General features: G+C 39.6%; 13 protein-coding genes across 13 annotated transcripts in view; 2 read left to right on the plus strand and 11 right to left on the minus strand.

Annotated features, from left to right (window-relative positions):
- Window positions 1-7,723: 7,723 nt before the first annotated feature.
- On the minus strand, window positions 7,724-13,287 carry LOC131327540 (uncharacterized). The gene is made up of 4 exons (XM_058360694.1): window positions 12,725-13,287; window positions 9,211-10,621; window positions 7,913-8,898; window positions 7,724-7,799 (listed from the first exon to the last, which is right to left on the minus strand). The coding sequence occupies exons 1-4, from the start codon at window positions 13,285-13,287 to the stop codon at window positions 7,724-7,726; spliced, it is 3,036 nt and encodes a 1,011-aa protein (XP_058216677.1).
- A 154-nt stretch (window positions 13,288-13,441) lies between these two features.
- LOC131327541 (uncharacterized) lies at window positions 13,442-17,532 on the minus strand. The gene is made up of 3 exons (XM_058360695.1): window positions 16,126-17,532; window positions 14,766-15,813; window positions 13,442-13,446 (listed from the first exon to the last, which is right to left on the minus strand). The coding sequence occupies exons 1-3, from the start codon at window positions 17,530-17,532 to the stop codon at window positions 13,442-13,444; spliced, it is 2,460 nt and encodes an 819-aa protein (XP_058216678.1).
- Window positions 17,533-19,847: 2,315 nt separating this feature from the next.
- Window positions 19,848-24,446, minus strand: LOC131327542 (uncharacterized). Its single transcript, XM_058360696.1, has 3 exons — window positions 23,040-24,446; window positions 21,680-22,727; window positions 19,848-20,227 (listed from the first exon to the last, which is right to left on the minus strand). Exons 1-3 carry the CDS (start codon window positions 24,444-24,446, stop codon window positions 19,848-19,850), a joined length of 2,835 nt encoding a protein of 944 aa, XP_058216679.1.
- An 8,796-nt stretch (window positions 24,447-33,242) lies between these two features.
- LOC131327543 (disease resistance protein RPV1-like) lies at window positions 33,243-39,193 on the minus strand. The gene is made up of 6 exons (XM_058360697.1): window positions 39,024-39,193; window positions 38,284-38,936; window positions 36,587-37,635; window positions 36,057-36,379; window positions 35,095-35,970; window positions 33,243-34,028 (listed from the first exon to the last, which is right to left on the minus strand). The coding sequence occupies exons 2-6, from the start codon at window positions 38,802-38,804 to the stop codon at window positions 33,492-33,494; spliced, it is 3,306 nt and encodes a 1,101-aa protein (XP_058216680.1). The 5' UTR covers window positions 38,805-38,936; window positions 39,024-39,193; the 3' UTR covers window positions 33,243-33,491.
- Window positions 39,194-46,332: 7,139 nt separating this feature from the next.
- LOC131325701 (uncharacterized) lies at window positions 46,333-47,253 on the minus strand. The gene has a single exon (XM_058358106.1). It carries the CDS (start codon window positions 47,251-47,253, stop codon window positions 46,738-46,740), a length of 516 nt encoding a protein of 171 aa, XP_058214089.1. The 3' UTR covers window positions 46,333-46,737.
- LOC131325711 (protein kri1-like) lies at window positions 47,171-47,721 on the minus strand. The gene has a single exon (XM_058358116.1). The coding sequence runs from the start codon at window positions 47,719-47,721 to the stop codon at window positions 47,272-47,274; it is 450 nt and encodes a 149-aa protein (XP_058214099.1). The 3' UTR covers window positions 47,171-47,271.
- Window positions 47,722-58,216: 10,495 nt separating this feature from the next.
- Window positions 58,217-60,417, plus strand: LOC131325694 (non-symbiotic hemoglobin 1). The gene is made up of 6 exons (XM_058358096.1): window positions 58,217-58,367; window positions 58,457-58,588; window positions 58,685-58,808; window positions 58,911-59,025; window positions 59,772-59,888; window positions 59,997-60,417. Exons 1-6 carry the CDS (start codon window positions 58,313-58,315, stop codon window positions 60,138-60,140), a joined length of 687 nt encoding a protein of 228 aa, XP_058214079.1. The 5' UTR covers window positions 58,217-58,312; the 3' UTR covers window positions 60,141-60,417.
- A 967-nt stretch (window positions 60,418-61,384) lies between these two features.
- LOC131325690 (uncharacterized) lies at window positions 61,385-63,591 on the minus strand. The gene is made up of 2 exons (XM_058358087.1): window positions 63,078-63,591; window positions 61,385-61,973 (listed from the first exon to the last, which is right to left on the minus strand). Exons 1-2 carry the CDS (start codon window positions 63,456-63,458, stop codon window positions 61,602-61,604), a joined length of 753 nt encoding a protein of 250 aa, XP_058214070.1. The 5' UTR covers window positions 63,459-63,591; the 3' UTR covers window positions 61,385-61,601.
- Window positions 63,592-68,478: 4,887 nt separating this feature from the next.
- On the minus strand, window positions 68,479-72,416 carry LOC131325704 (CASP-like protein 5C1). The gene is made up of 3 exons (XM_058358109.1): window positions 71,969-72,416; window positions 69,548-69,680; window positions 68,479-68,898 (listed from the first exon to the last, which is right to left on the minus strand). The coding sequence occupies exons 1-3, from the start codon at window positions 72,100-72,102 to the stop codon at window positions 68,704-68,706; spliced, it is 462 nt and encodes a 153-aa protein (XP_058214092.1). The 5' UTR covers window positions 72,103-72,416; the 3' UTR covers window positions 68,479-68,703.
- A 9,794-nt stretch (window positions 72,417-82,210) lies between these two features.
- On the minus strand, window positions 82,211-86,310 carry LOC131325699 (cold-regulated 413 plasma membrane protein 1-like). The gene is made up of 4 exons (XM_058358101.1): window positions 85,652-86,310; window positions 83,402-83,509; window positions 83,252-83,322; window positions 82,211-82,705 (listed from the first exon to the last, which is right to left on the minus strand). Exons 1-4 carry the CDS (start codon window positions 85,831-85,833, stop codon window positions 82,452-82,454), a joined length of 615 nt encoding a protein of 204 aa, XP_058214084.1. The 5' UTR covers window positions 85,834-86,310; the 3' UTR covers window positions 82,211-82,451.
- Window positions 86,311-100,500: 14,190 nt separating this feature from the next.
- LOC131325687 (uncharacterized) lies at window positions 100,501-105,575 on the minus strand. The gene is made up of 7 exons (XM_058358083.1): window positions 105,396-105,575; window positions 105,109-105,274; window positions 103,968-104,026; window positions 102,816-102,934; window positions 101,947-102,184; window positions 101,312-101,435; window positions 100,501-100,854 (listed from the first exon to the last, which is right to left on the minus strand). The coding sequence occupies exons 1-7, from the start codon at window positions 105,453-105,455 to the stop codon at window positions 100,775-100,777; spliced, it is 846 nt and encodes a 281-aa protein (XP_058214066.1). The 5' UTR covers window positions 105,456-105,575; the 3' UTR covers window positions 100,501-100,774.
- Window positions 105,576-119,803: 14,228 nt separating this feature from the next.
- On the plus strand, window positions 119,804-121,911 carry LOC131325680 (protein JINGUBANG-like). The gene has a single exon (XM_058358070.1). The coding sequence runs from the start codon at window positions 119,869-119,871 to the stop codon at window positions 121,210-121,212; it is 1,344 nt and encodes a 447-aa protein (XP_058214053.1). The 5' UTR covers window positions 119,804-119,868; the 3' UTR covers window positions 121,213-121,911.
- A 2,138-nt stretch (window positions 121,912-124,049) lies between these two features.
- Window positions 124,050-143,325, minus strand: part of LOC131325664 (uncharacterized) — a 20,489-nt gene continuing 1,213 nt past the window's right edge. Inside the window, exons 2-15 of the mRNA XM_058358026.1 lie at window positions 137,556-142,536; window positions 137,289-137,477; window positions 136,306-136,420; window positions 134,614-135,658; window positions 133,722-134,169; window positions 133,295-133,348; window positions 130,387-133,204; window positions 130,161-130,274; window positions 129,303-129,433; window positions 127,879-127,971; window positions 127,473-127,742; window positions 125,957-126,572; window positions 125,152-125,227; window positions 124,050-125,076 (exon numbers count right to left, since the gene is read on the minus strand). Of these exons, the coding sequence (XP_058214009.1) occupies window positions 124,977-125,076; window positions 125,152-125,227; window positions 125,957-126,572; window positions 127,473-127,742; window positions 127,879-127,971; window positions 129,303-129,433; window positions 130,161-130,274; window positions 130,387-133,204; window positions 133,295-133,348; window positions 133,722-134,169; window positions 134,614-135,658; window positions 136,306-136,420; window positions 137,289-137,477; window positions 137,556-142,536 (11,050 nt within the window). The 3' untranslated portion in view covers window positions 124,050-124,976. The remainder of the gene's footprint in view (window positions 125,077-125,151; window positions 125,228-125,956; window positions 126,573-127,472; window positions 127,743-127,878; window positions 127,972-129,302; window positions 129,434-130,160; window positions 130,275-130,386; window positions 133,205-133,294; window positions 133,349-133,721; window positions 134,170-134,613; window positions 135,659-136,305; window positions 136,421-137,288; window positions 137,478-137,555; window positions 142,537-143,325) is intronic.

A 143,325-nucleotide genomic window follows, 5' to 3' on the forward strand; every position in this document is an offset into this window, starting at 1 on the left:
ACTGATAGCAATCATTAATGAAACCAGGAATTGAGATTCCTACATGCCTTTCTTCTTAAGGGTTTTTTTTTTAATAAGTCCACTATTAGAGAGTTCTAACCTATCTAGTCCACCGTCCAATTCTTAAACTCCCCTAGTCCACAATGTTAATATTAGGTTTAAAAACAACAACCGAAGGGCAAAAATGTCCCTGCTTATATAATCAGGGACGGATAGACACAAGGGCACGTGCCCTAGTCAATTTTTTTTTTTTTTTTTACAGAAAGCAAACAAAAAGTGAAAAGCAAGCAAAAAGTGGGTACGTTTTTCTCTCGTTCATTCGAGAAAGAAAAGGAGCGCCGACCGGCCGCCTGATCCAACCCAAGACTCACCGTCACCGATCCCCGTCGTCCGTCGCTGACACAACCCACCAGGCAGCAGGAAGCCACCACTGAGGCCTCTCTCTCCCCCTCTCTCTCTCAGTCTCTCTAACTCTCACTATCTCTGGACCAGATTTTGTATATATTTTTATATAATATATATACATATCATATGTGTATGCTATGTGTCAGAATCGTCGGATGGTTGGATGGTGATGTCATGAATCTCGTGAATATGTACTACAAGTCTATAATTGACTGAGATGTGAATTTGTGATACATATATTATAGTATATAGTATATACGCACATCCTCTGGCCCATTTACATAGGAATTTTTAATTCCGATGCTTATATACATTGAATTTAGGGCTTTTGCTTCTAGTTTTCAAGCTTTCTAATTAGGGTTTTTTGCTCCAGTTTTCAAGCTTTCCAATTAGGGCTTTTTCTGATATATGTGCGATTTTAGTTAGAGTTTTTTTATACTGATTTTAGGGATTTTCAATTAGGGCTTTTTTATACTGATTTTAGGGCTTTTCAGATACCTTTGTTGATACGTATGTTCTATTTATCTTTGTAACAGTATATACTATGGAGAAATACATCAAACGAAAATCACCCATGGAGGTTTCTCATAATGTAAAAGGATCAAATAGCTCTCAACCATCAAAACAAAGTTGAATGGGAATTAACGAGATAGACCTCCTTGCAAACTCTAGTAGTGTGGAAATTAATGTGACATGCCTACCTTCAAATCCTAGTCGTGTGGAAATCAACTTGGCCGATCTTCCTTCAGATCCTGGTTTAAGACCTGGCATTATGGATTACAACCCTAATGACCGAGATCAAATACGCAGAGCATATTTGCATAAAGGTCCTTGTCAGCCTCGCGACCACAATTTTTGGCAAACTCAATTCGGAAAAAAAAGAAGAAAATTCGTTGGGACTTGGTTCACTAAATTTTCAACATGGTTGGAGTATAGTATAGCAAAAGAGGCAGCATATTGCTTATGTTGTTATCTTTTCAAGCTGGATATTGGTCATCAATTGGGTGGTGAGTCTTTTGTTGGTGAGGGCTTCTCAAATTGGAAGAAGTGTGATAGAATTCGAACTCATGTGGGAGGACCCAATAGTGCTCATAATCAAGCTTGGGGCAAATGTGAAGACTTGTTGAATCAAAGGCAACATATTCAAACGGTTTTGGACAACCAATCAAACAAAGTTCGAGCCATGTACCGGATCCGCTTGAATGCCACGGTTAATTGTATACGGTTTCTACTAAAACAAGGACTTCCATTTCGTGGTAATGATGAGTCTGAAGATTCAAGTAACCAAGGAAATTTTCTTGAACTTCTAAAGTTTCTCTCCAACCACAATGAAGAAGTGAGAGGTGTTACATTCGACAATGCTCCGCAAAATCTTAAATTGGTAGCTCCCACTATCCAAAAGGAAATTGTAAATGCGGCTGCATGTGAAACTATCAAAGTGATTGTGAGAGAACTTGATGATGCACAATTTTCTGTGTTAGTTGATGAAGCTCGTGATGTATCAGTCAAAGAGCAAATGGTGATTGTGATATGATACGTGAACAAAAAAGGGAATGTCATTGAGCGTTTTTTGGGTATTGAACATGTTGCCAATACCAATGCTTTGTCACTTAAAGATGCTATGGAGAATTTGTTTTGTAGACTTAGGTTGAGCACATCTAGATTGAGGGGACAAGGGTACGATGGAGCTAGCAATATGCAAGGTGAGTTTAATGGCCTTAAGGCTCTAATACTAAAGGAAAATCCATGTGCATATTATGTTCATTGCTTTGCACATCAATTGCAATTGGCTCTTGTGGGCTTGGCAAAAAAACATGAGAAAATTGGCATGCTTTTTTATTTTGTTAAAAAACATGAGCAAACATGAGCAAAGTGATTTTAGTGGACGCACGGGGGTCCTAAAAGCCCGGAATTGAATCCAAGGGATTTTAGTGGACGCACGGGGGTCCTAAAAGCTCGGAATGGAATGAAAGGATTTTAGTGGACGCACGGGGGTCCTAAAAGCCCGGAATTGAATCCAAAAGATTTTAGTGGACGCACGGGGGTCCTAAAAGCCCGAAATTGAATCCAAAGGATTTTAGTGGACGCACGGGGGTCCTAAAAGCCCGGAATTGAATTCAAGGGATTTTAGTGGACGCACGGGGGTCCTAAAAGCCCGGAATGGAATGAAAGAATTTTAGTGGACGCACGGGGGTCCTAAAAGCCTGGAATTGAATTCAAGGGATTTTAGTGGACGCACGGGGGTCCTAAAAGCCCGGAATGGAATGAAAGGATTTTAGTGGACGCACAGGGGTCCTAAAAGCCTGGAATTGAATCCAAAGGATTTTAGTGGACGCACGGGGGTCCTTAATGCCCGGAAATGAAATCGAAACATGTGACAGTGAAAACGGAGAATCTTCATAGTATTTAGCATCATACTAAGATTGAAATGTTAGTTTGAGTTGATAACTTGGATTGTCCAGTATGTCAATACATGTTTTATATTCCTTCTTTTAGACCTTCAAATCATTGTGGCTTGTTTTCCTGATATGTGGTGGTCAACTTGTTTTGTGTGAATGCCTATTTGGTACCTTGTGGTGCTATGCATTGCGAGAGTTTCATAAAAGAAATCTTACTGTGAAGAGATTTTTACTAGATGTTAAACTTGAGATTTGAAGATTGATTTGGGGTTGACGGGTGAATTTCCTTGTTGTTGAGGTGCGGTATTGTTTGACTTGTCATTGCTTACCTTATGTTCTAACTCCACATGCCTAGCGTGTATATTTTGGGGTGAGGTTGGCTAGTTGTATGAGAAAAGAAAGTGAAAACATTTCGTTAAAGAACTAAGATTAATCTTTAGGTCATTGAAATGGAAATGAAAAAGCACGGATTGATTTGGATAACGCCGTAACGGTAAGCTGAGATTTTTAAGAATATTGGTGTGTGTGTGTGGGTGAGAGTGTTGGTGTTTGAGAAATGGAGTTAAATATTTTCCAGCGTATGACATTTTGAGCTTCACTTTTGACAAAACACGTATGCTTTTGGAAAATGTTTTCCCTTGTGATCTGTCTTCACTTCTGCATGTAATTTAGGTATCGATATCTCTACGAGCTAGTGTAGCTCACCCTATCCTTTCAGGTACTCGCCATGGCACTTAGCTTGGATTGCATGGAGTGCACATTGAGACGTCTCTTGAGAGCTTCATTGGTATCATAAAGGAAGTGTTTATTATCTAGTCTAATTCATGTTGTGTACTTTACTCGCAATGGAAAGTTGTACTTTTTGATTAGAATATATGTAAAGCTATGTGTAAATTCCTCTCCTTGATCATTATGGAACTCATTTAATTGTAAACGTTTGGGAGACTTTATGTAAAAAAAAAAAAAAAAAATTTAGAGAGAAGAAGAAGAGACTTTGATTCTTTATTTGGATTGGCATGACAGTTAAGGGTAAATATAGTTTGAGAGGAAGACTTTTGCTGTGGAAAATATATTATTATTTTAGCTGAAAATCGAGGGCGTGACACAAAGCAAACCTTTCATCCACAATGCCTCCTTCACAGCTTCAGCAATTGTCACACCCTCGATTTTTAACATAAATATAAATGATTTCCATAAATAAAATCTCGCCATAATTTGTACGATAACCAAAATGAAGTAGCGATCCCAAAATATTACATCTTCGGCTCCGAGGCCCAAATTAACGCAAGTACTGAATATTCAAGAGTTAAAGGTTACAATATTCCATAGTCAAAAGATTTACTATAAAGTTACAAATACATCTTCAAAGAGATTTACAAAGATGCCTAAGTAACTCCTCAATCGATAGCTTTCAAAATAATGATCACATCCAAGCATTCCAAGCATGCACGCTATTGTCCTGTATTAGTACCTGAAAATGATAATAGGCTTGAGCTACACTAGCCCAGTAGGAAATTCTACGCTAACATTATATGCAAGAGAAATGCAAGGATGATCACAAGGAAGAACGAGATACAGACCACACAATAGGCAATAACCGAGGCTTAACAATCCGACAAACTCAGTATGAAATTTGGTATACACCTCAATCTTTAACCGTTTCACTCTCCATGTGTTCAATATCGCTTCACGTTAAGTGTCATGAGCCGAAGCTCCTGCCGGGCTAATTATGGGACCCCGATATCCCCTGCCAAGCGCCCACCGAGAAGGTTAGGCCTTGAGTGATCATTATGAGCATAAGCTCCTGCCAGGCTAATTATGGGACCCTGATATCCCCTGCCAGGCACCCACCCGTCGATGGGCCCCAAATGTTCTCGTTGTGTCGACAAGTGTCCAAAAATCTCTTACTCACATAACGTGTCATTTCAATTTAATCAAAGTCCATATGGAAATCAACGTCCAATTATACCAAACAAGGGGCGAGGGTTGCAAAGATACTCAACGAACTCAACGAATATGATCGATAGTGTTATGGAGTGATTTGGTGACGTTTGGAACAAGTTAGAAGCGATCGGGGGTCAAGACAATGGAGTCGGAACAAGAAACAAAACTTAGCCTTAAGGCATTGAAGTATAGATACTATGAATTTCAGTATCTATACAACAGGCCTTAAAAACTTCCAGAGACCGATTGTATCGATACTGATTTAATCAGTATCGATACGACAGTAACCTAAGCCGTTCCAGAGATTCCTGTATCGATACTGAGAAGAGCAGTATCGATACAAATGGGTGTTCGAGCAGATTTTCTGCAGATTTCAAGAAATCCAACCACAACAACAACAACAACAATAGACACGATTTCAAGCAAGGAGAGCACTTCTATTACATATATTGAGAGGTAGAATCCCTACCTCGAGGCCGAAGAACGAAACCCACAAGAATTTCAAGCCCTAGCTTCCGAAAATCGAAACTGAGAGCAATACGACTCCACCGAGCTCCAACCGGTGAAATACGGACCACAATACGCGTAGAGGATGAATGTTTGAAGGTTGTGTTGAGTGGGTTTTGGGTTATTGGAGTGAAATTTGGTGAGAGGGCAAGAGAGAGGGAGAGAGCCGAGAGAGAGCTGGGAGAGAGATGAAAAAAAAGTGAAAAGGGAAAAAATTTCCCAGGCATATACACGGCACACACATGCACAAATTACACTAGCACCCATAACTTTCAACTCCTTACACTTTGACCCCCAACTACAATATTCTCATTAATCCATCACTTTTCCATTTATAAAACAATAAAATTATAAAATGAATTTACGGGTCTCTACATTCTACTCTCCTTAAAGAAATTTCGTCCTCGAAATTTTTCCAAGCCAAGGTTAGCTAACATATACATCATATATGCATGCAACAATCATAGCCATTAATCTTATGCAACAAGTCAATTATCAAGACACGTAAATCTTAAACACTCACATTGGTTCATTCCGAAAATAGGTGCGGATACTTTTCTCTAACTTCGTCCTCCCTTTCCCATGTCGACTCTTCTCTACCCTGATTGCTCCACAAGACTCGCACTAACGGTATCGTCTTACCCCTTAGTACTTGGTCGCGCGAATCTAGGATACGCATCGGTTCCTCTCCATAAGACACGTCGGCCTCCAACTCAAGTTCGGACCATTCTAACACGTGCGACGGATCCGGTTCATATTTCCTCAACATAGACACGTGAAACACGTCATGTACACCCGATAGCTTCGGTGGCAACGCCAAACGATACGCGACCTCCCCAATTTTCTCAATGATATCAAACGGCCCAATATAACGTGGCGAAAGCTTCCCTTTCTTTCCAAAACGCGACAAACCCCTACGAGGCGATACTTTAAGGAATACGTGGTCCCCTTCTTCAAATGACAATGGGCGACGACGACGATCAGCATAGTTCTTTTGTCTACTTTGAGCGGTCAACAATCTTTGGCGGATCACTTTGACTTGTTCGGTTGTTCTTTCTTGTGCTTTCTTAAGGCGTTGGCGAATAGCTTTCATACTCTCGGAGGTCTCCTTGATCATATCCGGCCCCACTAACGTAGCCTCACCTAATTCGGTCCAACACACAGGCGATCGACATGGTCTCCCATACAAAGCCTCATAAGGTGCCATCTCGATACTAGATTGATAGCTATTATTGTACGCGAATTCGACTAACGGTAAGTGATCCTCCCAACTACCCTGAAAATCCAAGACACAAGCCCGAAGCATGTCTTCCAAAATCTGAATCGTTCTCTCGGATTGCCCATCGGTTTGAGGATGATACGCAGTACTAAACAAAAGGTTGGTGCCCAAAGCGGCTTGCAAGCTTTGCCAAAAACGCGCGGTAAATCTCGGATCTCGATCGGACACGATAGATACGGGAATCCCATGAAGTCGGATAATCTCCCGAATATACAAACGGCTAAGTGCATCCACGGAATCGGTAACCTGAATAGGTAAAAAGTGTGCTGTTTTCGTCAAACGGTCCACGATTACCCAAATAGCGTCATGCCCCCTTGGCGACCTCGGTAAACCCGTAACGAAATCCATCGTCACGTTCTCCCACTTCCACTCGGCCACAGGCAATGGTTGTAACTCTCCCGCGGGTCGTTGATGTTCGGCTTTCACTTGTTGACACGTAAGACACCTGGATACGAAAATCACAACGTCCCTCTTCATTCCGGACCACCAAAATTGCCTACGCAAGTCATGATACATTTTCGTTCCCCCCGGATGGACGGCTAACGGTGAATGGTGAAACTCTCGCAAGATTTCTTCCCGACACGAAACGGGTACGAACAACTTTCCTTGATAGCGCAAGCTTTGATCGGCGTGTATCATCCACCCCTCTTGAGCTTTTCCACTAAGGAATTTAGCACGAAGTTCCTCCGCTTCTTCATCGTGTTGTTGTGCCTCAATTACTCGAGTCGATAAAGTTGATTGCACGGTCAAGTTGCATAACGTAACCCCTTCCCGAACTTCCTCGAAATGCGAAGCATAAAAGCCCAAATCGTTCATCATTTTCCACTCGTGGATAGCTAGACTCGCTAAGTGTATCGGTTTTCTACTCAACGCATCCGCCACGACATTCGCTTTCCCCGGGTGATATTGCAATTCGAAATCGTAGTCCTCTAAATGCTCCATCCAACGGCGTTGTCGAAGGTTAAGTTCCTTTTGAGAGAATAAGTATTTCAAACTTTTATGATCGGAAAAGACTTCAAACTTCTCACCGTACAAGTAATGGCGCCAACTTTTCAAAGCAAAAACGACGGCTGCAAGTTCTAGATCGTGGGTAGGGTAGTTTCGCTCGTGAGTTTTCAACTGTCGCGATCCATACGCCACTACTCGCCCTGCTTGCATCAACACGCACCCTAACCCTTCCTTAGACGCATCACAATATACAGAGTAGCCAACTCCACGTTCGGGCACAATCAGAACCGGTGCAGTCGTCAATCGCTTCTTCAATTCTTCAAAGGCCATCTCACATGCGTCACTCCAAACAAAACGAGTCCCCTTACGTGTTAATCTAGTCATTGGCGCTGCTAAACAAGAGAAATCAAGAACAAAACGGCGGTAGTACCCGGCCAAACCCAAAAAACTACGAATTTCGAACACGTTCTTCGGTCGTTGCCAATTCATAACAGACTCTATTTTTCCTGGATCGACGGACACGCCACCCTTCGAAACCACGTGACCCAAAAATTTGACTTCGGATAGCCAAAACTCACACTTACTAAGCTTGGCGTACAATTGGTGCTCCCTTAAGATTTCAAGAACAATGGTGAGATGCGATTGGTGTTCCTCCTCCGTTGGCGAATAGATAAGGATATCATCGACGAATACAACCACAAAACGATCAAGGTATGCACGAAAGATACGATTCATTAAGTCCATGAATGTAGCTGGAGCGTTCGTCAATCCGAAAGGCATAACAACGAATTCGTAATGGCCATAACGAGTGCGGAATGCGGTCTTAGGAATATCCTCTCTCCGAACCCTCAACTGGTGGTAACCGGACCTCAAATCAATTTTGGAAAAACAGGTCGCACCCCGAAGTTGATCAAACAAATCATCGATTCTAGGCATGGGATACTTATTCTTAATGGTGACTCGGTTTAGCTTACGATAATCGATACACAAGCGGAGTGAACCATCCTTCTTTTGCGCAAAAAGAGCCGGTGCTCCCCACGGTGACGTACTCGGACGAATGAATCCTAAGTTCTCCAATTCCTGCAACTGAGTCTTCAACTCTCTCAATTCGGCTGGCGCGAAACGATACGGAGGTATAGAGATAGGAGCGGTACCGGGTAGTAAATCGATAACGAATTCAATCTCTCTTTCAGGAGGTAAACCAGGTAACTCTTCAGGAAAAACATCGGGAAATTCGCGAACTACTAAAGGTAACTCCCCACGTGTCGACAAATCTTCATCTAACGTCAAACTCGCCAACAAGGAATAAATTGACTCGCGCTCTCGAGACCCACATAGATACGGTTCCAACGGCTCCCGACGCTCCCCAAAGAATTGGAAACAAGGACCCTCAAGAGGACAAATACGAACTCGACGCTTGAAACAATCGATGGTAGCATGAAAGGTAGATAGCCAATCCATTCCCAAGATAAGATCAAACCCCGACATTCCCAAAACGATGCAGTCGAATACAAAACGATGGTCACAAATGACTAACTCGCAATCTCGACAAATATGACCAAGAGGCGTTCTACCCCCTAATGGTGTCTCAACAAACAAAGGAGGACTAAGACTCTCCGTTTCCAATTCCAAGGCACACACAAATGATGCAGCAATGAATGAATGCGATGCTCCAGAATCAAAGAGTACTTTAGCAAAGGAGTTGAACAAAAGAAATGTACCCCTCACAACGGATGCTTCTGGAACCTGAGAAATAGAAGGTGAAGCATTCGAGTTGATGTTGAAAACACGCCCCTGGGTACTCTGACCTTGTGCAAAACCTCCCCTCTGACCAGAACCCTGAGTAGGCGCGGAAGAACTCGCTCCCTTGTCACCCCCGGAACTCTGAACCGACGTAGTCTGGCGGAAGTGAGGTTGTTGCTGCCTCTGAGTGCCCCTAAACTGTTGGCCAACATTATACCCCGTTCCCGGCTGCTGCACGGAACCCGACTCACTTTGCACTATCGACCCCTGAGGACAATTCCTAGCGAGATGATCCATCTTCCCACAAACATAACAAGCCTTCTGGAGATGTGGACACTGAGCACGAACGTGTCCAGGTTGATTGCACTTGTAGCACACAGACGGAGGTCTAGACAAAGCACCCCGAGTCCCTGAAGAAGAAGGTACCCTAAAGTTGGATTGGTTAGATGGTTGCTGAGATGGTTCCCTCTGTCTCTTCCGTCCTTGACTCCCAAAGCTTCCTGACGATGAACTCACACTCACAACTTGTTGCCTCGGCTCCCAAACTCCCCTATTCCTCTGTGCTTCCTTTGGTATTTCAATACTTCTCGCACACTCAACAACCTCGGCGTATTTTGTCTTACGTTGCACCATTACCATTCTCCTCACGGTATTATGAAGCCCTTTCTCAAAACGTCTACATTTCCTTTCCTCCGTCGCCACCAACTCTGGCGCAAATCGAGATAAAGACTGAAACTTTTGAGCGTATTCCGACACGGTCATACCCCCCTGCTCCAACTTCTCAAACTGATCTCTCAACTGCTCACGACTAGTCTCTGGAAAGTATTGTTCCTCAAATAATGTCTCAAACTCGGCCCACGTCAAATTTTCAACATCCGGTTCATTTACTTGAGCTACGGTCCTTGCCGCTCTCCTCGCATCCTTCCTAGATTCTAGGACAGACTCCCACCACTCATTGGCTTCCCCGGTAAGTTGAACAGCCACGATATTCACTCGTAAATCGTCTTCGGTAATCTTAAGAGCATTGAAAAGTTTACGGATTTGTGCTAACCAATGATCGGCCACAAGAGGATCACTACTTGTCCCATCAAACGTCGGTGGATTCCTACGGCTAAATTCTCGCATTGCCGATAAGGCTCGGTTGTCTGCATTTTCTCTAGGAGCTTGGTTGAACAGATTTGCAGCTGTAAGTGCTGCGACAAGATCCCTAGCAAATTGAGTTTGATTGGGTGGTATTTCTGCAGCCCTACCGGCCCCAGCCCCCGGATTCCTACCTGGGTTCTCCCCATGCTGACTAACCTCATCCTCTGGTGGCACCCCACGGCCACGACCACGGCCACGACCTCCCCGGTTTCCTGCCACACCCCGCCTAACACGCGATTTCGGAGGCATTTTACTACAAGATATAAGAAAGGAAAACTATTAATCACAACATCACAACTATGTCCCCAAATTCCCAACACAGGTTAATAACAACTCTACACCACTCTACGATATCGAAAATGCAATGCCACGTAATCATACGAATGTTAGTCACACAAGCATGCACAAGTCATGTAAAAAAATATATATATAATTTTGAACCCATGAGACGAAACGTCTCCCCACGGTCGCTAGGTGTTCTAAACCTCGCTTTGATACCAAGTTGTCACACCCTCGATTTTTAACATAAATATAAATGATTTCCATAAATAAAATCTCGCCATAATTTGTACGATAACCAAAATGAAGTAGCGATCCCAAAATATTACATCTTCGGCTCCGAGGCCCAAATTAACGCAAGTACTGAATATTCAAGAGTTAAAGGTTACAATATTCCATAGTCAAAAGATTTACTATAAAGTTACAAATACATCTTCAAAGAGATTTACAAAGATGCCTAAGTAACTCCTCAATCGATAGCTTTCAAAATAATGATCACATCCAAGCATTCCAAGCATGCACGCTATTGTCCTGTATTAGTACCTGAAAATGATAATAGGCTTGAGCTACACTAGCCCAGTAGGAAATTCTACGCTAACATTATATGCAAGAGAAATGCAAGGATGATCACAAGGAAGAACGAGATACAGACCACACAATAGGCAATAACCGAGGCTTAACAATCCGACAAACTCAGTATGAAATTTGGTATACACCTCAATCTTTAACCGTTTCACTCTCCATGTGTTCAATATCGCTTCACGTTAAGTGTCATGAGCCGAAGCTCCTGCCGGGCTAATTATGGGACCCCGATATCCCCTGCCAAGCGCCCACCGAGAAGGTTAGGCCTTGAGTGATCATTATGAGCATAAGCTCCTGCCAGGCTAATTATGGGACCCTGATATCCCCTGCCAGGCACCCACCCGTCGATGGGCCCCAAATGTTCTCGTTGTGTCGACAAGTGTCCAAAAATCTCTTACTCACATAACGTGTCATTTCAATTTAATCAAAGTCCATATGGAAATCAACGTCCAATTATACCAAACAAGGGGCGAGGGTTGCAAAGATACTCAACGAACTCAACGAATATGATCGATAGTGTTATGGAGTGATTTGGTGACGTTTGGAACAAGTTAGAAGCGATCGGGGGTCAAGACAATGGAGTCGGAACAAGAAACAAAACTTAGCCTTAAGGCATTGAAGTATAGATACTATGAATTTCAGTATCTATACAACAGGCCTTAAAAACTTCCAGAGACCGATTGTATCGATACTGATTTAATCAGTATCGATACGACAGTAACCTAAGCCGTTCCAGAGATTCCTGTATCGATACTGAGAAGAGCAGTATCGATACAAATGGGTGTTCGAGCAGATTTTCTGCAGATTTCAAGAAATCCAACCACAACAACAACAACAACAATAGACACGATTTCAAGCAAGGAGAGCACTTCTATTACATATATTGAGAGGTAGAATCCCTACCTCGAGGCCGAAGAACGAAACCCACAAGAATTTCAAGCCCTAGCTTCCGAAAATCGAAACTGAGAGCAATACGACTCCACCGAGCTCCAACCGGTGAAATACGGACCACAATACGCGTAGAGGATGAATGTTTGAAGGTTGTGTTGAGTGGGTTTTGGGTTATTGGAGTGAAATTTGGTGAGAGGGCAAGAGAGAGGGAGAGAGCCGAGAGAGAGCTGGGAGAGAGATGAAAAAAAAGTGAAAAGGGAAAAAATTTCCCAGGCATATACACGGCACACACATGCACAAATTACACTAGCACCCATAACTTTCAACTCCTTACACTTTGACCCCCAACTACAATATTCTCATTAATCCATCACTTTTCCATTTATAAAACAATAAAATTATAAAATGAATTTACGGGTCTCTACATTCTACTCTCCTTAAAGAAATTTCGTCCTCGAAATTTTTCCAAGCCAAGGTTAGCTAACATATACATCATATATGCATGCAACAATCATAGCCATTAATCTTATGCAACAAGTCAATTATCAAGACACGTAAATCTTAAACACTCACATTGGTTCATTCCGAAAATAGGTGCGGATACTTTTCTCTAACTTCGTCCTCCCTTTCCCATGTCGACTCTTCTCTACCCTGATTGCTCCACAAGACTCGCACTAACGGTATCGTCTTACCCCTTAGTACTTGGTCGCGCGAATCTAGGATACGCATCGGTTCCTCTCCATAAGACACGTCGGCCTCCAACTCAAGTTCGGACCATTCTAACACGTGCGACGGATCCGGTTCATATTTCCTCAACATAGACACGTGAAACACGTCATGTACACCCGATAGCTTCGGTGGCAACGCCAAACGATACGCGACCTCCCCAATTTTCTCAATGATATCAAACGGCCCAATATAACGTGGCGAAAGCTTCCCTTTCTTTCCAAAACGCGACAAACCCCTACGAGGCGATACTTTAAGGAATACGTGGTCCCCTTCTTCAAATGACAATGGGCGACGACGACGATCAGCATAGTTCTTTTGTCTACTTTGAGCGGTCAACAATCTTTGGCGGATCACTTTGACTTGTTCGGTTGTTCTTTCTTGTGCTTTCTTAAGGCGTTGGCGAATAGCTTTCATACTCTCGGAGGTCTCCTTGATCATATCCGGCCCCACTAACGTAGCCTCACCTAATTCGGTCCAACACACAGGCGATCGACATGGTCTCCCATACAAAGCCTCATAAGGTGCCATCTCGATACTAGATTGATAGCTATTATTGTACGCGAATTCGACTAACGGTAAGTGATCCTCCCAACTACCCTGAAAATCCAAGACACAAGCCCGAAGCATGTCTTCCAAAATCTGAATCGTTCTCTCGGATTGCCCATCGGTTTGAGGATGATACGCAGTACTAAACAAAAGGTTGGTGCCCAAAGCGGCTTGCAAGCTTTGCCAAAAACGCGCGGTAAATCTCGGATCTCGATCGGACACGATAGATACGGGAATCCCATGAAGTCGGATAATCTCCCGAATATACAAACGGCTAAGTGCATCCACGGAATCGGTAACCTGAATAGGTAAAAAGTGTGCTGTTTTCGTCAAACGGTCCACGATTACCCAAATAGCGTCATGCCCCCTTGGCGACCTCGGTAAACCCGTAACGAAATCCATCGTCACGTTCTCCCACTTCCACTCGGCCACAGGCAATGGTTGTAACTCTCCCGCGGGTCGTTGATGTTCGGCTTTCACTTGTTGACACGTAAGACACCTGGATACGAAAATCACAACGTCCCTCTTCATTCCGGACCACCAAAATTGCCTACGCAAGTCATGATACATTTTCGTTCCCCCCGGATGGACGGCTAACGGTGAATGGTGAAACTCTCGCAAGATTTCTTCCCGACACGAAACGGGTACGAACAACTTTCCTTGATAGCGCAAGCTTTGATCGGCGTGTATCATCCACCCCTCTTGAGCTTTTCCACTAAGGAATTTAGCACGAAGTTCCTCCGCTTCTTCATCGTGTTGTTGTGCCTCAATTACTCGAGTCGATAAAGTTGATTGCACGGTCAAGTTGCATAACGTAACCCCTTCCCGAACTTCCTCGAAATGCGAAGCATAAAAGCCCAAATCGTTCATCATTTTCCACTCGTGGATAGCTAGACTCGCTAAGTGTATCGGTTTTCTACTCAACGCATCCGCCACGACATTCGCTTTCCCCGGGTGATATTGCAATTCGAAATCGTAGTCCTCTAAATGCTCCATCCAACGGCGTTGTCGAAGGTTAAGTTCCTTTTGAGAGAATAAGTATTTCAAACTTTTATGATCGGAAAAGACTTCAAACTTCTCACCGTACAAGTAATGGCGCCAACTTTTCAAAGCAAAAACGACGGCTGCAAGTTCTAGATCGTGGGTAGGGTAGTTTCGCTCGTGAGTTTTCAACTGTCGCGATCCATACGCCACTACTCGCCCTGCTTGCATCAACACGCACCCTAACCCTTCCTTAGACGCATCACAATATACAGAGTAGCCAACTCCACGTTCGGGCACAATCAGAACCGGTGCAGTCGTCAATCGCTTCTTCAATTCTTCAAAGGCCATCTCACATGCGTCACTCCAAACAAAACGAGTCCCCTTACGTGTTAATCTAGTCATTGGCGCTGCTAAACAAGAGAAATCAAGAACAAAACGGCGGTAGTACCCGGCCAAACCCAAAAAACTACGAATTTCGAACACGTTCTTCGGTCGTTGCCAATTCATAACAGACTCTATTTTTCCTGGATCGACGGACACGCCACCCTTCGAAACCACGTGACCCAAAAATTTGACTTCGGATAGCCAAAACTCACACTTACTAAGCTTGGCGTACAATTGGTGCTCCCTTAAGATTTCAAGAACAATGGTGAGATGCGATTGGTGTTCCTCCTCCGTTGGCGAATAGATAAGGATATCATCGACGAATACAACCACAAAACGATCAAGGTATGCACGAAAGATACGATTCATTAAGTCCATGAATGTAGCTGGAGCGTTCGTCAATCCGAAAGGCATAACAACGAATTCGTAATGGCCATAACGAGTGCGGAATGCGGTCTTAGGAATATCCTCTCTCCGAACCCTCAACTGGTGGTAACCGGACCTCAAATCAATTTTGGAAAAACAGGTCGCACCCCGAAGTTGATCAAACAAATCATCGATTCTAGGCATGGGATACTTATTCTTAATGGTGACTCGGTTTAGCTTACGATAATCGATACACAAGCGGAGTGAACCATCCTTCTTTTGCGCAAAAAGAGCCGGTGCTCCCCACGGTGACGTACTCGGACGAATGAATCCTAAGTTCTCCAATTCCTGCAACTGAGTCTTCAACTCTCTCAATTCGGCTGGCGCGAAACGATACGGAGGTATAGAGATAGGAGCGGTACCGGGTAGTAAATCGATAACGAATTCAATCTCTCTTTCAGGAGGTAAACCAGGTAACTCTTCAGGAAAAACATCGGGAAATTCGCGAACTACTAAAGGTAACTCCCCACGTGTCGACAAATCTTCATCTAACGTCAAACTCGCCAACAAGGAATAAATTGACTCGCGCTCTCGAGACCCACATAGATACGGTTCCAACGGCTCCCGACGCTCCCCAAAGAATTGGAAACAAGGACCCTCAAGAGGACAAATACGAACTCGACGCTTGAAACAATCGATGGTAGCATGAAAGGTAGATAGCCAATCCATTCCCAAGATAAGATCAAACCCCGACATTCCCAAAACGATGCAGTCGAATACAAAACGATGGTCACAAATGACTAACTCGCAATCTCGACAAATATGACCAAGAGGCGTTCTACCCCCTAATGGTGTCTCAACAAACAAAGGAGGACTAAGACTCTCCGTTTCCAATTCCAAGGCACACACAAATGATGCAGCAATGAATGAATGCGATGCTCCAGAATCAAAGAGTACTTTAGCAAAGGAGTTGAACAAAAGAAATGTACCCCTCACAACGGATGCTTCTGGAACCTGAGAAATAGAAGGTGAAGCATTCGAGTTGATGTTGAAAACACGCCCCTGGGTACTCTGACCTTGTGCAAAACCTCCCCTCTGACCAGAACCCTGAGTAGGCGCGGAAGAACTCGCTCCCTTGTCACCCCCGGAACTCTGAACCGACGTAGTCTGGCGGAAGTGAGGTTGTTGCTGCCTCTGAGTGCCCCTAAACTGTTGGCCAACATTATACCCCGTTCCCGGCTGCTGCACGGAACCCGACTCACTTTGCACTATCGACCCCTGAGGACAATTCCTAGCGAGATGATCCATCTTCCCACAAACATAACAAGCCTTCTGGAGATGTGGACACTGAGCACGAACGTGTCCAGGTTGATTGCACTTGTAGCACACAGACGGAGGTCTAGACAAAGCACCCCGAGTCCCTGAAGAAGAAGGTACCCTAAAGTTGGATTGGTTAGATGGTTGCTGAGATGGTTCCCTCTGTCTCTTCCGTCCTTGACTCCCAAAGCTTCCTGACGATGAACTCACACTCACAACTTGTTGCCTCGGCTCCCAAACTCCCCTATTCCTCTGTGCTTCCTTTGGTATTTCAATACTTCTCGCACACTCAACAACCTCGGCGTATTTTGTCTTACGTTGCACCATTACCATTCTCCTCACGGTATTATGAAGCCCTTTCTCAAAACGTCTACATTTCCTTTCCTCCGTCGCCACCAACTCTGGCGCAAATCGAGATAAAGACTGAAACTTTTGAGCGTATTCCGACACGGTCATACCCCCCTGCTCCAACTTCTCAAACTGATCTCTCAACTGCTCACGACTAGTCTCTGGAAAGTATTGTTCCTCAAATAATGTCTCAAACTCGGCCCACGTCAAATTTTCAACATCCGGTTCATTTACTTGAGCTACGGTCCTTGCCGCTCTCCTCGCATCCTTCCTAGATTCTAGGACAGACTCCCACCACTCATTGGCTTCCCCGGTAAGTTGAACAGCCACGATATTCACTCGTAAATCGTCTTCGGTAATCTTAAGAGCATTGAAAAGTTTACGGATTTGTGCTAACCAATGATCGGCCACAAGAGGATCACTACTTGTCCCATCAAACGTCGGTGGATTCCTACGGCTAAATTCTCGCATTGCCGATAAGGCTCGGTTGTCTGCATTTTCTCTAGGAGCTTGGTTGAACAGATTTGCAGCTGTAAGTGCTGCGACAAGATCCCTAGCAAATTGAGTTTGATTGGGTGGTATTTCTGCAGCCCTACCGGCCCCAGCCCCCGGATTCCTACCTGGGTTCTCCCCATGCTGACTAACCTCATCCTCTGGTGGCACCCCACGGCCACGACCACGGCCACGACCTCCCCGGTTTCCTGCCACACCCCGCCTAACACGCGATTTCGGAGGCATTTTACTACAAGATATAAGAAAGGAAAACTATTAATCACAACATCACAACTATGTCCCCAAATTCCCAACACAGGTTAATAACAACTCTACACCACTCTACGATATCGAAAATGCAATGCCACGTAATCATACGAATGTTAGTCACACAAGCATGCACAAGTCATGTAAAAAAATATATATATAATTTTGAACCCATGAGACGAAACGTCTCCCCACGGTCGCTAGGTGTTCTAAACCTCGCTTTGATACCAAGTTGTCACACCCTCGATTTTTAACATAAATATAAATGATTTCCATAAATAAAATCTCGCCATAATTTGTACGATAACCAAAATGAAGTAGCGATCCCAAAATATTACATCTTCGGCTCCGAGGCCCAAATTAACGCAAGTACTGAATATTCAAGAGTTAAAGGTTACAATATTCCATAGTCAAAAGATTTACTATAAAGTTACAAATACATCTTCAAAGAGATTTACAAAGATGCCTAAGTAACTCCTCAATCGATAGCTTTCAAAATAATGATCACATCCAAGCATTCCAAGCATGCACGCTATTGTCCTGTATTAGTACCTGAAAATGATAATAGGCTTGAGCTACACTAGCCCAGTAGGAAATTCTACGCTAACATTATATGCAAGAGAAATGCAAGGATGATCACAAGGAAGAACGAGATACAGACCACACAATAGGCAATAACCGAGGCTTAACAATCCGACAAACTCAGTATGAAATTTGGTATACACCTCAATCTTTAACCGTTTCACTCTCCATGTGTTCAATATCGCTTCACGTTAAGTGTCATGAGCCGAAGCTCCTGCCGGGCTAATTATGGGACCCCGATATCCCCTGCCAAGCGCCCACCGAGAAGGTTAGGCCTTGAGTGATCATTATGAGCATAAGCTCCTGCCAGGCTAATTATGGGACCCTGATATCCCCTGCCAGGCACCCACCCGTCGATGGGCCCCAAATGTTCTCGTTGTGTCGACAAGTGTCCAAAAATCTCTTACTCACATAACGTGTCATTTCAATTTAATCAAAGTCCATATGGAAATCAACGTCCAATTATACCAAACAAGGGGCGAGGGTTGCAAAGATACTCAACGAACTCAACGAATATGATCGATAGTGTTATGGAGTGATTTGGTGACGTTTGGAACAAGTTAGAAGCGATCGGGGGTCAAGACAATGGAGTCGGAACAAGAAACAAAACTTAGCCTTAAGGCATTGAAGTATAGATACTATGAATTTCAGTATCTATACAACAGGCCTTAAAAACTTCCAGAGACCGATTGTATCGATACTGATTTAATCAGTATCGATACGACAGTAACCTAAGCCGTTCCAGAGATTCCTGTATCGATACTGAGAAGAGCAGTATCGATACAAATGGGTGTTCGAGCAGATTTTCTGCAGATTTCAAGAAATCCAACCACAACAACAACAACAACAATAGACACGATTTCAAGCAAGGAGAGCACTTCTATTACATATATTGAGAGGTAGAATCCCTACCTCGAGGCCGAAGAACGAAACCCACAAGAATTTCAAGCCCTAGCTTCCGAAAATCGAAACTGAGAGCAATACGACTCCACCGAGCTCCAACCGGTGAAATACGGACCACAATACGCGTAGAGGATGAATGTTTGAAGGTTGTGTTGAGTGGGTTTTGGGTTATTGGAGTGAAATTTGGTGAGAGGGCAAGAGAGAGGGAGAGAGCCGAGAGAGAGCTGGGAGAGAGATGAAAAAAAAGTGAAAAGGGAAAAAATTTCCCAGGCATATACACGGCACACACATGCACAAATTACACTAGCACCCATAACTTTCAACTCCTTACACTTTGACCCCCAACTACAATATTCTCATTAATCCATCACTTTTCCATTTATAAAACAATAAAATTATAAAATGAATTTACGGGTCTCTACATTCTACTCTCCTTAAAGAAATTTCGTCCTCGAAATTTTTCCAAGCCAAGGTTAGCTAACATATACATCATATATGCATGCAACAATCATAGCCATTAATCTTATGCAACAAGTCAATTATCAAGACACGTAAATCTTAAACACTCACATTGGTTCATTCCGAAAATAGGTGCGGATACTTTTCTCTAACTTCGTCCTCCCTTTCCCATGTCGACTCTTCTCTACCCTGATTGCTCCACAAGACTCGCACTAACGGTATCGTCTTACCCCTTAGTACTTGGTCGCGCGAATCTAGGATACGCATCGGTTCCTCTCCATAAGACACGTCGGCCTCCAACTCAAGTTCGGACCATTCTAACACGTGCGACGGATCCGGTTCATATTTCCTCAACATAGACACGTGAAACACGTCATGTACACCCGTAGCTTCGGTGGCAACGCCAAACGATACGCGACCTCCCCAATTTTCTCAATGATATCAAACGGCCCAATATAACGTGGCGAAAGCTTCCCTTTCTTTCCAAAACGCGACAAACCCCTACGAGGCGATACTTTAAGGAATACGTGGTCCCCTTCTTCAAATGACAATGGGCGACGACGACGATCAGCATAGTTCTTTTGTCTACTTTGAGCGGTCAACAATCTTTGGCGGATCACTTTGACTTGTTCGGTTGTTCTTTCTTGTGCTTTCTTAAGGCGTTGGCGAATAGCTTTCATACTCTCGGAGGTCTCCTTGATCATATCCGGCCCCACTAACGTAGCCTCACCTAATTCGGTCCAACACACAGGCGATCGACATGGTCTCCCATACAAAGCCTCATAAGGTGCCATCTCGATACTAGATTGATAGCTATTATTGTACGCGAATTCGACTAACGGTAAGTGATCCTCCCAACTACCCTGAAAATCCAAGACACAAGCCCGAAGCATGTCTTCCAAAATCTGAATCGTTCTCTCGGATTGCCCATCGGTTTGAGGATGATACGCAGTACTAAACAAAAGGTTGGTGCCCAAAGCGGCTTGCAAGCTTTGCCAAAAACGCGCGGTAAATCTCGGATCTCGATCGGACACGATAGATACGGGAATCCCATGAAGTCGGATAATCTCCCGAATATACAAACGGCTAAGTGCATCCACGGAATCGGTAACCTGAATAGGTAAAAAGTGTGCTGTTTTCGTCAAACGGTCCACGATTACCCAAATAGCGTCATGCCCCCTTGGCGACCTCGGTAAACCCGTAACGAAATCCATCGTCACGTTCTCCCACTTCCACTCGGCCACAGGCAATGGTTGTAACTCTCCCGCGGGTCGTTGATGTTCGGCTTTCACTTGTTGACACGTAAGACACCTGGATACGAAAATCACAACGTCCCTCTTCATTCCGGACCACCAAAATTGCCTACGCAAGTCATGATACATTTTCGTTCCCCCCGGATGGACGGCTAACGGTGAATGGTGAAACTCTCGCAAGATTTCTTCCCGACACGAAACGGGTACGAACAACTTTCCTTGATAGCGCAAGCTTTGATCGGCGTGTATCATCCACCCCTCTTGAGCTTTTCCACTAAGGAATTTAGCACGAAGTTCCTCCGCTTCTTCATCGTGTTGTTGTGCCTCAATTACTCGAGTCGATAAAGTTGATTGCACGGTCAAGTTGCATAACGTAACCCCTTCCCGAACTTCCTCGAAATGCGAAGCATAAAAGCCCAAATCGTTCATCATTTTCCACTCGTGGATAGCTAGACTCGCTAAGTGTATCGGTTTTCTACTCAACGCATCCGCCACGACATTCGCTTTCCCCGGGTGATATTGCAATTCGAAATCGTAGTCCTCTAAATGCTCCATCCAACGGCGTTGTCGAAGGTTAAGTTCCTTTTGAGAGAATAAGTATTTCAAACTTTTATGATCGGAAAAGACTTCAAACTTCTCACCGTACAAGTAATGGCGCCAACTTTTCAAAGCAAAAACGACGGCTGCAAGTTCTAGATCGTGGGTAGGGTAGTTTCGCTCGTGAGTTTTCAACTGTCGCGATCCATACGCCACTACTCGCCCTGCTTGCATCAACACGCACCCTAACCCTTCCTTAGACGCATCACAATATACAGAGTAGCCAACTCCACGTTCGGGCACAATCAGAACCGGTGCAGTCGTCAATCGCTTCTTCAATTCTTCAAAGGCCATCTCACATGCGTCACTCCAAACAAAACGAGTCCCCTTACGTGTTAATCTAGTCATTGGCGCTGCTAAACAAGAGAAATCAAGAACAAAACGGCGGTAGTACCCGGCCAAACCCAAAAAACTACGAATTTCGAACACGTTCTTCGGTCGTTGCCAATTCATAACAGACTCTATTTTTCCTGGATCGACGGACACGCCACCCTTCGAAACCACGTGACCCAAAAATTTGACTTCGGATAGCCAAAACTCACACTTACTAAGCTTGGCGTACAATTGGTGCTCCCTTAAGATTTCAAGAACAATGGTGAGATGCGATTGGTGTTCCTCCTCCGTTGGCGAATAGATAAGGATATCATCGACGAATACAACCACAAAACGATCAAGGTATGCACGAAAGATACGATTCATTAAGTCCATGAATGTAGCTGGAGCGTTCGTCAATCCGAAAGGCATAACAACGAATTCGTAATGGCCATAACGAGTGCGGAATGCGGTCTTAGGAATATCCTCTCTCCGAACCCTCAACTGGTGGTAACCGGACCTCAAATCAATTTTGGAAAAACAGGTCGCACCCCGAAGTTGATCAAACAAATCATCGATTCTAGGCATGGGATACTTATTCTTAATGGTGACTCGGTTTAGCTTACGATAATCGATACACAAGCGGAGTGAACCATCCTTCTTTTGCGCAAAAAGAGCCGGTGCTCCCCACGGTGACGTACTCGGACGAATGAATCCTAAGTTCTCCAATTCCTGCAACTGAGTCTTCAACTCTCTCAATTCGGCTGGCGCGAAACGATACGGAGGTATAGAGATAGGAGCGGTACCGGGTAGTAAATCGATAACGAATTCAATCTCTCTTTCAGGAGGTAAACCAGGTAACTCTTCAGGAAAAACATCGGGAAATTCGCGAACTACTAAAGGTAACTCCCCACGTGTCGACAAATCTTCATCTAACGTCAAACTCGCCAACAAGGAATAAATTGACTCGCGCTCTCGAGACCCACATAGATACGGTTCCAACGGCTCCCGACGCTCCCCAAAGAATTGGAAACAAGGACCCTCAAGAGGACAAATACGAACTCGACGCTTGAAACAATCGATGGTAGCATGAAAGGTAGATAGCCAATCCATTCCCAAGATAAGATCAAACCCCGACATTCCCAAAACGATGCAGTCGAATACAAAACGATGGTCACAAATGACTAACTCGCAATCTCGACAAATATGACCAAGAGGCGTTCTACCCCCTAATGGTGTCTCAACAAACAAAGGAGGACTAAGACTCTCCGTTTCCAATTCCAAGGCACACACAAATGATGCAGCAATGAATGAATGCGATGCTCCAGAATCAAAGAGTACTTTAGCAAAGGAGTTGAACAAAAGAAATGTACCCCTCACAACGGATGCTTCTGGAACCTGAGAAATAGAAGGTGAAGCATTCGAGTTGATGTTGAAAACACGCCCCTGGGTACTCTGACCTTGTGCAAAACCTCCCCTCTGACCAGAACCCTGAGTAGGCGCGGAAGAACTCGCTCCCTTGTCACCCCCGGAACTCTGAACCGACGTAGTCTGGCGGAAGTGAGGTTGTTGCTGCCTCTGAGTGCCCCTAAACTGTTGGCCAACATTATACCCCGTTCCCGGCTGCTGCACGGAACCCGACTCACTTTGCACTATCGACCCCTGAGGACAATTCCTAGCGAGATGATCCATCTTCCCACAAACATAACAAGCCTTCTGGAGATGTGGACACTGAGCACGAACGTGTCCAGGTTGATTGCACTTGTAGCACACAGACGGAAGTCTAGACAAAGCACCCCGAGTCCCTGAAGAAGAAGGTACCTTAAAGTTGGATTGGTTAGATGGTTGCTGAGATGGTTCCCTCTGTCTCTTCCGTCCTTGACTCCCAAAGCTTCCTGACGATGAACTCACACTCACAACTTGTTGCCTCGGTTCCCAAACTCCCCTATTCCTCTGTGCTTCCTTTGGTATTTCAATACTTCTCGCACACTCAACAACCTCGGCGTATTTTGTCTTACGTTGCACCATTACCATTCTCCTCACGGTATTATGAAGCCCTTTCTCAAAACGTCTACATTTCCTTTCCTCCGTCGCCACCAACTCTGGCGCAAATCGAGATAAAGACTGAAACTTTTGAGCGTATTCCGACACGGTCATACCCCCCTGCTCCAACTTCTCAAACTGATCTCTCAACTGCTCACGACTAGTCTCTGGAAAGTATTGTTCCTCAAATAATGTCTCAAACTCGGCCCACGTCAAATTTTCAACATCCGGTTCATTTACTTGAGCTACGGTCCTTGCCGCTCTCCTCGCATCCTTCCTAGATTCTAGGACAGACTCCCACCACTCATTGGCTTCCCCGGTAAGTTGAACAGCCACGATATTCACTCGTAAATCGTCTTCGGTAATCTTAAGAGCATTGAAAAGTTTACGGATTTGTGCTAACCAATGATCGGCCACAAGAGGATCACTACTTGTCCCATCAAACATCGGTGGATTCCTACGGCTAAATTCTCGCATTGCCGATAAGGCTCGGTTGTCTGCATTTTCTCTAGGAGCTTGGTTGAACAGATTTGCAGCTGTAAGTGCTGCGACAAGATCCCTAGCAAATTGAGTTTGATTGGGTGGTATTTCTGCAGCCCTACCGGCCCCAGCCCCCGGATTCCTACCTGGGTTCTCCCCATGCTGACTAACCTCATCCTCTGGTGGCACCCCACGGCCACGACCACGGCCACGACCTCCCCGGTTTCCTGCCACACCCCGCCTAACACGCGATTTCGGAGGCATTTTACTACAAGATATAAGAAAGGAAAACTATTAATCACAACATCACAACTATGTCCCCAAATTCCCAACACAGGTTAATAACAACTCTACACCACTCTACGATATCGAAAATGCAATGCCACGTAATCATACGAATGTTAGTCACACAAGCATGCACAAGTCATGTAAAAAAATATATATATAATTTTGAACCCATGAGACGAAACGTCTCCCCACGGTCGCTAGGTGTTCTAAACCTCGCTTTGATACCAAGTTGTCACACCCTCGATTTTTAACATAAATATAAATGATTTCCATAAATAAAATCTCGCCATAATTTGTACGATAACCAAAATGAAGTAGCGATCCCAAAATATTACATCTTCGGCTCCGAGGCCCAAATTAACGCAAGTACTGAATATTCAAGAGTTAAAGGTTACAATATTCCATAGTCAAAAGATTTACTATAAAGTTACAAATACATCTTCAAAGAGATTTACAAAGATGCCTAAGTAACTCCTCAATCGATAGCTTTCAAAATAATGATCACATCCAAGCATTCCAAGCATGCACGCTATTGTCCTGTATTAGTACCTGAAAATGATAATAGGCTTGAGCTACACTAGCCCAGTAGGAAATTCTACGCTAACATTATATGCAAGAGAAATGCAAGGATGATCACAAGGAAGAACGAGATACAGACCACACAATAGGCAATAACCGAGGCTTAACAATCCGACAAACTCAGTATGAAATTTGGTATACACCTCAATCTTTAACCGTTTCACTCTCCATGTGTTCAATATCGCTTCACGTTAAGTGTCATGAGCCGAAGCTCCTGCCGGGCTAATTATGGGACCCCGATATCCCCTGCCAAGCGCCCACCGAGAAGGTTAGGCCTTGAGTGATCATTATGAGCATAAGCTCCTGCCAGGCTAATTATGGGACCCTGATATCCCCTGCCAGGCACCCACCCGTCGATGGGCCCCAAATGTTCTCGTTGTGTCGACAAGTGTCCAAAAATCTCTTACTCACATAACGTGTCATTTCAATTTAATCAAAGTCCATATGGAAATCAACGTCCAATTATACCAAACAAGGGGCGAGGGTTGCAAAGATACTCAACGAACTCAACGAATATGATCGATAGTGTTATGGAGTGATTTGGTGACGTTTGGAACAAGTTAGAAGCGATCGGGGGTCAAGACAATGGAGTCAGAACAAGAAACAAAACTTAGCCTTAAGGCATTGAAGTATAGATACTATGAATTTCAGTATCTATACAACAGGCCTTAAAAACTTCCAGAGACCGATTGTATCGATACTGATTTAATCAGTATCGATACGACAGTAACCTAAGCCGTTCCAGAGATTCCTGTATCGATACTGAGAAGAGCAGTATCGATACAAATGGGTGTTCGAGCAGATTTTCTGCAGATTTCAAGAAATCCAACCACAACAACAACAACAACAATAGACACGATTTCAAGCAAGGAGAGCACTTCTATTACATATATTGAGAGGTAGAATCCCTACCTCGAGGCCGAAGAACGAAACCCACAAGAATTTCAAGCCCTAGCTTCCGAAAATCGAAACTGAGAGCAATACGACTCCACCGAGCTCCAACCGGTGAAATACGGACCACAATACGCGTAGAGGATGAATGTTTGAAGGTTGTGTTGAGTGGGTTTTGGGTTATTGGAGTGAAATTTGGTGAGAGGGCAAGAGAGAGGGAGAGAGCCGAGAGAGAGCTGGGAGAGAGATGAAAAAAAAGTGTGAAGGGAAAAAATTTCCCAGGCATATACACGGCACACACATGCACAAATTACACTAGCACCCATAACTTTCAACTCCTTACACTTTGACCCCCAACTACAATATTCTCATTAATCCATCACTTTTCCATTTATAAAACAATAAAATTATAAAATGAATTTACGGGTCTCTACAGCAATGGCCATATACTCCGCTTCTGTTGTAGACAGCGCGACTGAAGCATGTAAAGTAGCTTTCCAACTAATGGCACTTCTGGACAGAGTAAAAACATAACCTGTCAGAGTCCTCCTCTTATTGTGGTCACCGGCAAAATCCGAATCAACATAACCAACAGCATAATTACCAGAATTGGCAACCCCAAACAATAGACCAACACCTGCAGTTCTGCACAAATACCGTAGTATCCATTTCATAGTCTCCCAATGTGCCTTTCCTGAACGCCCCATATACCGACTAACGACACTAACTACATGTGAAATATCAGGACGAGTACATACCATGGCGTACATAAGGCTCCCAACTGTGCACGAATATGGAACCTGAGACATATATTTCTCCTCATCCTCCGACTGTGGTGACAACTTATCTGAAAGTCGAAAGTGTGCTGCCAAAGGGGTACTGACTGGCTTCGAGTTCTACATGGCAAAGCGCTCAAGCACTTTAAGAACATAAGACTTCTGATTCAAAAATAATTTGCCAGCTACTCGATCTCTGCAAATCTCCATACCCAAAATACGTTTTGCTGCACCCAAATTTTTCATCTCAAATTCACCACCTAACTGTTGTTTCAACCGATTGATTTCTGATACACTCTTGGCAGCAATAAGCATATCATCAACATACAACAGTAGATAAGCAAATGAACCATCTGAAAGTTTTCAAAAATACACACAACTGTCATACTCACTCCTAGAATATGACTGGCTTATCATAAAAGTATCAAACCGCTTATACCACTGCCTAGAGGATTATTTGAGGCCATACAAAGACTTACGAAGTAAACAAACGTGATCCTTTTTACCAGAAACAACAAATCCCTCAGGCTGACGCATATAAATCTGTTCTTCAAGCTCGCCATGCAAAAACGCAGTTTTGACATCTAGTTGCTCTAACTCAAGATCATAACATGCAACAATAGCAAGTAAAGTGCGAATGGAACTATGTTTTACAGCTGGTGAAAATACCTCATTGTAGTCAACACCCTCCTTCTGGCTGTATCCTTTCGCCACTAACCGAGCTTTGAACCGAGCGTCTTCTACCCCTGGAATACCTGATTTGCGCTTGAAGACCCACTTGCATCCAACAATCCTTTTCCCTTTCAGCGGTTCTACTAACTCCCATGTCTGATTCTTCTGAAGAGACTCAATCTCCTCATTCATAGCAACAAACCACTGTGCAGACTCAGCACTCAAAACAGCTTCTGTATAGCTTGAAGGCTCCTCATACTCAACTATTTCAGCAACTGATAAAACATAGGTCACCATCTCAGAATAAGCCAAATACCTTTCAGGAGGCCGAATCTCCCTCATTGGCCTATCTTTAGCAATAATGCGTGGTTGCTCAACTAACACATCAACCTCTATGTCTGAACTCTTGAACTCTTCTTCAATTGGCTTTTCAATGTGCTTCTTCGCTGAGTCGGAAGATTCACCCAAAAACTCCACCTGCTTTGGAACACTATGTTCCTGAACTGTATCATCAACCTGTTTAGACCCCTTAATCAGATAATTTTCATCAAAAGTCACATCCCTACTAATCAAAAACTTCAAATCATCAGAGCACCATAACCTGTACCCTTTAACACCTGCTGCATAACCCAAGAAAATACACTTCTTGGCCTGTGGCTCCAATTTACCTTCATTCACATGAGCGTAAACTGGACACCCAAAAACACGCAACACAGAATAATCAGCCGGATGACCTGACCATACCTCAAACGGAGTCTTACACTCAATAGCAGTCGACGGAGACCTGTTCACCAAATAGCATGTTGTGGTAATGGCTTTAGCCCAAAATTCTTTGCCCAATTTGGAATTGGACAACATACAACGTGCCTTCTCCAAAAGAGTCATATTCATTCGTTCAGCCACACCATTTTGCTGAGGGGTTTTTCTCACTATGTGATGCCTCACAATGCCCTCATCACTGCAAAATCTATCAAACTCGCTAAGACAAAACTCCATACCATTATCAGTTCTCAAACGTTTTATTTTCTTACCAGTCTGATTCTCAATCAAAGTTTTAAACTGTTTGAATGTTTTAAAGGCGTCACTCTTATGTTTCAACATATACACCCAAACCTTACGAGAGAAATCATCGATAATACTCATAAAATATCGAAAAATACCTTTAGAAGTTACCTCTGCGGGACCCCAAAGATCCGAGGGAAAATAATCCACCGTGCCTTTGGTGCGATGAACAGCTGTACTGAATTTTACCCTGCACTGCTTGCCGTAAACACAATGCTCAAAGAAATCCAGCTTCTCAATTTTCTGGCCACTTAGCAGACCCTGTTTGCTCAAAACTGTCATCCCCTTCTCGCTCATATGCCCAAGGTGCATATGCCACAAACGAGTCAAGTCTGAATCTGAAACCTTGGATGAAACAACCGTTGCTGCAGCACCTATAACTGTACTGCCCTGGAGTGTATAGAGGTTACCACACTTCTGACCCTTCATCAGTACTAATGCATCCTTTGAGACTTTCAAAACTCCACCTTCATCGAGGAATTTGCAACCATGAGAATCAAAAGCACCCAAGGAGATAAGATTTTTCTTCAAATTTGGAACATGTCGAACCTCAGATAAAGTCCTAACAATACCGTCATGCATCCTAAGCTGAATCGTTCCTGAACCAACAGTCTTACATGCCATGTTGTTGCCCATCAAAGCTGTACCTCCATTGACCGCCTCATAAGTAGAAAACCACTCTCTATGCGGACACATATGGTATGAACATCCAGAATCTAGAACCCACTCGGTATTAGAGCGAGAATCGACCTCTGTAACTGATAACACATTATCTGACTCATTTGAACTTTCAACAATTCCAACAATTACTTTACCCCCTTTCTGGTCTTCTTTTTCCTTCTCCTTGAGTTTTAAACAGTCATTTTTCCAGTGCCCGGGTTTCTTGCAATAATTGCACTTTCCCTTCTTCTTACCTGATGACCTGGATCTTCCCCTATTACTCGACTCCTCCCTTCCTGTTGTTCTTCCCCTAACAAACAAACCCTCCACATGTGCATCACCCTTACCTGACACTTTCTTCCTCAATTCTTTCGAATATAGGCTGGCCTTAACATCCTCCATGGATATCGTGTCTTTGCCATACAATAGGGTTATAACAAAGTGCTCATACGAAAGTGGTAAAGACCATAGCAAAATTAGGGTTTGGTCCTCATCCTCAATTTTACTATCAATATTTTTCAGATCCATAATAATGCGATTGAACTCGTCTAAATGATCCTTAACAGGTATACCTTCTCGCATACGAAACGTATAAAGACGTTGTTTGAGATATAATCTGTTGGTGAGCGACTTCGTCATATATATGCCTTCCAACTTCAGCCAGATTCCTGCTGCTGAAGTTTCTTCTTCCACCTCGCGAAGAACGTCATCTGCCAGACTCAACTGAATAGAACTCAGAGCTTTGGCATCCGTATCATCCCAATCTTCCTCTTTGATTCCAGAATTAGTCTTGCCTAACAAAACCTTGTGCAATCCTTGTTGGGTTAACAGAGCCTTCATCTTTACTCTCCAAAGACTGAAACTGCTGCTCTGCCCATCAAACGTCGTAATCTCGAATTTAGACGCCATAACCACAATCGGAAACGAAACCCTAATTTTTGCAACCTAAGGCTCTGATACCAGTTTGTTGTAACGAACGCTATGAATGCAAGCTAAGAACGAGAAATTGAAAACTAAACAAGAAATCACAAAGACACAAGATATACGTGGTTCCCCAAGATGGGTACGTCCACGGGCGAAGAGAGAGAGAGGATTCACTAACCAACGTGAAGAAGAGATACAAAGAGCCGGCTATAATCCGTAACTCTAGAAAAGCCACAATATGAAAGCCCAAAAGATAATTCCTAGAAGTTCCCCAAAAGCCTTATTTATAATAGGCTACAAAAACGGGAACAACATAATTAACCAATGTGGGACTAAAGAATACAAGGCATTCCCAACAGTAGCCTTGCAGATGTCGTGGAGGAATGTAAATACCCTTGAGAAATATTTAAATTAGAAACTTCGTTTAGAACAAATGAAAAATGATGATAGGATGGTATGAAGAAAAATGTGAAACACCAAAGAAGAATATGTATCTCTATATAGTTGTATAATGATTTGTGAAAGATAATTCTCACAACAATAGGATGGTAGGAAGAAAGAATGTGTAAGATCAACTCTTCTCGACCGGCGCAGATTTGAGCATACTCCTCGATATACACTCTAGGACGATGAAAAAACACATCCTGACGAATCAAAGAACGGATAGTTTTCCTTCAAGGCAATGCCACAAGTGCGCATGTACTCAAAGCACTGAATTATGTTTCCGCCACGGCATTCACTCCAAGCAGTGTAGTCAGTCAACTCTCGATCAAATGGTAAGAGGAGCCAAACTCCCACGTCCAAAGATGTGGTTGGCACTACCCACCACATCAGTGACGACATGGGCAAACAAGTCAATGTAAATAAAAAAAGGTTAATGTTTGGCTTTAGCCTCAACTATATTTGATTTTTAGGGGAGGGATCAAAAGACTTTTGGGGCAAATTGGTGACTGCTCTAAGGAGTAGCAGAAATGACAATAGAATTAGAAACCTTACTGTTTTGCCATTTCTAATTCCACTGTTTTGCCGTTTCTGCTGCTCCTTAGAGCAATCATCATTTTGCCGCAAAATCTTTTGTTTCCTTCGCTAAAAATCAAATATAGTTGAGGCAAAAGCCAACAATAACCATTTTTAATTTACAGCGACTTGTTTTGCCCATGTCGTCATTGATGTGGCTAGTGCCAACCACATCTTTGGACGTGGGAGCTAACTTTTGTCTTCGAGAGTTGACTGACTACACTGCCTGGGGTGAATGCTGAGGCGGAAATATAGTTTAGTGCTTTGAGTACATGCGCATTTGCAGCACTGCCTTGAAGGAAAACTATCCATTTTTTGGTTCGTGAATATGAGTTTTTTCGTCGTCCTAGAGTGTATATCGAAGGGTACGCTCAAATCCGCACTGGTCGAGAAGAAGAGATCTTGCACATTCTTTCTTCCTACCATCCTATTGTTGTGAGAATTGTCTTTCACAAATCATTATACAACTATATATAGGTACACATTCTTCTTTGGTGTTTCATATTTTACTTCCTACCATCCGATCATCATTTTTCTTAATGAAGTTTATAATTTGCATATTTTTCGTAGGGTAACTAAATCCTCTACGACATGTGCGAACTGCATTTTGTATAGGCTACCATTTCATGTCATTGGTGGGGTTTGGAAGTTTCAAGGGAAAACCACACTAGTGTATTGCATGTTCCCTAGAGATGGCACTTTTGGGGGATGCTTAGGCATGAACTTGTGCCAATGGTTCCCACTAGTAGGCCCTCTCAAAAGGTATGCAATTAAACTATACAAGTACAAAGGTTTGGTATGGTTCTAGTAGTACAAAATATAGAAACTTGACTATGCTAGTTCATTCTAGAAGACCTAGTCTGACTATAGTCAGTAGTAGTATAGATAGTTAGATTTGTAGAACAGAAGAAGAGCCTTTACTTTCTATTATATTAGTAAAGCGCTAGCACCCATATAGAGTAAGGGGATCTTCTGGATAGCTACGAAGCCTTCCCTATTCGACGTGAAGTTGAACAAAAAGCTGCGGAATTGACCTATTTCTTGCGTGTACCGATTGAAGTTTTTTGAAAGTTAAAATCTTCGTAATTGTAAGAAATTGTGTTAATCGGATACCACCTGGTAGCTAGTATCGCATCGAACTGCATTACGCTTTATAAAATTAGGTTTGGCCACGTTGGATCAAACCCTCAAACACATTTCACGTTTCAACGCTTACAATGGTACCCTCTGTTGGAACATGTGTGAAGGTTAGTCCCACATTGGAAAAATAGAAGAAGAATTGGTCCTTAATATACAATTGGATGGCTCACCACTTACAAGGCTTAGCCTTTTAAGTGGATATGAGTCGTTCAATGTATATTCGGCTCTGGTAATGTGGTGGACTTTGTTGACACTCCCCAATCAGACTGGGCCTAGAGCACAAGATCGAAGGCTCTGCACAATAAATTGGTATCAGAGCCCATGGCTACGATCTATGGGCAAGCAGATTCTCCTGGAAACATCGGTGGCCTGCACAGAAACTCTTGATGGAGTAGGATGCCAGGAGGCAAGGTGACTCTCGATGGAGTAGGGTGCAGTGATGGACACAATGTTAAGAGGAGGATAACATATTAGAATTCAGACGGAGTCATAGGTCATCAGATCAAGGGGGAGCTAGGGCCAAGACACGGGCTCACACACGAGGGGGATATTGTTGGAACATGTGTGAAGGTTAGTCCCACATCAAAAAAATAGAAGAAGAATTGGTCCTTAATATACAATAGGATGACTAACCACTTACAAGACTTAGCCTTTTAAGTGGATATGGGTCATTGAATGTATATTGGGCTCAGGTAATGTGATGGACTCTATTGACACTCCCCAATTAGACTGGACCTAGCGCACAGAATTGGAGGCTCCGCACAACACCCTCCTCCTCTCTTCTTCCCCTTTTGGTTTAAGCAGTCATAACTTTAGTGCAATTATGGTGTGCTTTAGTAGGTGTTTTCCCTTTTGAAGTGACTAAAAGCTACCTTGTTTTTGCTAAAAAGTCCAAAAAGCTGATGTATGTGAGTAGAAAAATCAGCTTTTTTTGGCTCTTTAGCGTAAACAACGTGGCTTTTAAAAAATCGGGCTTTGTAAGAGAAACGCTGAATTAATCTTTTCAGAAGTTAAATTATGGTTTAAGCAGAATTATATGATATCAGTGATATTACCTGTTAATTGCATTTTAGTTAAGCGTAGAGGATTGTCCAAGTTACATCGAAAACACTGGTTTTGTATGAAATACTACATTTTTGTCAAGAAAGATTCCAACGTTTCTTTGAGAAATTAAAAGAACTCATTGATATCGAATAATTAGCACCAAAAGTTTTGACTTTTTTTTTTTTTGATAAAATTATAAATAATGCTGCTGCTGCTGCTGCTTCTTCGACGAGCATGACATCAATCTTCTGATGATTTAATTCGTCTCCGTAATGTTCGTTTTTTCCTTCTCTGTAGTGTTGCCATCATCCTCGTAAATGATCTTAAGCCCACACTTCTTCACCATGAACGGCAAAATCATACCATTCACCCCAGACCGTGATTCTATAGAGATCTCCACTTCATCGCCGCTTTCTAACATCAGCATGGGACAACATGCTAGCGGTATATAGAGGAAGCACATCTTATCTTCAGCTTCATCTTCATCAAGACAATATTCCAGGGGGACGGAAAATGCATGCACGTGATGAAATCCGTTGGCAGGACGCTGATCAAAATTCTCGGTGGTTGTTTTATTGCCGATATGGTAATCAAGATAACTCCACAAATAAAATTCATCTCTAACTGTGGGTCGCATAATTACGCATAACATCAAGCCCATTATTTTCCATGTTACAAGAGGAGGCACAGCAAAAGATAGATATGACCCTCCTGTATTCTGGTACTCGAACCAATTGGGAACCTCGACCCCGGGAAGAATGATACCAATAGGTGGCCGAATTGAAAACAATATCTGTTCCAATTAATGGATCATGCATTATTACTCCATTACAAACCAAACTTATTTTTCTCATCACTTGATGAGATATATATCAAATAAAAGATATGTATAGGCAGTTGTAAGCAAAGTTTTAAATCACGGTATTGGGATACGTAACAGTATCAGTAATACGGTCATATTTCGGCCGATATCAGACCATATCGGCCTATAAGTAAGTAAATAACTGTATCAAAGGTCCCAAATCCCGTTAGGTAACGGCCAATATAATATTCCCTCAGTCCCTTTTTAAATGTCTGCTTTGAAAAACATGTATTTTCTTGAACATAAAAACATGTATTTGCATATAACTTATTTAAGATTTTTTTGCACCAAATTAAAGTGCTCAATGATTACTTTAATATGGTGTAAAAAAATAACAAAATCATATAGAAAAAAATATATTTTCGGGGGTTTGAAAATTCACGTATTCCTATAACGAAGACTTAAAAGGGGACGGAGGGAGTACGTAACAGCATTTGTTTAAAACCCTAATTGTAAGGCAAATTAGGCTATTGTATCCCACATTTTTTACCCCCCACTCATATTTTAAGGCCCTTTATTTATAACACGTACGACTATACATTTAGTCTTTAGAAAGAAACCCACGATGACAAAATTCTCAAATGTATGTGTTATTTTATGAGCACAAAAGAGGCTTGTAAAGATAAAAGTAACAATGGAAAAACTCATAGGGGAAAGAAAAAAAAAACCCTCCTTTTTCTACAATAGTAATTGAACAATTCGATTGTCAAATATTAATAGCTAATCTTGCATCTCAAAAAGGGAAAGAATGAAACTTAAATATACTTCATTTAAAAAAAATCGCAATAATATTTTTGTGCCAAAAAGCCTTGACTAGTGATCTCCGCCTATGGCCAGGCCAGGCCGCCCCTCATTTCACCCAAACTCATTATATTGATAACACGAAGACGAATGGATAATAGCGATCATCTTGATTAAAAAATAAGCATGATCATGATTTAATAATATGCATGGTTCTTTAGTTTAGAGAGAGAGAGAGAGAGAGAGAGAGAGGAACCTTATATTGTTGGATTCTTTCTATGACAATAGTTGCAAAATTGTTCTTCACAAACTTCTTGGCACCCCAAAAACACATGGATACTTTGCAACGCGCTGTAGGTACGCTTTCTAATGATGTGCAGAGACTTGCATCCACGAGGAGTAAACCTGATGGAATCTCTGGAATTGATTCGAGTCTTGTACAATTACCCAAGTAAAGACCCCATAAGTTAGAAAGGTTACGGAAACTATCTGGTAAGCTGGTAAAACTATTTCCTCCAAGATCCAAAACCTCTAATGAGATCAACCTCTCAACTTCAGCGGGTAGATGTGAAACATTGCAGCAATCCATGCTCAATTCCTTCAGGTAAACAAGGTTACAAACACTATCTGGTAAGGTACATAAATTGTTTCCGTCAAGAGTCAATGTCTCTAAGGAGATCAAACTTCCAATTTCACCGGGTAAATGTGACAAATTGCAGTCTGCGATACTCAATCGCTTTAAGCAACTCAAGCCCTGTACACATGCCAGTGACAAACCAATCGAATCCATTTTCTTTGTTCTCAATGTCCAAGATGACAAGAAAGAGAGCCGTGATTTAGACGGTGATCCTTTGAGTCCAGCTAATTTTCCTAGTTCCCGGCATCCAGAGAAATCAAGATATTCTAGAGATTTCAACATCCCAATGCCGAAGGGAAGCTTCCAAAGTTTTCTACAGTTCCTCATATCTAGGACAACAAGTTTGTGGAGACATCTAATAGATTCATCAACCTCTACCAACCTTATACAGTCATTAAGCAACAGTTCCTTGAGATTGTTGAGTCCAGAGAAGTCAGGGGTTTTGGGTAGGTAATAGCAATGACTGAGATAAAGGAATTTCAGTTTAACCGATACCTACCCAAAAACAACGAGTGAATATTGTTACTGATCGATCTTCAAATAATATACAGAGAGATAGAGAAATAATGTCGTAGTCGTACCTTCGTTCCCTTCCATACTTGTTTTAGTTTGCTATAACACAAGTCAAGAGTAACCAAATTCTCCATGTGTAAGTTTGACGGCACATGTTTCAAAGGGAAGCCATTCCAGCATAGCCACACAAGCCTTGTGGAGCTATGCTCATAACCTACGCTTAGATGAACGTAATTGAGATTAAGTAGCCTCATTCTGTTCATTTTTTCAAATGCCTTTGCGTTCACTTGGACGCCATTCAGCTCAGGAAAGTTCAAGACGAGGCCTTCAACAGCCTCAGTTCCCTGATAAGAAAATCGATCGATCGCATAATGAGAAAACAGAATATGAACTTACCAAAAAGAAACACAGAATATGAAAGTCAGTTATGTTCTTGTCAAGTAACTATGCAAATTAAGAATGTGCATATTCATTTTGGCAATCTTACGTACCGTAATATTAGACAATGTATATATTGAATCAAAGTTCATCGGTATGGGTCTCACCGTGCCCTCTCTCAACACTTCAAGGGCATCCTAATGATACCACAATCTGCTACGCCTCCCTGGCTCCTTAATAGATTCTTGCCTAACGATCTCTCTGCCCATGTCTCTAAGCAAATCATGCATCACAAGCTGTTTACTAGTGGGCTCATATTTTATGAGACAACGATCGGCTAAAACCCGAATCCCAATTGCTGGGAAGAAGTTACAACCTTCCAATACTGTGATTGTAAAATCTCGATCCCTTCTAAGAAAGAAACATGTCACATCCAGGAACAACTCCTTCACTTCATCACTAAGCGAATCAAAACTTATCTTGAGTTTTCTTTGAATATCATCATGAGGGATTTTTTCTAATTTCACAATTGCACTCTTCCATTCAGGTATGCTCTTGCCACACAAAAAGGAACCCAAAACTTCAAGCGCTAACGGAAGCCCTCCAGTATAACCCACAACTTGATTTGAAAGGCCCAAATAGTTGTCTGTGGGATGGTCTTTCTTAAAGGCATGCCAACTGAAGAGTTCAAGCGATTCGTCCTTGGTCAACTCCTCTGGTGCATATATCTTATCCACTTTAAGCAAACTTAGTGAAGACATATCTCTTGTTGTTATGACAATCCTACTTCCAGAACTTAGGGAACCTCGATTGATGGCTAATGCCTTCAGTTGTTGGACATCATCCACATCATCTAGAACAAGAAGAACCTTTTGACAGAAAGCTCTCCGCTTTATAACCTCAATTCCTTGATGAAAATTTCTTACGTCATGAGTTCCGTTCCTGATTATATCTGAAAGAAGTTGCTCTTGTAAAATGACCAAACCATTCGGCTGCTTCGAAGTTTCTCCAACATTTGCAATAAAACTGCTACCTTCGAAATTATGTTGGATGAGATTATACAGCTTTTTAGCTATTGTTGTCTTACCAATTCCACCAATCCCCCATACTGCAACAATGCGAACATCATCTGATTCCATGTTCAACAACAGATTGAGCTTTTGTAGATGAGACTCTAGTCCAACTTGGTGGTCTGCAACATGTAGATGTGCAAAATCTAACCTCTTTCTGACCTCTTCAATGCTTTTCTGAATCAGCTTTGTTTCATCTCTGCGAATTTGTGCATAAAAAGCCAAAAAAAAAAAAAAAACTAATACCTTAGCAATTTAGAAGGCCCATGATATATTTGCAAAAATGTAATGAGGAACTCTGGCCTAGAAATCCATATAACAAACTAAATGTAAGCTTTTAGAGCATCAGTAGTGGAATAAGCAAATGTGAATAATCAAAACATGCCACATCAGATTTTGATTATCCATTTAAGGGTTACTAAAGTTAGCAATGTCAAATCCCACATTGGTTATTTTTTGCTCATAATCAAAACCAATGGGACCTCCAAACTTTTTCCCTTCATTTCACGTATATTTTTTGAAAATGCGGTTTTTGAAGGGAAAAAAAACAGTTTATAGTTCAAATTGCCAAATGGTATGATCGAGGGCATGCACAGCAGTGATTTTGAAATTGCCAAAAGGTAGTCCTATCCAAATTTTCATCAAGAACAACGATCGATCAAATAGTTCAAATTTTTAAGCAAATTCACACGTCTGCAGGCATTGTGGTATTTGGAAATTCAATGGATAAACTGAAAAAAATTGATCCTATTTATAAATTAACTTATGACTGCAGTTAATTAAAAAAGCTGGAGCTATTTTAGGCTATTTATGTTTGTTTGAATATTAGAAGGGTGGAGGAAAATACCCATTGGCCACCATTGGCAAGTTCCAACCGGACAAATTGGCAACCTCAGTAAGAGCTTCCCTCCACTTGTCCAGCTTGCCATCTGAGCCCGCTTTGAAATGTTCTTCATGCTTGGCTAATTCTTCCACAAGATTACTCCCGTTCTGCGCCCTCACGCCAGATGGGTCAACGTCATAAAAGATAGGCATGACAATCTGTTGCAAGGTCTTCTTGCACTTCATGATCTTCACAAGTTCGTCAAGGCACCACTGTGACCCGGCATAATTTTTCGAGAGAATGACAATCGAAATCCTCGACTCCTCAATCGCTTTCAGTAGTTCGGTGCTAATGTATTCTCCTCTGTTGAGCCCTGTGTTATCTTTGAATGTACGAAAACCATGTCGCTCTAAAGCAGCTAAAAGATGGCTGGTAAAGTTGTGGCGCGTATCAACTCCCCTGAAACTCAAGAAGACGTCGTATTTACATTGTGGGGGGTTGGGAGAGAAAGTGCAAGAGGCTCCCTTTGCGCAAGCAGCCGCCATGCTTGCACAAATTAAGCTCAAAGACGACTGAAAGTTTGTAGACTTGTGCTTCTGTTGGAGGAACAGCCTTCTATGTACTCATTCTTGCTAGTGACTTGTTTGGCTTACAGGAAATTCATACAAATCGAACCCCTGAAAGGAAAAAAAAAAAGGTTAAGGAATGGTGAATTAATCAAACTAAGAAGACTTTTGGAAGAAGAAACTAGTTTATAGTAGTACATGTGTTGAAAATTAAGCTTGATTATGAAAAACATGGGTCGGCTGCAGCCCATAACAAACACATGGTTTACCGTTCCAATATCAGACGAGAAGATTTTTTAAGACTTTGGAACTTCCATGATACACTTTGTGATTTGCAGAACAAATGAGAACTTGTCTCATCTTTGTATTGTTCTTTTTGTTCATTGTTCAGCCTATAAATAGGCTTGTAATCTGATTGGGGAAAATTTCAAAAAAACCTCTGAACTTTCTGACAACTTGCAAAAAAAACACCTGGACTTGTACTATTGACAAAAAAACACCTAAACTTAGCATTCCGTTAACAATTAGGCTCCTGCCGTCCAATTCCGTCTAGTCCTAACGGATGGAGCTAACTTTTTATTTTATTTTTTACTTTTTACATTCAAAAATTACTTTTAACTCTTTCTTTTTTTATTGGTAAATAAATATGCAATAAAGTTCTTTTTATTCTTACTATTTATCAAAAAATTACTTTAAAGCTTGGGTAACCCCAAAAAGATATTTTTAATTGAAGAAGTTGATTAAAACACGATTGCATAAACGGATGAAGATTGTTTCGTTAGATTCATCGAAATGAACATGTTTGATATTGTTGATAGTAAAATTATAATTTAAAGCTGTCTAGATATGAAGAGTACTTGTGGTGGCATAATATCTGGTGCTAAGATTTTATACGAGAAAGTATTCAGTATTGTTTTGTGAAACAGTACGTGAACTCTACAGGTAAAGTGTGCTTATGGTGTGGAAAGTTTATTTATAACATTGTTGGTTTATCAAAAATAGACAGTGTATATCGCTAAATTAAAGTTTATATTCTATTCAGAATTTTGTGTAGTCATTAAACTCTATATATTTTTGTCACCACTAAACTAAAATCTTGAAGCTCCATCTGATGTTGATGAGGTGGCAGTGGTAGTGACGGCGTATATGTGGATGCGAGCGTGGATCGGAGGTGGTTGTGGTGACGATAATGGTGGTATAGGTGGAGAGGTGATGGGAACGATGACATGAAAGGTGGAGCGTCAAGATGGTTATAGTGCGGTGTGTTTGTTGTTGGAGTAGTGATGGTAGTGGTTGCGTGAAGGTAATGGCATTATTATTTCCAATATTGGGGGAGAAGTCGTGGTAGTGGAGGCGCATTGGTGGTGTAGTAGAACTGACAGTGGGGTGGAGAGATGGTGGTAGAATTGCAGAGGTGTGGTGGTGGTGGCAGTGGTGTTGTGAGGTTGAGATTGTACTAACATTTCGACGACCACTGTTATGCAAAGTTATCAATCCTCTAATGGCAAGCATACCAATTTCTCTACTGGGAATCAGTGTATATCTCAGTACCGTTTCAAATTGACTGTAACATATTTTATACGATTTTAAGATATGTACAAAAAAACTGAAAGTAGAGGTATAAAATAAATTCTAACACTTTGATATATCTTAAAATTAATCCTAATAATAAATTAAGATGATTAACATATATATTATGGACTCCAAGTTTTGTTGAATTATATTAAAATTCAAGCATTTTTTTATGCAAGAAACAATATATAATTTTTAAGTTTGGAAATTGCAAATAAACACTTATTTTTAAAGAACCTTTAGAAGAACAGGGCCTAAATGAGATTGGTACTTTTAATTCTTTCTATTGCTTTGTATATTGCAACATCGAATACAAGTTATACAACGGTTTTCTTCGTTACGACTGTGGGTGACTAAGATAGGTTATGCTCATGAGACGAATTGTGCCGTTGGACAGACGTACTTCGAGACGGATTGTGCCGTGAGATATATCTTATGCCAATTGACTGGTTGCAAATATGTTCTTGACAAATATCTTCGGGTTTGCAAGCCCTAGCAATATTCCTTACCAATACCAATTCGAATGATATACCGGGTTTTTGCGATACTCCGTATGTGGTTATGCGATAAAGGGCCTGTTACCAATTCAAATGTAGGGCTGCTAAACGAATCAAACAACTCGAGCTTGGATCGAATTTTGGCTTGGTCAAACTCGTTTGAAAAAAATATAAGCCAAGCTCAATCACATTTTTTTGTTTGTTTATGAATTCAAACTAAGCTTGAGCATATAAATGTTTGGCTCGATAGGCTCGTGAACAAAGAGGTCATTTCATAAATTATATTACAAATATAGGGGTAGATTTAATAAATGTTCCAAAATATGAGATCTACGTCGGCCTTTTATATAGATATTTTCACCAATTTTAAAGTACTATTGTATCCAAATAAGAAATATCCTATGTGAGATATGAAAATTTAAGGATTTGAGGGTTTTTTATTTAATGAATGTAGCGAGTAACTGAATTTTATGTTTATGAGCTTTTTTGGCCTAGATTAATGATGGTAGTTGTTCTTTATGGCTTTAAATTAGCTCCTTTTATTTTGGAACTTAACGAGTCTAGCTTGAAAATGTCAAAATTTATGAGTTTAAGCTCATGCTTGAAAGCTCGAGATTGGCTTGCATATTCTACAAGCCAAGCCAAACTTATCATGAACACAAAATCTCAAGCTCGAGCCAAGCTTGAACAATTAATCTTAAAAAGTTTCAATCTCAAGCCAAATTTGAACACATGTAATAAGGAGTCAAGTCAAGCTTGAGCAATATTGTGCTTGGCTTGTTTGGCTCGATGAGCACCCTATTCGAATGTAGATGTTCTTTTCTCACCTTTTCCAAATCAATCATATTCTAGCTTGTTAGTTAGGATTTATTTTAAACCAACTCGACTTAATTAATCTTTTCTGCCCTAATTCCCTAAGTGCAAAAATATAGTAAAAAAAAAAGATAGACGGAGAATACATGAACTAGATATACAAATTACCTTCAGCCATGAAGAGATAATTGAAAAACTATCAGAAAGAAAAAGATGAACCTTCAACTATATCCTCCCAATAATTGAGAGAACCTTGACCTGTACATTCAGAGTAGTTCATTTGGAAATCAGAATATATAATCACAAATTAATAATCATGATCGTTGTATGATAGACGCATAAATGTTTACATAAGCGCCCTCTAATTTATCTTTGCTAAGTCTTTTTAATATTGTTACTAGGAATTTAATGCTTAATTATTGTGTTGTAGGTATTTAGAGAGTTTGATACAAAAATATGCAAAATTGAAATATTAAATGGTGTAAGACGTTGGGCCGTTCGAATTCAATCAAGTGGAAGGTCTTGACCGCAATCGGAGTAATGATTCGCAAGTCAAATCGGCGGCGGATAGTTTTAGTGAAAATGAAGAATTGGACTAGATGGGGCCAGTGGTTCACAATTGGTTTTGACTAAATGATGGGCCAAGAAGGGAAAAACAGAAATCGGTTTGGAATAAAAGAAAAAGAAAAGAAGTATAGGGTTTGGTTTTAAGTCGGCACTTCACTTATTAAAGGAAGAGAACAGTGGGGCGGAAAAAGAGAATCACGCTATCAGAAGAAAAAAAAAGCCGTAACCGAGAGCTGCAGAGGAAAAACGAGAGCAGCGCATATCGTCACTACACATTCCGAATATTACTTTGCAGTTTTAAACTTACGTAGTTCCTGTTCGGCCAAAAAAATAAGTTGGCTTTTCCGCCGGAAATAAGCCAAAAAAGCCATCAAATTTCTGACTAAAAAAAGCCAACCTTAAAAAGCTGGACAACAGAGGCGTGAAATTATCAAATTGCCCTGGTTATTTGTCTTGTTCTGGCTTCCCAACAAGGGGTATTTTTGGAACACTGGGGTGGGGTCGGGTCTGGTGTGTGTGTCAGACGGGGGAGTCAGGGAAATGGCTTTTTTGGGAATTGCCGATAAGCCAACAAGTCAAATGCGATTTTTTGTCCGAAATGCTTAAGAACTCCTTGTCTTAAAGTTTTCGAAGTTTTGTTCAATTACTCGCACTTCGATAACTCATTTTAATTTCTGTTCTTAATTTAAGTTGTTCGTTTGTATTTAATTAGTTGTTATCCCTTGTTTATTTTTCATCTCGCGTAATAGAAACATGATTCAAACTAGGGTTTTTTCCGTTTCTCGCTTGATAATGAGTGAGTAGTCGTTTAGGTAGGGTCACAGGGTGATTAGCACGCCGTGACCAGTTCGGGCAATTCTCCTATTTTCAAACAATAAAAAAAGGCAATTTTACGTTAATAAAGAACATCCGTTAGACGAACTCAGACATCGTCGGAGCCCATGTGAACGGAGGATGAGGGACCAAAACTCATTATCCGCTTCGCATGGATAACCGGCGACCATAAAGGTTCGCATCTTTTGGGGTATCTTTTTCTCTCTAAAATCGAACGTTTTCAAGAACAACGAATGGAGCAGATAAGTCTGGACTGGTTGCGAGCGCTATGAACTCTATAACCGTACCTTCTTTTTAATTATTTAAAAAATCAAACAATTTCTTAAATTTAGTTAAACTCAACATCAAACGACAAGGGATGGCTACCTAAGAGTTCGTTTCAATTATAATAACCCGAGTTTTTAGTAAGTACACATCGTCGTCTTTGTGGATTCGACTCTGGTCTTACCGAATATTGTGCTACGTTGGTCTCCGCCCTAAGCTTGGAACAACCCATTAATTTAAGATTAAGAAATCGTCAAGCATTGTATGATATAGTACAACTAGTGCTTGCCCGTGCCTACGGCACTACCCATCCCAATTGAAATTGGAATTACCCTTTGAATCTTGATAGCGTCTCAACTTGAAGGCATTTTTGTAATATATTTGTAAGAGTGTGGATACTTTCTTAAGAAAGTTGGAGAGCACACGTCGATCATTGGATCAAATCAATTTCAACCATTGGATCAACTTGTCTTGTGTGGAGGCCCACACCCTTGTGTTTTATTATATAGATGAAAACTTGCCAACGAGTGCTATATCATACAATGAAAACTTGCCAACGAGTGCAATTAATGGTGAGTTTGGGGTGGCAGGTATGATGCAGGAGGGCGCGAGAGGGTTAAATATTGGAGGGCTTTTCTGATGCTGATGGTCGACGAGTGTGTGTAATAAAAATCAATTACTCCCTCCGTCTCTTTTTAAGTGTTCTGCTTCGTAATTTCAACTTATTAAAAAGACATCATCATTATATCTTTCACATCAACTTTTTCCTCTACTTTCCCTACTTACCCATCATCATTACACTTTTACTCACTTACTTTTTAAAATGGAATCTACTTTTAGGGACAAAATAGACAATTCACCAACTTTTATCCATTAACTTTACAAAATGGACACTTATTAAGAGATAGCCCAAAATAAAATACCGAACTATAAATAAGGGACGGAGGGAGTACGTTTTAAGGTTTATTGAAGATGGGGCATTTTGTACTAAATTAAACTTTTTTTAGCGGGTATTGCGAGAAAACAACGATTAATATATGTATTTTACTTCCAAAAATATAATCTCCCTTTAAATCATTGCACTATGTTTGTGACGTTTGTCTTACATGTGCAACCTTTAACATTGTCATTTGCAAGTCAAAAAATTAGTAATTCTCTTCTCACACACACCCCCGGCCCCACTCCCCCCTTTCCGAAAATACCCTCAGAAATACAACCTCTCGTTTTCTCATATTTCTCTATTATTAATAATCTTTATACTCCTTTTTTCATTTTTATTTATTTAATATTATTTAAGTGTTCCGATTTACAATCCGGTTGAATCGGTGCAAAGATCTTATTTTTTTTTTATTATTTTATCTTCAATGATCATAATGAATTTTTGGCTTTAAGGCCTTTCAACGATCACCCTAAGACTCTTTATTTAGTTTTAGGTCTCTCTTAAGGTGCTCATTAAAAGGCCTTAGGACCAAAAATTCATTACAACCATTTAAGATTAAATGATAAGAAAAACAAGATCTTCGCACTGATTCAAAAGAATTCAAAATTGGAACACTTTTTTTTTTTTTACATAATTTTCTTTTTTATTTAATTTCTTAATCCATTTACGTTATTTAATTAATTATTCATTTATCTATTTATTTAGGTCTTTTTATTTATATATTTTACTCTTTATATGTTTTTTTTAATCTACCTAATAAAACACAAAGGTGTGAGGACTACACAAACATAAGTTGAAAGAAGGTTGAGATTCATTTCATCCAATAACTGATGTGTGCTCTTCAACTCTCTTAAGAAAACACCCACACTCTTACAAATATATTACAAAATGTCATCGGTTTTTTTTACCCACTGCTTGGCTTCTAGTGTTGTCATAAAAAAATAAAAATATATTACAAAAATACCCGTACGTAGTGCCGTAGGTATGAGCAAGTACTAGTATTATATACGTGAGTAATTTTTTTTAATTTTATAATTCTTTTAGGTTGTTGAATTTATTAATTTTGTATTTATTTATATCTTTTATCTATTTTATTTTTAACCAGTTATTCAGATTTCCTTTTATCGTTTTATCTTCAACTATAATCACTTATTTATTTTCACTCTTCGACGAAATTAGTAGAAGTTATATTTTAATATTCATTTATTAATTAAAATTAGTACAAGTTATATTTTAATTATTCATTTATTAATTAAAATTATAGTAAGAAGTCTTTTAAAAGTAAAACAAAAAAAACTAGTAAAAGTAAATAAAAAAAGGGAATAGTAATTAAAGTATTTTAAAAGTAAAAAAAAAACTAGCATAAGTAAAAAATAAAAAAGACAAAACAATAATTAAAGTCTTTTAAAGGTAAAACAAAAAAAACTAGTAAAAGAAAAAAAAGAAAGAAAAGGAAACAATAATTAAAATCTTTTAAAAGTAAAAAAAAAAAACTAGTATAAGTAAAAAAAAAAAAGACAAAACTGAGGGGAAGAGGAGGGGCAAGGGAGGAAAGGTGGTGGGGTACGGAGGGGAGGGGTGTGTCGGGGGTGGGGGGGGTGCGAAAAGAGACTCTCAAAAATTACTACTCCGTACTACAAACGAAGGACAATTTTGAATTTCAAATAGCAAAAGTGAAAAGCAATTTTTTCGTACAAAATGGAATGGTGAAAATAATTTCACAAATAAAGTCAGCCATTTTACAAAAAATGTCCATGGAATTTTAGCACAAATTTATGGCAAGGACTTCGAACTAATATTCCAATAGGACCTGGATTTTCTAAAGTCCAGAGCCAAATATAGTACAGTACAGAAATTATTATGCAAATATAGTACAGTACAGAAATTATTATGTACAAAAGGATTGATAAAAGATAACTGACCTTATTATTATTTAAGGCCGAAACCAATACAAAAGGGAGGAGAGAAGATCAGAGTGCTTGGATTTTAGAGAGAGAGAGGACAATCCAAAAACCTGCTCTTACAAAGACAGACGCGTTCTTTTTATAAAGGACTCTTTACATGAAATTCAAATGAAAATTACAATGAAATTCCACTCAAATTAAAATAAGATGGAGATTCGCCGTGTGGACTCTGAGCCCCATCGTCACAGATTTCTTCCATCGAAAGATGAGTGTAAAATATCATCCATAATTGAGTTCCTATCCCATGAGTGGGATCTTTCACTGAAAGTTGGTTGGACGTTAGAACATTATTGATTTTTCTCTTTTCCTTTACGAGAGGACAACTGTTCCGCCATTATTTCGTCATGCTGTTCTAGAAGTCACCTAAAGTTAGTGTCAGTGCTGATGTAGTACCATCATCTTCATAGGGGTCTCGAGACTCTCTACTAGACAAGCAAAAGAATTATTATCATCATCATTATTTATGTCATTGATTCATCATCAGCCATATGAGTAACTTGGACAGATTGTAAATTGGTCCTTAATGTAATCTCGTAATCCTCTTGCTTCTCAACCTCTTCCTCGTCCTCCGACAAACCCAAATCCTCATTCCCATCCAAATCCTTCACTCCCGTACTATTACCCTCATCACCAACCCACATCCTATTCCTAAAATACTCCTTCAAAAACTTCTCATTCTCATCCAAATTTCCATCTTCTCCAAAATACTCATTCAATTTCTTCTCAACCTCGCCCATATCATCATCATCATCATCATCCCCCGTACCATTCCTTGCTCTCTCTTTCAACAACTCTCCACCATCATCGTCATCCAAAGCCGCCTCGGCCGCATCCAGGAACTCCCTCCTCAACTCCTCTTGCTCCTCTTTATAACTCTTCACCCTCTTCTCCTCCTTCTCCTCCTCCTCCTCATCATCATCATCAAACTCTGCCCCCTCCTCGATCAAATGCCTTGCCGCCACATCCTTCAAATACATTGGCTTCTTCTTCTCCTTCTAATCTCTTTTTTCTACCTCCTCTCCTCCGCTCTCGTCTTCTTCGTCATCGGACTCGAATAGCTTAGCCTCTCTGTTCCTCAGCTCAGGGTCGTGTTTCTTGACCTTAATCAACGCGCTCAAGAACTCCAAATCCCTCTTTGAGTTAGTTAACTCGTCCTTTTCCGCTTCGTCGAAGGACGATTCGTCAGAGTCGGACGAGCAAGATACGACGCCGTTCTTCTTGAGCTCGTCGAGCTTTTGCAAATCCTCTCGCTTCTTGTTGTGCTCGTAACGGCGGGCGAACTCTTTGTTGATTTTGATCTTCGATATGTCTTCTTCATCAGACACGTCGCTGCCCTCAAATAGCTTCGTGCCCATGGATTGCGAGAGACGTTCAAGCTCAGCAGAAACTGAAAATCGAACAAAATGGGGATAATAAGAGCAAGCAGAAAATGGATGTGTAAACATGTTCAATAGATTAGGGTTTAGTGGATTCCAATTGACGCGAATTCGACAAAATTAGGATTTTAAGAAAAGAGAAGCGCAGCTGTATTAGTCCTTTTTAATTTCACAAAATTAAATACTCCCATGGATTTTCCTACCATTATAAACTAAATAGAAATCATCAATAAAAGCTACACCGAACAGGTTCAGCTCGGTCAATAACGGTTAAACCGGTTTTCTGGTTTGGTTCGGTTCACTTTGGGCAAAAATCCCATACTTGGTTCCCACACAAATGTGACAAACCTTCACCAGGGTTATTAGTGGTGATACCGGTCTGATTCGGTCCGGTTTTGGGCTATTTTTAGGACTGAAGCCGATTTCGGTTTGGAGATTAGTCAACCAGAATTGGTTGAAACATGACCGGTCCAGTTTCAATCAATTTTACCGGTTTCAGTCCGGTTTGATCAGTTTCCATTTTGGACTACATTTTGGGTCAGGCGCAATAAAAATAAAGATCGACTTTGGGCAAATACACCAAGAAACACGCAATTCAATAGATAAGCGGATCCATAATTTGGTTGATAACAAAGTTACAAGTCACCCTCCTCCAAATTGTAGCTGGACAAAAGTGGCAGACTTTATAGACCAAGCAAACAAAACCTGGGATGTGGACAAACTCAGACAATGTATCACAGAAGCTGAATCTATTGCTATCTCCTCTATTCCTATCAGCATCTCCAATGCAAAAGACAAGCGAATTTGGAAGTTCAACAAATATGGAAAGTATTCTGTGAAGTCGGGATATCACCAAGGGATAAAAAAGATTGCACTTTCTAAGCCCTCTCAAGCATCCACTTCTTACTCTCCACCAAAATCTTTGTGGAACAAACTCTGGGATGTTCCTACTGCCCCTAAAATCTGTCACTTTATGTGGAAGGTGGTCAAGAATTGGGTGGCTAGCAAGGCCAATCTTTTCAAGCGTAAATGCTCCCCATCCCCTACTTGTTTGTTATGCAATTCTGAGAAGGAATCCATTGAGCATATTCTCTTTCACTGCCCATGGACGAGAGCAGTTTGGTTTGGATGTGACAAGGCTTTTTGGATTTTGGACTCACCTATTCATTCGGCTGATAAATGGATGGAGGGACTTCTGTGTGGTAACCTGGCTAAAGAAACCCCTCCTGAGGAAGCAGCTGCAATCTTTCAGATTTGTTGGGCTATTTGGAAAGCTAGGAACTCCTTCATTTTCTCGGGTAAGCTTCCTAATCCTGCCGATACAATTGAGAAAGCTAGGAAGGCTAATTGTGATTACCTATCTGCTCTGTTCAAAAAGCCAGTGGAGAAAATCCCTAAACCTACTAGAGATGCTATTTGGTCACCCCCCCCCCCCCCCCCCCCCCCTTTTATTAAATTTAACTATGACGGAGCTTTCAATTCCTCCCGCAGCCTAGCTACCTTTGGCGTAATCGCGAGAGATGGTGGTGGAAAAACTCATGTATGGCGTGCTGGAAGAGTGGTTGCCTCTTCAGCTGTCTCTATTGAAGCTTGGGCGCTTAGAATTGCTTGTAGCACTGCCATGGAAATGAACTACCCTGAAGTTATCTTTGAGTCAGATTGTCAGGAGCTTATTAAATACATCAATGACAGCAATCGCCCTTGTGCTTGGGAAATTTGCTCGGTGGTGGAAGACATTAAAGCTTGGGCTCAGTCAAGAAGATGGTCCTTTGTTTGGTGTAATAGGGAAAAAAATATTGTTGCCCACTGGCTTGCTTCTTCTTGTCTTCGTAGGAGTCTTGTTAATCTTACAGGTTGTATCCCGCCTGGCTTGTCTCCTTTGCTTGCGAATGATGTAACCCGTCTTTAACTTCCTTAATATAGTGATCTTTCAAAAAAAAATAATAATTTGGAAATGGAAATGGAAAGATTCAAGCGTTTTAATTGAAGACCCATTTGGGAAATTACCAAATCTTAGGCAATTTTGACTACAATCAGCTGAAATTAAGGAAAGAAAAGAGAAAATTAAGGAGCCCATGTCCAAACCAAGACCTGTTTTGCAAAATTGAAGGAAACACAATTGGAAGGCATTTGGAAAAATGGCAGTAAACCAAACGAGAGAGAGAGAGGAATCTTGGTTGTGCGGCTGGTGGGGTGCGGTGGTCACTGGGCAGTAGTTCGCGTGATGGTTGTCGAATGACTCGAATCTGTGACTGAAACTCGTAAGATAATGAAGATGATGAGATTGAAGATGGAGAGAGAGAGAGAGAGAGAGAGAGAGAGAGAGAGAGAGAGAGAGACTTCACTGTTGCCCAAGAAATCGCCATCGCTGGCTGTCTGAAGTTGGCTGGTGATAGGGTTTGAGTCTGGAAAAGGTGAAGATTACGGCTCCGTTTGTTGAGACGTAAAATGTTTTCTGGTAAAATGTTTTATTTATTTTTCAGTATTTGATTGTGTAAAAAATGAAGAAAACATTTTATATATAAAACATTTTTCATTAATTGGATGAAAATGACTTACCCTTAAATCTTCCATAAGTTATTTTTCGAAATGAACATGTTGTCTTCTATTGCAATTCTCATTGCTCAGTTCCTTTGATCGTCAGTACTGACCCACGTTCAATTCCAATAATCTCATATAGCTTTCCACCGTTTAAGCTCTCCATCTCTCTTTCTATACTATTTTGTTGATTTTTGAAAATATTTTCAATTGCCAACCAAATACCAAAAAATAAAAATTTGAAGTTTGTTTTTGAAAAAATATTTTACATGCAAAATATTGTAAAATATTTTGCATTGAAACAAACGGAGCCTACTACATATCGCTTGTTTTTTTATGCTGTATTTGGAGAAAAATTTTACCATTCCCAAAACTATTGTTATTTTCTCCTTCTCTTTAGCCATGAGAACCGTGAACCGGTTTTAAAATTTCAGATGTTAGCAACCTGATGACGGCTCAGGATATTTTGGGGCCCAAATTACCAAGAAGGATGAGCTCATTTTCAAAAGGAAGATTTAGCAAAAAAATCTCTCATTTTTTCATTTTTTGAGCTCAAGGACAAGCCTTAGGGTACTCAACGAAAGTACCTAAAACCTTAAGGTACCTTATGAAAGTGCATACGACCCTAGGGTACCCTTTATATGAAAGTGCCTAAAACTCTAGAGTACCCAATGAAAGTGACTAAACCACTAAAACCCTATAACAAAAAAGTGCACCTTAAAATTCTATAAAAGTGTCTAAACCATAAGACACCCTACGCTAAGGTTACCTTCCCAAAATAAGAAAACCACAATAATCATTACTGGTCATTAACAATAAATCACGTCCTTACCGGGCATTAAGGGGGAATTCTAATCCTGAGCCGTCATTTTCCCGAACCTAAATGGCTAAAAAAAGGGGAAAACCGATCGGTCCAGTTTTCCAGTTATCTCAAGGGTTTATTTGATTAGCGAGAAAAACGTAATGGAAAGTGAAAATGAGAGAAAATGAAGTAAAAAAAAAAAACGCATTTTTCTTCTTGCATCCATTTGATTATGATGAAAGTTTTGCGAGAAAATAAGAAAGTCAGAGTAATTGTTGTTGATCTCACGATAAAATAAAATAAAAAAATTCACTTTTTGTGAGAAAAATTAAAGTAAGGTAAGCTTTTTAACTTTAGGGTCCATTTGATTAACGAGAAAAATAAAATGAAAAGTGAAAATGAAAGAAAGTGAAGTGAAAGAAAGGAAAAAGAATTTTATTTTTCTCACATCCATTTGATTAGAATGAAAGTTTTGTAAGAGAATAGTAGAGAAAATAAGATATCCTTGTTTGGATGGAATAAAATTGTCGAAGTTGATTATAAGTCTAGTATGATATGTTTTAGAAGAGAAAATGTGGACGGAAAAGGATAAAGAAGGAAGTTAGAGTAATTGTTGTTGATTTTTCTCAAGAAAATAAAAAATTTCTGCACAATTTGGCCCCGTTCAGTTGCAAAGAAAGGACGAAAAAATCAACTTTCCTTTAATTTTTGTGTGTTTAGTTACCAAAAAAGTTATAGGACCCACAACTTCAACTTTCCTACTGGAAAACACTTTCCTACAAAATAGGTCTTGCTAAAATGTAGGGATTCATGTTTTCCTACAATATTTCTTGTCAACATAAAACACACAGGAAAATAATTTTCATTTTCTTTTACTTCACCTCATTTTATTTTTTTTGGGAACTAATTTCCCATACAATATTTCCGACAACTAAATGGAGCCTTTGTGAGAAAAAATAAACTAAGCTCTTATGCTTTAAAATGTTGTACAAGAAAGTTCATTTTCTATCACTTTCTAGTATATTCTTGCTAAATGAACACTAAAAAATATAATTTACTCCTCTTTCTTGCATTTTCTACCGTTATGTCGCTAATCAAACAGACCTTTAAAACATTCACAATGTAATAATCAATGAATAATTAAAATTTGTCACGTCAGCTTTTAATTATTCATTTAAAAAATTGCTAAAGTTAGCAATATAAAATCCCATATTATTTATTTTGTACACATAATCAAAATCAATGGGTCCACTGCCAACTCTTCCTTCCCTCCTAACTTTTATCCTACATTTCGTCCCTCCAAAATTTTCCGCTGGTCTGTCCCTCCAATTCTTTTCCGTCCCCTCCAATTTTTTCTGTTGTTCCTTCCCTTTCTTTTCCCCTTCACGCCTACTACCATGCTCACCTATTTCTTCTTCTTTCTTCCTTCAATGGAAATCATTACTCTCAATCATCTCAAACTATGGAATCAGAATCACAAGGTCCAACCCAAATGGAAATAGAGAATCAGAGGAAAACTAATTATTCACAAGGGTAAGATGAAGCTCTTGTAACCGAATCGAACTAGACACCGGCAAAACAACGGGGACGGCGGCCAGTAACCGAACCAGACGCCGGCAAACAACGTGGAGACGAGAAAGCAGTGGTGAGGATGAAGTCGAAAAAGGACAATGATGAGGAGAGAGGAGAGAGCAAAGGCACGTTGGGAAAGTGTACCCACTTTTCAGTTGGCCAATTAAAAACGCGTGTGGCTCACAACAGGAGTCTTTCGACTTGTAGTAGTAAGTTATGGAGGGTGGGGACCAATAAATTTGGTTATTGAAAAAAATATTATTACTTTTGATTATTCAAATGTTCAAATTTAATTATTGGTTAGCAGATTGCTAATTTTTGTTATTATAATGTGAACACTTTTTTAAACACACATTACTAACTTTAGCAATATTTTGATTTTGATTGTTACATTATGCATGCTCTTAGAGGATTGTACAAGAAAGTTTGATTTCTACCATTTTTTAGGATATTTCTTGCTAAGTGAACACTAAAAAATATATTTTTTCTTTTCTTTCTTAAACTTTTCTACCATTATTATATCGCTAATCAAACGGACCTCAAATTCTCACCCGCAAGAATAATCAATTTTCGGAATCCGAAACATAGATGAACTTTTCGTGCTCGTATGGTTTTCTAGATTTGGGGCGATAAAAAATAAGGAGTTGTGATTCTATATTTCTATCAGTAATGCTACACACACAGCAAATGTGCACAAATTTTGTACACAGATTTTTTTTGGAGCCCACTACGGATCACACACAAATAATCTAAGCCGTTCATTAAATGTAAAACATTTTTTCAAAGGCCTCCGCGAAAAATCAGCTCAATCCGATACTCATAGATGCTTGATTCAATCATTTAACTTTTCATTCGAATCTCAGGATAATGAAAAGTTAAATGATTGAATCAAACACTTATAGATATCGGATTGAGCTGATTTTTTGCAGGGGCCCTTCAAAAAATGTTTTACATTTAATAAACGGCTCGAATTATTTTTGTGGGACCCGTAGTGGGCTCCACAAAAAATCTGTGTACAAAATCTGTACACTTTAATTTGCTGTGTGTGTAGCATTTCTGTATTTCTATTTATGCGCTACAGTACATATGCAGACACAGAGAGCTACAGTACATATGCAGAGAGAGAGAGAGAGAGAGCACGCGCATACCGGGCAATAGAACTCTAGTCTTGATGTCGTCTAAGAGGAGTCGAATAGAGAAAGAACGCGAAAACTATTTCGTATAGAGGCGTAGAACGGTAGAAGTCAATTGGGAGACTTAAAGAATAGTTCTCGGGTTTAACTATTCGTAATTTTCATTTGGCACTTTTAGGACAATTATGTTTTCATCATTTTAGATGGTGAATTACATATATTAACATTTTAATAAGCTATTCATATGTAGATGTATATTTTCTTTCTAAATTAGTGGGATTCTAGTAATCATTTTGCTATTAGGCCAAAATAGGATAAAGTTATGAAACACAATGTAACGGTGCTCCAGGAGCACTGAATATTCACTCGAGAAAGTGGGTCCTAAATCCTCCCGTACAACACCAGCGTGGGTCCCACTCTCTAAAACGGAACATCATCGGATCTGGGTGATGTTAGATAGGACTGGCAGAGCAAGTCTGTCGTAATGAAGGCGAATATTGATCTGCAAGTCTGTTCTTTCTTTTTTTTTTATCACTCGTTAATTCTTACACTATTGGGAGTTTGGGGAGGGGGCAGGGTTCGAACCCTGGATGAGCGTGGGGCAAGAGAATACCCTTCCACTTGGGCTAGGCCACCACCTCCTACAAGCCTGTTCAAAAGCTGGATAAGCTGGCCTCTAGACCCATCGCCATCTCCTGCGTTTGACTCATTACGGACTCAGTCAACCGACTCATCGAGTTACCCCTGGAACTCTCCCAAAACATTGACACAAAACAAACACAAACAACATTTTCATTGTTCCAATGTGTATATGTGACGATCTGCATTTGCCAAAGGATAAAGAGAGAGAGCGCTACAACATATATACGGTGCCATACATACTACATATATAAGGAATGAAACCACCTTCGTATATTCCGTTCACCCCTATCCTCATCATCAACGTGACCGGAGAAATGACCCAAAATTGGTTCGGTTCAATCCACCCCGAATCGAAAAAAATCTGCCACCACCCCAACTGAAAACTGAACCGATTGGTCAGTTTTTTCGATCCGGTCGATTTTGTAACACCCCTACCCGTTGGTTCCGGAGCCATTTGATCTCCTTCACTCCATCACTAAATGAAACCCTAGGAAACCCGTCGCGACAAACAATTACAATACAAACCCACGAAACCATGGTTCCCGTAAAACTACTAGAGGTGTGTATACCTTTTTGATCGTTTTTCTAGCCACTCCTCCGACCTCGACTTAGAAGCTTCACGAGTATCAACTCATCGTGACTTGGCCTGTTTCTTTTTGCTCCACTTTCGAACGGGTTAGACTCACTCTTGTGCAATCTGTTTCATCAACCATCCCTACTTACTTTATGCAAACCATGCACTTGTCTGCTTCTATGTGTGAAAGACTTGACAGGTTGAACAGAAATTTCCTATGGGGCGATTTTCCTGATAAAAGGAAAATTCATCTTTTCAAATGGGATAAGATGTGTAAAAGTAAAGAATGTGGTGGATTGGGGATTAAAAAAGCCAGAAATCACAATATGGCTATCCTTACTAAGCTTGGTTGGAAAATTTCCAGTCAAGAAGCAGGAGGATTGTGGGCTGCCATTCTTAAGAGACAAATATTTGTCTAACCATTCCATATCATCTTGGCCAAGAAACCGGCCTGCCTCATATATTTGGAAGAGCATTGTGGACACAAAAAAGGTACTTGAACAAGGGATGAAGCGGGTAATTGGTGATGGTAAATCTGTGAACATATGGCACGACTGGTGGTGTGGGGACAAACCCTTCGCACTAGCACACCCTGGTGTGCATGTTAACTCCAATCAAAAGGTAGAAACGTTAATAGTGAATGGTACTTGGGTTCTGGATGAAATAGCTCCATATGTAGATGTCGATACCTTTGAATGCATAAATGCTATAAACAGTCATGTCTACACCCAAACTGCTGATCATACTACTTGGGTAGGATCTGGAAATGGCAATTTTACTGTTGCTGCTGCTTATGATATTATTAACAAGGATGCTCTGGACTTGAAAGGTTGGAAATGGTTTTGGAAACTTAAAATACTAGAAAAATTCAAAACGTTTTTATGGATTATCTTTCACAATAGCCTTCCAACCAATCTTCTCCGGGCCAAAAGAGGTATTGCAACTTCGGACTTATGTCCAAGATGCAGTATTTTTTCTGAGAGCATCAATCATTTGTTTAGGGAATGTAACAAAGCTAAGGAGCTTTGGAGACACATCCCTTTTGGCCATCTATTGAGAGGGGACACGGATATACCAATACAAGATTGGATCTCTCTTAATATGAGAAGCCAAAGACGTGCAGGGCATGGTAACAATATTCCTTGGCACATCTTGTTTATTACCTCGTTATGGCAGCTTTGGAAAGATCCAAAAAAAAAAAGCTTTGATAACATTGACATCCCACCGCTTACCAGTGCCAAGACTATTATTGCTTATGCCCAAGAAATTGTGGATATGCTTTCAAGTCCCCTCTCACTAATGGCTCGACAAGAACTTGTCTTAATTCTTGGTCTAACCCATCTGCAGGAAATGTCAAACTGAATACGGATGGATGCTGGTATGAATCGAATGGAACAGGAGGGTTTGGAGGATTATTCAGAAATCATATGGGAGATTGGATCATGGGATACTATGGCAAGCGAAGCTTTCATTCAAGCTTGGAGGCAAAGCTATGGAGTATATACAAGGGGCTGGAAGTCATACTAGAAAGGAAGCTGGAAAATGTGAAGATTGAATCCGACTCTCTCGTAGCGGTGAACCTCACCATGGAAGGAAACCCAGGCAATCACCCCCAGAGTGTGCTGATTAATGAAATCCATGCCCTTCTGACTCAGACCAACACTACGATTGGGCATATCTCTCGTTCGACCAATCAATGCGCCGACCACCTTGCCAGGATGGGTGCGGAACGCACAGAAGAGCTCGTGTTTGTTATGGACATGCTCATCGCGATAAGGGAATTTGTAATTAGAGATAGCCTGAATATCAGGCAAGTGCTTGACTAGGTTGCAAGTTCTTGTGCTCTAGTATTTAAAACTCTTGTTGTACTCTTATGTGGTCCTCTCTTTAAGTTTTATTGAATTTTCCGCTTGACCGAAAAAAAAGAATGATCCCTGCAAACCGTACATCAAGAAGTTTTGGTTGCATGGCTAGTGGGGCTTTAATGACAAAGGAGATGTGCTTCCACGGCCATGGTATTCCCCGGCGGTTTGCAAGGTAGATGTATTTCTGTTTTATCTTATCGATGCACAAATCCAGTGTCATTCTCCTCAGCTTTTGCGCGTTATTTGCATCTTTGAATAGTTTGATGAGTTCACCAAGGGACCTCAATTGTATAAATTATATCGGGATACGTATTGCGTATCTTAAAATACATTTGTTAGAGGAGTTAGAATTTTTATTGTTTAATTGGACAATATTTTTAAAAGAGTGAGAATACTAATGACAAGAGTGAGGAAAGAGAGTATTTGTATTGCATTTGAAGCTTGGTACAAAGTGGCTGAAACCTATCCCTATTTATATTATTCCATGAAAGCTCTAGTACCTTTTCATACAAGATAAATTTTGAGGTAATTCTATAATTACACATGTGACTAATTTTCATTAAAAAAAAACTCTAATATTTCTCAAGGATATTCTAAAGCTTCCAGAGCTAGATATTTTGGAGTTTCTAAAAATGAGATATTTATATCTTCCTCAATAATATCTTCTATCTTTGGGTTTTGTCAATTGGAGGTCAATTGGACTTGTTTGACTTAATTTTCTTATGCCAAAATGCTAAACTTAGTTTATACTTCAACAACGTTAATCATAATTAATATACAATTAAAAAGTAGATACACCTAATAATACCAACAAACTATGCTTACATTTTAAAAAAAAGTTTTTAAGATGCAAAATTTTTCAAGTCTCTCAACTAGGGCCTATATTACATTAAGGATTTCTGTTCCGCAATCGCAGTATGATTCTTTCTTCTATACAAACCTACATTGAGGTTGAATTTTTTTTATATGTTTTGAAAGACGCCATAATTGGATCAAACGACTTCGATTAATGCATTTGGAGTTCTGCTTCTTGATCGATATCTTGACCAACGGGTAGCTTGCAGTTGGAAGGTTTCGAAGAACACCCAAAAACAAACACGTTTTATTTTCAAAATCCCAGAACTTACTTAACATGAAGTTTTTCTTTGCATAAATTTGTTCAAGGAAGTAAATTTGCTTACGTTTGTTGCCTATAGTGGATTTTTAGTTGAACACATCTGGCTCATTAAATTCCCGTCAACGACCCAGGTGAGCAGGCAAGGGTCAAAGCACACATTTGCGTACTAGGAGTAATTATTTATTGATAAAGAAGTAGAGTCCAAATCATTTTCCACCTTGTTGAAGAAAGCCCATAGAATATGGACATGAATAGACATGCATTTTGAAAAGAATGAAAGGGCATTGGCTCTTCATGGCCCTGAAAGGTTAAACTACAGCCTCAATATAAGTGCTCAATAGCCATTTCTTGTTTCTCCACCTCCCTTATACTGAACTGTTTTTCCTTCAACACTATTCTTTTCAATCCATCTATACCATGAATCATTTCGACATCAAAACTCCTTCAAATGCAACAATGCTCTTATCCCATGGTTAGTCGTCGTCGTCTTCCTCTTCTTTCTACTCTTCTTCACTTGGTTAGGTTGTTTACTGGGGTAATTGAAGTTATTGTTGAATGCAGGGTCTCCTAGGGGCGCTGCTGCGGATTTGGCATCCGAATCGAATTCCTTAGGCCGGTCCCTGGACTTCTCATGGGTCCAGAGGGCTGGGAAAGGATGTCGACTTCGTAGCAAAATTTGTAGGGTGGTTACAAGTAGGTTCTCTCTTTCTCGCCCTCCCTAACGATATTTTCAAAACCTATTTTTTCTCAAACATCTTTAATATACTGTAAATGGTTTTAAACTCCAAGGTGTTGAGAAGAATGGAAGATTTGAAGTGAAAGCTTTTACAGAAGAGCAAGAAGCTCTGGTGGTCAAGTCATGGAATTCAATGAAGAAGAATGCTGGAGAGCTAAGTCTTAAATTCTTTTTGAGGTTTGCCAGTTGTTTCTCGTCTTTCTTCTTTGTTATTCCGGGTTAACACTCGACTACAAAAGTTTTTGATACAACTGAAAACATTATCGGCCGTTGTTGCAGGGTATTCGAGATTGCACCGACAGCAAAGAAGTTGTTCTCATTCTTGAGAGATTCAGATGTCCCCCTGGAGCAGAACCCGAAGCTGAAACCGCATGCTATGACCGTCTTTGTTATGGTCAGCCTTTGTTTTCCATCTTCCTGTATTTGTTGATCGAATCCCTTACAATGCTACGGCCTGAGGCAGAGGAACTAAGGCAGCGTTTAGTCCTCTGGAATACGTTTTGAAAGGAATGGAGTGGTCATTTGGTGGCCTCGCCGTGGAATTGCCATTCACTCAGATTGGTGAATGACGGCGACTCCATTTGCATAGTACATTCTGTCATTTTTCTAGCAATTCTAACTTCGGAATGATCAACATTCCAAGGGGATGAGTAATCCGTTCCAGCTTCATTATTGCTTACGAGTCCTTAACATGACTACCCCTGATTATTGCTTACGAGTCCTTAACATGACTACCCCTGACCAGGCCTTCAACTTGATAAAAGGAGGTTGATTCTAGTAGCTTGACAAGAGCTAGTTTTTTAAAAAATTCATATTATCTAAACCCCATTTTTCAAAACGAACTTTGTTATCATTTGAAGCTCTGAAAGCAAATAAGGCGAGAGAACTTGAAGAAGCAACCAAATCTTTTTCAAGTACTCTCAAGTCTCAAGCATGTGAATTCAAAATTTAAGCTCAATAAGCTGGAAGAATGGAAATAAACACAAATGATGTGAGATGCGATTAGTATTTGCTACGCCATGGATCCATACGTTGGTCCAGTGTGTCGAAGGGTTCACGGAAAGGGCGTACAATGGTTTAAAAAAAAATTAAGTCTTTCTAAAAACTGACACTTTGCTCTTAATGTCCATTACTTTGCAGACCTGTGAATCAGCAGTTCAACTTCGGAAGGCTGGAAAAGTCACTCTAAGAGAGTCGAACATGAGAGATTTGGGTGCCACTCACTTCAAATATGGTGTAGCCGATGAACATTTTGAGGTAATAGTAAATCCAGCTTTCTAATTTGTGATAGTTAAGATCGATTTATAGTTAGCTGAACACAAAATTAAACTGTTTCCTTGTCAACATTTTGGTTGTAATTTATAGGTAACAAAGTATGCTTTGCTGGAAACTATAAAAGAAGCAGTCCCGGAAATGTGGTCACCGGAGATGAAAAATGCATGGGGAGAAGCCTTTGATCAGTTAGCTGCTGCTATCAAGACTGAAATGAAGCCTCCATCCCACCTCTAATGAGAGATACCAAGCTGGGAAAAATAGGAAAAGAATTCTCTTAAGATACACAATAAGTTTTGATACAGCTAGCACATGTTATCAAATTGAGGAAAGGCTGAGACATACAGCATGTTACTCATGTAATTAGGAAATCTTGTTATCTAATCTGCTCTTCAGCTCTTTTCAGGCCCCATTCCGCTAATTAAAATAAATAAGAACCTTAGCTGAACGTGGCCTCAGAATTCATGTCCTTATTTGTCCTCATGATTTTGCTATATTATTGATGATTTTTTCATGTCGCGATTTCGACTCTCCCTAAATTATTAACATAAGCTGTGAGATATTATTGTCTTTAATTCTCAAAACAGAAAGGGTAATTCATACTTTAGATTGAGACTGTTAAATTTTAACTAGATTTTGCAGTTCAGTCCACCACATGGGCTTATCTGGTCACATTTGGACCTTACCTGGGGTTGTGTGTGTTATGGGAAAACCACAAGGCTTAAATGGTAATTAACCCTCAATTTATGGAATGACAATCACAATTTAGCTTACCTTGCTTTTAAACCAGGTGACTTTGGTTTAAGGAAGGAGTGTTTAATTCAGCTTCCTTTGTTAAGGACCACTACTAAATCACAGACTTAGAAAATTTGTTGAGTGCTCTCCACCACACTGGACAAATGTGTGGTGGAAAGAAAAGGTTAGGGCAAGTCCAAGTAGTATGAATAATCTCTCCACATATATTTTGATATCATAGGTGTCCGGGTCAGCTTACGCGCACTTCGACTAATTTTAAGGTCCAATTCCACCATTCACTTGCGGGGAACTCAATTAAAGGCGAAGCAAAGTTCTGTATGAACTAACCCAAAGGACTTGATAGCAGCTGAGAAGTTTCGACTTGAAATCTTAGGAGGGAGCAAACTCCTAAATTCCAGGCCTCCACCACCTTAATCTCTCCACAAACTTATGCTTAATTATCCTAGCGATGGTTTTTTCCAGCCAAGTATCTCAATTTCATTTCTTATAGGAGAAAATATTTAGTGCTCGTTTGGTAACTCTTGCTTATTAACTTATTTTGCTTATTGGCTTATTATGTCTGAATTTTTACTAATTTTCTGTCTTGGTTCAGACGCGCACACACAAAAAAAAGCAAGGATTACCAGAAAGGCTTCATACACTTTTGTGGCCTTAGATGACCTTTATCTAGCATTCCCCATTCCAATTCCAAACACAACTAACCTTATCAGGGACACCCACAGTTCTTCACAAATGATAAGATAATATTCTTCACAAATCAGTCTTGAACGAGCTTTCAATAAGTCAAACACAAGCTCGAACTCGAACAACTTGATTCGTTTATCAGTACTCTTCAAGGGGAAAAAAAAAAAAAAAAAGACCAACCACTGAACGAAAGAATTACGTAAAGAGAAACCCGTTTTTTCGTTGGACTTTCGTAGGATTCGGGCCACAACCACAACTCTATTTGGAAATGAGTGAGCCAACAACCCCAGCAATAAGGGTAGTGGGATCCCCAAGAACAGCCGAAACAACAAACTGGATAGCCAAACCAGCCATCTCAGAACATTTCTTCATTTTCCCCTTATTGCCACTCCTCTTCTGATAGCTCTGAAGCGTTCCCTTTGGAATCCTGGTCTCCAGTTTCCCACCACCATGGAAGTTGTTGTTAACCCCGCGCCCGAAATTGCTATTGTTAGCCATAATCTGATGATCGTGCCAGCTCTCCACCAGCATCTCCTTCACACAAGCGACGTGCAAGTTGTACTTCTTGCAGGAAGACCGGTAGCTCCAGCTCCTCCCCTTCCTCCCGCACCGGTGGCACGACGCGCTTACCTATCAGAAGAAAAGAGTGCACTATCAATTAAATTCACTAAAAACAAAGGAATTGCGCGTACGACTTAGCGAGATTCGAATACGGAAAGCATCAGTATGAATGATTTTGTTTTTGTGAATTTGTGAGGGCTTTTTCTTATCCAATGTTCATGTTCATCAAGAAAGTGTTGCTTGTGAATTTGTGAGGATTGCTTGTGGGCCATAGCGTTTCTGATCCGATGTTCACGTCCATCAAGAAATGTTTCAAAATATTCCATGCATATGAGTACTATTTCCTCCGTCCAATAATATTTGTCCGGTCCGCAAAACGAGTACTATAAAATAATATATTTCTTTCAAGAAAAAATTTCAAGAAAAAATTCAAATTTTTTTCATAAGTTAAAAGAATTCGTCAAGATCTAGTAAATTGTTGAATTTTTTCCAACTTTTCTTACAAAAATTGTATTATTTTTACGTCTCCGTTTTGCGGACCGGACAAATATTATGGGACGGAGGGAGTATATCTTATTCTCTCCGTCGCAATTTCTTTGTCCACTTTTTTTACTTTTATTTATCCCAAAATGTTTGTCCACTTTGGAAGACTAAGGGACCAAAAGCTACAAAATTATATTTTTGTCCCTTACCATTTGAACTAAAGTACTCTTTTCCAAAAAGTTAGGAGGGCAATTTTTGGAAAGTTGAGCATTTAGGTGCAATGATTGTGTTTCCTAAAAAAATTGTATTCTCCAAATTAGACAAACAAATTGGGACGAAGGGAGTATCTCCTAACGTGTATAGTTTCACATCATATATGATATCAAAATTCGTGCATGTATATATGAGAATATTGTTCTCAAATGACGTTCTTTCATTTCTAAAACGTGCGGCAAGTCTATTTGTACATGCACATATCATGACACGAAAACGTGTCTAGACCCGTCCAAATTTACATAAACCCCCAAAAAAATAATAAGAACCCCGGCCCATACATTGACTGCATGGGCCGGCCAAATTCCAATGTGCAAATATGTGCACGAAGATCTGTGTGCTCGTAATTTGTTCTAACAAATAAGATTACCCAATTTCCGACGTACCCAAAAAAAAAAATTTACCCCAAAAACATACCTTCCTATAGAGGTAAAGCTTGACATCACCATCATCAAGCACCACGGGGAGCTTAGCACAACAAGGGTGCAAATCAAACCCACAAGACTTGCAATGGTACATGAACCCGGTCACGTCCTTCTCGCACGCGTTGCAGTAACGCGCCACCGTGCCGGGCGGCCGGGAGCAGAACTGGAAGCTGCATTTGGTGTAGAAAGGGTGAACGAAGGAGGGGGAAGGGAGGGCGCAGTGGAGGTGGAGGTCGTAGTCGCAGGCGGCGCATCTGTACCGGGAGCCGATGCCGACTTCCTTGCAACCGTCGCACTTGAACAGAGCCTCTGTGTACTCGAACTTGAGCTTGTGCTGAGGGTGGCTGAAGTGAGGGATCTCGTTGTATCTCATGGTGTTTTTTGTTTTGTTTTTGGGTGGGTAAGTAGTGGGAAAAGAGATCAGGTGGGTTTGTTTATAAAGGTGGTTTCTTGGAGTTTTTCGGCTGGCTCGAGGGATAAGAAGAGAAAAAAGTGATTCAGCCTCCGTTCTTGTAAACTTATTTTTCTTGTTTGTTTTGTGTATTTTGTTCGTCTTTTTTTAATTTTTATTAGATTCGCATCGTATTTTTTGGATTAATTAACCATCTATCTCGACGAGAGGAGTCTCAAAAGGATAAAATTATGATGGAACTAAAGACGAAAAAAGTATCAAGCAACTATCGTATTTGTCTAAAGTGCCGTGTTGTTTGAATTTTTTCAATAGTAGTCCATATTTTTTTACTTTTTCAATTCGTCTTGTGGAGACGAACGATTAACTCCAAAAACTTCGACGAAAAGCTAAACAAAAAATTATGAAAAATAAAAAGTATCGAAATAAGTTTTAGACTTAAAAGTTTACAAGAACGCAGCCTTACTACCTCCGTCCAATAAGAATGTCTGATCCGCAACAACAACAACAAAAAAACTTACAATACTCTAGTTTTCATCAACAAAATTCAAACTTTTTGCTGCCAGTTACTAAATAACATATTGTGTTTTTTCCAATATTCTATCAAAAAAGTTTGAATTAATTTTTCTTGGTTGAAATGTGTTTTTTATAAGTTCTTATTTTGAAGACCGAAGAATCTTTTTGAGATGAAAGAAGTATTAGTTTTACTTTCAGTCTTTCTGAATTTGCGTTAGTCTGTTGGTCTTTTATGACAAACAACGGTCTGACAGAGGGAAGTGTGCAAGCAGGACGGAGCCCAAATTTTACCACAACCTTTGGTGGAACAAACACTCGCAATGTATTTATTGGAACATTTCCTATTGCAATTAGGATTGTAAGGTGGCTTGTTGTTGAAGCAACTAGAGAGGGATTTATGCTCATGGATGGTTGTGATAGTGGAAATGTGTAGTACTTAAAGGACAGACATAAGGAATTTTGGTTGATGTCCCACAAGAGAATAAGAATTTTCTCTTTGTGTACGTATTCCAAATCTAATGTACTAGCTAGCTAACATGGAACAAGATATATTTGAATGTGGATATCCTTTTGTGACCAAGTAATGAACCGTAAGGAAAGGAGGAATGGAGTTGGCTTAGGTGCCGTTCCGGATACGCAGTAAAGAACTTTAGGAAAATAAAGGTTTTTCGAACTCATATATTATGAAAATGAAAAATATTTTTTTGAATTTTTTTGCATTGTTTAAAAGATCTCAATGAGATCTATCAAATAAGATTTGTATTGGTAGGAAAATTATTTGCGTAAACACGTGATTTTTGAGCTTGAAAAACCTTCATTTTCCTAAAGCTCCTTTTACCATCGGGAACACCCACTTAGCGATAAGGAGACTCAGACCTGGATTACATTTCGTTCTCATTCCGTTCTCGTTCTTGTGAATTTTAGTGGTTTAAATATTTTTGAAATACACTTTCACACTTGCGCTCCCACTCATTTCACACACTCAATATAAACTAGAATGTGACTTAGCATTGGACGCTATACTTCTAGTCATCAGGTCCCCGGATCAACCGCTGATCAAATCTTACTTATCTCAAAATCTTCTCCTCTCTATAGAGGTCACGTAGGGTTAACTTGATGGCCCAAATTAAACTACAATGTCATCCACAAAATTGAATCAGATGCTAATATATCGCTATCGTTGATGCATCTGGATGTTGAAATAAAGGGCAAATGGTTTTCGGATATACCAGTTGGCATGCCAATGGATATGGCATGTGATGTGGAATTGATTCTCAATTAGGTTGCATAAAGCCCAAGGGTTAGGCGGGTTAGTTGATGGGTTTGCTCTTCACACAATTGATCAAGATTTAATTCTCGAGGCCAAGCCGCAAGAAAGTAATTTGTTTAATTTGAATTCCCTAATCCCGGCGTGCATGGATGGCATGCCTTTGACAAGACCGGAGAAATGATTAGTCGAGGTGCACGTAAAATGGCCCGGATACCCCGGACTATCGAGAAAAATATAAAATAGGTTGCATAAATGTTGATTTAAGGCAAGCACAGCCAAAGGCATGTAATATTCGTGGAATCGATACTCAATTATATGGGCTTGTTATTGTTATCCCCATTGGGTCAACGGGGGAATTTTTTTTCTTTCTTTCTTATGTTTTTGTTTTTTGGCCATAAGTGGCGTTGGTGGGTTTGTGAGTTTAGATTATCAGGCGGTGTCAACGTTGTTCCATTAGCTTTAACTTGATTATTGATAACATGACCCATTGAGAAGGAAGCCGAGGTGGCCAGGTCCCAGGGGTATTTGTTCAAAATTAAGGTGATAGTTCAAGTGGTAGGAGCAAGCAACATAAGATTACTTCTCTTTCCACTGTTCTTGAGTTCGATACTTAGAATCAGATGGTTGAAAGAGAAGGCTTCAATTTAATTTGTATTTCGGTAGGACCTGATGAGGGAGCCTGCGACACAGTAACGGATCAATATTTTCTCTTCGGCCGGATCAGGTATGGCTGTTCTCTAGTTAATCAGGAATCGCTACGCTGGTTCAATTTAGCCCACCCATTCCCGGTGACAAGAAATTAAACAGAAGGGTGATGATGGGGAATCTTACCCACATGGTCAAGAGTGCTGAATGTTTGAAGAAGAAGCGTCAACTCTGTTCATATGCCCAATAAAATCAGAGAAGTCCTTTTTTGTTTTTGCCTCTTTATCTTTATCTTTTTGCTTCTTTAAGTACAAAGAAACATCTGAAGTGTTCTCAAATAAGTGAAAGGGGATAGATTTGCGCAGTGTCAAAATCCAGTCATTTTGCATGTAGATTTGTACTAAAAGAACAGAGAGAGAGAGAGAGAGAGAGAGAGAGAGAAGGGGAAAATTGAATTTGATTCTTTTTGTTTTGCTTCTTCTGCACTCATGATATCTCTCTCTGTCCTATAGTTTTCATGTCCCCTTTTGCTTTATTTTGCTTCCAAATTCTTGATGTCTTTGAGTCGTGCCAGCCATCTCTTCTAAAAAAGATGTTATTTGTTTTGTGGGACCTTGCGCTTTGTTCGTAGTATGAGTATGTGTAATCGGATATGCGTGTTCAGGTGTGGTTCTAGCATTGTTCTATAGCATTAATTTTGTGCTTAAATTTTATCTGACTTGCGCCTAGCTGTGATGAAGAACTCGTTACAAAACAAAGGCTCAACAATGGGTAATGGCAAAAGATCCCTTATCAATTGGAAACTAGCTTGCTTTTAATTTTTCTTTTGAATATGTATATCCACTTATATATGTGGTTTGCAACAAGATGAGATCTAACAACTCCCGAGTACGATTTCCTTGGAAAATTTTAACCTCAAGCCGTGTTTGGATGGCAGACATCTTAGAGAGGAATAAGAATGTGATTCCAGAACTCTAAGATTCCTATATTTGGGAAGAGCTTGAATGATAATCTGATTACTATCTCTCATTCCAGGAGTAATCATTTTCCTAAATAGATAAGGAATCTGATCACTCCACTACTCCTGAGAATTTTGAGATTGCGAGGTAATATGATTAAGGGAGAAAACGGAAAGATTAAAATTTTCCTCGTCTCCCTCATCGCCACATTAATTTGGTCTAACTTTGTTATGGAATTATCATTTTTTATTTGTACTCCAATATTATTTACTTTGTTTTTTGTTACAATTTTTTGAATTATTTATTCATTTCAATGAGAGGAAATATAAAGCTACAAAAACATGAATCACCTTAACAAAATAAGAAAATCAAAATTAATTCATAAATGTCTGTCTATTTTTACTTGTCTTTAGTAAACTTTTTTCAAATTTTTATCATTATTTCTTATTTTTAGGATTTCTTTCATCTAGACAAACAAATAATCCAAAGAAACTTACAAAAGCAAAAAATAAAAATAAATAGAATCTTAACATTCCTGTGTTAAAACGAACGCTTGAATGGAAATTACATTAGCAGGAATCACAGTCTGGGAATAGAATACCCATTCCTGATTCTCGATTGCCGTCATTCAAAGGCTCACTGTAAATATCCTCTTTTCACAAATGAGCTTTAGGCGAGGTCATAGATTCTTCGAAAGTACGAGGCTCATTATCTTATCCAACAGATAAGTCAGAAGAACGGGACCAATTAATTTTACGCGGAAATGGTGAAACGTTGAGATCAATACTCAATTGTCTCGGCAATGGCACGGTGAGTTGCAGACCAGAGTATGCCCTCTAGTTAAGTAAGGAGTACAACTATAAGGTTAGGCTTACCCTCTGTAATTGGTACGTACCGGGATTGGCTCTGATTCCACAGGTAACGACAATAGTAACTGTAACTCCCCCGAAAGGTGGATCCAAAAAGATGTCACTTAGTTTCATCGCTCCTACTTATTTCCCAAAGATCCCCTAACAAACTTCCAATGCGTGAAAATCGCACATACAAACTTCCAATGACTCGGCTGATCAAAAGAGCAAATGACTGGAGTTTGAGATCGTTATACGAAGATTTGTTTGCAGTTTCAGAGCAGGCATAACACCCTTATTTGAGTTGTCTACCCAGTCACATAAACCAGTAACGCGCTGTGCATTGTGTACGAAGTTGTGTTTGGAAGTTGTGTTCGTAGACTTCTTGTATTACAAAACTTAAAATTGGCGATGATCAACTTGAGGAGATTTCATGTCTTTATTTCCAGAGTTTTGAGACTCAGAGAGAAATCTCAGAACTGAGATAATTGTGTACGTTCTCCTCATTGTTACAGTTTCACTGACAAGTGCTTTACTTGTCAAAAATTTGCAGAACCCCGACACAAGGACGAATGCAGAATATAAAGGAATTGGAAACACTAACATGCAAAAACACCAGATTTTTTGGTTGGAACCGTTTCAAAATAATGAGTAAGATACATCGGAATTGTCATATCGTTGCAATCTATGGTTAGGGAAACAACCAAACAAGTACATGAAAAATACCAAAAGGGCTCCATAAACAGTTGAAGACAGAACATGTATGGCAACACTTGCATTACATCATGCCCATTTTTCTCCAAAGTGGCAATATTTCAGGTGAAGTTTCACATCTACGCCGAAACTCTATCCATTCGAAACTTTATTTTGTAAAAATGATTCCTTCTGTCAAAATTTTGATCAATATGTATGTACAGAATCGAGAGAACAGCACAGAAAAAGCAATAGATAACAGACAGCAGCAATGAATCTTACAAGGAAGGAAGTAACCAAAGGTTGAAAAGGCAAGAACCCAATGAAAGAAACCAAGACAAGAAGGCCATAGCAGCAGATATCAAATATCTGCTGCAAAGATTCGGAGGGCAGTCCGACCCGTCGGTCGTGAACATAAGTTCGGCCACACTAGCCGTTGAGCAGGCGGCTGCTAGTGTCAGAACCGACAACACCTGCCATTAAAGATTGCGTTAAGTGTACAGAATTCAGACAGAAAGGTTCATAGAAAGCACACTTTGGGACTCGGGTTCATCTTATGTAGGGTGATAGAACTCAGACAACTATGTTACGTGACCTTTTCGAAATGCAAAGTACCCGCGTCCCTAATTTTTAGTTGACAATTCACATGGCAAGCATTTTTATTGATCAAGTTTGCAGCATAACTACAATTAGAACACCCATACAAATATGACACTAATGCACTTAGCCGTAATTTCAATACACATAGGAAGCATTTTTAATAAAATGGGTATTTTAAACTCAACCCATGCACTTTCCATGGTCCTAATTTCGATACACATCGGAAGCATTTTTATCATTTGCAGAACTACCCTTAGAATACCCATTTAATGGCTCCTTGTAACCCAATTTACCTTAAAATGAAAGTACTGCACCAAGAACTACGAAAATTATGCAGTGTCCTCGTGTCTTTGACTCGATAATTAAAAGAATCTGACACTTAAGCAGTAAGCACATGACCGTTCTAGACACTTGTACCGGGGTCCATGTAATATTATGTGACAGTTCACTTTCTGCACTTTTCTGTGTCCTAATTTTGTTTGCCAAGTAGAATCAAGATTTAGAGTGAAAAGCAGGACATACCCAATCTCCAACTACAATAATCACCAGTATTCCGGGCTGACGAAGAGGGCACTTAACCAGTACAGAATATCCGTCAATCAGTGCATGAGTGAAGCTCCATGGGATAACTAAACCCATTATCGTCACCAAGAAGCTGCAAGCAGAACCGTTACGTGGATAAAATTAGGGAAATGTTTGCATTACAACACAGATTGGAAAAAGCCAAAATCAGGGCAACACACATTAGGATCCTCAAATGGTTAACAGACACGAAGCTGCAAATGTGAAGTGTTCCATTTTCTTCTCCTATATCTTTGTTTCTTTAAACCAATTCATGTAACCGGCCTCAATCGGTTGAGACTTAAGGCTCGGTTTGATATCGTTGTTTCTTTGCAGGTAAAATAAAAACAGTGCACAGAAAAGAAGAAGAAGAAAATGAGAAACATATGGTAGAAAGTATGAAACGAGATACCCCCTTATATCCATTAATAAGTACTAGCTAAAACAAAGGGGCCATTTCCTTAAAAGAACCTGCACAAATTACCAGCAAAAGAAAAAAAAAAAAAACACAGCACAGGCACTAGTTTTCAACCAAAACAAGATCAAGACATGAGAGAGGATTCCGAGCTACCTAGCAAAGAGTAACAACCTAAAACAAAAAGAATCAAGTCTACTGAGATTGAAATATTACTGCCAACTAAAGGGTAATGCCAATTCCAAGACTACAAGGTTTATTGTGTATGGCTGAGAATTTAGCTTATTCCATTCATTCTCCACATTGTCTTTGTTTCTCCTTCCTTTCTCTTTCATTTCTCAAACTCTAAAAGGTTATGGACAATGCATACATAATAGGAGCTAATCAAGTTAGCTTATGGGTGAATAATACTGAACTTACATATCTAATCACTATCATCACAAGATGAGTCATTGAGGCAATGATTGGCGAGCAAACATCCAAACCCAACAGGCTATTGACATTTGAGACAATCCAGATATCAAAGATAAACTTCTCTCTCAAAAACCTTATTCTAGATTCAGCAGCATTTGTAGAACTTGGCAAGAACCGCATGTGGGTGGATCAATGCATCACTGAGCTCCGGATTCTCTATCCCAAATCACTATTTCAACTCTCATTTCTGCGAGAGGATTGGCATTAAGAGGTGGCCATGTGGCAATAGGGGAAAATGGGACCATCCACAGCATTGATATCACAAGTCTTGCAGACAAAAGTTTTCGCCCGAAATTCATGCTATAGCTAAGAATGTTCACCTAGAAAATAAGTGAAACACTCATCCAATTTCAGCTTTATGCCTTTTGCGAAGGGAATGTCTTGACAAAGATGACCGGGTCTACAGCCACAATTATTGAAATGCAACTCCCACGTACGCCAGGCACTCCAAAAGAAATTGAGCAAAAATATGAACTTGATTAGACAGTTCCTACTTTCCAATCTTCACAAGGAAAATTTTCCAAAATCAAGCAGCACTGAACTACTCCTACAACATAATCCTATTACTCTTGTAAGAAATTGAAGTCACCAATTTAGGCTATGTATGCAGGTTTTGATTGGTTTGTGGAAAAGAAAAGGAAATAGAAAAGAGAGGAAAAGAAGATGGAGCAAAACCCAATTCAGAACTTCTATGAAATCTTGAAATACTGGTTCTATGATTTCATTCTGTTTTCCTGAGTTATTTAGTTGTAGCCTTGTAGGATTTGTCCACCACTGCATTTTAGAAACTTTTCCAGCTAACATGAAAATACGCAAGGGAACTACATTCTAGGGCCTAGGCGAACTTGCAAGCTAACACAGTTGGTTGGGTGCTTGTTCCAAGTTCACCAAGGTCTCGAGTTCAAGACTTGGTGTGTACAAACTTACTAACCTTCTAACCTATATTGTATGAGTTTCTTGCCATTCCTCAAATAAAATTTAAAAAAACAATCCTACATACCAGACAAATCTTTTACAGGAAATCAGTCAAAAGAATTGTAATTGAAGAATATGTAACAGTTTTCCTGTCGATAACTCAGTATTGGCCTAATAACCGACTAATTTGGGAACCAATTTCACAGTCCACTAGTGAGTCCTCAACTGATTAGCCTAACATAGGCAACAATAGCATGCAGAGGGGAGTCAAATCCCACATGAAATGCTCCCTGCATGAGACCCAGGCTGTCAGGTGACTAATACTGTGCCAACTTGGGTGTTAAAAACTTAGACCATACTCAATCCGAGCGCGCCATCTTGGCCTGGGCTATGCCAATCTTACCGATACCGTTTCAGTTTTATCGAATGTCCCATAACAAACATTCAAGAATATGTAACATGAGTCACATGACCATCATCAAATATGGTATAAACATACACGAATGACTAGATAGCTGTTTATACATCAAAATTCAAAGGTTGGAAGGAGAAGAAATAAAGCGAAAATGACAAATTACCAGAAGGGAGTGTAGCTGTAGAACTCAACACCCATAGACATGAAAAGAAGAGAAGCAGAAGAGAAGAGTGTTTGCCCCAACCTCAGACCAAAGCTGGCGCTGGTTCCCACTGACCCAGGTACCTCTTCCATCATGATTATCAAATAGATGATGATTTCGACACATGGGATTTAAATACAATTCTGGTATTTAAGGGTTTGATCATAGTTTTGCTCTGAAACTTTCTCAATTCTCTGTTTTCTAAGTTGAAGCTGTTCACCTAATAAAATACAGTACTACGTGTGCAAGGAAAATTGTAGGAGTATGCAATAAAGTTGGAGGTTGGGGGTAGGAGATCAAACCTATTCTCTCTCTCTCTCCCTCCCTCTCTCCCTCCTGTGTGTGGGAATTTGGACTCGTGGGATTTCCTGCATTTGTGATGACGGGCAGCCCAATAATAATGCTTTAATCATGTTGGATTTGACACTTGGAGTTGTCTTTTTCGTTTTGCTTTCCTACAAATAAGCCTAAAATACTTGTAGTGCCGACATACAAACCAAACGCGGCGCTAATTAGTAGAAAAGTTTCCGGCAGGATATTACTCTAGTAAATTCCTTCGGTTGGCGGCGTAAACTACAGGTTTTCCACCGCTATTATTTTGGGTAATATGGTGTGTTAATTGCTTATCTGAACTGTTAATCTTATAAGTGTATTAAAATTTAAATTTTGATTTATAAGATGGATGGATATGGACATTTTAATTTGACAGGATCAGATAATCTATTTTATAAACTATTAACTTTTGATTGATCTATCGATATCTAATCAAATTGATTTTTTTGCGTGAACATATTACACTATAGACCCTACAAAATGAATGATTCTGATTGTAACAATAAACGCACCACCGTTTTTCACCGCCGGTAAAAAGAATTTAATATCTTTAAGCAAATACTGAACCTACTAATTCCAATACTAATCCCCGAAGGTTTCGATAAATAGTATTGAACTCTCTCGAAGTTCACGAAATAACCATCTGTTCCGAACATATCAAGTATCCAACTAGCTTACGCGCACCACGCTTTCCGGTAACCGGGGGATGGTGTTGTACACCCGCCGCATAGCATCGTGTTGTGCGGCATCTGAGTCGTCCGTTCAACAATCTAACAGTCCAAATCTCATTTCCGCCAAACGGCTCAGATGCTACACGGTGGAGATGAAATTTGGACCTTTGGATTGCTGAACAGACAGCTCGAATCTGTGCTATGCAACAGCGAATGCACAGCACCATCCCCCAATTCACTTTCCCGGGTCCTAATTCCGCCAACGACTTACAAAGACCATATTTAAAGCCGGAGCAAAACTCCATAAGAATTGGTCCTAAAGAAGTTACACTTAAGAAGTTTCGAACCTGAGACCTTAAGAATGGGCCTTAACCAGGGTAACCTCTTGAAATTCTGGCACAGATATTAATTATATTACTCCTGGATCTTATGCTAATAATTTCTACAACATTTATTTCCAATTACCCATAATGGTTAAGTGCTACACACTCACCATCCGATCAAGTTCTCTGCAGTGAACCACTGTTTATTACTGGTGTGTTTTAAAAATGAAGATTAAATTGGAGATATGCAGGAGAACTTGTGTTTTTTTCTTCAGGAAACGACAAGAAATTTTTTAATATCTTATTAAGAGTTAGTAGTAAATTAGCAGTGATCCTAAGTGAACTTAGTCGATCACTCAATTAACTTGGTCAGCTTGTCAAGTCCGGTCCTGAACATAAGCCCACCAGGCAATCACATAAAGCCTTCACCTAAAGCCTTTAGTTATTGAGCCCCACAAAGTGGAATATATATTAACTATTACGTACGTGAACTATTTTAGAACTAGGCTAATGTAGCACTCTGTTAAGGCGCGCGTGTTTTGATCATGGGATCCCAAATTCGGTCCCTGACCCCATCAATTTTAATGCAACATTTTTGAAACGGTGTTTTCGAGGCTTGAACTCACGACCTGAGGTATGAGGTACTGTACTAAAGAGGTACAATCACTTTGACACCGAACAACAAGGCTATCTTGTTTCCTTCATCGAAAAACTAATTAATATAGTAGAAAATGAGAGGTTCCATTTTCAAATCCCGTCTATGGCCTCAGAAATCTCAGGGCCGGACTTGGAGCTTGCAAGAGGTTAATGACAAAAAAATTTCCCGCTCACCCACTTGAGGCAAATATGTTCCACAACAATTTATCCCCTGAGAATATAAGCACTTTTCAATGGTATAATTTAAACAACCCCGAAAAATGAATAAAAGAAACGATATGAGCTGAAAACTAAATGATACTCTACACTATCTTGTGAATAATTTGTTGGAGGATAATGACTTGAGCAGTGAGCACCAATGCTTTATGAAAGGATGGTTGACTGAGCGAGCACCAATGCTTTTACCAAAGGATCGATGGTTCACAACGCACCAAGTGTCACGCCGCAACTGCTGAATATGCATGACATTATGCATTACATTTGTGAGTTACTAAATTTTTACGCAGTGCATGTGAGTCCCACGCGTGATGTGAGAGAGTTTATGTGTGTAAGTACGTGCTTGTGGTTGTCGCACAACTCACCTGCATCTGATCTTTCAAGACACCGCTCCTTCCAAGCTACCATGTCGCCACTGTCTAAAATCAATCTCCGGCAGTTCAAATCAAGCCAGTGGCAACATGACAGCGCAGTAAGAAGACGCAGCGATTGGAAGAAGATCGAAACCCTATGAGGGCGTCTTCTCTATTCTCACTCTGAGGTACTAATACTAAAACCAATGGAGGTGCGTAAAATACGAAGATTCGAGAGGACTGGACTAGGAACTTCAGTCAGGAATGAAGAAAAAATTACCCTAGCTCATACTAATCTAATGATCTGTATTGCACTAAAAAACGCTTAGAGAGAAATAGTCTACAGTTACAAAGGAAACAAGCGCTTTCGATCTGAATGCCCCTGTACCGAACACAAGACGGATACAGAATTCAATCTTCAAATGCCATGAAATTCTCATGAACATAGAAAGCTATCACCTAACACCAGTACATGCTAGACTCGCAACTATTTTGATGAAAAAGAAATGAGACAACACGGAAGACATAAGCTAATAATCTCTTTATGATTTTCCAAACACCGATGTTTTTATAGGTTAATAACTTGCACTTAAACCCAAAACATTTTAGAACCCTTTATGGTTTTCCAAACACCGAGCATAAACCTTTATCTTAGGAAGAACAACTCTCCCTGATCCTTCTGGATGCACTGTCCACTAACTGTGTTATGGACGTTTGTTTTCGTGTCAAACCTCTCTCTCTCTCTCTCCACACTATATTTTCAATATATGTGTGTGTACTTTGTGGAAAGGGCATTTGATTTTTTTCTGCTGATGCTTTCGGTGGTGGACTCCTCAAGTTCAATACCGAATTTCGCCGTTTCAAGCCGATGAATTGTACAGATATAAATGGCTCACTTGTGTGTGGATTGATTCAAGGTTCAGAGCATAGTTGAAACGAAATGGTCCTATAACATGTCTGTTTTCCAATAGAAAAAGCAGGGCTTCTTGTTCCCTTTCGCGTGGGATTTCTTCGGTAATTACTTCTGGTGGTGATACTTTCTTTACATAATCAGATGAACAATTGACCTACTCAGCCTCCCCGGGGTACATGGGTGTGTCCCCATCCGAGTTGTCCATGCTCGGCAATGGACGGCTCATATTTCATCTCGACAAACAGTTATCCGTCATCTATCCGTGCATTGCCGAGATAAAATATGAGCCGTCCATTGCCGAGCATGGATGGCTCGGATGGGATCCCCAAGTTCGCAAAAATGTTCTACAACAATTTGACCCCAATGAATATAAGCACTTTTTAATGGAATAATTTACACAACAAAAAATGAAAAAGGACAATAATATAACCTGAGACGAAAGAACAATGACTGATCACCAATGCTTTATGAAAGCATATTTGACTGAGCACTAGACAACTTTATGCATTATATTGGTGAGTTTTGAAATTTATGTTGCATGCACCCTCCAACTTTTCAAAATGCTCCATAGAGAATGCCAATTTAACTGCTGATTGCCCTATTCCATTCCGTCGTCTGCAACTTATTGCCAGTGACAACTTCCATCTGATCTTTTGTGACCCGCTCGTTCTGTGCCACCACGTCACCACAAGTTAAAATCAATCTCCGGCAGTTGAAATCAAGCCAATGGTGACTTGGAAGCACAATAGTAAGAAACGGCAATCGGAAAAAGATGGAAGTGTTTTCTCTATTCTCACTCCGTGGTAATACCAAAACCAATGGAGGGTTGTACAATACCAAGATTTGAGAGGACTGGACCCCCAAAATTTCTACCGGAACTTTGGTCAAGAATAAGAGAAAAATTCCCTAGTTCATACTAATCTACCATAGACTTTGTGACCGAACTCCAGTCTAGACACATAAGTTCAATCTGATGTTATGTATTGCACTAAAAACCGCTTATAGGGAAAATAGTCTGCAGTAACAAAGGAAACAAGCACTTTCTCAATGCCCCTGTACCAAACATAGGACAATTACAGACCTCAATATTCCAATACCATGAAGTCCAATAGAAGTGAGGCAACCATAGATCGAAAAGAAAAATGGAAGACATAAGCTGATAATTTCTCCATTCCAGCATATAGCTTCCCCAGAGCCCAACTGCAGCAGAAGAGCACCAAAGAAAAGGATGAATAAGCAGGTGATAACAACCACAAAGCTTGAGTGAGAACTGAGATCATCAGATCATGGGGAACTTGTTTGTTATAACGACTATGATATACAGTAACAAAATACCATCCATCCTATATGTTGTTTGATGCATTTGTTTGGTGACATTGAAAAAAATTGTTTTGCACTTCTCATACATGATAAGTACATCTCTTTAGGCACAACTCTGGCATTGTGGCATAGTTTTGAGGGATTCTAACCTCTACCGGAAAAAATACTCATGCATACAACCAAAAAAACAGCAAATGAAGAGGTGAGAAAGAAACAGAAGAAAGGCATCAATTCAGCACCTGATTTTCCTTCCTTCAAAAAAAGAAAAGAGCAGCTAACGATTAAATAGAAAGGATTCAAAGGTTATGAGAAACTTTGACATGAGAAATGGCTCGTGAGATATAAGATGATGCAACGTCCTACGAAACAGGAAAGGAACTATGGAGCAAGCAGCAAAACTAAACACACATCCCTACCATCTCAAATTAAGGATTTTGTGTGCCACAAACATTGACCAGGAAACCAAAATCGATCCTCTCTAGTCTCTAGTCTCTAGTCTCATTGTTTTCTTTTTTCAAAAAGTACAGACAACTCGATGAAGTAGCCAGAGTTTGTGAAACTTCCATTCCGCCTTTCATACTGATTATACCATATTCCAGCCTCCAAGTACGGCGAATACATATGCTTTAGCACAGATATGAGACATTTGATGTTTATGATAGTTTTAATAAGCTCCTACTAGAAGTACCCCTGCTTCATAGACGTCTACTCAAGCTGACAAGAAGATGAGTGCATATTACAATAGCTTTGTTCCTAGCACTATGTCATTTATATAGTGATAAAAACCTCGTACCTAGCAACACAACGCTCCCATTTACAGCAAGGTCTGGAGTAGGTAGTAGGTACGCAACCTTACCCAATATGATGTGTTCCCTAAAAACAAACTCACATCCCAGATTTGGATGGCATAGTTCACTGCATTTCATCAGCGTCAATATGCTTTATGGTATGGTTGGGCTATAAATTTCCAAGGTGTTGGTTTCCAGGTTTCAGCCTTTGTTGGCTTCTATTATTCAGCCTAATCAATCTGCTTTCATTAAGGGGAGGTCTATTGTGGACAATGTCTTACTCATGCAAGAATTGGTTAGAGATTACCATAAGGATTCAGGGGTGGCTAGATGTGCTCTTAAGCTAGATCTTATGAAGGCCTATGATTCCGTGTCCTGGGGCTATCTCTTTGAAATTATGCAGATTATGGGGTTTCCTTCTCTGTTTATCAAATGGGTGCATCAGTGTGTCACTACAGCCATGTATTCCATAGTCATCAATGGGGGTCTTGTTGGGTATTTCCCAGGGAAAAGGGGTCTTAGGCAGGGGGACCCCTTGTCCCCTTATCTTTTCCTCTTGGTCATGGAAGGGTTCTCTTCTCTATTTCAGTTCAGAATTGGACAAGGGGGCTTTTCTTACCATCCAAAATGCAGAGAGCTTCATTTGTCTCATCTAATGTTTGCTGATGATTTGTTCATAATGTGTGAAGCAGATCCTTCCTCCTTTCAGCTTGTTAGAACCATGTTGAATGATTTTTACTCTATTTCTGGGTTACAACCTAATCTCCATAAGAGCTGTGCCTACTTTTCTGGGGTCTCTAATGAAAACAAGGATGTTCTTATGCCAATCTTAGCTATTCCAGAAGGTAGACTTCCTGTTAAGTATCTTGGTGTCCCCCTCATTAGAGCTAGGCTTCATGCTTCTGACTGTCAAGTTTTGTTGGATAAAATTGTGAGCAGAATTCAGTCCTGGAATAACAAAGCATTATCTTGTGGTGGTCATGCTCAACTTATCCACTCTGTCCTCTTTAGTGTCCAAATCTATTGGAGCTCTATCTTTATGATTCCCCAGAAAATCCTTAACAAAATAGAGGCCTTGCTGAGATCTTTTTTCTGGACTGGAATCCAAATGAAGTCTAGTGGTGCTAAAGTGACTTGGGAGGCTGTCTGTTCTCCTAAAGATGAAGGGGGTTTGGGCTTTAGAGTCCTTAAAGATTGGAACAAGGCTGCTATGACCAAACACTTATGGGCTCTTGCCTTGAAAGCTGACACTTTGTGGGTTAAGTGGATTCGCACTTACATAATCAAAGATCAATGCCTCTGGACTATCCCTATTTCTGCTTCTTGGACAGTTAGGAAATTGTTTAACCTGAGGCCTCTAGTTCATCCTTGGATAACTAATGTGGTGGGCAATGGTAAGAATATGTTTTTATGGCTGGACAACTGGCAACCTCTAGGTCCTCTTTTTGCTAGATTTGGCTCCAAGGTTGTTTATAATTTGGGAAGGCATCTCCATGCTAAAGTTGACACCATCATTTCTGACCAGTCTTGGCAATGGCCATGGGGTAGAAATTCTGTGACTAGGGACATTGTGAGGGCCACCCCTGCTCATTTTGTCCCTCACCCTTCACAAGAGGACAGAGTTATTTGGAACCTAACCCCTAATAACAAATTCTCTATCAAGTCAGCTTGGAATGTTGTTAGAAGGCAGCATCCCCAAGTTAGTTGGTGCCCAATTATTTGGTTTAAGCAAATATGTTCCACGCTGGTCCATTATCCAGTGGCTTGCAAACCTAGGGAGACTTGCTACAAAGGATAGACTCCTTAAATGGGGAATGGCCATAACTGATCAGTGTGTTTTGTGTTCTGCTGCTATAGAGAACCATGAACACCTCTTCTTTCAGTGCCCTTACTCTTCTCAACTTTGGAAGTCTTTGCAAAAGGATTTGATGCCTCAATGCCTTGTCGATGGGCTGCCCCAAATTATGCACTGGATGATTCAAGTTGACAAGGGGACACAATTTTCTTGCCTGTTATCGAAAGTTGCTCTTGCTGCTCTTCTGTACCATGTTTGGGGAGAAAGGAATGGTAGAATTTTCAAAGGCTATGGAATTTCTGGTCAGCAGTTAGAAACTAAAGTGCAAACTGATATTCAAGCATGTGTTAGTTCCTAGAGGAATGTAGCACCGTCAGGTTCAAACAAAGCTCTTTGTGCTCTATGGAATATCCCAGTTAGAGTGTTTGGTAGTTTGTAATTGTTGAGGGTTTTTCTCTTTTTTACCTTGGTCTCGTGTTGTGATAGTTTCAGGAGTTTGATCCTGTTAACTTGTTTAGTTGGTTGGATAGAGGTATGCCCCTAAATTGTGTAATGTGGTTGTTTCTAATAAAATTTTACCTTACCCAAAAAAAAAAAAAAATGGTTGGGCTATAAAGAAATTGATTATGATGAGTGTTCCATTGGTTAATCTTGATGTGCGGTCCTATCCGCCACTACGTTCAATCATTACCCCAACCCAAGGTGAGGAAGGTATTTCAAATCAACCTCATGGCAACAGTTGAGGCTAGACTAACCATAAAAGGGAGGGATGTTGGAGGTAGCAATTAGAATTCCTAGCTCTAATGTATACAAAATTTGGAGTTACCACGTTCATCGTTATGGCGTCCATAGGGATAAGGAATGAGGTATTCCTCTTTCCTGGAGAATCACTCTAGCCTCCAAGCCTTGGATCTCGAGCGAGATACCCAGGCCCTACTCCCGACCTAGGGTAGTGTGAGGAGTCGCTAGGCTTATTAGAGCCTCATTTAATGTGGGGAGAATAGGAGATGCCTTGAGCTGTCATCAAGCCTCGTAGTGCTATGTTTGAAGATTCTATGGAGTTCCACTACAGAGGTCCATGAAGTCTTATGCTTGCATGGGAAGTCTTGATGCCGAAGGAGCTCGCTTGCCTTACCCGTGGAGTAAGAGGTCCACCAGTAAGTGTCACGTGGCAATGCTCTTCCGAATACCCACAGTTTTCCAGTTTTTCTAAACTAAAGACCGATGTGACTTTCCAAGAATATGAATGACATATATGATCACACAATCAAAAATCCGCATTGAATCAACAAATTTTTTGAAATTACCCATATAACACCATCATTTATATACTCAAGATAAACGAAGCACACAAACCTCATATAAGGATCACCAAATAACAAATAGTCAGCTTCAATCCTTAAATCATGCAGTGAATATCCACTTTTCCAGGAAAACCTAACAGAGGATTTGGCATAAAGGCCACATAATCTGGATATAACCAATTACAGAAAAACTCATCCCACCGATCACAGAGACCTTACCTATACGGATCGCAAATGCCAAAGTTAAAAAGGAATTCAATTGATAAAATTTTGCAGCCAATTGCAACACCCACATATCACCCCATCATCCAGTACAATCCGGTCTGATCATTCAAATTGTGAAACAACTCAAACCCACAAATCGCATAGACTTAAAACCCAGCATCGATACACAAATCGTATGAATGTATCGAAATCAAAGTTGACACAACAAGAGCTTACCCGAGTAATATTCAGAAGTCGAGCTTGAGTTCTTCCTTGTGGTCGAAGAAGTAGTAGAGAATGAACGGGGTGACCCGAACCACGGCGACCCATGCCCCGAACAGGGCTACGTGGGTACGGAGCTGCTTCAGAGCGGTCTCCTTGTCCGGTTTGCGAGCGAACATTCCCGGAAACATCCTTTCTCTTGCTTGCTTGCTTGCTTCTTTGACGAACGAGAAGAGATTCAAGAGAAAATCGATCGGAGCAGCAGCTAAAACCCTAACCCTTCCGATATAGTATTATACGAATTTATAATCTGTGTTTGGGGTTCGGACCGACTTTAGGCCCATGATCGGCCCAAAAAACGGCATTGTCTCTGCCCTCTCCAAACGAGCCGAGTTTTACCGTGTTCAAAATAAACGAGTCGTAAAGTCCTTAACGAGCCTCTTTAAACGAGTCAAGCCTATAAAACAAGCCGAGCTTTTGCGAGCCAAGCTTTTGAGTGTCGAGCTCAGCTCGTTTGGTAAAGAAGCCTAAAGCTCGAGCTCGACTCGGTTACTGAACGAATCGAGCCTAGCCTTAGCGAGCAGAGGCAAGAGCTAATCGCGAGCAACTTGGTTCATTTGCAGCTCTACTTGTCTTGTGATACTTAAAGCCCACGGTCATGGAACACGATGTATGTAAGGTTTTGAATACCATACCGATTAGAAAATTAATTTTTGTACTGGTTCACTTATATACAAATGCCAGTGAGATACAAGGTATCGTTTTTTGAAATTGCCAATATTTAGTGTTATTTTCTTACATTTTTAAGTATAAAATGTGCATATATATAATATGTACATTTGTTAAAGGATATTGCTAATGCCAAAACTATTTTTGTTTGTGCCAAAATTATAGTGCATAAAATCTTTTGTACTATGGGTAATGTAAAGACTTTTATGCAAGAGAGATGGTCCCATAAGATTTCACTAATCCATATCAACAACTCCAACAATTTCATCGAAGGTTTGTCAGGTCGTTAACTTCAAACATCAGAACTAGTCGAGATGTACATAAATTGGCCTGGTTATAGAAGGAAAAAACAAAAAAAACTCCGGCAACTATAGGTATTTTTCACACTAGCGTAACTGAATCCATATAATTGGTAACCATAGCAAGCATTACATCCTGGCAGGTTTTTTTACAACAAAAATCAACCAATTATACATCAAGAAACTCTCAGTAACGAAGTTGAGGAACAACATTGCAAACAAATTGGGAGAGTTGCACAAGAAGATCACAAAAACAAATCTGGAGTCCGAGAAACGCCGACCAAAAGACAAGCAACAAAGCTGAAGAGAGAGAGTGCCTATATGATGTCAAACACAATAGCCCAGACGGGATAGACCAACAAAATGACTATCCCGACGGTGTTGGAAATGCCGTTACTCTTGGTGAAGGCATTTCTGAACCCGCCGGCCGCTCGGATGTGCTCTTGAAGCAAGTAACATGCGATAGCAAGACATATCACAGCTCCAATCCAGCTGTCCCTCAAAGTATCAGCAATCAAGCTTGGCGCCACCACAATGAGAAGAAGCAATGCCCCCGGCATTTCTAGCCAATCTGCATTTTATCATAAGCATGAACACAGACACTCGCACACACAAGCAACTATGTCGTTCAATTTCGTTCTTATGGCAGAGCGGAAAAAGGGAAAATTTCGTAACATCCCAAACTACATTACTTAGTAAACTCCTTGAAATAGGGTGACAACTAGAGTATGAAGGCCCGCTTTGTGCATTTAATGGAAAATATAATGTTTATACCCAATTTACCTCTTTGAGACACCCATTAGCAAGTACAAACTGGGCATACTTTTAGTGACATCCATGAAATGTCAGTATTTTTATGTTTGCTACGTTCTGAGACACGATCACTTTTACAGGACTACATGACAGTGCAAATGATAGTTTTGAAAAGATTCAAACGCCTAGCGAAAAAGGGTCTTGTTAGTTTGTGTTGTCTTAGATACTCGTTAGATCCAAACCTTAGCACTGGTTCCTGACAACTCTGCTATTTCTATTTTTTCTAGTTTCCTATTGGATTATTTACAACCACATGAATGTGAAGGCCTGATAAATCAATGCGATAATGGAAGTAATGTAGTACCAGGATAATGTTTGGGGAAGAAGAGACGCACTACCACGCCAATGAAAGCAACCCATTCACCAACTTCTCCGCTGCATTACCAGAGACATTAAAAGTGGAGAAACGAGTAAAGACAAGGACAATGAGAGCAGCAGAGAAAGCTGTTATCACCTGAGGAAGCTGAACACTAGGGACGGAAGACTGAAGAAAATGTAAGGGATTAAAAGAGCTGTAAGGATGTTGGTCCTCCAGTTTGTCCGATCCAAGACCAGCAAATAACTGCAGTAATGACAGGAAAGATAACAGAGAAAGATTGTTAGCTATGAAATTCTTTCTCCGAACAAAACAGATAGGACGCACCGCATGTCATAGATTGTTAAGGATGGACAAGAGAAACAATCTCAGAGATCATAACATGGACACAAGGATAGTTTATTTGGTGCCTTTATGTAAAGCAGGTAAATAGCATGTTGTCAAAGCTGACAAGTTGAGGATACTTTAACAGATTTATCAGCAAGACTTCAAATGCGAACACACATTGCAAATTTAGCATATAATAACAGGCTCGTATGAAGAAACACTGGGTTGCGCACAAAAGTTCATCGCAGACTCGATGGATAACCCAAGGACTAAGAGATGTAGCAGCCATACGAAAATGCACCTGTACGAGTTGTCTAAAAATATATGATCGCTGAATATACGTAAGCTTGTAAACACAGATCAATGCCTTATTACCAAAACTTTTGAGGCACAAGATATCCATGGTGAAGTATTGCCAGAAATGAAAGTAAAGAGGAATATGATGACAACTCGTAAGATTTCAAAGAAGTTCAAGGGGAATGCAAAACTTAAAACAGTCGCAATGTAGTTCAGTCCATCCATGTAGGGGATGTGTATTTTAAAACATGGGTTTTGAAGTTTTTCCCAAATCTTCCCTACAACCTTTGTCCCACATTGCTTATTAGATAAAAGAACTTCAGACCCATTAAATTACTGAACACTTTAGTAGGCATGTGAATGTGGCTTGACCCAAAGAGAGGACTTGTGCGCTTGGGAGAATGGGCTTAAGGCCGAAGGCAATTTGGAAAAACCAATCTGGATAATATGGGCCTCACGCCCTCATAAGTTTAGCTAAAATTCAAAGAATCAGAAATGTTTTTTTGTTACAGTCCGTTAAATCTTTTCTTGAATGGAAAGACACGCTAAACGTTTGCCTATACATTGCTTGCACAAGAGAGGGCAGAGCTGCGAAACGTCTTAAAGATAGCGACGTAGTCCGTGACTCATTCCTGAACAGCAACAATCCATATACTCTCTGATTGTTCCAACAATCCATGCCAATCAACTGACAACTCGTCAGTGGCAACAATGTCTTCGACAAAGTGGATATGTATCATGAGATTAACTCCACAATTTACATCCTCGAAGAACTATAATGCGGAAAAAATCACTAGAATAATAAAATACTCCTTTGACCCAATATTTGTTTTTTGTCCCCTGTCCCATTCTAAGAGGATAGAAATTCTACTAAACAAAGTTTTAAAATAACATGAAACTGTATAAATTAAAAGATACAAACAATTTAAAAGTGACACGAACTCTAGAAAAAGTCGCAAATTGGGACGGAAGGAGTAGTAACAAACTGCATACGATACGTCCCGTTTGGTTTGGTTCTCTTTGGGATGAGAAATGGCCTACTTAACTCGGTGGTTCAAGTATTGCTTTCATATGGCGGGAGTCATAGGTTCAAATCAAATAAGTATTTCCGTCCACCTTTTTCTATTGATTATTTTTTCCGTTGCATTACAATCGGATTCCAATTGATTGTCTTCAATTGTATTTCATACAAGAGAATCAAATCAAAATCGGGCGTAAAAGTATAAACATTAAACAACGTAATTCAGAGTTGACTACTCTGAAATAAGTTCTGCGGAAAACTAAACACGATCCATTTGAAGATTACGATCAAATAAACAGGACAAGAACAAAATCAAATTCACCATAACACACAATAGAGTCATAGACATCACGCACAGCCAAGAGAATCGACTTATCGAAAGTTTAACCGGGATAAATCAAATCTGAAACGTACTCCCTCCCTTCCCTATTTTGCTTGTCTAGTATTCTATTTTGGGATGTCCGAAAATACTTTTTCTCTTTGACAATTCTTAAAAGTGTGTAAATTCACACAATTCAACCCTCATGAAGGATTTGTCAAAAAAGAAAAACCCTCATAAAAAAGGATTAAAAGTAGTTTTTGAACAATAAGGGGTAATAATGTATTGAAAATCAAATCAAATTTTCTAAGTAAATATGCATTAATGGCACGTCCCTTTAAAAGTTGAAGTTGCCGTAAAAGACAAACCAACACACACACACACAGAGAGAGAGAGAGAGAGAGAGAGAGAGAGAGAGATTTACATTGCAGCGACTGAAGCGATCCATTGAAGCAGAGTAGAGCCTAAACCGACGCCTAAGGTGAGCTTGATGACATGGTTTCCGAGCCTCTTAAGGGAGTGGCCGAGATCTTGGAAATCAGCAGCGATCAGATTAGTGGAAGCTGTTTGAGCCGTCTTCATTTTCAAGTAATTGTCACTTCCCATCTCTTATTTTTACTACTATCTCCAATCACACACACAGAGGTTTATATAGGCCTTTAGAGTGTGATTATGTATGTACTGTCAAACTATCAATGCTGCTTGGAGAGAGACAGAGAGGGGGGGAGAAGGATGGCCGACACCCGGTGAGAGAGAGAGAGAGAGAGTGAGAGAGAGGATGGCCGACACCAGGGAAGACTATTCTGATAGTTATGAGTTTTTAAAAAAAAAAAATTGTTAATTTTGCGCAAAGATTTTGTGGGTTATTTTGTTTTGCCAGACGAATCGAAAAAATAAAAAAATTATATTTTTATTTAAATAATTTGAAAAATAACCGGTTTTAAGTATAAAAAAAAAAGTTTACCTTTTTGCCAGCGTAGGCCTGCTTTTTTATTCCCATTTGTAGTTTTTTCTGTATGGAGAAGAACTCTTTAGAAAAAGGATATGGATATGTTCATATCTTTGAAGAGGATATTTTACTTTATTCGACAAAATAATGTTTTCAAAAGATTATATATTCGCCACGTCTTTACTTCTCTTTTGTACTCCAACTCGTGGACTATTCATGGCATTCCACGTCGCCACTTCTACTAAATAATCCCATCTGTCAGAGATTTTGTTTGGGTGTCGAGCAGTATCACTTGGCGGTATTCTTCGGCTATCCCAGTCATCTATATGTAATTGGGACGGTTCAGATTTATTTCCTCTCTTTTCCTAAACGGATCACTCTCTTTCCTTTTTTTCTCTCTCTTTATTCCCTCTCTATATTTTTACCTGACCACTTTCTCTTCTCATTTTCTCTTTTTAAAATCTAACTCGTTCAAAATACGTTTGAATGACAGAAATTGTAGACGGAACCACGTGTGTGTGGTAACCGCAACCAAAAACTTCTCCCATTTGTCTCTAAGCCCCAAAGTCCTGGCTTTTCATTCGGTGATTATTTTGTCTTTGTCAATTCATCTACTGGAAGACACTTGCCACATGATATGCATGTGCACAAAATGACAACCAAATCTTTTTAATTATGAAAAAAATGATTTCATACTCGATTATTAGTATTCCACACTTCGCTTGCCTAAATTTGTTGGGTAGCTTTTTTCGAATTCTTTTACTTTTTTGTAATTTTTTGTTTAGTTTTTCCCCGTAATTTTTGAAATCAATCATTCGCCCGACAAGAAAAATCAAAAAAATAAAAAATAAAATGTTAAAAAAAAATTAAAAACATGGGTAAAATAGTAAAGTACGAATGACCTCCCTGTGGTTTAGGCCTTTCGCACATCACCCTCTTGACTTTTCAAAATGATCAATTGACCTCCTTGTGATTTTGGATTAAAATGTCATGCTAACACCGTTAATGGCAAATTTAGTAATGACTTTGATACCCCTTTGCCTTCTCTATCACCATAGCTAACTTCAGAATAATTACTTCTTCAATATTAAAAAAACAGACTTCACAAATTGATTTTTTTTTTCTTTTTTCCATTCTCATGTTTATTACTACGTGAAACTTTTAGTTAGACAATCAATTTTTTTATTCTGTGGATAAATTTAGTTAGAAAATTGTTCATCAAACTAAAATGTAAAATAACCTGAATTTCTCTGATTTTTACTTTTCGTTTTTCCCATTTGTGTGGACTCCCTTATCCTTTGTGGGACTTCGCTGTCGTTTTTCCTCAAGAATCTCTTCTACCATTTCTCAAACTGGTCTATATTCATCCGTTCCATTGGAGGGTTTGATGTGGTCGTGCCGTCGTGGTAGATTTTATGAAGAAGATTGACTTTTGTGCAACTCATAGTTTTGCTCTTCAAGCTATGAGATGTGTTGATTGTAAAATTTGGAAGTTTAGTTCTTTTTGTGGCTTCTATCTCCCCCTCTATGCCAGGATGGAGCTAGGGGGCTAGTAGCAGCCGCCCCCCTTCTAAAAAATACTACTATTACATTGGGAAAAAAAATATTATCAAAATATATAGTGTCTCACCCCTGCTCTACAAATATAGTTCAACCCCCAAAAAAAAAAAATTCCTAGCTCTGTCCATAATCTATGAAATGGATGCCCATTCTAATGTTTTCCGTTGCCATCATTTATAAAAAAATTTACTATCATTTGACCAACAAACCACACACCACCCCCCCCCCCCCCCCCCCCGCCCCTCTCTATCAATTAACCAACCAGTCACTTTTATTGTTCACCCTCTCTTAATTTCTTCAAGTGTCGTTGGCATATAAATTGGTAAAACGAATTATTATTTGGCGCAAATCTACGTATTGTGCCCATGTGACACCCACCAAATAAAACCCAGTAGCTTGCCGGCCTGTGTTTCTGGTGCGGCATTTGTCAAGAATTCGGTGTGAAAATTGACATTGAAAACGATGACTCCCACTGGTTTTCACAGAAACAGTTGGATGACCGAGGGGCCCATAACGTACGTAGCTGTTGATGCAGTGGGATTTATGGTTATTGTTGTTATTTTAGTATCTTGTATAGGGTTTTGAATCTATAAATAGGTGTTTTGTGTCCTCATTAATTTTTTTTTCTTTGATGTATTGATAAAAAAATATAGAGAGCTTTTTCTCCTTGTATCCCATTTTCGGATTTATCTCTTTTATGAATATATCTCTTGATTTGGTTTGCATCATTTGATATCAGAGCTTCTAGGCTCGATCCCCACCGTTCATCTTGCCGGAGAACTCACCGAAAACCTAAACCTTGCCAGAATCCTAAAACGGCTCAAGAAAATCTCGCCGGAGACACTATTTCCCTCCAAATCTCCAGATCTGCTCAACCCAATCCTTTAAACCTTGATTTCGACACTTAAACTCACTAATCGATCAGTTTCGAAGCTGTTCTCCCCATTTCGTACTGCAAAAAACCTGTCCGCAAAAGCCCAGCCAATTTCGCACCTTTTCGAGCTTGACCCAGCCTATTTCGAATTCAAATCTGCCATACCAAAGCTCGAAAACCGTTTTGGCACTTAACTCGAAGTTTTGAACCTAGATTTACCCTTTTTAGCACTCGAAACAGCTATTTACTGGTCGTACGCCTTTGGTTCAACCAACACCTCATCGAATAGTGGAGCTTTCAAATCATTCTCATAGTCATAAAGTTGAGTGCCTTGTACCAAAACCGACTCAAGTGGCAAGTTTTGAGAGAAATCTTCAATCTCAAAGTCACGATCATCAATTTTCTCCTCTAAGACTTGCTCACTATCTTCCCAAAACATACACGGCTCAAAGATCTAAGGATTAGGCATTTCTTGTTCTTCATAATCACCCACAATACCCTCAAGTCTTTCTTTCTCACCTAGACACTCGTCATAGATGGGAACATCTTCCGGTTCACCACTCTTAAAGACGAGATCATATTCAAAATTACTTCTAATCTCGTAGGCATTATCAACCTTAAGATCTTCTCCAAAGTCCAATATGGAGTCATCTTCAAGATCATTTCCAATTTCCTCATTTGGGAACTCATCAAAGACGGGGAGGACTTCAAAACTACCATCTTTAAAATTAGCTCCAAGCTCTTCAAGTGAGAGCTCATCAAAGATAGGAATATCATGAGAGAACTCATCACAATAACATTGCTCCTCATCCTTCTCAAATGCATCCGAGTTGAGGCTCGTCTCTTCCTCTAGGACATCCGGTTTAAGATTTTCATAGGACTTGGAATCATAGTAACCATCAATATTCTTGAATGAAACAGACAAATGTTGCAACTTTTTCTCTAAAGTAGCAACTTCTTTCAATAACATTAGTTGCACCTTATCACACAAGGTAGCAACTTCTTCACTCAATTCTTTAATCTCATTCCTATTTTCATTTGAATTGCAATCATTTTCCCTTCCACATTGTGGAATAATGTTCAATCCTTCACCATTGTTCACCAAAAATCCTCTACCTCCACCTTCCCTTCTTCCTTTAACTCTATCCCTAAGTGTATGAGTCATTCCAATGGTAAAATCAGCCAACTCAATCACAAACCCAACCAACTGAGTCCCAAAACCAGTCAACTGAGCAACTTTTCAACCCATTTTACTCAATAACCAAATAGCCTCAAATACACATCAAAACAACGGAAATCAACACTAATCGCAGCAAATCGCAACAAACGAGACAAATCTAGGTGAAATCAAGCCTAAATTTCAAATTCGAGTGCCAAAGAGTAGTTCGGAGACCCTTACCACTGTTTTTGAGTGCCGACAGAGAAGAACAGGGGTCTTTACCACTATTTCAAGCTCCAAAAAGAGTGCCAATCGACTATTTCAACCCCAACGAAGGTTGTACGAGCTTATAAGAGTGATTCGAGCACTGTATAAGCACTTCGCAGGTATGGGACTCAGTTACGAGCTCCGAAATGGCTGAATCGAGTGCGAAATCATCTATTTGATGTCCTAAACAGACAGATTTAGCGTCGAATCATTGTTTCAAACACTATAGAGGCATTTTTGCAGCTATGGGTCACTGTTCTGAGCTCCCAAAGTGGTAGATCGAGTGCGAATAGAGTTGGGTTAGGTGCGAAATAGGGTTTTGATGTCTGAAACAGCAAGAATCAGTTGCGAAATGGTCGATTCTGTAAGTTTTTGGGATCGAAATCAAGATGTAAGAGCTGGGTTTGAGTAGATCTCTTGGTTTTGAGTGGAATAGGGGCTCCGACGAGATTTAAAGATGAGTTCTCACATGATATTCCTATCTTTGATGGGCTCGCACTTGAAGAGCTTGGAGCTTATTTTAAAGATGGTGGTTTCGAAGTCCTCCCCGTCTTTGATGAGTTCCCAAATGAGGAACTTGGAAATGATCTTGAAGGTGACTCCAAATTGGAGATTGGAGAAGATCTTAAGGTTGATAATGCCTACGAGATTAGAAATAATTTTGAAGATGATCTTGTCTTTAAGAGTGGTGAACCGAAAGATGTTCCCATCCATGACGAGTTTGAAGAAGAGTATTGTATTGACAATGAAGAGGGAACGCTTGTTAATATGATCAAGGAAAGCTTTCTTATAACTAGGAAAGAAAGCAAGGAAGTGATAGAAGAAGTTCCTTATGCTTTGGTTGTGTCACCAAAGATGGATGAAGTCGTTTTAGATCATCCACCAATGGTTGAGGATTTTGGAGAGCCAAAACTTGATGATTGCTTCCATTATTTGTGTAGAGACCCGTATTTTTTTTTTATTATCATTTGAAATGTTTATTAATTGGCTAATTAGGAGAATACAGTTTATTTGGTGGTTATTCGAATTAGGGTTTAAAATGAGAAAATTGAAACTTGAGGGAGTGAGTGTGTGATTTAAAGATATAGGGGTATATATAGTGGGTGTATGTATTGTAGGAAATTACTTTTCATCTCCTCATCTCTCTCTCTCTACTGTCCCTCTCTCTCTCTCATCTGAAACTTCTCCCTCTCCTCTCCTCTCACTCAAAACTTCTCCAAGACCTTAAGAACCTTAAGGATCAACCACCCTTCGGCCCTCCAATCGCGTTCTCGGGCTCAAAATTTCGTGGGTCAAGCTTGGAGGGAAGTTCTTGGTCAATTTCGGAGCTTTGGAAGTCTAGAAATCGCTTGGACTTCGATCAATCGCTTGGGTCTCGTTCAAATCACTTGAGGTAAGGATTTCTTACTCTCTCTATGTGTTTATGGGCTGATTATGTGCCTTGATCGTGCTTGGTTCGTTGTTTGTTGTTGGAGTTTTGTTATTGAAAAACTAAAAATCTGCAGAAAAACTCCGTGGTATTGATACCCTCAAAAGGGGTATCGATACCCCACTCTCCTCTGGACCAGACTCTGGCCAGGTATTGATACCTCGATCAGGGGTATCAATACCTCTCTTCTGTTCCGAACAGATTTGGTTCATTTGTTTCTTCTCGTGCCCGTTTGAACCCCGAACGCTTCAAACACCTTTTGAATAGCTTCAAATCACTTCCAAACTTAATTGTTCGTACCTCGAAAGGTTCATTGACCAATCGATCATTTTGGGCTCTCGTCGTAGCTTAGAAAGGTGTAGAATTAAATCGTTAGGATACTCGTACATTATTTTATGCTTTCGGTTGATTAAAGTAGATGTTGTGGTACGTCTTAATGATCGATATAGACTTGTTAAGCATTATTAAATGACGTGATGATTGGTGAATTGAGAAATGTACTATGGAGGCATTATTGAGTACCGTAGGCCATAAAGTATATCGTAGGGTACATCGTTGGTCGATGGGGGTTTTCCTAGCGGTCTAGATGAGAATAGAGTAACTCGTATTCTCGTGCTTCGTTTTATTGACCTTTCTAGGTTCTTTTGGCACCTAATCTATAAGATTCTCGTTTAGAACCTAGCAGATGATGTGTTGTAGAGTCATTTTTAGGTTCGGTACGTGGCATAAGGCGTCGTGATAGACTTTGAGGGATAACGTGAATCTAAGGTATTTAATGATGTACAAAAGGACATGTTTATGAGTTTATAATAAATACATTGAATGATGATGAATGAAAGCATGTGACCTTGGGAAGTGTTGTCTCCTTGTAATCGGATTGTTAATGCTTATGTGTTTATGTGAGTTGTGAATTTTGAATTGAGGGTCCTGCAACGCAAGGTGTGGTAATACAGAGACTCTAGAGGGCCCGTTACGCAAGGTGTGGTAAGGCAGAAACCCGGGTAGAAAGAGAGTTCACTGTCACACATGGGGTGGTAACACAGTTGAATTTCTCATAAAATGAAGAATGTTGAAGTTGATATCAGAAGTATACGTTGTTACTTGAACTGTTTGCTGCTTGAGATGATGACCGTTAAAGAAAGAGATAAACAACTAACTCTACTAAGGATTTGAAAAGAAAGTGATGCAACTAAAGATACCCATAGATAATGTAGAGAGAGAAACTCCCAAATGGGATACAACGAGACTAGCTCTTGATAATATTTGTTCAAAATGATAAAAAGTTGCCAAAAGAAATGACTCCAACACCTATATATAGACTCCATACAAAAGACATAAATACCCTTCCTACATACTACATCATACTCCCCTACTAAAAGAAACTTGTCCTCAAGTTACGGTAGTGTCCTCCGGCAAATAGGGCTCCAAGTGTTGCACATTGAATGTGTTGGAGATGCTCAAGTGAGAGGGTAAGCGGACTTGATAAGCGTTGTCATTGACCTTCCGCAAGACTTCACAAGGACCCACTTTCCGATCGTTCAACTTCATGTAAGTACCGTGAGGATGCCTATCTTTGCTCAAGATAACCCAAACAAGATCCCCTTCTTTGAACAAAACCTCCCTTTTGTGTGCATCAACGGCCGCCTTATACTTCGCATTAGACTTCTCAATGTTGAGCTTAACTTGAGAGTGGATATTCTTTATAAACGTAGCCATATCTTCCGCCTTGGAGTGTCCCCTCTTAGGGGTTGGCAAAGGAACGAGGTCAACCACACTAGAAGGTTTCAACCCGTAAATCGCTTCAAATGGAGAAGTGTGGATGGTGCGGTTTAGAGAAGAATTGTAAGCAAACTCCGCCAAAGGAAGAATTCCATCCCAACTTTTTGGATGTTCACCAACTAAGCATCGCAACAAATTCCCAAGACTCCGGTTTACCACTTCCGTTTGACCATCGGTTTGAGGGTGAAAAGAAGTACTAAAGCATAAGTTAGTGCCAATCTTCCTCCACAAGGTCCTCCAAAAGTGGGCAAGAAACTTAACATCTCTATCGGAGACAATAGAAGTAGGGACGCCATGCAACTTGTAGACCTCCTTGAAATAGAGATTGGCAATGTTAGCCGCATCCATAGTCTTCTTACAAGGAATGAAATGAGCCATTTTTGAAAACCGATCCACTACTACCATGATAGAATCACTCCGCCTTTGCGTAGGAGGAAGCCCCAAGACAAAATCCATACTCACGCATTTCCAAGGACTTTTCGGCACCGGTAAAGGCAAATACAATCCCGCATTAGTGGCTGTTCCCTTACTCCGTTGGCAAGTTTGGCACCTTTGCACATAGCCCCCCACATCTTTACTCATTCCCGGCCAATAGTATGCATCTTGAAGCAATGCTAGAGTCTTATCCTTGCCAAAATGACCCAACTTGTGACTTTCGGCCAACAATTGCTCCCTTAAAGAGCATGTAGGGACACACAATTTAAGTTCTTTGAAGAGAAATCCATCCTTCAACATGAAACATGGATCGACAACCTTATTACCCCTTTGCAAAGCATCGATTATCTTACTAAAATAAGGATCTTCGGCATAGAAAGTGCGAAATTCTTCAAACCCAACAACCTTGTTCTTCATTTCCACCAAGAGAGCCACTCTTCTACTCAAACCATCGGCCACTTTGTTGAGAATCCCCGATTTGTGCCTCAAAGAGAACGTGAATTGTTGTAGATAAGCCACCCACTTGGCATGCTGTTTATTGAGGTGTTGTTGGCTATTGATGTACTTAAGAGCTTCATGATCGGTGTTGAGGACAAATTCCTTGTAGGCAAGGTAGTAACTCCAATGCTTGATGGCTTGGACAATGGCATAGAATTCCAAGTCATAAGTAGAGTACTTGAGTTTAGCACCGTTCAACTTCTCGCTAAAGAAAGCAATAGGTTGACCACCTTGGCTTAAGACTCCACCAATTCCCACTCCCGAAGCATCACAATCAAGTTCAAAAGTTTTGTCAAAGTTGGGTAAGGCCAAGATAGGAGCTTCCGTAAGCTTGGACTTCAACAATTTAAAACTCTCGGCGGCTTCTTGGGACCACATAAACCCCCTTTGCTTGAGGCAATCGGTAAGAGGAGCCGCGATACTACTAAAGTTGGCAATGAACCTCCGGTAGAAGGTAGCTAACCCATGAAAACTCCTCACTTCATGAACACTTGTAGGCATTGGCCATTCCACAATGGCCTTAATCTTGTCTTCATCCATGTGAACCCCCTTTGAAGACACAACATACCCCAAAAATACCACATTATCAACAGCAAAACTACACTTCTTCAAGTTCCCATAAAACTTCTCTTTTCTCAAGATTTCAAAGACTTGTTGGAGGTGGGATGTGTGATCTTCAAAACACCGACTATACACCAATATATCATCAAAGTACACAACTACACATATACCCAAGAGAGGTTGAAGCATTTGAGTCATTACCCGCATAAAAGTGCTTGGAGCATTGGTAAGACCAAAAGGCATCACAAGCCATTCAAAGAGGCCATGAGGGGTCTTGAAAGCCGTTTTCCATTCATCTCCCGGACGAACTCGAATTTGATGATAACCACTTCTTAGATCAATCTTTGAGAAGACCTTTGAACCGGCAAGGCAATCCAACATATCATCTAGCCTTGGAATGGGAAAGCTGTACTTGATAGTGATCTTGTTGATAGCTCTACTATCCACACACATCCTCCACGAACCATCCTTCTTCGGAGTCAAAAGAGCCGGCACCGCACAAGGGCTAAGGCTTGCCCTTATGTAGTCTTTCTCTAGAAGATCCTTAACTTGCCTTTGAATCTCTTCCCTCTCCCTTAGAGACATTCTATATGCAGGCTTGTTCGGAAGGGGCGCCGCAGGTACCAAGTCGATACAATGTTGAATATCTCGCAAAGGAGGCAAGTCGGGAGGCAACTCTTGAGGAAACACATCAACATACTCCTTCAAAAGTTTAGAAATCGCCTTGGGAACATCCGACACACCCATATCCGCCATAGGAACCAACACTAGAACATACCCGGATTCATGACTTTCATTGAGAAATCCTTTAGAAGCAAGCAACGTAGTGGGAGGAGGCTTCGTAGTCACCTTCTACTTCATAGGTAACAAAGTGAATTGTCGCTTCTCCTTAAGGACGGTGTAGGTATTCTTCTTTCCATCATGGATGGAATGCCTATCATATTGCCACGGGCGACCAAGTAGTATATGACAAGCATCCATAGGTACAACATCACACCAAACTTCATCAAAGTACTTTTGCCGAATGGAGAAAGATACCAAGCACCTTTTAGTCACCTTAATTTCATTACCCTTCTTGAACCAAGAAAGGGTATAAGAATGGGGATGCTCCTCCACTTTGAGTTATAACTTGTCCACCACCTCTTGAGAGACTACATTCTCACAACTTCCGCTATCAATAATCATGTTGCAAACTCTACCACCAACATTGCAAGTGGTGTAAAAGATATTGGTACGCAACCAATCTTCATTACCAACATCCTTAGGAGTAAGGAGAGTCTTTCTTATCATCAACGCATAGCCTTCTTCTTCCTCATTATCACCTCCAATTTCTTCACATATTTCTTCGTCATAAACGGGAATATCATCCTCACAACCTTGTTCCGTAACCTCCTCAATGAAAAGTGCCTTGTTACGACCTCCGGAAGTCTTACGACAATCCGAAGACTTGTGACCCGGTTCCCCACACTTGAAGCACTTGAAACCCCCACTTTGGAATTGATTTCGAGCCCCCGAAGCACCGGATTGAGACTGATTTTGAGCGGGTGTTGAAGCTTTATCCGCTCGGTTTTGAGTACCAACTCCAGGAGAAGCACCTTGGCCACCACTAGAGGAAGAACCACCTCTAGCATAAGAGTAAAAGGGCTGCCCGGACTTGGAACCGCCTTGATATTGTTGCCCGGATCTCGAAAACTTCCTCTTTTCTTGCTTTTCGGCCACCAAGGCCTGATTGTAAGCTTCCGAAACCGTCCACAAAGTTTGCATAGCGAGGGCATCTTGGATTGTGATTGTCAACCCACTTATGTACCTTGCAACCATTTGATCTTCACTTTCATTTAAATCAACTCTAGCAACAAGTTGATGGAAAGCCTCCGTGTACTCATCAACACTTCCAACTTGTTTGAGATTATGCAAATTCTTGTAGAGATTTTGCATATAGTTGAAAGGCAAGAATTGTTCATTGAGTTTCTTCTTCATTTTCTCCCATTCTCTAATCTTTCCCTTTCCTCTTCGTTGCCTAGTTCCTTGCAATTGCTCCCACCAAGCGGAAGCTCTTCCTTTGAGGCGGATAGCCACTAACTTCACCTTCTTCTCCTCGAAGACGTCTCCATAATCAAACACTCTTTCAACCGTATTAATCCAATCAACAAACTCATCCGGATTAAGACTTCCATTGAACTCGGGAAGTTCAATCTTGATGTTCTTCTCCCACCTATAAGGAGAGTGAGTGGAAGGTGGCCTACGCCAATTCGGATCACCAAAAGGATTGTCAAAGTGACTTTGAGAGTCCTCGGACCCTCCACTACCTGCACGCGACACTTGCAAGCCTTGCACCATCACCGTTAGGGTAGCAACTTGTTGTCTCAACTCTTGAATCTCATGGTTTTGGTTGCCAAACTCATTCTCCTCACCATTGTTCACCACAAAGCCTCTACCTCTACCTCCTCTTCTACCTCTAGCCCGATAAGCCATTACAATACCCAAATTCAACTCCAATCAAGTAAATCCACCCCAAATAATGAAAATCCAGTAAACTTAGCCACCAATTTCAACAGAACAACCCCAAAAACACGTAATCACCAATAATCATACTCAAATCGACAACTACGGAGCAATCTAGCAACAACCCAGCAAAGAAAATAAGGAATCGACACTTACCCACCTTAGATCTTGTCCAAAATCAGCAAAAATCAGTCCGAAAACTCTCAAAACCCACAGATCTGACTTGAAATCACTGTAGCAAGCTCCGAAATCACTGTAGCAGTCTCGAAATCACTGTGCTTGTGCTCGAAATCACTGTAGCAGCTCCGAAATCACTGTAGTAGACTCGGAATCACTGTAGCAGCTCCGAAATGGTCCGAAACAGGCAGATCTGGGTTTGAAACTTCGATTTGAGTTCCGAAATTACAGATTTGAGCTCGAACAAGGCTGGGTCTTGTTCAAACAGGTCCGAACAGTTCCGAAATCACTGTAGCAGCTCCGGAACAGCTCCGAAATGGGTAGATCGAGCTTGAACAGTGCCGAAATGGCTGATTCAAGTTCGAACAGGTCAGATCCTAAGGGTTTTGGGTTCGATTCAGGGCTAAATAGGGTCGAAATCGAAGTATAGGGTGTTGGGTTGGATAGATCTGAGGATTTAGAGTGATTTGGGGGCTCCGGCGAGATTTTCCGGCTCCGTTTTAGGTTTCCGGCGAGATTTCCGGCGAGGTTTAGGTTTCCGGTGAAGTCTCCGGCGAGATGAACGGTGGGGATCGAGCCTAGAAGCTCTGATACCAAATGATGCAACTAAAGATACCCATAGATAATGTAGAGAGAGAAACTCCCAAATGGGATACAAAGAGACTAGCTCTTGATAATATTTGTTCAAAATGATAAAAAGTTGCCAAAAGAAAGGACTCCAACACCTATATATAGACTCCATACAAAAGACATAAATACCCTTCCTACATACTACATCAGAAAGGAACTTGTCTTTTTTTGAAAAAAGATTTTTATTAAAATCCTCCGGCTATTCTTAAGCGAATCAACGGTTTCCGGTATTCGTGCGCAGAATCAACGGACTCCGGCTATTCAAACTCGAATCAACGGAGTTTGACTCGTAGAGGTCGAGAGTATTTCTCAAAATTATTTTGAAATTCAAAAATGAATGTTTTCTTTTATGAAAAGAGGCTTGATGGTAAATGGTAAAGGATGGGAAAGTCAAGTGTGGCATTCATTTGTGGAGACTTGAATTGGTTTGAGAAATTGTCGTTGTCATTTTGATTGATGTGTGTTTAACGCTACCTCTAGATTGATGTATAAATGGCTAGGCATATCTATAAGACGTATTGAATTCCGTAGTCGTTGTTCGTCGGTTTATTGTGCCTTTTGTACCTTCGATCGTTCATTGAAAATCATTCACTCTTATTGCATGTTTCATCGCATTTACATATAGCTTGAGTACAGAAATTTCTACTGGACAAGTGTAGCTCAACCTATCATTTTCAGGTATATCTCAAAGACCTTGACGCGAAGTGCATGGTGTGCATGCTTGATCTCATCTCTTTTGAAAGCCGCCGAGAAGTGATTTCATCGTCTTTTGTATGATCTTTTGGAAAGATGAAATTGTAAATTTATTGAAGTCTTTTAATTTCAGATATTATGTAACCTCTAAATTTTACTCTTTTAACTAGCTATGGAATTCGGGCCGTGGTGCCAATGTTGTAAATGTTTAAACTTGGGGAACTTGGTTTGTAAATAATCTTTTGAAAATTCTCTTTTGGGTATAATATATATATTGTGCGATGATCATTTATTGAAATAGATTATTTATTTATGTTGAAAATTGAGGGCGTGACAATTTGCCTTCCGAGTTGCACGTGGTGCAAAGGGTGATCAAATTGGTTCCTTTTCCTAGTACACTCCATTCGGTATTACTGAAAGAGGGAAAAGATGATTTAGGACAGCTTGTTGACCCTTTGGGTTTTGTCTTCAAGCAAGCAAGTTTTGAACATTGTGTGGTGACTTTTCAACATGCTAAGTTGGATAGGTTTTTATGCAGAATGGAAATTGAAATAATTTAATAAATAGCATTATCTAGTTTTATTATTTTGGTTATAAATTATTTTTAAATATTTTCGCTTTAAGTGCTATTTATTTTGGCAAGTTTTTTTTCATTTTCTAATATTCAGATTGAGAATATCTCAAATCTTTTGATTTTGGTAATTATTGAGTCAATAAGAGATTCACCGAGATTCAGCTTCTTGTTTTGCTGATTCCTTTTCGATCTTAGTTTTTTAGTATAAAATAAGTTGTATGGTGACATTAAAATGGAGTTGTTTATTAATTAATGAAAAATTGAGAATTTTCTCATTATCATGTGTTCAAAGAGGGAGTACATCTAGTTCACACATATTTGTGTTTATATTTCAAAGAGAGAATCTTTAACATAAGCAAGTTCGTGATCTCTTCTTGCAAATAGTTTCGTAAAAGGAGGCTGCGTTGCATCAGGTTTTGGCACGACTTAGGGGTGTGTCTAATGAGTTACTACGAAGATATTTTGATTCACAAGAGACATGGTAAATGGGTGATCTCATCTCACATAAGTATGGATGCGGTGCATGTACACAAAGAGAAGCTCATATTGAAAATGGGTTATATCATGAGGATGACATGGATCAAGGAAATGTAGCCACATGCCTATTTCGGAGCTGCATAATAAATACTTCTATAGTTCTATGTTTTATTCATTTAGTTGTCTTGTGTCTTGTCGTCCAACTTGAGGACAAGTTTTTTTTTAAAAGGGGTGTATGATGCAATAGGATTTAAGAGTATTGTTATCTTTTTAGCGTCTATAGTATGTATAGATTTTGAGTCTATAAATAGGTGTCTTGTGCCCTCATCAGTTAGTTTTTTTGATGAATTGATAAAAGAATATAGAGAGCTTTTGCTCCTTATATCCCATTTTAGAATTTATCTCTCTTATGAATATATCCCTTGATTTGGTTTGCATCAGCTGCATCTGCAGGCATGTTTCGGTGCTTAATCGATGAGCACATGTGAGAAGGGGTCAGCCATGGCCAGAAATAGTCTAGTTGGGACTTTAATCTGGTTGTTGAAAATACAAATAAGATAAGTAGATGTGCAAGTGTAGTGTACATGTGAGGGCAAAAAGAAAGCAGAGTCGGAGAGAGTGACGTGAAGGGAGCAACCCCGGCGCAAGCCAGACGGTTGACATAGCCTGATACCATAAAATCAGATCGCAAAAACATCAAGTACGTTAATAGCGTCAAAATCGACTTTCATTTGTCACATAAAAATCTCCATAGCTACGAACCGAACGAAACTACAAGGTACGATACGAAATTATTTTCCAGGTTTATACTTGAAAAAAATTGACTGGTTCTTTTTTGCCAATTCCATGAAAACAGCTACATTGGAATTACTACCAGTGGTCAAGCACAAAAGCCGCATGCACGTAAAGTAAAGAACAAAATTACTTCCATAGAAGAGTAAGAAATACATCAAAGCTGAGTTGCTTCCCTCCTGAAGTCCAAACTAAAAGAGAGACATATCTGGGGGAGGTCCATACACGGTCTGCCATGAAAATGGGACAATCCATTTGCCGCCGGCATTACCTGAACAAAGCAATTACCAGAATTAATGTGATTCAAAAAGGAAGGCTGGAATTACTCTAGGGTTAACATTGGAAAGAAAAACAGTTAGAGATGGAAGTAAGATTCTGGATGACAATTCAACTTTCCGTGGACACGGTGTATGAGATTCTACGTTTGTTCACAGGATTATGTATCGTACAAATAGGAAGGGGACGAGGAAGAAAAAAATGAACCGCAAACATTTCCAAGTTTGAATATGTGCAAAGAATTCAATGATTTATACGTCGACAAGTAAACAACCTTCTGTCCCGGGATACACGGTATTGCTAGTTGGCAGGAGGGAAATTCATGTTCGCCCATCTAACTTCATTTCACCAATTATTGGTTTTTCCCTTTCCTTCTGTTGTTGTTTTTGAGTTTGTCTGTGTTTTCACCCAAAAAAAAAGAAAGAGAGGCAGTAGTAAGAGTTCAAACATACCATGAAAATTATTAGGGTCTATATCCAAAAGTCTGCATGCAGCATCAGCAAGTTGAAAGGCCTCTGATATATTGTCCCCTTCCGAGCAATAGCATAATAAGCAAGTGACCTTCAATCCTTTGGCCTAAGTCAAATTACCCCGAAATATTTCGTAAGCCAAAAATAAAATTGGTCCACAAATTACAGCATTAACAATAATTTACAAACTTTAAAACAAACCATTATTTTAAAGACAGAAGAAGCTAGAACAAAGAATTTAAAAGAATGACAGATAATATAATCAATGACATAGTTTGGAAACAGGACAGCTGCAGTAGCAATAGTGGTAATGAGTCTAATGACAAAGTAGTAACAAATTGAAGTCATCTCACAACACTTAGTATTACAAACTACGACTCAACTAGTTCAACCAAATATCAATCTGCAGAAAGTCATACTAATACATAACTTTTTCTCTGGAAATCAAGACTAAAGAATTTTGGCGGGAAGCAAAAATACCTACACATGAGAATGACGTAAGTTCCAAAATACATGCACAAATAGAACTTTTTAACAAATTTAACCAAAACAAGCACCAGATAACTGGACATCAGAAATTTTCACGGTTGAATGCAGTGAAATTTCAAGGATACTACCTTGAAACAAGAAAACATTGCGGCAAAAGGTAAACTTGGACAGTAATCTTCTTCCCCCAGTTCATCTTCTGAAGGCATATCATCATCCAGTTCGGCATTTCCTTCAGCTAAGGTGCTAAGATACTTCCACATCCTCTGAGCAGGGTTATACTCCTGAAGTCTTTTCCACCCAAGTCTCTCACAGTCAACATCTGTTCCATTCACACTGGCACTAGAAAGGTAATATATCTGCAAACCACTGAAAACAAAATCACCAAGTAATCAAATAAATGCTGTCAATGGCCTAACAAAGGACCAAGCTGGTTAGTAGGCTCTCACACAGACAAAAAGCTTGAAAATATGATCAAACAATCATCTCTGCAGATTATTGGCATGTCTTATGAGTTTCAGTTTTTTATGTCATTCAGAAGCATGCATTTCAACAAACAATTTCTATCTAAATCAGTTCCCCCTAATAAAGAAAATTTGAGGTCAAGCGTGAAAGGAGAAAGGAGGGAGCCAAAAGGTAAGAAGAAGAAGGGAGAGAGAGAATTGCATATGTTAAAGTTTGTCATAAGGTCAATCTGGCGTAAACATAAAAGCTAAAGTGGCACACGTAGAGTTTTGCACCCAGTTTTTACTTTTCCCTTCTCATTCATCTCCATAAGAATTCACTTATTCCATCGATAACAGGGCCATGACCAGCAGAATACATCCATAGGAGCCTAACGACCCAACCAGAGCTAGTTCAAGTTAAATAATGACCTAAAAAGGTCATTCACTGAGAGGTTCCTAGAGTGCTTAGTCGTCCGGGGAGCATGATTGAACAATGATGCATGACTGAAGCTCGGGAAATGAAATATCAAAGTAAACATTGTTATTCTCAATACCTTGACATGTCAATTGTTTGCCAACGTCCAAAATCTAAGCTAGAAAGCAGGACGATGTGCTTCTTTCCGCTAGCAGCGGCAAAATCAGCCACATTCTTTGCAAATTCAATCATCATTCCCTGTTAAGTAGCCACTTAGAACTTTATAGACATTGTAAAGACCTGAAAACACCATCTTGTAAAAGATGGAAACAAACACAAACATGAAAAGGACGCATAACAGGGTGACCATATCTACACCACCATGCAGAAATAGGAAACACAATCACAAAGTAAATCATATGTGTGTTATTGTCTCAGGTGGTTTCCAAGCTAAATAATATGTATATCTATATCAAGATTGTACACATGCACACATTACAAACTGTAAATCAGTTTGGCGCCCTAAATATGGATGATGGTATGATACTGATTGAAGAAACTTATAGTTATCAGGGAAAAATAAATTTTGATTGATGAAACCACTACAAAAATAGGTGCACCCTAAAACCAACTTTCACTCCTCTTTTTCATTTGAGGTCAGCTACAAAGGCTTCCCAAGAATGACCATAATCAGTTCAGTGCACAAGAATATATCACCATGATATGATGGCAACATTTCAGTGCAAAACATCCACAACCACAACTGCGACAAAAAACAAACAAATCAAAATCCAAAGAGTACTTTTTCTTTTTTCCGAGGACTAGATCATTAATACAAATACAATCCTTCGCGAATTTTCTTTCCATATCGGCTGTAATTCACTAATGACATCCACTGAGCATTTAACTTTCATGGGACTAAGAGAAGATTTGATGACCGGTGCTCTATATGTACTAGAGTACAGGAGAGAGGCAATCAAAGAACAGAGTGTAGAGAGAATTTCTTCGATCATATGAAAATGCTAAAACTTATACACCAATCACCAATGCAACTGCAACGATGGTTGAACAACATCCAACAATCTAGCCGCACAAGATGTTCAAGTTCCATCCAGTTCCACTACCATTCTTGTTAAATTTCAGATGCTTCAAATTTTATCAATATTCATATTAGTTTCAGATTATACAATTTCTTTTAACAAGATTTTACCATCTTGACATGCTTTCTTCACAATTAGCAGAACAACGAAAGAACCATAATCATGGAGAACATGGGATTTAAAATTGTTACCTTCACAACTGGGGATCTCTGCTGGATAAGAATCAGCGAATTAGAAGTTGAATCATAAGCTGAAAATGAAAAGCAAAAAATTAACGCCATGCCTTAAAAAAGATACCGACAACAAAGGAAAGTCCATGCAGCCACTAGAAAATTTCACTATAGCTGATCAGAACAAGAATAGGCACGGTGTATTACTTTTCAACCATCTGAGAACTGCAACTTAAACACTTATTATTACTCTAGAGTATGTGATGTGATTATAGAATCAACAAGCACAGCGCTACTTACTTGAAACCAACAAAGAATACCCATAAAAAACATGTGTAATTCCCACACACTACTGGTATACAAAAGTCATTCCATAGTAGAATTACCATTGACCTGATTTCCTGAATGTCAATTCCATTAGCAATTTATACATTCCATCATTTTTAAGCAAACCAAATATCAGGATCAGCATTACAAAGGAATGATGCCCATTCCCGTGTTATTGCAGTGAACCAAACATTGCCTAAGTGATGCATAGCAACCTCTTTGATCCATTGTTTCATTTAATATGCACATATAGGTGTGTCTTTAGGCAACCTAAGTGTGTCAGCGACTATGAATTCCTCCACAGGCAACCTCTTCCAATACATAAATAAAGACACACTATAATACATTTCAATAGATGCATACTAGCATTGGACCCGTTCGATGCACATGACAGTAGAAAAAAAAGTTCACATTGACGTTTATTTTCGTTCCCCGTGCATGGAACGAGGTGTCAAACGGCCGTGCCGGCCCATTTAGCTTCATGCCAACCGTGCTTCGGGTCGTGCCTTTTTTACTCGTGATGTGTTTTGTTATGCCCACGTCGACCCATTTAGTTTCGTCGGAAAAAAAAAAAAAATTTGTGTAACAACTAACAACTTAGTATTTGTTGTGCCGTGCCCGTGCCCTTTCGCGCATGACTAGAACCATGTCGGACCGTGCCCCGCCCACTTACATGTCGTGCCAGTCTAAGACCACACCGTGCCCGTGCCCGGCCCCTCAAACCGTGTCCGTGACCTACCGGTGCCAGCCCAGTCCGTTTGACACCTCTAGGCACAATGCTAGTCAAGAAGGAAGAGAGAGCAATTATATGTAGGAATACAAGATAGAAATCGACCTTCAAGAGGGAGAGCAAGGTCGCCCTGAGGAGAGGGCAAGTAAGCGTCATTCCCAACGCAGGGAAGAAGGTTCGGATCATCCAAGTAACCGATTCTCTCTGCTCCCGTCGACGACACCAACAGATCCACCGCTAGCTGTCCCACGTTCCCAATCGATAAACCTGGCTATAATAATAACACACGAAATCAACTACTAGTAGTAATTATAAAAACCCTAGAAGCTACTTTTCGTAATCAAATGCAAAGGCGCAAAACATGAAAGCCCTGACGAGTGACGAGAACGAACCAGAATCAAGGTGGAGCATTCTTCGTGAAGGCTTTTGCCTTCTTCGACTACGAATTCCATTTACGCGAATTGAAAAACGGTGATGTTTTTCTGAAAACGAAAACGATGATGGATGTGTTCGACTTGACTTGAAGAGCAAGAACGATTATGCTCCTTGCTATGTGCTCAGGTCTTCCTTTTCTTGATTTTTTTCCAAAAAGGGTAATTTCACTCTCACCCCGTGCCATAATGACAAATTCATCCGTAAATGGATTATTCTAATATCCGCACAAATGGATAGTATAATAGGTAAAAAAGTGTATCAGTATTTGAAAATGGTATATTGATATTTGTGAAAGTGTATTAACATCTGTGAAATATGCATTGATATCCGAACTTGTTTGAAATTATATGTATATTATCCTCCTTCGAGTAGGCGGAGATTAGCAAAACCGATGATAAATTACTAGGAAAATGATTTTCACACTCCTCTTTTAGTCATTCATACTCATTTTTTAAATTTTTTTTCACATAAATTTACATTATTGTCCTTGGATGTATGAGACAATATTGTAAATTTATGTGGAAAAAAAAGAAAGTGTAGGTGGCCAAAAAAGTATAAACATTTTCTGATTTTAATGTTATTTTATCGACACCCTATGAGTAATAATTCGACCAAATATGTCATAAAATTAGTCATAAGTGTCTTATATTAACAAATTCACCTTCATTCACAGAATGAAAAAAAAATGTCACCTGTCCAAAAAGTAAATTTGTTGTTTTCGAAAAAAAAAATAGCTTTTTTGCTAGTAAAAATAACTAATTATTTAAAATTTACCCTTATTATCAAAATAGCTCTTTCGATAGGTAAAAAGACCATTTTGTTTTGAAATAAGTGAGAATTGATAGTTTATTATTTTGTATCATCAGAAAAATTAAATTCTTAGATACAAGTCATTTTTAGCTCAATTCATCACGTGTTTTGGGTAGATAATTTATCGATTGGGGGTGTCGGTAAAATGAACATACAAACTACGGAAGATTTATTGTTATTTCTCATGTATTAGAGAATTTTCGTCATTAAGGAAAACCTGTAAAATTTGCCTAAAAAAAATCGTCACTCTCTTCATTCACATGCGCACCTTACCTTACACAATATTGAAGCCCTTAACATAAACTCTAGTGTTTGTGCTTCAAAAGCCCTGATGTTGTGTAAGGTCCAACTTATAGGAAAAAGGCCTGAAATAGGCCCAACACATATTGGTAGAGTGGCTAAGCCCATTCCAAGAGAGTGTAAGTTGGACATGAAAAATCTTGTACTTGGCAAGTCCCAAGTTAGTTTGTGTGTGTAAATTTAATACTCCATCCGTCCCAATTTAAGTGTCCTCTACGAAAAATTGTGCTATTTAAGAATTCAAAAATTTTTGGTCTAAACTTCCAAAATTAACCTTAAAAATTGTGAAGTTGATTATATGTTTTGAAACCACTTATATCTTTTAATATGGATATCAAAAAATATGTAATATGGATCTTATTTGATAGATCTCAATTAATTTTACTACAAAAAGTTTTCAAAATCATGAAAAATATAATAAATTGAAAAATATTTTCAATCTTAAAATGAAACAAATATAAAAAACTGTCAAATTAATTAGGAAGGAAATGTTACTTTTTAGGGGTAAAATTAGAAGTTTGGCATATTTTGATGGTTGTTTTTAGAAAGTGGACACTTATCTTGGGACATCCCAAAATAGAGATGTAGACACTTAAATTGGGACGAAGGAAGTATATAGATTGGTCAACAAAAGTAAGCGATTGCCAAGCATAGGATTTTTTATGTCAATCCCTCCTATGTCACAATTATGTAGTGTTTTACGGAGGCGGTGCTTTAGGAGTGCTGAATAATCAGTCTATATAGTGATGCTATGTTGTGTACCGAAAAAAAATTAGTAAAAGGTCTTGCTCAATGAATAGATTTTCAAATTTTGGAAGACGAGATATGTAGATAGGATTTTTCCCACTTTTTCGCCACATGAAAAGGCCTGGAATAGGCCCAAAAGCACATTTGTAGAGCCCATTCTAAAGCCCAATAAGTCTGTTGACACAGACTTGTTGTACACAGACCCCGCACAGATTTTTATGCGAGGTCCACTACGGGTCTCACACAAATAATCCGAGTCGTTTATTAAATGTAAAATATTTTTTCAATGGCCCCCGCAAAAAATTAGCTCAATCCGATACTTATAGGTACTTGATCCAATCGTTTAACATTTCATTAATCTGAAAATCAAATGAAAAGTTTAATGATTGGATCGAACATCTATAGGTATCAGATTAAGCTGATTTTTTGCAGAAGCCTTTGAAAAAATGTTTTACATTTAATGAACGGATTGAATTATTTGTGTGAGACCCGTAGTGAACCCTACACAAAAATCTGTGCAAAATCTGTTACCTATTTATCTGTGTGTATAGCACAGTTCTTCTAAGCCACTGTTAGTAGGACATGAAAAACTTTTTGCTTAATTTCTCCATAAGATAAACATAAATTGTCACTACACAATCATATTATTCTCTATACGGAAAGGAAATGGAAAAAAGAAAAATTATCCCTAACCACTGCCCAATGGATGGAGGATACAAACAGTAAGCGTTAAACCACAATCTGCTAAGACTAAATGCGCACCGAACAACTGAATCTCAAACTAGGCAAGCAATGACGATGTGTCTACTTGATGAAACGAAAGCGCCTTCACGATCGTATTAGCAGAAAACAACTAGATCTACATCGAGGATGTTTAAAAAGCATTACTATCCCCATGAAACTCGATCGACTATCTGGCGGATTCAACTCAAAATAGAGCATATGCCCGAAGGAGATCGCACTCTCCAAATCAAAGCAGTTTTCCGTATGTCAAGCACTCTATACGGAGGGATTAGATCTTCGGCAAGATTTGAACGACGTAAGTACTCTTTGAGCATATCCCATAAATCTGCCACATGCTGGTTTCCCATTTCCCTGCTTGTCTAATTCTTCAGATTTGCAAATCTAATATTGTGCACTGATTAATTTAAAATTAATCTTGTCCCCCTAATCGTGGATTAACAACCGCCGTTACGTAATTTAGACTAATATATTTATGTCTAACACATCAGTAATACTACGTACTAATTGTTTAGGTGGAGGGGACCGTGTGTGTTCAACCATGCATCAAGATCTATCAGACATGTCTAAGGTCAAAGAACAAATGCAGGCCCGTCTGGGGAGGCGAAAAAGGCTTGCGCCTCGGTTTCCAACCTACTTTAAAAATTAAGGGCCTCATATGTTACGATAATTTTTTTTTTGACAATATAGGAGATATCCCCATACGCAATCGGGATAAGACTCATTGACCTAGCAAGGGCCAGCCATAGAAAATAAGCACTCAAGAAGTTAGAAGCAGCTAGGAGGGGGATCACTGACGCGCACGCTCATGAAGCTACCTACATGGACTTTCACATTCCAATTGGTTAGCCTACCCCCGATAATCCAACTCAGACTTCTAGGATGGGAGCAAACCCCCTGGCCAGTGGAGACAACCCTCGTTGGGTATAGGATGTTGTACTAGGTATCAGGGACGGAACCGGGATTTTTTCAACGTGGAGGCCGAACTATGAACAATAACTTTTGAATTTTCAAAATTCGGGAATCTAATATTTTATTTGGTTTGGGTTTTGAGGAGATTTTTTGGTTAATGAGGGGAGAGAGATAAAAAGAAAAATGAGAGAAATAATTGAAGGAAAAACTGATTGGAGAGTGCTTAGAGAGAGAGGTTAGATTTTGGGACCCAAAACATAGTCTAAAGCATTTAAATGTTTAAATAACACCCAATACAAAAAAAAAAAAAAAACAATATGTAGAGTCACTACTATAATAAACGATAATGATCACAGTTATTAATTGTGATCGTATGTCTTTAATCACGGTTTTAAAATCGTGGTCTTTCTGGGTGTGATCGTAAGCCATTTACTTTAGATCATGGTAATAAACCGTGATGGAAAATTCAAAATGATCACACTTATTAAGTGTGATCGTATGTCTTCAATCACAATCCTAAACACATGATCTTTTCAGGTGAGATCGGATCACGGTTATAAACCATGATTGAAAAGTTCAAAATGATCAGATCTTTTCCTGCTAGACCATCTTTGTCTTGCCATTGTCGAGTTTCAAACCCACACACCATTGGTTGATCTCCCAAGCACATATTACTAAGCTTGCCAAGAACTTCTGTTACATTAAGAAAATAAAAATATTTATACTTACTTCCTAAAGTGAGAAACTTTTCTAAAAAATACGATTTTTTTTTAAATAATGGCAAACCAATTTATTTTATTTTAAGATAAGTATAAAAGAACGCTGCATTCTTGTTTCGAAAATTTGAATGGCTGTATTCCACGCCCTCCTATTATGACTTTTTTGTTTTGTTTTTTGTAAGTCTCCTATAGTATGATTTTTCTTATTAGCTTTCCTTCTCTCGCTTTCATTGCTCTCCACTTGTACATTTAAATAGTATTTTTTGGTATTTAGTATGTAGTGTGTGTGGTTCAAGTAACACCCAAAAAAACACCCCAAATCTCAATCTCATAGTTTCCGATCAAATTTTTATGATCTCAATCATTCAATGTGTGCAGAATGTGATTTTAAGGGTGGCTGCAAGAAATTAGCAAAAAAAATGACCTGGAAATGCTTGATTTGAGCAGTTTTTATTTAAACCGTTCAATAAAAAACTGTTAGAAACTGTTCGGATCAAGCACTTTCTGGTTTTTTTTTTTGCTGATTTCTCGCGATTACCCTTAAAATCATGTTTTAATCATATTGAGCGGCTCGGATCATCAAATTTTGATCGGGAACTAAGAGGTATTTTTTTAGGTATTTTTTTGGGTGTCTCCGAACCGCCCCGATATATATATACATACACTTAAACATCCAAGTTCCAACACTATGTGTCCATCCTTAAACATGTATCTCCATCTACTTAGTTAATTTCTAGCATACACAAAAAGAATTTCTACCATCTAAACACATAATTCAATATCTAAAGTTAAGTTTTAATTAACGTAAACTCCCAATTTTTGACAAGTGTAAGTTGTGTCCTATCATCCAAATATCCCAACCAGATGGGGACACATGTAAGTTTCCCCAAGAAACTTAAAAGGTGAGTAAAACAAAACATATAGGTTCACAGTTTTATATCTCTTAGACTAGTTGTTTAAAAAAATTAAGAACTTCAAAGTATCTAAAATTTAGGCTTTAATCTTTTATTTCGCTACAAGAGTCAGTCTTAATTTTATTATGCCACAAGAATGAGATCATTTTTGGACTTTAGTATTTTATCTTGCCGCAAGAGTCGGTCTTTTATTACGCTGCAAGAGTGAGGTATTTTTTAAGCTTCAGTCTTTTATATTGCCACAAGAGCGAAGTCTTTTATTTTGCTTTTTTCACGTGTCAGTATTTTATCACGCTACAAGAGTGAGATCTTTTTTAGGCTTCGGTCGTTTATCTCGCCAAAAGAGCGAGGTCTTTTATATTGCTCATTCCGCATGTCAATCTTTATCACACCTCAAGAGTGAGGTCTTTTTAAGGTTTCAGTCTTTTATCTTACCACAAGAGCGAGATCTTTTATCTACAATCACAGTTTTTAAAGAAATGAGATAAAATATATTAAGCACCACTTTTTATCTCAGCTTTTGACTTAAATTGAAATTACAAGTTTAGCTTACAATTTTTTATCACACTTTTACTAAAACCATGATTTTTGTGAACCTTCTTGGTGTGACCTTTATCTATTATTGTAGTAGTGTGGCTCTTAACAAAAAAAATAAGTATTCTTAATATTTTAAAAACAAATGGAGTGGAGTGCAGGTGGTGCATCCCTTATACTCCCATGCAAATAGGAAGAGTGCGATTTCCGAAAGAACCCATCCCTCTCCCCAAGTTCTCAATGATAGATTAGATCAGGTTTAACGAATAACAAGAATTTTTTTTTAAAATATATATATTTTTGAAAAATATTTTTTTTACAAAAAATACCCAAAACTACGCGGGGGCCGTGACCCCATAAGCCCTCACATAGTTCCGTCTCTACTACGTATAAAAAAGATAAGCTCATTATTAATGAACCCAGGCAAAAAAGAGTGATATATACATAAGTGATACTTTTGCGTTCTTGTAATGATCACAACTTTCAAAAATTTAGTCTTCATAATTATATATATGTTTTTTTATTTATTTTGAGATTGATTTGCTGTTCATTTTATTTTCTAGTAAAAGTACGTAAGGGAATCCGACCTTCAAGTTTGCATCGGGCCCCTAAAATATCAGGGACTGCTTTGGACAAATATGCACAACTAAAACAGGATTTTTGCCATTTGTTTAAGGAGAGGTTAGAGCATCTTCAATCTTGATCTATTTTAAGATCTAAATTCAAATTTTGGGTAAAAACTACAAAAAATTTTCTTCAATCCTTGACCTAAATCTTTTTCCAAAAATTCTTTTCCATTTTGGGTTTTACCCCTTTCTTTTTCCAAATCTGGGATATTTGGGACAACCCAAACTCTTTACCCATTTTTTCCAATGGATATTTTGTATGTGTATGAGAGAGAGAGAGAGGGGAGGATGCTCCATTGTTGGCTGAAGCTGGGCACCAATTGTTGCCGAAACTATTGAGAGAGAGATATATATTGGACAAGTGTGGAGGTTTGGGATGGATGGTATCGTTTAAAGAGGGGAGAGAGGCAAGTGAGGAAGACGAAGAAAATGTAGAAACTAGAAAGAGTAAGTGGTGGTGTACGTGAGCAGCAGAAGCAGTAGAGAGAGAGATACGCAGAAGAAGAAAAAGAAGAAGAAGACCGGACATCAATTTGATTGCTCTTTCTTTTTACCATTTTGCCATTAAGAATTAAAAATATACTATATTTGGGTGAAATTTTGGTTTGATAATTGGAAATGTGCCTATTCAAAATAGATTTTTACCCAAAATTTGACTCAAATTTAAAAGAAAAAATGGATGAAAATTAGAGATGCTCTTAAGCGATAAACTACTTGGTCTTGTGCAGTTCCATCACAAGTTTAGTAAACGCCCATTTAATTAATCCGTAGTCGGTATAAGTGACACATAATGCCATTTTATTTCTAGAAAATTACAATAGGCCATGCACCAAGTGTTGCGTACCAATGACAAACACCTAATTGAAGCACATGCTTAATTAGTTAATTAGATCAAAAGGTGATTAGTTTAATTTGTGTCCCATTTTAAGTGACATATTAACTTTTTCTTGATCATCACAAAAATAGAAAACCCCAAGGCTGCAAAAATATCCACAGTGAAATATATATATAGTACCCCTATATATTCAGTGGTCATAGTCGACTATTTTATTTTGGGATGTCATATTCCAAAATATTTTTTCCTTCTTAAAAAGTATTAAAAAAAAGTGCTTATATTTTCTAAGCTAATCCTCATATATGATTAAAAATAATTTACAACTGAAGAAAATAAAGGTAATATTATATACATCTAAAAGAAAACATGCAATTATCGTATGCCACCTCTCACGTATTTGTGGGGCCCACATATATAATTGTGAGGCGTATGCATTATGAAAGAAGGGGGTTCACACATATATGAGAGAGTGTGGTTGTAGGTGTCAGTTGTGGTTAGTGGGTATGTATCTATCATTTTTCTAACAATGATGATAAAAATAGTCTTGAAGTAGTAAAATCAAACCAAAACAAATTCGTAAGTACTCAGGCCCCGTTCCGCTAGGGGCTATATATTGTGAGAGAATGACCAGTCTCGTAGAGCGGGAAATAAGCACTTAAAAGAGAATAAGAAGAACCTTAACAAAACAAAACCCCTAATTTTTGATGAAACTGGACCAATTCGAACCGCGTATTTCTTAAAACAAAGAGTTGCATATGATATAATTTGGTTTGCTATCCATGCTTACCAATATAGAATTACGTACTATTTGAAATCAAACATGACCAAACCCTTCCCATACGTGGTCTGAATACACAGAACCCAAGTTAGCTAATGACTTTTTGCCCGAATGAGCTAATTTTAATTAAAATACTCAAGAGATGAGATCCTCTTATAGTATACTTAATCAAACACGTACTGATATTTTTGTTATGTTGTTGTGCAACACGTACTGTTCCTTACGTAGTGGCAGCAATTACGTAATATGGGCTATGAAAGACCTAGTGTACATGTGTTAGATCCTTAATTCAGGAAGAGGATCCCGTCCAGTCTGGGGTTCCAACTAGTCCGGTCAAGTTTTGGACCATCTCCGGGTCCACAACACTAATCGGAACTGTTCACTTTTTAGAGCTCGTTGAATTATTGATTACGCCAGAAATCACGTTTATCGAATATAGTTTGATATGATATCGAAATGCATTGATCTTTAGATAATTGTGTCAAATGAATTGCAATCCAGTATTGCATGCTTGTTTTGTGTCAAATGAGTTGCAATCCAGTGTTGCACACTTGTTTTCTTACAAACTTAATGCATTTCGAAGTCATATCAAACCATATCTGATAAACATGATTTTTGGCGTGGTCAATGTTCTTGACGAGCTCTAAAAAGTGAATGATTTCAATTATTATTGTAGGCCCGGAAAAGACCCACAAATTGTCCAAACTGGACCGGACTAGTTGGAAGAAACTAGAGGGGATACGACTCCTTTAATTCATGCAATCTCATATAAATTCCAAGAGAGGAATTATTAATGAGATATTAAGATAATGTAAAGTAATATTGTTTCAAAGCAAAACATGCATTATTTGAAGCGAAATGACACCAAATCCTTAATACGTGGGTTAGGCCATTACTCAACATCTTGCCCGAAATGACCTAAAATAATTCAAGCTGGAGATCATCCTTACAAAACAAATGTACTTAATATTTGTTTTTTCCCCCTTTGATCAGCTGATACTATTCCTTAATTAGCAATCAGCAGCAATAAATTAAAAAATTGAAAATATCGAAGAGTAAGATATTAATGTCCCAGTTCTTGCTTCTTCTTTTTTTAGCAAAGTATTTGTCAAGTTAGAAAGTTCTGTTACTTTTAATTAGGGGTTCTTGTCTAAAATATACATTTTGAAAAGTACGGAAAAAATAAATATCGGTCAAGTTTGCCCAAAAAAAAAAAAAAAGGATTAAGAGATGTCACTCGTTGCTAAAATACCTTAAAATTTTTAGTAGATGATTCAGGCCCCGTTCCGCGAAAGTCCGTATTTTTTAAGTATTTATTTCCTGTTTTACTAGACAGGTCATTATCTCACAATAAAAATAAGTACTTATTTGACAAATAAATACTTATTTCCCTTACGCCCCAAACGGGGCCTCAGTTCTTTTTTGCTTTTAATTACCTCATGTCAAAGAAGAATTCAAAAAGTACATATTTCTGATAGTTCAATACCAATACTAAAGAGATTATGAAAAAAGCCAACTTAAAATACCAAATATTACTATGAATTATTTGAAAATTCTGTGTGGTTTCGAGAAGCCTAATTAGGAGCCGGAGTTGATGGAAAACCCTAGCATATATACTTGCCAGTTTTGGTAGTTTTATTATTTACTCGCAATTAGTGAAAATTACTGGTGGGAGTCGCAAACATAAACAATTTTGGTTAAATAGTTGTATTTGTGAAATAGTGATTGGTTTTGTTCGTCATATCATTGTGTTCGTGTGTTTAGTTCGGTGCCCAAAGATTCAAAAATGAAATAGTTAGAACCATGATTTTGCAAGTTCTTCGATTGATCCAAAATGTCCAAAAGTTTAAGAATGCTATTATAGTGTACAAATAGTCAAATATTGCACGTACACTAGCATTCTGAATGGAGTTAGAGGCGGGTTAGGGTGGAAGCAGCCCGCCTCTCAAGTTTTGATAAATTACGATGTATCTATAAAATTTGATGTACATTTTAAAATTAGAATTTTGGTCTCTGTGAAACTGTTACTCCCATTTTTTGGGAATTACCATTATTCATACCCTAAACATTAATTCATCTTACATTAACCATCTTAAGTACTCTTAGAAATCTCTTTTTTCGAAATTTTTATTCTTCATGAAAATTTTGCATCCATCACTAATCGCCATCCAAAGATACGAAACTAGCTATGAGTGTGCTTATGGGGGCCATGGCCACCCCTATTTGGGAAGCCTCATAGTAATTATGTTTATTTTTATTTTTTAACTTTTAAACCTTTAATTAATCTTGGACCCCGACTGATTTGGTACGCAAAATATGACTTAATGAAAAATTATTCATGTTTTTTTAGTCAACAAGAGTTATTCATATACTGTGACCTCTTGTAGATGAAATTAATCCTGATTTCGTCCCTGTCGCAATCCAACAAATTAGAGTTAACACATTTTCCTATGGTTAATCAATGCCATTAATATAACATGCTGATGAATCAGCTCACAGGTGTCACTTCAACCAACCAAAATGCAACGGAAATATCTATGAAAAAGTTAACCCCCAAGGAGTTGGCCTAATGTGAGGACTCGAGGTTTAAGAATTTGCTCCCTTATACGATCTCAGTTTCGAAAGTTTTCAGCTGCTAATTAGCTCATTCGAGGTCATTTCATATACAACCTTTGCTCTGATTAGTTTTAAGAAAGAAATTAAATAGGCATTATATTTGGAGGACTTATTAAGATGCTCATCCTAGTGGTTTTGAATATTTATGTTTTCATCCTCAAAATGCTTTATTGGCCCATTATAATCCTAGTAATATATTAATATAAATATTATATATATATATATATATATATATATTATATTTTGATTATCTCCAATTATTTAAGTTCCCCTTTTGAAAGAGTCAAATGGACTCCTAAACATTCTCACCATGCTATCCCACCCAACATTCCCTCCCTGCCGTTAAAAAAAAAAAAAAAAAAACTACTGTAAACCGATATCATGATGAAGTTGCAAAATCCAAGCAAGCATACCAAAATCATGACAATTGATAATCAACCTACAACAATCATTTCATGACAATTTTATGCAAATTCACCATGTTTTATCATGACACATTTCACCACAAAATTACTCAATGCACGCATTACAATCAAATCGGCAATCCTTATCATGAATTTTTTTACAAGTTACCATGAAATTGAAGCTAATGCTTCAATATTATTATACACAATATAAATCTGCAACAAACATGACAAATAAGTTAAAAACATGATAAAATAGGTCACAAATTTGCTCGCCGAACGGACCTACCGTCCTTTTTTCCGTTTCCCCTTCATTGTTTTTTTCAGTTTCTCCTTTCCCCTGTTTTGAAGGATGAGGATGGGAAAATAGAGAGTAAATGGAATGGTGGGACACCTGTGCAAATAAAATAAACGTGTATAAAAGATAATAATTATCTACAACTAATTCTAATGAAAACAGATTTCCACCACACAATTTTTTCTGATAATTCTAGGTAATTATCCATTCAAATTTGTTTAAAGAAAAAACATAGTAAATCAAATATTAAGGGTAAGATGGGTATTATTTAAATTTCAGGATGACAATATAAGTTTTCAAATCTCTAAGAATTAGGACATAAGCATCTATAAAGAAAAGAGGACCCCTATTTAAGTGTAGGAGAGATTAATTACTTTGAGTTGCGCGTGATCTGGTCCGGAATAATCAAAAAATATCTATGGAAAAGTTGTTTTCCATTACAAGTTCACCGCATTACTTAACTGTGGTTTTCCATTAATCGCACTTGATAAGCTTCGACATTTGGCAACAACTAAACAAGCGTCATCTTCCCGTTTTACCCCTTTATAATAGTAATGATAATAAAAGTAACACCTCAGCTCATCGCACTCCGTTACGCTGACGCACCGGTGACCCACAAACCACCGGAGCAGTGTCGCCGCATGATTGGTCCAGCGCATCTCTCTAGCTTCCACTGCGCAGCTGCTATCTCCAGTGTGGGGGGCTGGTTACGTACGTGGCGGCTTGAGATGGGTATGTCACTGTTGAAGCGTCACCCTCGGTCTATTTGTAGGTGGCTGTCTGTCTGTTATGGCCATTGACGTTTTCGCCCATGAGAGAGAGAGAGAGAGAGCGTGTACGGGCAGTCAAAGGAGACCGTGTAAGGGCAGTCAAAGTTTTTAAGTAAATTTTCAAAGAAGCAAACACGTCTGGAGGGAGAAGCGTTTTGGAATTTTCACCTCTGTTAATTATGTGGGAATGGACCTAACGGTAAAAGGCATATGTTACATGAGGTCGGCTTCTTCACGGAGGAGCCGTGACTAAGTCGTTTGTGGATCCGCACGATCTCAACTCTGACTAAGTTGTTTGTGAAATTGCACGATCTCAACCGTTCATTTCGTCATTGAATAGTTCGGATTTTAAAAAAATTATTTGTTAGAAAAGTTAAATTCTTTGCACGAATAACTTTTTTTTTAAAATTCGAACTGTCCAATACATTTTGAACGCATGCAATTTAACTCCGTAAATATTTACTCACAGAAAGCTCCGTAGCAAAGTTTATCTCATTTTACATATGCTTCGCATTTCTCTCTCGAAAAGGAGGAAAAAAAATGGTTCAAAGCCCAATTACTTAGTCAAGGTCAAAACAAGAAACAGACGGCATTGCAAATATCAGTACAAAAATTACCAAAAAAACAAAAGATATTAATAACTACCCAAAAAAAAAAAATCATTACAAAATTTGTATGTACTTTTTTGCAATTTAATTAGCTTTTTCAGCTCTCTCTTTTTTTCATATTTAGAATATCTATATACTCCATATTTTCCCTATCGGGTTTGGGCTCTCTTATTCGATCATTTTCTAACTGAATATGATTTTGTAAGCTTATTAATTTAGAAAAAATTTACAATATACATCTTTTAAAATGGTGTATCATATGTACCTATTTTATAGTTCATTTATAACATTTTAGTGTGTTTTGTAACTTTTGTTTTATAATTTATAACCTTTTAGCAGTACGATTCGTAACATTTTCATTATAATTCATAACATTTTGGTGTATCTCGTAACATTTATACTATTCGTAACTTTTAAGCAATATGATTTTCTATCGGGTTTGGGCTCTCTTATTCGATCTTTTTCTAACTGGATATGATTTTCTAAGCTTATTAATTTAGGGAAAATTTACAATATACATTCTTTAAAATGGTATATCATATGTACCTATTTTATAGTTCATTTATAACATTTTAGTATGTTTTGTAACTTTTGTTCTAGAATTTATAACCTTTTAGCAGTACGATTTGTAACATTTTCATTATGATTCATAACATTTTGGTGTATCTCGTAACCTTTATACTATTCGTAACTCTTAAGCAACATGATTCATAACATTTTCTCTATAATTCATAACATTTTGGAGGTGAATATGATACACACCCAAATAAGGGGTGTGTATTGTAGTCTTTCTCATTAATTTAACAAAAAGTTTAGAAACATAACGCTAAACACAACTCCTCACATATATCTAGAGAGTTCACACTAGTATGTTTGAGCTCTACATGTCTATGAAGGGTCTTGTTTGAATTATAGTGTATGTTACACTTTTGCTTATTGTAATAGGAATTATACCAAGTCCAGAAGTCCTGTTCTTCCAAATAATACCTAAAATCTCCAAGACAAGTCTAAATTATTCGTCTTATATATAACTCGGAACTCGATAACATATTTGAAACATGATTTTTCCCCCTCATATTTGAACTACTATGCAACCAACCTGAGACTATCTCAGTTAGCCGAGACTCCTCTTACGTGTCGATGTATTCCCCCAGTTTGATACTCTCTCTCAATTTGGTTGTCTCCCTGGACTTTTGCTTGTCCAAATTATTTGTCCATTTTGACTTTTTGGATGAATTATATTATTTTATTACCCATACTTTGCTAAAGTAAATTAACTATTCAAAAATGCTAAAGGGCAAAATTTTGGAAAGTTTAGCATATCTATTTGCAATTTTTGTGTTTTCTAAAAAAGTAGGGTTCCCAAAATTCTAATTAACATTTGTAATTCTCCTACGGCTTGTAATGAAAAACTATAGTATGCCAAGAGAATACATTATATACACCGACAGTATAAATATTTATTATTTTTAAATCAATTATATTATCCCACGTTGTCAAAACAATGATCTCAATTAATAAAACATAACAATGTAACGCAATATAATTGATTTAAAAAAATACATATTTGTACCGACGGCGTAAATAATTAATTTAATCTTATGCCGTATGACTTAAAAAGTATATTTCCCTTTTTGACACCGATCTTCAATTCCGTGACGCTATCCTACTGTACAACTCCCACCACGTGTCCTTCACAACTCTCTATTTATACCCCCCTTCGATCCCCATCCCTCATCCTTCCATAATTCCCTCCAAAATTTTTCTCTCTCTAGAAATAAATCAAAACTCTCATCTTCTTCCTCCTACGATAAAAACATGGCCGCAACAACCGCCGTCATCAGTCCCTGTAATGCCGGCCATTTCGCCGCCGAGAAAACCACCCTCCACAACCCGAAACTATCACATCCCGAACCCACCACCAGTACTCCTCCTCCTTCCAACCACAACGACTACAGTACCTCCCCCCGCAACAGCAGCGACTCCGACGACACCTCCTCGTCCCCGTACTTCACATCCCTGTCCGACTCCAATGAAGAAGCGTCCCCACTTCACGCCCACTCGCCCTGGATTGTTTCCTCCGGTGATAAAAGCCAATATCCCCAGAATGGTTTGATCGGTTCGCTTTTTCGCGAACACGGTCACATCTATTCCCTAGCCGTATCCGGCGACTTGTTATACACGGGATCGGAGAGCAAGAACATAAGGGTTTGGAAGAATTTAAACGAGTTTTGTGGGTTTAAATCCAGCAGTGGGTTTGTCAAAGCGATAGTGGTTTACGGTGACAGGATTTTTACCGGTCACCACGACGGAAAAATCCGGGTCTGGAAATCAGATTTCCAAACCCGGGTTTCTAAGGACCATCTGGAGCGCGTGGGGACCCTGCCCTCGAAAAAGGACTCGATTGTGACCTCGTTGAACCCGAAAAACTATGTCCGGGTACGGCGGAAGGGACGCCGTAACGCCCCGTGGATCAGACATTACGACACTGTTTCGTGCATGAGCTTGGATGAAGAACACGGGATTTTGTACTCGGGGTCTTGGGACAAGACGGTCAAAGTCTGGAGGGTCTCCGACTCCAAGTGCTTGGAGTCTATCCCAGCCCACGACGATGCTGTTAATAGTATTGTCGTGGCCGGGTTCAACGGGCTGGTGTTGACCGGATCAGCAGACGGGTCGGTCAAGGTATGGAGAAGGGAATTATTACAAGGATCAAATTCAAAGCACGTGGTGGTGCAAACGTTGTTGAAGCAGGAGGAGGCCGGCGTGACGGCGGTGGCAGTGAACACGGCGGCGAAGGCGGTTTACTGCGGGTCATCCGACGGCCTGGTCAACTTCTGGGAACTCGAAAGAGAGGTGTTGGTGCACCGCGGGATGTTGCGCGGCCACAAGATGGCGGTGCTGTGCCTGGCCACGGCGGGGAGCTTGGTGTCCAGCGGGTCCGCGGATAATAGTATCTGCGTGTGGAGGAGGGATGAGGGCGGGGACCATATGTGCTTGACGGTGTTGTATGGACATAGTGGGCCGGTGAAATGCTTGGCGGTGGAGGAAGAGGAGGAGGGCGGCGGCGGCGGGCGGTGGATAGTGTATAGTGGGAGCTTGGACAAGTCAGTGAAGGTTTGGAGAGTCTGTGAACAAGCCAATGATATGAAGCAGTTGTAGGTTGAGTGGGTGCAAGTGGGCCAGCCTCCGGTTGCGGCGATGTTGTGGCGGAGCTTGGGTTGTGCATGCAGGAAGAGTTGGTTTGATGGGTAGATTGAAGGTGCATGGTTGTTGTGAGGCTACAAGGAGTAACTTTCCATTCCGATAAGATCACTTCGTGCCTCAAACACCGTTCGTAATTGTATTTTTGCGACGCGATGACACCGCGCGATCATGGCGTTCAACGACGTCAACGTTCAATTATGTAGACCTAAAAACGTTGATCGCAAAAACTGTGGTACTTGCTCACAAGTTTAAGTGACGCCCTAACACCTTTAATGAGTAATTGTGGTTCTAAGAAGACACAGGTCAGGATACTGATGCCGGGATCAATTACACCATTTGAAAGTATCACGTGTAACTTTTGTCAGTTTCAAGAAGGTTACGTTACGTGGTGCTTCAACGCCCTGAGTACTAACAGTGCTTGTGAGAAGACGAAAGTGATTGCGGGTTCCATAACGTTATTTGAGACGGTGTTCAGTAGTAGGCCTGGAAATCGTAAAATCATGTACTCAATTAGGTATACTCTGATCACCACCATAACGTGAGGTTTTTCATTGATGTGTAATAGAGCTACGCGTTCCAACGATTATACTCCGTACTTCTTATACCTAGTAGTATTACTTAACGAGATCTACAAGACGTACAACTCCAATTATTGTTGTGAGCTCAGAATGAGCTCATAAAAATTAAAACAGAACTGGGGGAGCTAGGTCCCTGCAGCGAGAAAGTGGGCACTCCAAATTGCAGCCACCCAAAAACGTTGCCGTTTGCTCATCAACCCTTACATAGTTACCTCTTGGCCCCTTGTATCTTGGATATTTTTTTGTCTTAAAAAGGAACACATGCATTAATTGGATCTGATAAAGAAAACATACGAAAGAGGAATGCTACATGCACAGATTTTTTACACAACTTCGAACACAGCTATATCCACAATCCTTGAATGCACATGAGGCCACATCCATTCAACAGTTTCAGAGACAGTTGTGTTCGGAGTTGTGTAAAAAATTCGTGTTGCTATACATTTTGTTCATGAAAACAAACATTAATAACCAAAAGCCTACGCCCACCGCTCAATATTCACCGCTCTCCCCACCAATACCGAGACGGATAGTGAAATGTTGAGTGGTGAATATTGAGCAGTTCATTAATAACTTCTCTCTGTGCATATATACATTTGTCCTATTTAGAGGTGTGGATCCAAAAACTTATATAAACGGAAACACATTAATTAGAATGGTAAAAAAATTCTCATAAGAAAAAATGATAATAAATTTCACTCATAATTGTCTCATCAATAAATTAGTATTTTTTTCTTTTCATGCGAACTTACAAAATAATTATAATGTCTCTAACAATTATATCGTATGTAGTCAATTATGTAATGAAAAAAAACCAACCGAACTGATTTCATCCCTCATAGGACATCTATGTATAAATTTTTTGAAACATCAGAATTTAGCATATATATATATTTGCCATTATATATTTTCAGAGGTGAACTTGTCAGAATAAAATAATAATAATGAATAAAGAGGTCTACACATGGGTCACCATGTTAAATAAATAGGATGAGTTAAAAGCATTTGTTATTCAAAAAACCACCACCTTTTGCATTGCAAGTTGACAAGGGTGTAACTGTGCAAGGGCTGATGAGCAAACGGCAACGTTTTTGGGTGGCTGGAATGAGAAATGTTAAGTGCAAAGAAAATTTACCCGGCTGCAATTTGCAGTGCCCACCCATCGCTGCAGGGACTCGGCTCCCCAGAAGTGGACCCAAAACGAGTAATGAATGGTGGTATTTGGATTTGGCAAAAAAGACAAAAATACGTACTGCAGACTCGGTTTCACGTTTAAATAGTGGGATTTTGGAACAGGAGCTTTCGGTTTAACCAAGCAACCAAGTTCGTTCATCCAAGCCCCAATGTAGCATCCTGAATTATTTTCACGTGGGGGCAATTTTTCCTAATTAACAAATGAAAAATAAAAACATGCAATATTCATTAACAAGAAATGCATTTCAATAATTTCAGTGATGGCCTAAAATATTGCATGATAATGCTCACCTACTAATACTACTGGACTTCGGGTTGGTGCTGTGCAGTGAAGTGCACAGCATCGTAATGCGCACCTCCTAGCCGTTAAATCGTGTATCCGACGACTCGGATCTCATCTCGGCAACCAACGATCGAAAGCCGTTCATTACCGAGATGAAATCCGAGCCATCGGATACACAATCCGACAATTCGGAGGTGCGCAACACGGTACTGCACACACCACTGCACAGCACCATCTCTCAATTTTTACTCTCATGTGATGCAAACTTTCAAGTTAATCAAAGATCAGCATCCATCCAACGAAGTATATTTGTCCCAAAGAAATGAGTCATCAGACACTAATTGATCATTTCTCTTTCTTCCACTATGATTCAAAACCAAGCATTTACTTATGCCCAATCAACATAATTGTTGGAGTTAAACGCTAAACAAATTAGGACTTGGGCCCAATCAACATAATTGGCGGGGCAAAGGTATGGAGAGAAGAACTATTGACCGATCTAACTTTTGACAATATGTTTGCTTAGAATGACTGTCCTCGGAAAGCAATCCATGCCCCCTTACAAACTCCAAAAATCGAGGAACTCAAGGGATATAACTATGCCTCCAAGCCAGCGAATGGCAGTAGAGAGGGCTGACCTGACACCCAATTTAATTTCAGCGCTCATTACCTTGCTTCCTTCGTTCAAAATCACAAAGGCTACCCTATTCTCAAAACCCAAAAAATGATCCAAAGTGAGCACTCAAAACCAAAGCATCGTGCAACTATTGAATGCTGAATATGTCAAACTAATTGAAGTTTGGACCATGTCTAAAATACAGGAAGGAGTAGGACAACATACAGAAGCAAATACAGTCTGCCCTGCCCCTGGCAAACAATCCAGAAAATTACTGTACAAAAGCTGCCTTGGGAGATGATGAAGTTAATTAAAGGTGACTGAAATTACAACATAGAAGATAGTTACCAAAAAAAAAAACATAGAACATGGACTCATTGGAATGTGGTGTTCAAATTGATTAGCTAGTCTGACAATTCCACCAACTGACATTGCCCCGAGAATTGCACACCCCATCCCCGAGATAAAGAACAGCAAAGAACAGCAATTCTAATCTTCCGACAGACGCTTATCAAGGGTTGTAATCCTCTGAAAAGCACATTCTATTGACCGTATCTCTCGTTCAACCCCCAATAAAAATGGTGTAACAGAATATAAGCCGGTTTCTTTAAGAAAAAGCATTCCAGCAATGGGGATCCGAATGGATAAGCTGTTTCCACTAAAGCAAATTCATTCCAGCTGCAGAAACAAGAACAAATACCTCCTTCGCGAGCCCTCAACCGGCAAAGTTGGAAAGCACTTGACAAGCTGTGATCTTCCTACAAACAAGCAAAGAGGCAATCCACAGGTGTTGGCCTCACAAGACAATTGCTCAAGGTTTGAAGCTGATTTGGAGTTCTACTCGGCCACAGAAACCACTGATCCCAAGGTTGGTCTTTGAAAGAGGGTGGTGGGATCCCGTGAGATATTTCAACCAAATGCTGTTGCGCTTCATCCGAGAAGGAGCCAAGAAATCAGAATGGCCTAACCGGGAAGCCTATAAATATGGGATGCCAGGGCTGAAAGGTTTCAAACACGACAGATTTTCTATGAGCATGCTTCTCAAACCTCAAATCCAAGGAGTCCAACCTTCATACATATTGCAAAGATTATCCACGCTGGTTGCTTGCTTAAGTAGATATTCCACTTGCTCTGCAATACTGATTTCTCTGAAAGAAGTACAGTGCCTTGTTAGCATTAATTTTACGAGAAAAGTCCATCAGATATTCAACGGAATTAGGTACCTGTTGTCGGCAATATCTTGGCCATCTAGCTTCATTTCGACTCGCTTTAGAACTGACAATGCATAAGCATTTTTACCTACAGGTGAAAAGAATTTACAATACAGAATGAAGCAGGTTCCCATATTCTATCAGTCAAATGTTCATGCTGAATCAAGAAGTTAAATGCTTTCAGGCAATCCGGGAAAGTAAAGAGACATCATAATGCTAGTAAGACAGACTATACTTCACATCCTTCTAACAAACTGTCATAGATTATCTCCATATGCCAGCACAATGCCACATATGCACATAAATGTCAAATGAGACAACATTTGCAAAGTATAAGCTGAAATTTCTCCAAACAAGCAGTGGTATTTAAGAGGCACATACTCAGTTAGTGTTATAGATGTCCAGATACCAAAATACAAGATCTGTTTGTGTTACATGATTAAATCCCAATAGGCCAATACACTGCACAGATGGGATGTTCAGTGAAACATTATTGACTGAAAAATGTCCCTGACTACAAAGAAAAAACAGTTTAGACTTAACACGAGGTAAGACAAAAGCCTACCACGCACTAGTTGAGTTATGAAATCTTCAAGTACAAATTCAGTTTCCTTCTAGCATCATAAATTAGTTCCATTTCAAATGTGACATGATTTTGACAATTAACTGTTCCATCGTTTCATATGCACTTGACCATCAAGCTGCGCTAAATATGAATGATTAACCTCAAAACTTGAGCTAAATTTGAAAGGCATTTGTAATACCCTACTACAGATACAAGCACATGAAAGGGTAGTCAGATCATTATCATTCTTACCCCTGCATACTCGATTTCCACCGTCAGTTATAGGAAATGGAGTTTCGCCATGTTCATCTCCATTCTTCTCTTGGTTTAATGCAGAATATTCATCTTTAAGCCCAGACTTCACCTGTAGGTTTTTCTTATTCTCAGCAACCCCAGAAACAGATTCATCATATGCTGATTCCCCTAGTTTTTGACATTCATCTATAGAACCAGTATCACCATTACTAGCCTGTTTAAATTCTGACTGCTCATGAGGCAAAGTTTCTTCCGACTCAGTTCCAGACATTAGAGTGGATTCCAAAGATCTTTTGGCCTCCATGCTTCTCAAACTATGTACTAGTTGTTGAACTTCTGGGTCATTGAAGCTATCTTCAGGACTTCCTTCTGCTGACATGGCACCAGTCTCTGAGCTACTACTGCAGATGCTATCTGGAGGAGATATCCACTCTTTGTCTTGTAAAGATAGTCCACTCACTCCAAGAGATTCCTCGCCACTTTCTCCATCCGATTTGGAGAAGAACTCTCCCTCCTTACTAAAGTAGTCACTATCATTTACTGCAGCTTCTGGCCTCGACAAATTTATCTCCTGCGACCTCACTTCCTCACTTTCTCCTAGTCCTTCAAGAGCCTGGAATACCAATAACATTAAATTCAGTAATCTTCCAGAACCCACACATTGGTCCTTTTGTTTTGTTGTGGAAGAATTTACCAGGGAAAATAATTTTCACATAAACCAGTTTCACATGTAAAATAACATCATAAAAAATATATATTTTCCAGAGTTTGGCATCAGACCTTGAAAAATATCCAGGCAAAAGAATTTATAGATTGGGTGCTACAAAAACTCAGCACAGAGACCACGGACCAACTGACGGTGAAACGGTCTTTCATTGCAATCCCAGATTCCCAATATTCAGATTGATAATTCAAGCAGGCAGTGTTCTAAAACTCGGTATTCCTTGCCGAGTACTTGGCGAGTACTCGCTCCAAGGTGCCTGGCCGAGGGGACTAATCCCCTACTCGGTGGGCATTACTCGCCGACTAACGCCAAGTACTCGCTCCAAGGTGCCTGGCTGAGCGAGTACCGAGTAGTGAGTTTTAGAACACTACAAATAGGTGAAGAATTTTTTATTTGTTGAAGTGCTTCAGTGAATTGTGAATCAGGGGGGTATAACATGAAAATCGACAAGGCTTGAGACCTGGGATTGCATAGTATGGTCTATAATAGTTCCAGTAGAAAGAGAACAGACTTGTACCACAGAAGGAAAAAGAGGAGAGACTGGCGGGGACCCCAAAAGACACAAGTAGAGAGGGTATACTTATATATGAAAATCAGACCGGTAAATTGTTTTCTTCTTCTTGTAAGACATTTTGCCTGGAATAGATTTTACTCTAAATTATATGGATTATGAAACTACTCAGCATGAAATTGGTAATTATTTTTTAGGAAAATATTTTATGCTGTTACAGACTGAGCCTTACGATTAATTCTAATAAAAAATAAATATTCTCAATACTAGTGTAGCACCTTATGAAGATTTCCTGCATGAAGACTTGCAGTTCGAGCCAATCTGGTCAACAGGGAATGGACTCCCTTCACAGAGATAGTGACAGATGGCACCAAGGGGTTAAAAGTCTGATAAGCCTCTTTAATTCTTATGTAATAAGACTGGTATATGGCTTGACCATGAATTGGAGATATTTCCATTTTGGTGTCTCTTTCCCTCGCCATAGCATCAGTCATAGCAGCAACATCTTTAGATAACACGGATTCGAGAGGAAGCAGGATTGTATTTGCCTGACCAAAACCAAAAGCAACCACATACATAAATATGATTCAATCAGCAGACTAGGTTTCATGCGTTGAAAGCGACAACATATTTCAGCAAATATGATAAATAAACTATGAATCATGATTCGGAGACAAGTACAACCTTAGACAGATCTTTCATGAGAGAAGAATGTACTGCAGCAGCCTCCTTCCCCAAACTGTGGACATCATGCAGACCTTCAGTTATTGCCAGGACCTAAAGCAAAGTACAGCAAAGTTAGCCACACAAAAAAACCACAAAGAAGTGTCTTAAATAATCCAAGTTAGAATTTGTATGAGGCAGCAAGTTCAAAGACTGGAAAAGAGAAACAGAAACAGAAAGAAATGAAGCCATACAATTAAGTAGTGATATAAAATGTCTCTAATGGGGCATTCTCTAGCTAGTCAAACACTATTTTGTGGAGATCAATATTATCTCTTACTAGTAATGGTCTTAAGGTAATAGATATGCTACTTCCAGCAACTGCATTGGAAAAAATAATTTAAAAAGATATCGGATTTCATCTTCTTTTTCCTTCTGTAGAAGATTGGCAAGGAGAATGGCAACAAGGGCAGTTTTTTGGAATTGCACATAGAATCGGTGTGGGCATTAACCATTTATCTGGTCACACTGATACTTTTCACGTGTAGAGAAGGAGCTGAGGTACCTTGAATGTCACCTGGTCACACTGATACTTTTCATGTGTAGAGAAGGAACTGAGGTACCTTGAATGTCACCTTACTTTTTTTGAGGCAGTGTCAGGTTTGTGTGTGAATGTGGTACCAAGGAGGAAGGTGCAGAATGTCAGGGATTGGCTACTTCTTGGGGCTCCCAAGCGGGCTCAGTTCTAAGTATTTGGAACTCTTGATCCCGATAGTTTTGACTTGCGTTTGCAAATCCTTTGGTCATTGAATGGTCCAATTGGTTTTTTCCATTTGTTTCATCCATAAATGGAATAGTCAACATCTAAAATGGGGCCATTGAGGAAGATGGGAGGTTTCGCCACATTTGATGCAAAAAGGGGTTTCTTTGTGTTTTATGAAATGATAGTGATCCAAATTTGCAAAAGGTTCAGGTCTCTAGGCCTGCCTTCTCTGATGCCTTTCAGCTTTGATTTGGGTGCATGGTTCCACAGCAAAACGTCTCTTTAGCTCCTCGGTTCTTGGAGGTATGGGGGGGGGGGGGGGACACTATTTCAGTAATCTGAGAGCAGCCACTTTGTGCATATATTGGCAAAGGTTTGGCCTATCTTCAATCCTCTCCCGCCCATACCCCCAATGATTGGGGCTGTTATTGTTTGTTTTGTATAGTGATTCAAATTTGCCACACTCATGTGATGGTTGCCTTCACCTCACCAACGAATTCAACTTCCATAAATATCCAAGTGCACAGACGAAAACAAAAATCCCTACAATGCAATAAAAAGTCCAAGTATCATAAATTTGAGGATTTTAAAGGATTTACTTCCATCATAGCACATAATCATCACCAACGGTACACCTTGCAAGAATAATGAGATCAGCCAAACAAATATTGAAGCATTATACCTCTTCAAGCATGGAACCACACTCGGAAGTCAATGCAGTGTGGCTCCTTATAACACGCCCAAAAGAAGATAGTGCCACATTGGCTTCATAGGCACAATCCCTCATTGCAACAAGAGTGCTTTGCAAATCGCCTACATAAGAGAAATCAGCATATCATGTCACACAATGCATGTATTCATGTGTACTTGGGACTGTGATATAAAAGTACACTGCTCAGTTACTACATGAAAGCAAACAAAAGGAAAATTAAGGCTATTTTCGTCAAACCGGGCTGGAAACTGCTTACGCCTAAATTGCACTTAAGGAAAAAAAGGGGGTCTGTGATGGAGGAACATCATTTTATTAACACTAATGAAGAGCCAATTATCCCAAGTATATTAAAATTCTTTTTCCTTTTTTTTTGAACAGCAGAAGTACATAGAAATTCAAATGTGATTTGTAAGCTCCTCAGAGGTTAAACAAAAAAATATTTCATACTAGCCAACAATTTGATGACTTGGTGACTGAGACTAGCCAAACATAATCCCCGTTAGTCCCTTCCACTCGTTTAGTTCGAAGTTAGTCCAGCAACTACATTTTTCAATCACTTTACATAAGGAAGTTCACAATTTCAGCATAGATAATGGCAACCTAAATAAACATTTATCAACCACCTCAAAGGATCAAATGCAAATAACGATCTAAACAAGTTATAAATTAACGTAATAACCAATCTGACTTGCCAGGGGTCATACAGTGTGTAAATATTGTATAGCTTCGCAGCTATACCTAAAGTTCAAATATGAACTCATGTGAGTAAATAGATGTGTGTGCGCGCGCGCGCGCGCGTGTTTGTGTATCATCTGAGAATTATGTGACCTGAAGCCGATTTTGCTTTCACAGAGGCAATGCTGAGTTCATTAGCCGCAGAAAACAAGCCATTGGAAGCAGCATCCATGGTGATCTGCGCAAGCTTCCACTCTTGCTCAGCACCTGATATACAAAGAACAAAACATTTACGTTGATCATCCATACAAAAGGGTAACAAAATGATTTGACCTTCTTCTCTTCAGACGTCAATTAACTAAGAGAGATAGAAACTAACGAGTAAAAGAATGGTAAGTGGCATCCAATCTTGTTAATGCACTCAAGTAAGCTTGCTGCCATGTCCTTCCATCAGCACCACTCGAAAAGGGATAAAGATCTCCTGAAGTCCGAAAAATGCCATCTCTTGATGCTTCAAACTCCAATACTGACATACAGATTTTGATGATGTCTGATGCCCTTTCTTGAGCTTCCCCCAACAATTGTCGTCGTCTCACAAGATGGTTGTGGAATTCAGGAGGTATTCCTGAATTCCTTGCTGTGGAACTTCCCATCGAACTGGAATTTGGACCACCACAGGCCCACCCCATAGCTCTTTCAAGCTGCCCTTCTGCTGCAACAGTTGTTCTTTCACAAGCTTGTAGGCCCTCCATTGACCTAGCTATTTTTGACACAGAAGATTGTATACTTTCCAACAATTTAGGCCTACTGAGGTTTAGGACTGCTGAAATTAAGTTATCTTCACTTGCAAGAAATTTATGAGAGATGAGCCTGACGGTATGTAATGGATTCGCGATAACATCATGCGCCCATTCCATCTGAACAATCTCTAGGCTTGTCTTGTGAAGAGCCTCTTTAAGTTCATTCACCTGCCTTGTCATGAGAGAAGCGGCTGACCTAGCTGCTCTAACAGTTTCATGAGCATTGCAGTATTCCTCAAGCATAAGTTGAACCCTTCTTACAGCCCCGAAATCTTTCCTCGCTTGATCAAAAGCGACATCGTTTGTCATTTCCGTCATTTGCTTTAATTGTTCAATTTCTTTGTCTAATGTAGCCAACAGAATAGGACCAACTCGCTCTTTCAAGTATTGGCCTATATGTCCTTGAAGTTGAAGTTCAAGCTTTTTCTTCTCTTGACTGAGAAGCTGGTCAAATCCCAAGTTTTGATCAACAGATGAAGCTGTATCATGTATACAGGAATCAAGAAAAGAATCCATAACACCAACTTTCCAAATAAAGTACGAGTGGTTGTTCAGTAAGTTGGGAAACTTCCAGATGTATTCAGATAAGGGGCAACCGGAAGTCATCAAGTCTGAAAGATAAGAAATACCATTGGAGCAAGAAGCAAACGGGCGACCAAGTGTAGCCAATACCTTATCAATTGATTCCAACTCAGAAAAGGGCTGAACAAGTGCCGCCAAAAGAGCTTTGCTCCTTACGATGTGCGAGTCACCCTCCTCTTCAGCACCCACTAGGGATTGAAAATGCATTTCAGCAGAAATCAGAGCATTTCTAACACTAGCTTCCCTCTTCAGCAGAGAAGAAGTTCGCATGTCCTTCTGGTTCCACGTTTGATGGAGTTTGTCCAGCTGTGCTTTACAAGCTTCTTCTTGAGAGGCAAGTTCTTCAGCTTCTTCCCAAGAAAGATGATCCCTACCCTTCATAGAAGCTTCTTCAAGAGCCAACTGCTGCTCAGTGATGTGACCAACCATAACAAAGTAATTCTGCTCCAATTCAACTAAAGATACCCTCTCTAATTCAACCTCAACCAGCTGCTCCAGTGCTGTATCAATGGATCCCCTGATTTGTGAGAGAGATCCAAATGCATCCATAACTTCTGAATTGAAAGATACAACAGATCTTATCAAATCCGGTAAAACAACTTCAATCATTTGCCCAACCAAGTTCTTAAAAGAGAACAAACTAGTTTTGAAAACGGACGCCCAGTTCCTTTGGACAAAATTATTTGAACCATTACCGTCTCGGTCAACAATAGATAAACTCCCAATAAAATGCCATAGTTCACTTACAAATCCTGCTACCAATACGCATTTCTCAATTTGCTCTTCCAAGTCACCAAAAATAATTACAAGATCAGACTGCAGCACACTTCCTGTACTTCTACCCATACTATATGTGGAACTGCCAAATATGTCAAGCATTCTACGCTTAGCCTCACTATATATAGAAGTCACTGCTATATTTAAGACAGTCAGCACCTTCTCCCTCTTATCTTCTAGCTCCCCTTGCAATCTTGCATCTTCTTTCCTTGGTAGGCCAGCAGACTGCATGTACTTGGTAAAAGCAGAGAGAAGCCGATCCTTAGCTCTTGATTCAGTCTCTAAGCCAATCGAGCTCAGAAGTTCAGCACATTCTTGCTCAATTTTCTCTATCTCTTCCCCATATTTCTCCACTTTTAGACACAGATCATCATAACTCCTCCTACTAGACTCGAATCCATCTCCATGATTTTTTGAAATCAGCTCAGCAGCCTGTCTTCTCGCAAGGGATAAGATATCAGAGGAAAGGCTATTTACAGAAAGTTCCAAAATTTGTGCCCAACCATGCACTGGGCTGCTTGTGAGGTAATTTAATGGTAGAATACGTTGCAAAGCCAAAGAATACTCTTGGACGGCTGTTACAGCAGAAGAAAGTCCATGATCCATTTCAGCAATGAGCTGAGAAACTTCTCTATCTATATCATGACATTGAACTTGTGTGGGCTCCGGAACAATAGTCAATGGAACACCAGCCGCGAGGACAGCAGATGTAAGAGACAATGCTTCCTCAGTACCTGTCAGTTGTAAGTAGGCTTTGATTCCCGAAATTGAACTGCTTCGTAAAGCATCAAGGATCATTCCATGTTGCTCCATCCAAGCTGTTGCCTCTTTCGCTTTCTCTGTTACCACCGCCTTGGCTTGAGTGAATTCCCTAGCCTGTATTTCAAATGAGGCACGGGTCCTCTCTGAATTACACGTTGCTTCAGCAACAATGGACTTTGCAGATGTCTCATGCAGAACAAGGTTAGACCTCTCTTGATCAACCAGATAAAAAAGAGCAGAAACCAGCTCATATTGATTTAGAATGTTCGCGAACCTCTGTAAGGGAATTCTCAGTGTCAAAGAAAGACCAAATTAATGACAAACTTCAAACCAGTCACCTAAAAACTTAGAGGAAGTTTTGCATACCTCAAGTGCAGATTCAACAGCCGGCAAGGAACTAAGTAGAAGATCGTGATGCTCCTGTAATATTCGAGAGATAAGTAACACTCTTGTATACAAAAGGACATCCGGTTAAACAACCGTTGAAAAGGAATACCAATTAATTAGCTTCAATTATGCTAGCAACAAAAATAGCTCTGCTAAAATCTGAATAAAATGCAAGGATTCATAAACTCAAATGCTGCATGAAAATTCAATAAAGCAAGCATGTGGAACCATATAATGGGAATAATCAAAAAATTCCATTGACGAAAGGATAAAAGAAGACGAATCCCTTCTCCTTTTCTTTGCTCTTTCTTGAGCTTCTTATTTCTTTTTCTGTTTTGTCATTTTCCAATTTTTTTTCTTGGGCAGGATAGGCTGATGTTCATCATTTATTGACACACAAGAGTACCTGCAATGGAACACGGATTTCTTGAACACGGGATGCAAACAGACTCAAGCTAACTGCCAGCTCCATGCCCTTTCTTTCTTCACCTATGATTGCTGCATCGTCATGGAAATCTCCACGTGTCCATTCCACCAGTGGATCCCAAACAAATACTTCTAACAACATCAATATAATGTCCTTATTCTTCCGTAAAACACCAAGAACAGCTTCACAGTTTGCTCTAAAGTTGCCTTCAATCCCAGACAACCCTAAAGCTGCTTCCATTGTCTGGGTCAGGCGGAAGGGCACAATTTCAGGAATCTTTAATCTTTGCCCTTTATCAAAGCACACATTATAATCAATATGCAGAATGTCCCCAGTAGTAAAATCGATAAGAATATTATCCAGATGCCTGTCGCCTAAGCCTAGGATGTGGCCAACCATGCTCATTGCTGCCATGGTACCAGAATATCTGCAATCAAGCAAAATAAGTCAACTCAGTGGAGTGTAAGTGTTTTACATTGTGCGATGTGCTTAGCTTAAGAAACACATGTTTCCAAGTACATTTGTTAAACCATGTAAGCATTAGTATCATGCACACAGACAATAGTACCACATTACTTATCAAGAAACAAAAGGGAGGAGAAGAAAGTATCGCTTCGCATGGGATAAAATTGGAGTGCCTTGATCCTATTGTTGGGTTTGTGTATTGATTTAAAAGTGTACCTTTAACAAGCCACAACACCACACCCTACATAGTAAGTAGTTTATCACCCGAAATAAAAATAGTAGGCAGTAACAGGTTTCAAAAAATGCATATAAAATATCAAAGGTGTGCATGTATTTATGCTTTCCACTTTTGCAGCTCCATGATAAAGATTACAGAAGAGCTTTTTACAAAGTTATGATAGCGAACCTCCTCATTTTCAAGCTGAAGGCTTTGAATCCTTCACTAGCACACCAAAGTTCTTGATGAAGAAGTTGCTTAGGAGCCTCCTTCATAAGATCCAAAAGAACTTTCCGTTTGACATCATGAGGCCAATCTCTTCGTGATATTACTCTTCTTATGCCTTTCTCTTTAAGTGCTGGTATGATTTTACCATAGAACATATCAATTGGTCGGGGAACAGCTGGGGGCATTGAATCTTCCATATTGCCAGCACCCAATCCCTGCGTTTGTGCTAGCTGAGCACGGTTCTGCCATGACTTAAAGATACTGTATACACTTGTAACATTGTCCACCCACTGGATAAGACCAGCTCGACCGCTAAGCGGGGTTACCGAATAGTAGCGAATTGAAAGGGACCGACTTGAAATTGCACCTGACGAATGCAAAAAACCATTAATAGCTTGCAACAACTGCATGATTCTAGCATCAAGACGCAGGTCTTCTCGCCCTTTAAGAAGATACGTGTACTTCTGACCATCTGAACCCAGTATAACAAGTTTTTTGGGTTTAGTCTTGGTTGATAAGATAGCTAGTTGTTCAGTGAAAGACACTATTGTGACAATTCCCTGAGGAGTCCCATCAGATTCAGACATTGTGATTTGCTTCTCAAGACCAGGCATTGGAACATCAGAAGATGATAGCCGAGTCAAATTAGGTGCAACTTGTCCAAGAGATAACGATGACTTCCTCTGATAAGATGCCAATGAAGCAACAATGTTGTCAAATGGTCGCCACACATCCCCAAGTGCTGCAGCTGATGCCGGAGGAGTCTTGAAGTTTAAGATGGCTGATTTAATTTGTTCCCTATACTCGTCATGGAACCATATCTCATGAGGCGTTTCAGGTTTCCGAGAAGTGGAAGCCAAACGACGCTCTAAGGCTACAACAATGGGTGCCATCATGGCTGAGTACTTTGCAGAGTTTATTTTGATCTTCTCACTATGACTGAGAGTTACATTATCCGCAATTCGTGTAGCCTCCTCTTTCAGAAGATTTATACGTCTCATCACGTCTAGAAAACATGCAAGAAAATAAATAACGAAGATGATTTGTCATGACAAACGGAAACTAACAACTGTAGCAGTGACCAATGATACAAGAAGCAAACAGCATATCACTTTAAGTTGAGTTAGTAAAAAAGATAATGTGGCACACAATTTATCTAGATTATGAGCTCAGGTAAGTGCAACGATGAATTTTACACATCGTTATCTTGAGAGCACTGTATATTCAAAGGAAAAAAGTTTGTAAACTGGCTATGCTACTAAGTCATGCTCACAGAATGCTAGCAAGAATTGTAAAAAGTGAAAGTACCAGAAAGATGATCCAGAGCCATAAGTTTTTGAGAATTACGCTTGCGATTTAAGAAAACTGAAGCTAATAATGAGAAACCCACTTACTAAATCTGGCGTTAACGGTTAAAAAAATAAACACTGCATTTATACTTGTTTCCATTCGGACACCCAGTTTTCTGTTGATGTTGTTTTGAGTTGGCATATTAGAATTAAATCATGGTTGTGTCCATTTTTGCAGAGGTGATATCATACAAAATTCAACTTCCCACTCAGAAAATGTATTATGTTTGTGCAGTTGCAGATACATGATAGGACCATAAAAGATACAGTTGAAGAAAGTCTTCTAGATAAACATCCTGGCTACCTGCATGAAGTTCTTGTAGCGTGCTGAGCCATAATTCCTCCCAAAGGACAGTCACATTTTCCAAATCTTTTATCACAAGCTGGACATCCTGAATCAGTCTGGGATAAAGCTTACTCTGTATGTAACAAGATGTTTGATTAAGCCAATGGGACCAGGAAGTTACGCATTCCAACTATAATTTTAGGGTAGTCAAAAGCAACAGATATAAAAATGCTTTCCATATATAAGAAAGAAGATAAAGTTGAACGCAAAAATAGTTAAAAGAAGCAGTGAATGAACATTATGAAAACTGAAAGAGAGGCAAGAGAATGTTGTTTCCCATTGTCAACTTATTCCCACTCTAGATTGTCTAATTTTGAATACTGCTATACAAGGCCTGGAAATTTGTTCTTTTAAATTTTCATGGAATCATCTTTTATCAAACTTTACATTTCAAAAGCTAAAACAGCTTCAAATTTGGTCTATTTGCCAACCCATCTTATCACTAGCCACCAATCCAAGATAGAGAGACTGAGGGCCCATTTCGTGAAACCTACCTAGACTGTGAGAGATTTAAAGGCACCAGCAAACTATGAAATGGGATTCCTATTGGGATGACAATCGCACCTGAAGGAAAACATGGAAGGAGAAAAACCGACTTGAAGTGCTGTGGTTTAAGGGAAACTAAGTCCCTTGGCTGGGTAAAATATCCAAAAACTGCTACTTTATCTCCATAACCACCTTCTTCCTTGCCTTAGTTGCAATAGTCTCTGAAGACTGAAGTAACCTTCACTTTCCAAAATTGACACTCCCTATTCATTTATCAAAAATATATGTAACGCGATTCTATAAAGAGATAGAACAGAGCCAAAACAGTAACAGTTCACACCCACTCCCCAAAATACAATAACATAAAGCACCAATTTTGTCTTCTTGATGTTAACTCAAATTAAAGAAGCAATACAGATCAAACAACAAAAAATAACTAATGACATACGCATTACCAAACAAGCTAATATATGCTGAAGCTCCTCCGAAGTTTCCTGCTCACAAGCATTTACGTCAACAAGCGTTGGGTATACAATGGAACAAGGAGATAGTTTTGCAAGCATCATCAATAAGCCCTCCAATAGTTTTCGAACAACTTGTTCCGGATGAGAACTTAACCGAGCAAAGATTTGGGGTGTTACGTCCTTCAAAAGTACATGCAAATCAGAATGTCAACAATTCATTTTACTTAACATATAAAAATCTAAGGACATTTATCTCACCTGCCATGGCAACAATGGAGCCTTAGAAAGAGCTGGTTCAAGGGTCTCTTTCAACTCCACTCCATAGTTGAGAAGAATATTCAAGACATATAACGTAGCCCTCAGTGTGTAGCTCACAGCCTTTTGATTCGAAGATTCACCAGTGGAGAAAGCTAATTGCCCATCACAATGCTTGGAGGATGAATATGAAAGGTAGTTTATGAAAGCTTGAGCTGCATGCCCAAAGAGAGAAAGCCTTCTCCTCCTCAAAGCCCACCAAACATCAATTAGATCATCAACGCAGGAATATACCGCAGATTCATTAGGGCCAACATTTGCAGATAGAAAGCATTTCTGCAATTGAGAAGTCAGCAAAGAAGAAAGGCATTCGCCACCAGAACTTTCTGTTCCCGGCGCTGCAGCTGCAAATTCAATTATGTTCACTGCCTCCTGCACCAAGGCCTTCATATGGTTATTATTCCTCAAGTTATCTGAAGATTCAAGCTGAAAGTTAGACTCAACCCCTCCCTCATTGATATCGTCCGAGTTGCCCCTTTTCTGGACAAGCTGCAAAACACTAGATTCAACCTTTAACAACTCTTCCTCAGTTAACCTAAACCTGTCCGGTAGTACATCTGGAGCGAGAATGGAAGAAAAAGAGCATGAATGGAGGGCGGTGTCAATTGGGGCACAGAGAGATGCTCTGGCTTGACTATAACACCATGAGGCATAAGAAATCCATGACTTTCCAAAGGCGGGGCAGAGACGAGAGGACAACTTTGTACTGGTCCCCACAAGTTCCTCAACAAGAAGACCCAGATTTGGTTGAGAGCTTGTGTTATCACCACTGAAGGTAATTGCCCCTCTGCCAAGAGAAGAAAGATCAGATTTGCTGAAATCCACCAGCATTTTGGGGATAATACTCTCCAAACTCGGATTTGAAAAATCCCTTCTCAACCAATCTGAAAATTTCAGGCATGCCTTCGCATTCAAAACATTGTGATCAGCGTCAGAAACAACAGAGGAAGAAGAAGAAACTAGAAAAGGTCGTACAAATGACCAAAGATTTGTGAAAGCATCTTCAAGCCTGTTTTCAGCATGCATCAGCAAGATACCCTCGTACTGCAAACTTTTCATGAGGAAATCACGATATCTCCCTTCATGGCAAGATAGTGCATGATCTCTGACATGGTCATTAAGACGGTTTGCTAACCCTAGGTTTCCTTGCTTGCGGGCCAAACTTAATAAGTTCTTAGAGAGGTTTACAGTCACTGGTGAAGTTGGAAGGATTTTCTGGTAAACCCGGAGAACTTTTAGCCAAATGTTGCAATCCTGATGAACTCGGTTGATAGGAGATTGCAGTACTTGGATGTATGAACCCAGTAAAGACTGAAGTAGTTTGTCTTGGCCTCCTTTAAGCTTGCAACTTTCTTCGAAAGCAAAAATGCAGTGTAACTGGGTCGCATATGATGCAGCCTCTGACAACCCATCAAGGGGCAAAACTGATATTACTTCCTCCAGCATTGACTTTGACTTTTGTATTTCATGTGAGACCTTCTCAACATTCCCTTCTATGGGAAGAAGCATTGCCTGCAAAAGCATCTGCTCACTTCTTTGCAGGGCCAATTTAGGGTCAAGTGTGAGTTCATTGCTACTTTTAGGTGTCAAATCCAGGGATGCCCATGATGCTTGAAAATCACCACCATCAAAGCTAGCCAATGCATGAATTGCATTTATTTCATTTCCAGCAGTAGTTAGTGCACCAGAGTAACTCTTCCCAGCATGCTTAGATCGAAGCCTTTGCAGCTCCACTAGCCAAGAGTCTAAAGACTTCCAATCAGAAACTGCGGCAAAACTCTCAATAATCCGTGCAATAGCAAATTGGACCCCGTCAGAACCCATAGAACTGAGTGACTCCTCTGCCTGCAACAAATGAGTAAAATGAGCGGCAGCCTTTTCATACTGGCCTTCTGCTTGATAAACAAGTCCTGAGATCCAGGAAAAAGGTCCCAAGTCCTCGGCATTACTCTCATTATGGTTCTCGTCCATAAGAAATGAAGAGAACGTCATGGTAACCCATTTCCGCAGGCCAATCAAAGCATTTGATTCATGTATTTTGCACAAAGCCAATGCCATGTGTCGTAGAACCCTCAGGATATCCTCAGAAAATCTGCCCCTGATATTCTGGATGTTCTCAGCCACCTGAGCTCTAGGCTTGTCATTCAAAGCTGAATCCACAAGATTCCTAAGCTCCTGCAAACGCAAAGTACAATACTGGATTGTAGCATGATGACATTGCAGAGCCAATCCACCATTCATCATTGGCTCACATATACGAGAAAACCACTCCTCACAGACTTTTCTATTTGCCCGAAAGAATAAGGAGCTCTGGCGTGAAGCAGACGGTAAGACAGTCGATCCTTCGTAGGCATTATATACATTTTTCTTCAGGGCCTCGACAAAATCCAATAATAACCTCATTGGTAATAAGCGAGCGTAAGAAGAACTTATAATACTCAAGCTCCCATCATTTTGCTCAGAATCAAGCTGTAGCACATGTGCGATGTCCAAAAGCATGCGCTCTAACGCTGCGAAAGTTTGGGTGGGCCCACCAAGGTTCGTGCGAAGACGTGTGGTGATGCAGTATCTAGACGCTTCATGTATAGCCCACCAAGCACCGGCAAGAATATTTACAGAGCATATTCTCTCAAGGATATCTTCCTCCACTTTAATTTCCAACGCTATGCCGTCCACGTTTCTTGTTTCATCTAGTTGAGCTGAAGAAAAGCCCTTTGAACTCTTGCAAGTATGAATCAGCCGTTGAATCCAAGAAGAAAGAGGCACCTTCCACCTTTGTGAAATGAAACTCAAGATGGAAACAAGGTGTTGTGAGTGAAGATGTTGAGGAAGTTGCTTAAGTGCAAATACTTGCCTCCAGCACAAGTTACAACTATTATCTAACCTAGGAATGCTACGCCTACAAGTGTTAACTGCTCCCAAATCGTGTAAACCACATATGTACATCGTAATGGGCAACACATCGTTAAGCAACCTTACATAGGAATTTTTTATCTCACTATCTGGATCACCAAGTCTTTCAAGGACCACTTCAGCTATGGCATCCAAGTGTGTAGGCTCAACAAGTTTTGCCAGCAGAAGCTGCTCTAAAACTAGTGCAACATGAGATCTCACTTTTGGTTCCCTATCTGATGCAGTATCCAAAACTGAGAAAACCAAATTCCCAACAACGCCAACACCAACATATCCACATCCATTGTAAAGATGGTTTGTCGCATTCATAGTCTGCCACATACCACTAACACACTCACAAAATTTAGAGATCCACTCTAAGGCTTCCACTTTAACCGCTAGAGGAGAGAAATTATGAAGAGCTTTGACAAGGAGAAAACTGTACTTCTGCAAATGAGCAAAAATCAGAATTGGAAGTCCATCCTTCATATTGTCATCAATTAAGGGTTCTTCACTTCCAATACTAACCGAACTTTTCCTACTAATCTGTTTCCTTATGGAGCACTTGTTAAGAAACTCGAACATGGTTAGCTGGCCCAATGTCTTGACAACATTAGCTTGCAACTCCACAAAACCCATAACTGGTACACTGAAAGGATTCAATTTCTCAAGAGTAAACGAGGCAAGTCTTTCTGATCTCTTGAGGAACAAAGCATCAAGTTCTGCCCGGGCAACCAAACTGTTACCCCCACCCACAGAAACACAGCTTAACAGAACTTTCAGGTCAAACTTAATCAACGCAAACAACTCAGGCTTAGAAATTTTCAGACCAACTTCAATATTGACCTCATCCCTGTTACATGAGATTCTCTGAAGCATGCCTTTTAACAACTCTAGTTCTTCAATTAAGGAAGTTGTGGCTTGTTCAACAACTTCGTCCTTCCCATGTTGAAGTAAGAAAATATAAGTAGCAGCAGAACTTCCTGTGACTACATGATTTGGATGCAACCGCAACTGAGATATAGGTGACTCAAATTGCAATATCTTATGTACAGATGATGGGAAGAGGCCAAAATTTTGTAGAGATAATAACTGGAGATTGGTTTTAAGAACCCCATGAACCTGAAAAGAAGTAACCTTCCCAGACCCAACATGTTGGTTGAAATTAGCCATTCCCAGGCTTTGGAATAACACATCAGCCGCAACAGGGTAAAAGGTGGAAAACCTCTCACCTAGAATTTCTGCCAAGAGAGTTAGGCACCTCCAGGAATCAGACATCCATTTTGACCACCCAAATTTCCTACCAACCATGGATAAACATCCCAACAACAGAGGAATCATTTTGCTAAGAGGATCAATTATTTGTTCAAGTAAATTCATCTCTAGCAAACCAGAAGCTGTTGACTGCAAAACGGTACAAAAGCATGACAGCAAAGCAAGCAATCTCTGAAATGGTTGTGGGGTGCCATGACTTCCATCCTGAAGCAGTAAATCCATGTCGCCCAAGAACTTCGACAGCAATCCCAAAGAAAACTGCAGACTATTGACCCAATGTTTCTGGAACTGCAAGAAGCTATCCATAATAACACGTCTATCAGACTCAGCAAGGTCCGGTATCATTGCCCACCCAAGAAGCAGATCAACAATGTCCACAAAATTGGGTTGAAAGTAAATAAAAAATTTCAAAGAAATGAGAGTCAAAACAGCCAAAAGCTGATGTAGTAAACTCAAGGAGGTTCTCTCATCCTCAAGAAGTTCTTGGCATGCTTTAAGAATCGGTAGGGCATATCTCTCGATTGCAGCAACATCTCCGACGCTAAGAAACTCGCGAAGACCTTCCACAGCCAATTCTGTAGTCCCGTCTCCAGTATTGACATTTTTAAGCAATGGCAGTGCCCAACTGATGAACCGGTCAACCAAACTGCTAAGTATGACATGGTTCTGCCTTCCATTTGACGATACAAGGATTGAACATAGCACGGAACACAAAGCCCCATAGGCTGTAGCTGCTGCCTGACGCACAGAGTACGATCTAAGCCACAGGATCACCAAAATGAAAGAGAAGGGCAACAAACGGTCAATATGAAGAAATAATTTTCATCATCAAAAGTGCCGCTACTACGTGAGGCCGGAAAATAAAGAATCCTCTAGCATAGGTTTCCCTAATTGAAAAAATTGCTTCATGTACCAATTCTGCCCCTAAATCACTTTGGAATTCAACTCTCGTCACTTGTACGACAAGAGAAAACTAAAGTTGGAAAATAATCATATGATTGTGCATTCTAGAAAATCATCAAAACTTTGTGAATGAAGTCCAATTCCAAACTCAGTGCATCCATAAAACCAAAGAATTAGTTCATGTATCAAGTTTGCCCCTAAATTACCTTTTGATTCAACTATTGTGACCTCTATAAGATAAGTTTGGAGATGGAAAATAACTATCAATGGTTGCAGCTAAAAGAATCAAAACAGTACAATCAAATTCAAACTAGTGCAATAATAAAACTCTCTTTATAGTTGAAATCAATGCATTTTGGGTCAACTTCATGAGCAGTGAGACTACAAGAACTAGAATTAGAAGCAATCAAGAACGGCACCTGAATCATGAATGACTGATAAAATAGCGAGAATGTCAATTTTTGTGCGTGTGAAGATAGAGAAGGCTATGTTTCATGTATCAATTTCCCCCTAGATTACTTTTGATTTACGAACTTTGGGGAAAACACTGTCATAATCCTGTATTCCTCTGAATAAAGTAATATTCCAAACTTAGAGAAGCGAACACCTTATCTTTGTTGCGGAAATCACTGGTGATCCTAGT

The sequence above is a fragment of the Rhododendron vialii genome, chromosome 5a (genome assembly GCF_030253575.1).
Source record: "Rhododendron vialii isolate Sample 1 chromosome 5a, ASM3025357v1".
NCBI classification, from domain to species: domain Eukaryota; kingdom Viridiplantae; phylum Streptophyta; class Magnoliopsida; order Ericales; family Ericaceae; genus Rhododendron; species Rhododendron vialii.

Coding starts and splice junctions, on each gene's coding strand:
- LOC131325699 (XM_058358101.1), bottom strand. CDS start 85,833: ATGGGAAGTGACAATTACTTGAAAATGAAGACGGCTCAAACAGCTTCC. Junction 83,510..85,651: donor ATCGCTTCAGTCGCTGCAAT/GTAAATCTCTCT, acceptor TCATTACTGCAG/TTATTTGCTGGTCTTGGATC. Junction 83,323..83,401: donor CTAGTGTTCAGCTTCCTCAG/GTGATAACAGCT, acceptor CTGGTAATGCAG/CGGAGAAGTTGGTGAATGGG.
- LOC131325701 (XM_058358106.1), bottom strand. CDS start 47,253: ATGTATTTGAAGGATGTGGCGGCAAGGCATTTGATCGAGGAGGGGGCA.
- LOC131325690 (XM_058358087.1), bottom strand. CDS start 63,458: ATGAGATACAACGAGATCCCTCACTTCAGCCACCCTCAGCACAAGCTC. Junction 61,974..63,077: donor AGCTTTACCTCTATAGGAAG/GTATGTTTTTGG, acceptor TTCTTCTGATAG/GTAAGCGCGTCGTGCCACCG.
- LOC131325704 (XM_058358109.1), bottom strand. CDS start 72,102: ATGATGGAAGAGGTACCTGGGTCAGTGGGAACCAGCGCCAGCTTTGGT. Junction 69,681..71,968: donor TACAGCTACACTCCCTTCTG/GTAATTTGTCAT, acceptor TTCTGCTTGCAG/CTTCTTGGTGACGATAATGG. Junction 68,899..69,547: donor TTATTGTAGTTGGAGATTGG/GTATGTCCTGCT, acceptor CTTTAATGGCAG/GTGTTGTCGGTTCTGACACT.
- LOC131325680 (XM_058358070.1), top strand. CDS start 119,869: ATGGCCGCAACAACCGCCGTCATCAGTCCCTGTAATGCCGGCCATTTC.
- LOC131325694 (XM_058358096.1), top strand. CDS start 58,313: ATGAATCATTTCGACATCAAAACTCCTTCAAATGCAACAATGCTCTTA. Junction 59,026..59,771: donor CTATGACCGTCTTTGTTATG/GTCAGCCTTTGT, acceptor ATTACTTTGCAG/ACCTGTGAATCAGCAGTTCA. Junction 59,889..59,996: donor TAGCCGATGAACATTTTGAG/GTAATAGTAAAT, acceptor TGTAATTTATAG/GTAACAAAGTATGCTTTGCT.
- LOC131325687 (XM_058358083.1), bottom strand. CDS start 105,455: ATGGAATTCGTAGTCGAAGAAGGCAAAAGCCTTCACGAAGAATGCTCC. Junction 101,436..101,946: donor CAATGTTTTCTTGTTTCAAG/GTAGTATCCTTG, acceptor AATTTGACTTAG/GCCAAAGGATTGAAGGTCAC. Junction 100,855..101,311: donor AGACCCTAATAATTTTCATG/GTATGTTTGAAC, acceptor TGCTTTGTTCAG/GTAATGCCGGCGGCAAATGG.
- LOC131327540 (XM_058360694.1), bottom strand. CDS start 13,287: ATGATCAAGGAGACCTCCGAGAGTATGAAAGCTATTCGCCAACGCCTT. Junction 10,622..12,724: donor GAGGACGAAGTTAGAGAAAA/GTATCCGCACCT, acceptor TATATCTTGTAG/TAAAATGCCTCCGAAATCGC. Junction 7,800..7,912: donor AGTTTTTTGGGTTTGGCCGG/GTACTACCGCCG, acceptor TGGCCTTTGAAG/AATTGAAGAAGCGATTGACG.
- LOC131327541 (XM_058360695.1), bottom strand. CDS start 17,532: ATGCCTCCGAAATCGCGTGTTAGGCGGGGTGTGGCAGGAAACCGGGGA. Junction 15,814..16,125: donor AGGTTCCAGAAGCATCCGTT/GTGAGGGGTACA, acceptor GATTGTTTCAAG/CGTCGAGTTCGTATTTGTCC.
- LOC131325711 (XM_058358116.1), bottom strand. CDS start 47,721: ATGTTTACACATCCATTTTCTGCTTGCTCTTATTATCCCCATTTTGTT.
- LOC131327543 (XM_058360697.1), bottom strand. CDS start 38,804: ATGGCGGCTGCTTGCGCAAAGGGAGCCTCTTGCACTTTCTCTCCCAAC. Junction 36,380..36,586: donor TATTAAGGAGCCAGGGAGGC/GTAGCAGATTGT, acceptor CTTTTTGGTAAG/TTCATATTCTGTTTTCTCAT. Junction 34,029..35,094: donor AAAGAATCCAACAATATAAG/GTTCCTCTCTCT, acceptor TAATTGGAACAG/ATATTGTTTTCAATTCGGCC.
- LOC131327542 (XM_058360696.1), bottom strand. CDS start 24,446: ATGCCTCCGAAATCGCGTGTTAGGCGGGGTGTGGCAGGAAACCGGGGA. Junction 22,728..23,039: donor AGGTTCCAGAAGCATCCGTT/GTGAGGGGTACA, acceptor GATTGTTTCAAG/CGTCGAGTTCGTATTTGTCC. Junction 20,228..21,679: donor GCCAATGACTAGATTAACAC/GTAAGGGGACTC, acceptor GGACCGAATTAG/GTGAGGCTACGTTAGTGGGG.